This window comes from Mauremys mutica, chromosome 1 (genome assembly GCF_020497125.1).
Source record: "Mauremys mutica isolate MM-2020 ecotype Southern chromosome 1, ASM2049712v1, whole genome shotgun sequence".
NCBI classification, from domain to species: domain Eukaryota; kingdom Metazoa; phylum Chordata; order Testudines; family Geoemydidae; genus Mauremys; species Mauremys mutica.
In genome coordinates this window covers 245,774,611-245,888,029 of record NC_059072.1, presented here as the reverse complement: position 1 = coordinate 245,888,029, position 113,419 = coordinate 245,774,611, and the positions used below count along the sequence as shown (strand labels likewise).

At 44.2% G+C, this 113,419-nt stretch overlaps 6 protein-coding genes across 11 annotated transcripts; 4 read left to right on the top strand and 2 right to left on the bottom strand.

Moving 5' to 3' along the window:
* Positions 1-5,307: 5,307 nt before the first annotated feature.
* Positions 5,308-37,440, top strand: LOC123351881 (lysozyme g-like). Its single transcript, XM_044991564.1, has 5 exons — positions 5,308-5,388; positions 26,793-26,894; positions 28,108-28,304; positions 35,700-35,838; positions 36,947-37,440. The coding sequence occupies exons 1-5, from the start codon at positions 5,346-5,348 to the stop codon at positions 37,084-37,086; spliced, it is 621 nt and encodes a 206-aa protein (XP_044847499.1). The 5' UTR covers positions 5,308-5,345; the 3' UTR covers positions 37,087-37,440.
* An 11,294-nt stretch (positions 37,441-48,734) lies between these two features.
* LOC123363983 (lysozyme g-like) lies at positions 48,735-56,219 on the top strand. Of its 2 annotated transcripts, none has more exons than XM_045005671.1 (6): positions 48,735-48,785; positions 49,829-49,921; positions 50,452-50,553; positions 53,867-54,063; positions 55,179-55,317; positions 55,635-56,219. In XM_045005671.1, the coding sequence occupies exons 2-6, from the start codon at positions 49,879-49,881 to the stop codon at positions 55,766-55,768; spliced, it is 615 nt and encodes a 204-aa protein (XP_044861606.1). In that variant the 5' UTR covers positions 48,735-48,785; positions 49,829-49,878; the 3' UTR covers positions 55,769-56,219. The 2 variants fall into 2 exon arrangements, with proteins under 2 accessions (XP_044861606.1, XP_044861599.1); XM_045005664.1 differs by lacking the exon at positions 48,735-48,785 and adding an exon at positions 49,072-49,090.
* A 144-nt stretch (positions 56,220-56,363) lies between these two features.
* LOC123363999 (lysozyme g-like) lies at positions 56,364-93,241 on the top strand. Of its 5 annotated transcripts, none has more exons than XM_045005702.1 (7): positions 56,364-57,616; positions 58,576-58,635; positions 69,399-69,491; positions 71,201-71,302; positions 73,472-73,668; positions 80,524-80,662; positions 81,795-82,320. In XM_045005702.1, the coding sequence occupies exons 3-7, from the start codon at positions 69,449-69,451 to the stop codon at positions 81,926-81,928; spliced, it is 615 nt and encodes a 204-aa protein (XP_044861637.1). In that variant the 5' UTR covers positions 56,364-57,616; positions 58,576-58,635; positions 69,399-69,448; the 3' UTR covers positions 81,929-82,320. The 5 variants fall into 5 exon arrangements, with proteins under 5 accessions (XP_044861637.1, XP_044861620.1, XP_044861647.1 ...); XM_045005685.1 differs by having other exon boundaries at positions 58,576-58,673; XM_045005712.1 differs by lacking the exons at positions 58,576-58,635; positions 81,795-82,320 and adding an exon at positions 93,105-93,241.
* Positions 93,242-95,379: 2,138 nt separating this feature from the next.
* MRPL30 (mitochondrial ribosomal protein L30) lies at positions 95,380-98,090 on the bottom strand. The gene is made up of 5 exons (XM_045005652.1): positions 97,972-98,090; positions 97,212-97,295; positions 96,433-96,579; positions 95,693-95,766; positions 95,380-95,607 (listed from the first exon to the last, which is right to left on the bottom strand). The coding sequence occupies exons 1-5, from the start codon at positions 98,032-98,034 to the stop codon at positions 95,475-95,477; spliced, it is 501 nt and encodes a 166-aa protein (XP_044861587.1). The 5' UTR covers positions 98,035-98,090; the 3' UTR covers positions 95,380-95,474.
* A 121-nt stretch (positions 98,091-98,211) lies between these two features.
* On the top strand, positions 98,212-102,978 carry MITD1 (microtubule interacting and trafficking domain containing 1). The gene is made up of 7 exons (XM_045005640.1): positions 98,212-98,482; positions 99,993-100,094; positions 100,240-100,376; positions 100,459-100,545; positions 101,194-101,309; positions 102,633-102,693; positions 102,769-102,978. The coding sequence occupies exons 1-7, from the start codon at positions 98,296-98,298 to the stop codon at positions 102,862-102,864; spliced, it is 786 nt and encodes a 261-aa protein (XP_044861575.1). The 5' UTR covers positions 98,212-98,295; the 3' UTR covers positions 102,865-102,978.
* Positions 102,979-104,564: 1,586 nt separating this feature from the next.
* LIPT1 (lipoyltransferase 1) lies at positions 104,565-107,393 on the bottom strand. Its single transcript, XM_045008314.1, has 2 exons — positions 107,250-107,393; positions 104,565-106,066 (listed from the first exon to the last, which is right to left on the bottom strand). Exon 2 carries the CDS (start codon positions 105,771-105,773, stop codon positions 104,652-104,654), a length of 1,122 nt encoding a protein of 373 aa, XP_044864249.1. The 5' UTR covers positions 105,774-106,066; positions 107,250-107,393; the 3' UTR covers positions 104,565-104,651.
* Between the last annotated feature and the right edge of the window lie 6,026 nt (positions 107,394-113,419).

Below are 113,419 nucleotides of genomic sequence, written 5' to 3'. Positions count from 1 at the left end.
ATGAGATAGATAAGTACAGATTCTTTAGTTTTAATCTGAATAATAATGACGAAGATAGCTAGTGTTAGGGCTGGAGCTGCAGTTTCACATTAAGGTATTTAAGTGCTTCTTTTTAACCTCTTGGCATATAGGAAATAAATATAAAATGTTGAAAATAGAAAGCACCACTATTGTTATAAACTAAAAGGAAGGTTATATCCTTTGGGCTCAGAATTAGTCAATAGACCTGACATGACATTGTCATGCAGATATAAAAAAACCGTCATATTTCTAGAGAAGCATTCATTTTGCATACTTATTAATTATTACAAAGCATTTTGAAGGGCTGATGAGCAGCAGTAACAATATAATTTTAAACATTCCTCTAGAATGTTTTCACTGTTCATTCTGAGAGAAAATATTTCATAGAACAGTTTCTTTTCAATTTTCCCTCAAATTTCCAATGTCTCCATACTGGGCCTCAGGAAAAAAAAATTCCCACAAGTTCCAATTTTTCTTCTGGATCCTCACATCTGCAGAGCCCTATTGATTTTGGTAAAAATCAGAAAACTAGAAAATCCATTTGCCCTTACCGTTGCCCCTTACTCTCTCTTCTGAAACTTACCTATCAGTTCTGGGGTGGATGCTGAGGGAGTCAGAGGTACAGGAGAGACAAGGAGACTTCTTCGTTCCTTCCAAGCATGTTGCCTCACCAAACCTGCTTTATGGTTAGGAAAAGAAAGAGAAGTAGAGAAGATACCAGCCGTACACCTGTCCCTTTCCATCCAGGGACATTGATGAAATTAAGCCTCCTTCACTGAAGGCTGAGGGTAGTGAAAATGGGGGACACATGGCATGAAGGGAAGAGGAGAATGTGGGGCCAAATACAGAGGGAGTTTGCAAGGAGCCCCTAAAATAGAGAGAGATGGGAGGGTGCATATCTGGTGAGTGTGTACTACAGGACCACCGCTGTGCCCAATAAGTAGAGGATACATGTAACAGTCACCAGGTCCAGTGTTGGTTCTTTAGCTCAAGCTGTGGTAGCTTATGCTTTTAGCTCTTGAAGTTCCCAGTTCAGCCCCTGGTGTGTCAGCCAAGAAGGCGGCCATCTCACACCCAGCTTGTGGGGCAAACGGAGGAGCTTCTGGTATGTGCAATGAGCTTAGACAACAGCAGCAATGAAGTGCGCCATCCTCTAGTGATTAGTTGCCCCTGCCTGGGAGGGGAAATGCTTTTTGTTTGTTTGTTGCCACAGTCTCGCCTGAAAGGGTCTGAGACACCTAGGGGTGGCTTCAGGCACCAGCACACCAAGTGCATGCTTGGGGCGGCAAGCCACGGGGGTGCTCTGTGGGTCGCCGCAAGGGCAGCAGGCAGGCTGCGTTCGGTGGCAGCCTGCGGAGGGTCCGCTGGTCCCACAGCTTTGGCGGACCTCCCGCAGGCTGCCGCGGAATTCGCGGGACCGGGGACCTCCCGCAGGCAAGCCGCCGAAGGCAACCTGCCTGCCATGCTTGGGGCAGCAAAATGCCTAGAGTTGCCCCTGGTGACACCACAACAAGATTGGGCCAGGGTTGCCCAGAGGATTCAGGGGGCCTGGGGCAAAGCAATTTTGGGGCCCCCCCACCTAAAAAAAAGGTGCAATACTATATTCTCGTGGGGGCCCCTGCATCTCAGCACAAACCCAGTTTTGAGAAAACTTCTTTACAAGGTATCACTGATTCTCAGCATCAGCTAGTGCTAAAAGGCACTAAAGCTCGTTAAAAGGGTTGGACAAATATTTTCCATCAAAACTTTTTCTGGATCGAAAACTAGGGGTTTTTAAAAAGCAGAAAAAAAATCACGGACAATGTCTGCTTTCCTTCAAAATTTGTTGTGTTTTTTTTTAATTGAAAATCTGAAATTAGTCTGCCATAACCTGAATATGGTTTGGGGTTTCAGAAGTGTGTGGCCAAATATTTGCTGCTTGCTGTGTTTGATTGTTTAAAGAAACAATAAAAAAATTCTGCTTAAAAAATATCCAAAACTTTTGAATCTCCTCAGCTTGTGACTAAACGCCTGAGCCCATCCAGTCAGAGAATTTTCCAGGTTTTTTATACCCTGCTGGCTTCCTTGACTCATATCTGTCTCCATAACTTTGGGTTCATTTAGGTTAGAACATAAGACCAGCCATACTTAAGTTGGGGGGCGATATCTCAGTGGTTTGAGCATTAGCCTGTTAAATTCAGGGTTATAAGTTCAATTCAACCCCCACCCTACTATCCCCACTTCGCCTCAGTAGTGGCTACTGCCCAGTCTCTATCTAGCCCCCGTTCGCTGGGGCAGACTGCAGTAGCCAGCACTCATCATCGGCAAAGGGGGTTTGGACCTGCTGCCTTGGCCTACCCCTAGGTTGCCCCCTGCATCCCCCAGTACCTTTTGCCCTATGCTAGGCCGCAGCCTGGGGCTTTCTAGGCTGGAGCTTCCCCAGCTCCTCAGCCTTTCCCCAGCCTTGCTTCACCCTAGGTACCTTGTCTCAGTTCCCTGCAGCCAGGCCCATCTCTCTCTAGAAAGAGAGAGAGACTGAGTGGGCTCCTGGCTCATAGCCTTTTATAGGGGCCAGCTGTGGCCTGATTGGGGTGTGGCCCAGCTGCAGCTACTTCCCCAATCAGCCCAGCTTTGAGAGCAGCAGCTCTCAAGCCCTGCCAAGCCGCTTTTAAAGCCCTTCAAACCAGGAGCAGGGATCCACCCTGCTATACCATCCTGCTCCTCGTCCCCTCACCATCCCCCAAAGACCCCCACCCCAAACCACCACCCTGGGACCCCACCCCTGCTCCCTGTCCCCTGACTGCCCCGACCCCTATCACCCCCCGCTGAGTCCTGACAGACCCTGGAACGTCCACAATCCAACCCCCCCGTTCCCTGTCCCCTGACCACCCCCCCAACCTCTGCCCCATCCCTATTCCCTCCCTATCCCCAGGACTCCCTGCCCCTTAGCCAACCCCCCGGGCCCTGGCCCCTTACCCCCGGCTCCCCCCTCACCCGGAGCCTCAGCACATCCAGGAGCTTCGCTCCACAACGGCAGTGTGACTCCGGCGGGGCCTGAGCCCTGCCCCGCTCAGAGCCGCATGGTCAGGGGGCGGGGCAAAGCTCCCTGGATGCGCTGAGGGTTCGGGAGAGGGGCGGGCCGGGGCCTCAGGCATTCTCGTGGTGGCCGCTGTGGAGCCCGGGGCAAATTGCCCCACTTGCCCCACCCCCCCTGGGCAGCCCTGGATTGGGCAATACATTCCTGGGGAGAGGATGAATGCCTCATCTTTGCTTTGGATTTTGTCACAGACTGTAGGGAGAGAAAGCTAATGAAAAGTAGAACCCATAGGAAGGGGAATTTGTTTCTTTCGAAATCTGAATCTTGCCACATAGTGGAACTGAAGTTATATCTTCCCACAGACCAACTCTCATAATGACAGACGCTGGTTTGTTTTAATTATAACCTTGAAACTTGAATCACATCTGATATGGTTGTTTTGAATAAAGAGAGAAGGAACCTTCTAGTGTATATAAAGCTCTTCAAAACAACCATCTTCTAGGAGAAAAGAAACTGAAGACAGGTGAGTGAATTATCAAGCTATTCATAGTGGAACTAGTCTCAATTCTGCTCATTAGTAAAATCCTGTGGGTGGTAATGGAAGGGCAATTCCTTATTCATTGAATTCAATGAAAGCTCTGCTTGAGAAAAAACTCCAAAATTTGCTCTTTAGTGGTTGTTACTGTGTCTCTGCAGTACAGTGACTTCAAGATAAGAGGCATCTGCTTATTATTCAGATTACTTTAGAAAAAACTAGAGTCGTAGAGCAGCTACAAGGAGGTTTGGGGTTATAATCCCGTGCCCTGCTCAAAGAAATAATGAATTTAGTAAACATCTGCACAGAGTGTGTAGGGTACCTTGGCATAGAATAAAAGTACTTACACCTCTACCTCGATATAACGCTGTTCTCAGGAGCCAAAAAATGGTACCGTGTTATAGGTGAAACCACGTAATATCAAACTTGATTTAATCTGCAGGAGCGCACGGCCCCGCCCCCACCCAGCACTGCTTTACCAGTTATATCCGAATTTGTGTTATATCGGGTGGCGTTATAACTGGGTAGAGGTGTATATAGCAGCAGTAGAACATACTAAACACTATTAATAATATGAAGTCCAGATCAAATATTATTAGGGTTTGTATTTGGAAATAAGCTATTAAGATATTTCATGAAAGACAAAATATGAATGTCAACAAAACTGCATTATTATAGCTTGATTCTGAATCTCAGTATTTGCGCATTCAGTAAAGAACAGTGCCCCGTCATTTTAAAAATATTTTCTTTGTACTCTAGCCCACAGGGCTAGCTTGTCTTTATTATAGTCACTGCCTTGTTTTTATCATATCCTCCTTTCATTATATTCAGCTGTAACACAAAAAACCTACAGGCCTGGATCCTGTAACACATTTGGCTGAAGTGAGTTAGCATAAGTATAGTCAAGTGTAACAGGCTGCAACCTTTGGCGTAGATAAATGGCCTAAGGGTTACCTTTAGAATTTGGAAACTAAGGAGAGGTTGCTCAATGGTAGAGTTAGAATTTACCAGTAAATGCTACCACAAGGAACATAGAAATAATAACCACAAATCCACTTAAGGAAGGGGTGATGGGTAGGATGGCAGTTACATGGATCAATATGTTAATCTACAGAATAAGTACACCTCAGTATTATGTGGGTGAAAAGGATAAATTTGGGCACGGAGGACTGAGCATGAGCAGGTGATGCTCAGGCCCTATAACAGGGCAGCCACCATGTGGCTGAGAGTTCTTTCTGGGCTTCTTCTGTCACTTTCTGCTTTCTACCACTTGACCCTTCAGCTCATTGAGGAACTTGGTCCATCGGACACTGTGGCATGCTACAGACAGAGCTGGTCTTTTGTCTCTTACCACCAGGTCCTTAAGGAACGGTGTGAGTATGCACTTCTAAGGGCTTATGTAAAATGATACCACAGATAGAGATAATAGAGTATTGGGGCTATCTTTTCATGTGATTGGGATCTTTTCTGGCTTTGTTCCTTATAATAATAAAGGTATCAAAGGCTTTACTTGGACCTCAGTGTGGGTGTCCCTGCCTTCTACCCTGAGGCTCCCCGCAAGATATGAAACTCCATAGTTTTAGTTCTGTAGCCGGATTCTGGGGAAAATAACCTTATTGCAGTTAGATCAATTGGCCATCATTACAATCATTAGTAACCTCTAAAAGGTCAGACAACAGTACTTCTTCACAGTAGCACTGTACATTTAGATACTTTCATTCCTTTGCAGACTTTATTTCCGACTCTCTTGGGTGCTTGAGAAGAACCATCCCCATGCTACTAACACTGATGATTATGGGCCTTGCTACCCTCATTGGTGAGTCTGGGGTCTATTTCTATTTCACTTAGCTCACTGCCAAAGCAAGAATGTAAAAATATATTTGTGGGGATGGGGTGTGTGATAGGTTTTACCCCCTTGGCATCCCCTGGGGATGAGGGGAGCCCCTCTCTCATCCTGGACATCCTTCTCTCGACAGCAGCTTGACTGTGGCCTTGGCTGCAGACTTGGGGTACAGCCCTCTGGCAATGCCTCTTCTACCCTCTGGCATGTGGGGTTAAAGTAGTCCAAAAGAAAAAAGGCAAAATACCTCTATGGCCAACCAAAGAACCAGTTCCCCACAGTATAATATAGGGCAAAGGCCATAGACCTCGGGAGGAAAGGTTGGGCTTCTTATCTCTTGTGTGTCTAAACAACTGAGGATGAGTCCCAGGACTCCAAAAATAAAAACTGTTCCTGCCTTTCCTCAGGGGACTCAGACAGCTGCTGTATGTGGAAGAATGAGTTTGGTTTTTGGTTCAAGAGCAACAAGATAAACTATTTCAGACTAATTTGGCTCCTAGGATCAAGGATGACTCTTGCAAGAAGTGGCAATAGGGTGGTCTCAGTGAGGGGCACTTGATATAGAGGACAAGAGGTTTTCATGTGTTGCCTCTTTTAGAGCCAAATTAAAATATAGACCAGTTTTCATAGGACTTTCCTTCACAGAGGCAATGACTTCTGGCTAGCAAGTCCTCCTGTCCAAGAGAAATAAAAAAAAATAATAATAAATTACCCCTTCCAAAAAAACCTATGAAATGGAACCCATCTGAGAGTGGAGCTGAGTCTGGTTCATGACTTTGAATTCTTTTAGTTTTACTTATATTCACAAAAGGTTCTTAATGTAAAATCTCTCCATTTAATTGGTCAGGTACTTCTGAGAGTCAGACTGGATGCTATGGTGACATAAATAAGGTTGATACCACTGGGGCTTCCTGTAGAACTGCAAGAGCAGAACGCTTATCCTACTGTGGTGAGTATAATTCTGCCGTTCTGTTGCTATATTTCATCACAATGATCCATAGTACTTTACACCTTCAAAGTACTTTACAAGCATTAATTGATTAGCCAATAGGACTGTTATGAGGTTTAAATACTATTGTCCTCATTTCACAGATGAGGAAACTAAAACAGAGAGGAGGATTTAATAAAATTTTGGTGTAACTCCACTGGCTTCAGTGCAGTTATACTACAAATGATTTTGGCCCAGAAAGGTGACAGCCAATTTTTTCGCAAGTGGCTTCTGATTTTTTTAGGTGCCCAACTTCAGACATTTAGGGTCTGATTTCCAGAAGTGCTCACACAAGCATCTCTAATTAAAGTTATCAGGATCTGCGAGTACTCCAAACCCTCAAAAAAAAGACCTCCGTTGTCTCTGTTTGGAACACCCAAACTGAACAGTCACTTATTAAAATTTGGCCCAACTGAATCTCTCAAGGCTGCTCAACAAGTCAATGGCAAAGCTGGGATTAGTACTTAGGAATTCCTGACTCCCAGATTCTAGTTTAGTACTCACTATTTTATACCAGCTATAGGCACATCAGATCAACATCAACATCGAAGGAGCTTCTTATTCTTTTATTCTACAAACAAAATTGGACTTAATGCCTCCCACGTTGAGTAGGATTGAGATTCCCTCCTAATGTAGCATGAAATGGTGCTGAGACTCCAAAAGAAACTGAGAGGAAAATGCAACTATTGGGAACTCTCTCAAATTACAGCTTCCCATTCCCATTAAGTCTTCTGCATCTGTCCCTAAGAATCCCACCATTTTGAATCCCCTTCTCAACTTCAGATATTACAGTCCTGTCCTTCTGGCCATAGAGGGGTAAATGTGACTCCTCTTAGCTCCTGTCAACATCACTCCTGCATAATTCAGAGAGCAACGGGTTGCAGCTGACTTCTCTTCAGAGTCTAAGCACTCTCCCCCAGGGCCGCCCAGAGGATTCCGGGGGCCCGGGGGCCCGGGGCACCCGCCCCCCGCCGCCGCCGAATTACCGCCGAAGCGGGACCCGCCGCTGAAGTGCGGCCCCGCCGCGGGTCTTTGGGGCACTTCGGCGGCGGGTCCCGGAACGGAAGGCCCCCCCGCCGCCGAAGACCCCGGGCTGCGATTCGGCGGCGGGTCCCGCTTCCCCCCCGCCCCGGCCTCAGCCTCTTACCCCCGGCTCCCTCCTCACCCGCAGTCTCAGCGCCTCGCCGGAACAGCCGCAGCGTGTGGCCGGCGGGGCCTGAGCTCCGTCCCGCTCAGAGCCGCGTGGGGAGGGGGCGGGGCTGGGAGCTCCGGGCCCAGCGGAGGGAGCTGAGCTCAGCCCGGAGCTCCCAGCCCCGCCCCCTCCCCACGCGGTTCGGAGCGGGGCTCAGGGGCCCCGCCGGAGACACGCCGCTTGATGCGCTGAGGCTCCAGGAGCGGGACGGAGGCGGGAGCCTCCGCTGTTCTCTTGGGGGCCCCTGCGGAGCCCGGGGCCCGGGGCAAATTGCCCCCTTTGCCCCCCCCTCTGGGCAGCCCTGCTCTCCCCCTCCACCTCCTCAGCAAGCCCATTTCCCTTCATCTTGGGGCCTACGAAGTAAATCCAGATTTTACACATTATTTCAAGGCACATTTTTTATTTTATTTTTTGCCTTGGCACATTGTTAAAATTCATAATGCAAAATTCACAATGCACATAACTCACAGAAGGGCTATCAGATGGCAGAGCAGAGCTCTGTGCTTAGGAAATCTCTTGTTGATATTAAAATTATTAAGAAAACATCTCTACTTTTCCACTTACTACAGGAGTTCGTGCTTCAACAACAATTGCAGAGAGAGACTTAGGTACTATGAACAATTATAAAACCATCATTAAGAACGCTGGAAGAAAAAAATGTGTGGATCCAGCTGTGATTGCTGGTATCATCTCTCGAGAGTCACATGCTGGAAAGGCTCTAAAGGATGGCTGGGGTGATCGTGGAAATGGATTTGGTTTGATGCAGGTCAGTAATTATCAATAAACTAAGAATAAGTAGATAGCTGAGTGTTTAGCAGGGAGCCAACTGCATTTCTCAGTAGTGCAGCTCAGGCTGAAATTGATAGTTGGCACACCACTAGGAAACGAACTATTGCTGAGGCAGCAGCACATTGCACTGGCACATGTCAGACGTGGCAGTATAGAGGCTGCTTCTTATGCTGCAGTTTGAACATCAGTTAACTCCATTGGTTTAAAAGAAGTCCCTAAAGAGGCCAACCATTTTACCCTTCCACCTAGAAACTCCATGTCTTGTTTTTAATATTTATTTATTTAGGAAGTATTAACAGGTTTACAAATCGCTGCTGTGTAAATATCAGAAACAAAACAACAGTCCTTAAAGTCGCAAGCTTCTGTTTAAAGAGACATTATGCAGTAATACAGTCATCAGATCTCTCGATTTTTTTACCACATTGCCTCTTTACACCTATGATGTAATTTTTAGTGATTTTATTAAACTGAATGGAATCTCTGATTGCATGTATTGAACAGACCAGGAATGCCTATCAAATTGTAATATTCAAAAAACTTTGGACAGCTGTGCTGCTTTTGTTTCAGGTACCGTAAATGTACTGTGAGTGTTGAATATATGGTAACTAAACATCTGAGTATCTATTTGTCCTCAGTTTCTTTGGCTGGGTACATAACAGATGCATTATATTTGCACAACAACCTCCCATATTTTTGAACCATTCCTTGAGAACGGCACTGTTTTTTTTCTCCACTAAGAGGTATCAGTAACTCAGCATCTACTAGCAGATGAGAGATTAATTTTCATTTCCTTTTGTGTAACTAGTTCTGCTAGGAAGGCCCAGGAGGGTTCCCAAAGGATCATTTGGAAATAAATATAGAACCAGTCGTGATATTTGGTTACAAATTGTATCTCAATACTATCTAATGACCATATGTGTATAAAATCTCTTTTACCACAGTTTCTCCAATGCTTATCCTCTATCTATAAAAATCTCCTCTTTCAATCTGTTTCTCCAACACTTCTCTGTCTCTCAGTCTCTCTAACCCCATTCCTCTGGGGTTATTTGTCTATACAGATCCTTTCCCCCTGTGTCATATACAGGTGGGGTTTTTTTGTCAAGAAAGTTGGGTACGAAGATCGATATTGATTAGTTATAATTTTTTGTTTTATAATTGACAAGTTGTGATTGCTTCTATTAGAGTTATCTTGCTGTATAAAACAGCTTCTTAGAAAGCTGAAAACATAATGCCTAACTTGAATGTACTGGTACCATGGGAGAATGGGCCTGTTAATGCTAGTTTTGATCTCTAAATAGGTTAGTAAAAGTCTCTTTACTGAATAGCTGCCCAACCATATGTATCCCATGGCTCTCCCAATCTTTAAAGCTCATTGGTTTGTGAGTTGGATTACGATCTGGATTATTCACAAGGGGTGTTTTGGTGAGGGAAAATAATTTACCTTATTTCTAGTACCATCCCAAAGGCATAGAGTAGCCTTTAATCAAGCATATGTATAATTTCTGGAGGGTGTGGGGTTTTTTTTGTTTTTTTTGTTAATCTGTGGTGACCTAGCGATGTTTACACTGCCACAATTTTCTTGCCCAATAAAGACCCAATGTTTGGCAGGGTTAGTGCACCCTCCAGTCCACTACTGCTTTGAGTTGTCTGGCTTGATAGTATCAGACTATTTGGAACAGCTCGTCCACCCTGTTCAGTGGGTCTGTACAAAGTATCTGCCCTTATTCTTGATCTTTTCTCATTCCATATAAAGTGCAACAACATCCTCTGTTTTCCTGCTAGGGTTTTATCTGGGATGATCACAGAAAGATTTTGAAACAGGAAAGCTATCCTTAGCAAAATGTTCATTTTGAGTGTGGCTGTTCTTCCCAACCAAGAAATTGCATACTTCCCCCAGCATTTCACATCTTTTTTCATTTGCTGAAGTGATGGCTTGACATTTACATCATAGAGCTCTTATGGGTTGTTTGATATTTGAATTCCCAGGTATCTTATAGAATTTATTGCCCATTTGTACCCAAATGTTTTCTGAAAGAATGACTTATCAGAGTCCGGCAAATTTACAGCTAGTAAATTTCAGATTTGGCATAATTTACTGTAAATCCAGATGTTTTCCCAAAGTCATAGATTTCTTTAGAAACTAAGTATAGGGAAATCTTTGGTTTAGATAAAATTAACATTACATCGACTGCATACATCACTTGTTTCCGATGGGTTTCTGCAAGTTCTATTCCTGTGACAGATTCACTGATCCTTTTCCTTTGTGCAAAAAGCTCCATGGCCAGTGCAAAAAATAAAGGAGACAATGGACATCCCCACCTAGTCCCTCTGTGTAATTCACATGAGGGACATTTAACCTCATTAATTCACAGAGCTGCTTTCGGGCTCGTATAAAGAGCCATTATCTGATTAATGAACTGGGAACCAATGTCCACACAGGATAGGAATTGCAACGTTCTATTCTGTCGAAAGCTTTCTCTGTGTCAAGTGATCTTTTGCTGATCTGTCATTATAGATGATTCCAAGGACTCTCAGGGTACGTCTTCACTACCCGCCATATCGGCGGGTAGCAATCGATTTCTCGGAGTTCGATATATCGCGTCTCATCTAGACGCGATATATCGAACTCCGAACGCGCTCCCATCGACTCCGGAACTCCACCACCGCGAACGGCGGTGGCGGAGTCAACGGGGGAGCCACGGACTTCGATCCCGCGCCATGAGGACGGGTAAGTACTTCGAACTAAGGTACTTCGACTTCAGCTGATGCCCACTTCACCAGATGCATGCAGTGGAAAATACAGTAGGAAGATATACAGAGAACATGAAAAAATGGGTGTTGCCCAACCAACTCTAACGAGACTAATCGAATAAGGTGGGCTATTAGCAGGAGACAAATACTGTTCAAAAGGAGAACAAATCCAAGCAGCTAAAGGAAAACTGCACAAAATTTTTAGGAAATCATAACTCCAAACAAGTATAGATTGTGTCATTACCCACCAGTTCTTACCCGCCAGGTCAGTGGGAGGAGAGAGCTTGTCTGACTGTACAAAGTAGTGGGATTCGAGGTTGCACTACAGAAAGGTAGAGACGTCTCCTGCCCAGCTACCTCTCCAGCAGGCTGTTCCCATCTGCCTGAGACTCTGCCCCCGCCCTAAGCAGTGTAGCTGGCTGGAGAGGAGGGGTGCACATTTTTTTGGGTCATAAATTACAAGGCCAGAAGCGGATTGTGAGCATGTGGTCTGACCTCCTGCCCTTCGACCCCACACTTAGTTCACGTTTGTGTCTCCCCTCCCACCGTGCAGGAAAATGAAAGGAACAAGCAGCTGTTGCCACTGAGCTACCCACGCCCTGCCCTGCTCCACACAGGCTGCACCATTCCTGTTCTGGGTTTGCAAGGGGAGTAGCCTCTCTCTGCAGGAGCCAGCAAGCCCTGCAGCAGCAGCCTCTGTTGGAGACAGCAGTCCAATCCTAGTAGCTGACACTACCAACCGTAGTATTTAGTGGCAGATGCAGCATCAGCATGAACCATGCATTCTGCATACAAGGTCATGCTGGCAAGGGCAGGACCATGTGCTCTTTAAAATGGCCTTCCCTCATGAGATGTGACCTCACACACATCATGAAGGCACAGGCGGGGTCACGCAAGGAGGAGCAGGCTCACACCACTCCCAGAAGTGCCGAAATGGCCAGTATACCAGGAATGTGTGGATGGCCACCTGGCAGATATGTCATGGAAAAATTGCAGCTTGAGGCCTTTGAGTGCGAGTTCTGAATACTCTCTGCTGATAATGCTAAAATTTAATTGTAAAATCTCTGTGTCTATTACTATTAGTCCCAGATTGGGGGGAGCAGTGTCCTACGGGCTCTCTCCACTTTCATCTCTTCCAGAGAGCTCAGATTTCACAACTGCACAATTAAAGTGTTTACATGCAGGATTGGGCGTCCTCCTTCAGCATTTCCAGGCACCCTCTTAATTCTGATGTTCCTTCATGCTCTGTTTTCTGTATCATCTCTCTCTCTCTCTGTTCCATCAGTGCCATGTGGCTCTGCAGCTCTGTTTCTCTCTCACTTGCTTCTCTTAGGCCAGTCTCTAGGACAGTGACTTGATCTTCCAGGGCAGTAACTTCCTTCTGTACTGCTAGAAGTTTGGTTGTCGGATCATCTCTCATGGTATTAATCTCAGAGATCAACTCCCAAATGTCCACGTTGGTGGCCATTTGATTTTCTTTAGCCCTTGGCATTTCTTCCTGATTTGGTTGCCATGTGCTCATTTGGAATCTGAGAGGTTTCTCCACACTGTGAGCCAGAAACACTCTTACTGAGGTATTCTTTTACATTTTCAGGGTGAATCCACCTTCTGCAACGCTATGCTCCATATTTCGGGCTGAGTTTAGGAGGTCTAGGGGTTGATGGAGGCAGATTAGTTTGCTAGCCCCTCAGAGCTCAGACTTCAGGTAGCCATTTTAGTCCATCCCCCTGCTGATCTCCAGAAATTCAATTTCTTAGCAGCAGCAGCTGCTTGGGGAAAAGCCTCAGGCAAGAGACTAGGTGAAAACTGGCGGGCCCACAATGACAGGATGGACTTTATCCACAATGTAATGCCACAGAGACCTGAGTGGCAACTATAGATATTCAAAATATTCACCAAACACCTTAAAGCACAGCCTGCTTCTGCCAAGCCTGTCAGTGATAATCCAGCAATCACTTAAGTGTGCTGGGAGTTTTCTTTTTGAACTTTTGTAGTACTTTGCATACTAGTGGTATACTGTAGAGGACTAAAACTTTTAAGGATGAGACACAGAGCTTTGCTGGATTGTGCCCTTATAGTATAAGCTTCTTGGAGCAGGAAGAGTGGGGGCAGGGCAGATATACTGCAGCACCAGGCATTGCAGCAGTGCTAGCCAAATAATATCATTAATAACTACAACTTGAAATGGAAAAGGAGCATTTTAAGATAAACCCCTTTTCATTATCACAGTCCAATGTAGAATACCTCAGTGTTTGCGCTGGGACTACATCAAGTGCAGTGAAGATGAAAAACTGATTAATTTCTCAATCACAGATTGAGACAAAGTCGTGAAGAGTATGCTGAGAGGGAAGAACAGCATAAACACATCATCTTTTTTGAGAAGTAATGTTCTTTCTGGCTCTTCTAGGTTGATAAACGCTACCATAAATTGGTTGGAAAATGGAATAGTGAGGCACATGTCCTTCAGGGGACAGGCATCCTTGTTAATATGATTAAGGGAATCCAGAAAAAGTTCCCCAGATGGACAAAGGAACAACAGCTGAAAGGTACAGTATAGACGGCATTCAGTTCAGGAGCTAAGGGAAACTCTAGGAGAAAAATCATGTTAAAAGTTTCTTATGGTACTGATATTTTTAAATGCTTAATATTCTAAGTATCTGAATTTTTAACCATTGGTGATGTTTGTCTACTTTTAATTTCCCATAGTTTGGGCAGTGAAACTAGATTAGTCGGTTTCAGTATTTTGTCCCATTCTTTACCACAATGTTGTGTGCTGGGTTTCCAACACTACATTTATATAGGAGAATATTTATAAATCCCTCCTCCCCCCGCAATCTAGTTTATATTGACATTTGGGCCTCTACCACTTCACCATGAGTGAAATCCTGGTGCCTTTGAAGTCAATGAGAATTTTTCAGCATCTTTGAATGAGTCCCAGAGTTCACCTTATAGCTTTACACTTGTGTGGGTGGGAGGTGCATTTATAGGAACTAGACAGATCTTCAGGGGACTGCAAAATTGTGCAGTACAACATGGAGCAGAGATTCAGAAAGGGGAGAAGAACAGAGTGTGAGGTCATGTTTTAATTTTCTCCCATGCAGTTCTTTGCAGGACTGAACAAAAAGTAACATGGTAACTGGGTCTTATATTTTATTAAGAACAGGCCTAGTTCAAAGATTGAGAGCTTCTGTTTGAATGTGGTCAGTCAAATGCATACTGAAGGTTCACCACCCTACTAACATTTATTTATGTCAAAATCCAAAAGTCCTCTGATTGTGATTGGATTCATGTATTCATGCAAACTGTTCACACAACCTCCTTTTCATAGAATATAAGGGTTGAAAGTGACCTTGAGGTCATTTAGTCCAACCCCCTGCTTAAAGCAGGACCAATCCCTGGACAGATTTTTGCCCCAGATCCCTAAATGGCTCCCTCAAGGATTGAACTCACAACCCTGGGTTTAGCAAACCAATGCTCAAACCATTGAGCTATCCCTCCCCCCTTTTAATCAGTTACACTGTAATAAAGCAAATCATTCACTACCAAATGTCTAATTTTTTTAACACACTAGAAAAAAACCAAGCCAGGTCTGGCTGGATTTGTTGTTTATTTTTTCTTCTAAGTCTGTTTTTAAAAATGTCCCTTTTTTTGTTTCAGGAGGGATTTCTGCCTACAATGCAGGACTACAAAATGTCCAAACCTATGATAAAATGGACATTGGCACAACCGGCAATGACTATGCCAATGATGTCGTTGCACGAGCCAAGTTTTATAAGAGAAATGGATACAATAATTAGTGAGGTGTTCAGGAGTGACACTATATCTGGGGAGATAAGAAGCTGGAACCTGCAAAACCTTACTGATGTAAATAAACCCATTGTGGGAAGTCTTGCTTAAATAAGGATTTGCAGTCTCAGGTACCAGATTTTTAAATTGTGTAATCAGTAAAACATTGGTCATATCAAAAGAAATAGTTATGAGAGCATTAATAAGATCCTACCCCATCTGATTATTTCTCTGTTAAAGCTGCTCAGTCTAGCTATTGTTAATCATCTGCCTTCCAAATTTCACGCCTATTTCAATATCTGCTGCTGTGTTAAAAATAAAAGAGGAAAGTAATCTCTTGGGATGGGGGAAGGAAGCCTGTATTTTCAATCTTTTTGTGATTTAGTTTGACAATTTATTTTTCATTGCAGCCGGACATGTGCCTGTAAACAGATAGTATGTGGGGATTTTATCTGTATATATATTAATTTTGCATAGAAATGCCTAGAGACTGGGATAGATGCTTTTAATCAAATGGAAATTGAATAAGAATATTATTAGCAAGTGAAGGAAGATTCAAAGACTCATCTTTTCAGTTGCAATGTTAGCAAAGGTTGGATAATGACAGCAATACATTTAAAAGCAGATAAGTAAACTTAAAATCATCTGGCACTGGCCCCTGTCGGAAGACAGGATACTGGGCTGGATGGACTGTTGGTCTGGTCCAGTATGGCTGTTCTTATGTTCATAATAGCAATAGACTCGACAGGCTCAACATGAACATTTCCTGACGTACCTTGAGAATTGGACCCAGGAACTCAGGTGGTTTTCAGAGAAGTGAATCTAGCAGATCAGTACTGGGCCTGTCAAAATTGGGTGTTTGTGTGTGCCTTTCAGAAGGTAGCAGCCACAAGAAGGTGGATTGAATCCTCTTGGACAGCTCACGTGGCCCTATTCCTTTCAGGAAAAGCTCAGTCATCCTGTCACCTTTGTCTGATGAGCAGGTGCTGTCCTACACAAATGGGAGAATAGCACATTCTAGGTAGACTAGGGCTGACCCCAGAAGCACACTGCCTCTGGGATAATACACTCTAGTCAGGGCTGTAGCAACAAAGAATGTGGCTCCCTCCAAACATATGTCCGGGGCCCCTTACAATGCAGAAACTGGAATGCGGTATTTATTTTATACAATATACAGGGTTCATATTATGTATACATACGCCTATAGTGTACATGTATTCCGTATTTACGCAAAGCGCTTCTTTCGAGCCTTGTTCTCCGCAAATTGGTTAATCAATGCGTCATAGTCCAGAGATCTGGCAATCTTGTTTTCGATTGAGATAACTGCAAGCGCAGAAAGCCTGTCATCTGTCATGGTTGAGCGCAGGATATTCTTGATCAGTTTCATTCTGCTGAAGCTCCTTTCAGCACCGGCGACAGTAACTGGTGTGGTCAGAAGAATTCTGATGCAAATGCAAAGATTCGGATATATCTCCTGAAGGCTGTTCTTGTATATGTACGTTAAAAAATTGTTTGCCGTGACAAGCCCTCTCTCTTTCTCGATGACATAAATAAAATGATTCAATTCCATTATGAGTTCGTTGGCATCAATGTCTCCCATTTTTCATTCAAAATTTTTGCTGTGATTCTCCAGTTCATTTTCTCTGTGACACTGCTTCAGGCTGTTAGCGTTGTACAGAAATCCAAACAACTTATACCACTCCACGAGTTGGTCAAATCGCGACGAAACAGAAGATATGGCCTGATCAGTGAGAAAGTATATTGTACCACGTGTACACAGTCAGAACAAAAGGCCATGTAGTAACATGGTCTAAAAGCGCACCGGCTTCTGTTGCTGTATTGCCATCTCTTTTTGAGCGCATATTCTCGCAAAGATGACAAAGCATTGCACAATTCTTCAAGGTGATAACGCAATGGCTTCACAGCATCAATTCTCGACTCCCAACGAGTGTCCGATAACCCTTTAACAGATATTGGCATATGTTCTTGAAGTATATCCCAACGTGAAGGTGACGAAGAAAAGATAGCATATATTCTGTTAATCAGACCGAAAAAGTCAACGGCATATTTCGATGACTTTGCCGCGTCTGAGATCACAAGATTCCAAGTGTGAGCTCCACATGGTGCATACAAGGCACGGTCATTTATTTCTAGCATGCGGGCTTGAACTCCTTTATTCTTTCCTCTCATATTTGCGCCGTTATCATAAGCTTGGCCTCTCATGTCAGCAATGTCTATTCCTAAGTTGTTTGCCTTTTCAAGAAAGGCTTCCAATAAGCCCTCGCCAGTTGTATCATGAACATTAAGAAAACCAACAAACGCTTCACGAATATTGACACCATCTTCACCGTTGCATTCAACAAAGCGTAACACCACAGACATCTGTTCTTCATGTGACACGTCGGGAGTACAGTCCAAAATAACTGAATAATATTTTGCTTTTTTAAGCTGCGCTATGTTGGCCTCTTGAATGTTACTGGCAACAAGTTGAATCAGCTCGTTTTGGATCTGTGGACTGAGGTACTGAATATGTGTCTCTGCCTTCTTAATCCTCTGTAAAAGTTTGCTGAGGACAGTATCATACTTTGCAAGCAATTCAAACAGTCCCAAAAAGTTGCCATTTGAAGGATCGCTGAGCTTTTCATTACTTCCTCGAAATGCCAAGTTTCTTTCGGACAAGAAAATAACGACATCAACCATGCGTTTGACAACATTTCTCCAGAAATCTCTTTCTTTCAGAAAAGCCTGCAATTCGAGTTGGTCAATAGATGTACGGTTTACTATGCCTGACCGAAGGTCAAACCATTTCACCATACAGTCTTGATGACCTTTGCCTGTTTCATGCTGCTGAAGTCTTTTTGACAGTGCTTTCCAAGCAGATGTTCCACAACGTAGCGGTATGTCGCCAGTGCCAAATAATTTACAACAAAAAAAAAAGGGCATCTTTCTGAACTGAGTACATTAACCATGAACGTCTTATTTTCTCGCCATTTGCCATGGTTCGATAGAAATGAGTACTTGTGAACCTCCGTCTTTCCTCGTTAAATGGAAATTCGTAACTTTCATTCTGCTGCGGTGGGCCACGTGCAACAATGTCACACACTTGCCTGTCCGATATTATAGACGGCCAATCTCCTGGATCATCAGTCAGTGGTTCAGATTCAGATACTTCTTTCCCGGCAGCAGCTGGAATATCTGTCACAGTTTGTTTGGTAGAAGTCTCTAGTTGGATGCTATTGGTTTCAGAGACCAGGCTCCAGCCTGAGCCAGAGTGTCTACACAGCTATTTTTTTCTCCATAGAGCAAGCCCCATGATCCCCCATCAGTTGACCCAGGCTCTGAGGCTTGCTGCTGCGGGTTATTGTTTTTTGTTTGTTTTGCTGTGTAGACATACCCACTGGATCTGATACAAGGCAGTGGAAAAACCTCTCAATTGAGTTCAGAGGAACTGAATCAGGATTTAAGTCTCTCCTCATCTGGGAGGAGTGGTAGATACGCTGGAGGGTAGGGATAGGATACAGAGGGACTTAGACAAATTAGAGGATTGGGCCAAAAGAAACCTGATGAGGTTCAACAAGGACAAGTACAGAGTCCTGTACTTAGTACGTAAAAATCCCATTCACTGTTACAGACTAGGGACCAAATGGCTAGGCAGCAGTTCTGCAAAAAAGGACCTAGGGGTTACAGTGGATGAGAAGCTGGGTATGAGTCAACAGTTGTTATACCAATATAATAAAAACCAGCAGGATCTTATTAAGAGGGATAAGGCAAAGATGCCACATTTATTGTAAATACCATAACAAAACAAAAGACAGCAAAAGACAAAAGCAAACAACGTTGTTTTACTACTTATTTTTATCACTACTTATTCCTTATATATATATATACACACACACACACACACACACACACACACACACACATTCATTCACACAATCATTCATTCAGGTTCTGTATAGATGTTATAGTTACCAGCCTAGATGTTGCTCATGCCAAGTTACTGGCCAGGTATCTTGGTCATGAGGATGGAGCCGAGTCTGTGTCAGATGCATCTGATGCTCCTGGAGGCTGGCAGCAGAACCATAGACTCAAAGTCCTCAGTCTTTAGAGTCCAGTTTTATAGGAATTTATTCCTATGTCAGTTCATGAGAGTTGCTTCATTTTGCTGTTGCTAAATCAATCAGCAGGTGGCTGGATCCATGTTGTCAGATGCTTGTTTTTCCTTCCTTTGAGGGGGTGGGGGTCATCTGGTTGATCCCACTTGACACCTTCTTCAGCCGACACTGAATTCTTCAGGCAGGTAACTCCCTAACCATTTATTCACATACATTCTTTATCTTAATCACATTTAGTTTACTGTCTCTTTACCTTTTGGGGTGTTACGAATTTATGTGAGACTCCCTGTCTTTTAACAAGCAAAGATAAAGTGAGATGAAAACTTACAGAGGGTGGGGGCCTCTATCTATACACTATAACAGCTACTGTTTTGGCTTACTTAGAGTTAATTAATGTTTAGCAAGTTTTATACAAAGTATTTCTTTGAGCTTAACAAGTTTTATACCAAGTATCTCTTTGAGCAGGCTTCACACAGACACAGCTGGTGGCTTGCAGGTTAGAGGCTAAATGTTGGGAATCACAAATTTACTTCTAACATAAACCTTAAGTTATAAAGTATCAATTAACAATAAATCAATAAATCATTTCTCATCTAAACCATGTTTAATATAAACCTTCTTTAATATCCCTACATAATGAGCCCTTGTTGCCAAGAAGGCTAATGGCATTTTGGGCTGTAGGGGCATTGACAGCAGATCAAGGGACGTGATCATTCCCCTCTATTTGACATCGGTGAGGCCTCATCTGAGTACTGTGTCCAGTTTTAGGCCCCACACTACAAGAAGGCTGTAGAAAAATTGGAAAGAGTCCAGTAGAGGACAACAAAAATGATTAGGGTGCTGGAGCACATGACTTATGAGGAGAGGCTGCGGGAACTGGGATTGTTTAGTCTGCAGAAGAGAAGAATGAGGGGGGATTTGATAGCTGCTTTCAACTACCTGAAAGGGGGTTCCAAAGAGAATGGATCTAGACTGTTCTCAGTGGTAGAAGATGACAGAACAAGGAGTAATGGTCTCAAGTTGCAGTGGGGGAGGTTTAGGTTGGATATTAGGAAAAACTTTTTCACTAGGGGGGTGGTGAAGCACTGGAATGGGTTACCTAGGGAGGTGGTGGAATCTCCTTCCTTAGAGGTTTTTAAGGTCAGGCTTGACAAAGCCCTGGCTGGGATGATTTAGTTGGGAATTGGTCCTGCTTTGAGCAGGGGGTTGGACTAGATGACCCCGTGAGGTCCTTTCCAACCCTGATATTCTAAGATTCTGTGATTCTATCTGTCTGCCTTGGAAGTGAACTGGTTGTTAAGTGGATTGGAGGGGTCATATGTTGGTGGGTAAGGGTCCTGGAACTGAAACAGGCTCAGATTCTTTTTCTGGCTTGTCTTTTTAGATTGTAGATTCGTTGGGGCTGTTTTTGTGCTGTGCCTGGCACAGTGGGGCCCCTTTCTTGATTGAGGCCTCCAAGAGGGAGTGTAATACAAATAATAAATCATATTTTTAAGGCAAGGGTTTTACATGATTAAATATGAAGAGAAATGTTCTTGTGATATTTAAATGTCAATAAAAAGGAAAGGTGGTAGGGAGGTAGGAGACATAGTTAAATTGTGAACACGAGACTGGTAGTGGGGGAGCTAATTAACAAGTATGTCATCACTCTGGTTACTCCAGGTGTATGTTGCATCTTTTTACTTTATCCTTCACCTGTCCTTGCCTTTTTAGACTATAAATTTTTACAGGCAAAGACCATGTTCCCATCTGCATTCAGAGAGCATCTAGCACATTTTGGATGCTATTGCAACCTGCCTGCCATGCTTGGGGCGGCAAAATGCCTAGAGCCGCTCCTGGTGACACCACAACAAGATTGGGCCAGGGTCGCCCAGAGGATTCAGGGGGCCTGGGGCAAAGCAATTTTGGGGGCCCCCATCTAAAAAAAGTGCAATACTATACAATACTATATTCTCGTGGGGGCCCCTGCATCTCAGCACAAACCCAGTTTTGAGAAAACTTCTTTACAAGGTATCACTGATTCTCAGCATCAGCTAGTGCTAAAAGGCACTAAAGCTCGTTAAAAGGGTTGGACAAATATTTTCCATCAAAACTTTTTCTGGATCGAAAACTAGGGGTTTTTAAAAAGCAGAAAAAAATCATGGACAATGTCTGCTTTCCTTCAAAATTTGTTGTGTTTTTTTTAATTGAAAATCTGAAATTAGTCTGCCAAAACCTGAATATGGTTTGGGGTTTCAGAAGTGTGTGGCCAAATATCTGCTGCTTGCTGTGTTTGATTGTTTAAAGAAACGATAAAAAAATTCTGCTTAAAAAAACCCAAAACTTTTGAACCACCTCAGCTTGTGACTAAATGCCTGAGCCCATCCAGTCAGAGAATTTTCCAGGTTTTTGATACTCTGCTGGCTTCCTTGACTCATATCTGTCTCCATAACTTTGGGTTCATTTAGGTTAGAACATAACAGCAGCCATACTTGGGTAGGGGGGAAAGATAGCTCAAGTGGTTTGAGCATTAGCCTGCTAAACCCAGGGTTATGAGTTCAATTTGATAGGGAAAATCAGCCCCCCCATTTATAGGCCCAGAATTACAAGTGCACTCTAGCCCCTGCCTCACAGACCCAAGGCCTGTAGCTAGCCCAATTGCTGTATAAGGGTGTAACTGGGTCCTTTCCTCAGCCCCACCCCTGCTGGGCTTTTTCTCTCTCAATAAAGCACTGTGAGGCTTTTCTTGCTGCAGCACCCATGGCTTTTATTTACACACAGTTCCCACCACCAGCGATACTATTTACAAACTCACAGGTCTTCCTGTCTCCTCTTTTACAGGGAGTCACCCTTCAGTCTGGAGACTGCCCCTTCCCTGGCCATCCTCCCTTGCACTGGCTGCCAGCCAGCCTTTATAGCTCTTCTACTAGCAGGCCCACAGGTGCAGCCAGTTCCAGAGGCCAGGCACCAGACTTCTCCCCAGCCCCAATCTATTTCTCCTGATTGGGGCTGGCTGAGCAGGGGCTAATTAGGTGCCTTTGCACTAGCACCCTGCTACAAAGGGCAAAGGTTTGAACTTCTGCTAAATTTGTTTATCTGTATAAGGGTCACTGGAGAAGCAAGAAACCAGGGAAAGGGGAACTAGAAGAGAGGGACAAAAGGAGGGCCCATGTGTGCCAGCTCAGCTTGTGACAATTAGAATGTGGCAAGGGCCTTTGCACAATGTAACCATAAGGTAGGGGTCGTTAAGACAGTCAGACCACCAACTTGACTGCCAATGTTTAGGAAAAACCTAAAATGGAAAATAGTGAGGTGGCTTGCTTCTTTGCAAAATATTAATTCCAAATAAGGCAATGTATCGAATTATAGTTTGTGGTTTTAGCCTTTAAAAGCTTGGAAAAATCTGTAACAGGCAGAGCAGCGTGGGGCCATGCTGACTCTCCCTGCATATATGCTTGTATAAAATAAAGGTGCCTCGGGCTGTCTGATCTAAAATCAACCGTGTGTTTAATTTTCCACAAAAAATTCTTGAGGGGCCACTTAAGGATCTGGGGCAAAAATTGGTCCTGCTAGGCAGTGGGCTGGATTCAATGACCTTTCAAGGTCTCTTCCAGTTCTAGGAGATTGGTATATCTCCAATTATTTATTATTATTATTATTCAAATACTGGGTCAAACCAAAGGTCCATCCAGCCCAGTATCCTGTCTACCAACAATGGCCAATGCCAAGTGCCCCAGAGGGAGTAAACCTAACAGGTAATGATCAAATGATCTCTCTCCTGCCAGCATCTCTACCCTCTGACAAACAGAGGCTAGGGACACCATTCCTTACCCATCCTGGCTAATAGCCATTAATGGACTTAACCTCCATGCATTCATCTGTTTCCTAGAGACTGGCTTCATGGGGTCCCTCAAACTGAAGACGGTTACTGTGCATTTGTCTTTAGTATAGCTTATGTACATACTCCACAAACTGAGCATTTGAGCTTGTTCCAGAATTTGGGATGAGCCTATGTTGTAAAAACTGAAATGCTCAAAATAGCACATGCATGTGAATGGACACAGGGTGCTAAAATTAAATTAACCCAGGGGTTCTCAAACTGGGGGTCAGGACCCCTCAGGGAGTCACGAGGTTATTACTGGGGGTTGTGAGCTATCAGCCTCCACCTCAAACCCCGCTTTGCCTCCAGCATTTATAATAGTGTTAAATATATAAAAAAGTGTTTTTAATGTATAAGGGGTGTGTGTCCCACTCAGAGGTTTGCTATGTGAAAGGGGTCACCAGTACAAAAGTTAGAGAACTACTGAATTAACCCCTCTGAAGCCTCAGGGAATGCAGTGGAGGGGGGGGGTCTCCCTTGGTAGGGTTGGGAAGGATATTGCTCTTCTCATGTGATCCCTCTCCCAGTGGCTAATTTTAAATGAAGCCACCCTCCCCTGACATGAATCTCCCTATGGCACTGAAATTAAATATAGACTATAACTTGGCATTTGAGAAGTGAAAGGGATGGTAGCCCTAATGGAAAAGCTAACAGCTTGGCTCTTCTGCAAGCCTCAGACTGCTGAATGAGCTTTAGGGTAGGGAAGGCTGTGCCTCCCAAACAGCCTAGCCCTGCCCCCTATCCGACCCCCCCACTTCCTGCCCCTCAATTGCCCGTCCCCCTCAGAATCCCTGACCCATCCTGCTCCTTGTCCCCTCACCGTCCCCTAGAGATCCCCCCCAACCACCACCCCAGGACCCCACCCCTGTTCCCTGTCCCCTGACTGCCCCGCCCCCTATGCACCTCCCGCTGAGTCCTGACAGACCCCCGGAATGCCCACGATCCAACCCCCCCGTTCCCTGTCCCCTGACCACCCCCCCAACCTCTGCCCCATCCCTATTCCCTCCCTATCCCCAGAACTCCCTGCCCCTTAGCCAACTCCCCCCCGGCCCTTTACCCCCAGCTCCCCCCTCACCCGGAGCCTCAGGACATCCAGGAGCTTCACTCCACAACGGCAGCGTGACTCCGGCAGCGCCTGAGCCCTGCTCCGCTGAGAACCGCGTGATAAGGGGGCAGGGCAAAGCTCCCTGGATGCGCTGAGGGTTCAGGAGAGGGGCGGGCCGGGGCCTCGAGCATTCTTGTGGGGGCCCCTGCGGAGCCCGGGGCCTGGGGCAAATTGCCCTACTTGCCCCCCACCCGGGCGGCCCTGGATTGGGCAATACGTTCCTGGGGAGAGGATGAATGCCTCATCTTTGCTTTGGATTTTGTCACAGACTGTAGGGAGAGAAAGCTAATGAAAAGTAGAACCCATAGGAAGCGGAATTTGTTTCTTTCAAAATCTGAATCTTGCCACATAGTGGAACTGAGGTTATACCTTCCCACAGACCAACTCTCATAATGACAGACGCTGGTTTGTTTTAATTATAACCTTGAAACTTGAATCACATCTGATATGGTTGTTTTGAATAAAGAGGGAAGGAAGTGTATATAAAGTGTATATAAAGCTCTTCAATACAACCATCTTCTAGGAGAAGAGAAACTGAAGACAAGCTATTCATAGTGGAACTAGTCTCAATTCTGCTCATTAGTAAAATCCTGTGGGTGGTAATGGAAGGGCAATTCCTTATTCATTGAATTCAATGGAAGCTCTGCTTGAGAAAAAACTCCAAAATTTGCTCTTTAGTGGTTGTTACTGTGTCTCTGCTGTACAGTGACTTCAAGATAAGAGGCATCTGCTTATTATTCAGATTACTTTAGAAAAAACTAGAGTCGTAGAGCAGCTACAAGGGGGTTTGCTCAAAGAAATAATGAATTTAGTAAACATCTGCACAGAGTGTGTAGGGTACCTTGGCATAGAATAAAAGTACTTACACCTATACCTCGATATAACACTGTTCTCAGGAGCCAAAAAATCTTACCATGTTATAGGTGAAACCACGTAATATCAAACTTGATTTGATCTGCCAGAGCCCCCCGCCCCGAGCACTGCTTTATCGGTTATATCCAAATTTGTGTTATATCGGGTGGCATTATAACGGGGTAGAGGTGCCTCTTCTACCCTCTGGCATGTGGGGTTAAAGTAGTCCAAAAGAAAAAAGGCAAAATACCTCTATGGCCAACCAAAGGACCAGTTCCCCACAGTATAATATAGGGTAAAGGCCATAGACCTCGGGAGGAAAGGTTGGGCTTCTTATCTCTTGTGTGTCTAAACAATTGAGGATGAGTCCCAGGACTCCAAAAATAAAAACTGTTCCTGCCTTTCCTCAGGGGACTCAGACAGCTGCTGTATGTGGAAGAATGAGTTTGGTTTTTGGTTCAAGAGCAACAAGATAAACTATTTCAGACTAATTTGGCTCCTAGGATCAAGGATGACTCTTCCAAGAAGTGGCAATAGAGTGGTCTCAGTGAGGGGCACTTGATAAGTTAAAGAAGTATGGGCTGGATGAATGGACGGTAAGGTGGATAGAAAACTGGCTAGATGGTTGGGCTCAACGGGTAGTGATCAATGGTTCCATGTCTAGTTGGCAGCCGGTATCAAGTGGAGTGCCCCAACGGTCGGTGCTGGGGCCGGTTTTATTCAATATCTTCATTAACGATCTGGAGGATGGTGTGGACTGCACCCTTAGCAAGTTTGCAGATGACACTAAACTGGGAGGAGTGGTTGATACGCTGGAGGGTAGGGATAGGATACAGAGGGACCTAGACAAATTAGAGGATTGGGCCAAAAGAAATATGATGAGGTTCAACAAGGACAAGTGCAGAGTCCTGCACTTAGGACAGAAGAATCCCATGCACTGCTACAGACTAGGGACCGAATGGCTGGGCAGCAGTTCTGCAGAAAAGGACCTAGGGGTTACGGTGGACGAAAAGCTGAATATGAGTCAACAGTGTGCCCTTGTTGCCAAGAAGGCTAATGGCATTTTGGGTTGTATAAGTAGGGGCATTTCCAGGAGATCGAGGGATGTGATCATTTCCCTCTACTCAGCACTGGTGAGGCCTCATTTGGAGTACTGTGTCCAGTTTTGGGCCCCACACTACAAGAAGGATGTGGACAAATTGGAGAGAGTCCAGCGGAGGGCAACAAAAATGGCTAGGGGGCTGGAGCACATGACTTATGAGGAGAGGCTGAGGGAACTGGGATTGTTTAGTCTGCAGAAGAGAAGAATGAGGGGGGATTTGATAGCAGCCTTCAACTACCTGAAAGGGGGTTCCAAAGAGGATGGATCTAGACTGTTCTCAGTGGTAGAAGATGACAGAACAAGGAGTAATGGTCTCAAGTTGCAGAGGGGGAGGTTTAGGTTGGAAATTAGGAAAAACTTTTTCACTAGTAGGGTGGTGAAGAACTGGAATGGGTTACCTAGGGAGGTAGTGGAATCTCCTTCCTTAGAGGTTTTTAAGGTCAGGCTTGACAAAGCCCTGGCTGGGATGGTTTAGTTGGGTTTGGTCCTGCTTTGAGCAGGGGGTTGGACTAGATGACCTCCTGAGGTCCCTTCCAACCCTGAGATTCTATGATTCTATGATATAGAGGACAAGAGGTTTTCATGTGTTGCCTCATTTAGAGCCAGATTAAAATATAGATCAGTTTTCATAGGACTTTTCTTCACAGAGGCAATGACTTCTGGCTAGCAAGTCCTCCTGTCCAAGAGAAATAAAAAAAATAAAAATAAATTACCCCTTCCAAAAAAACCTATGAAATGGAACCCATCTGAGAGTGGAGCTGAGTCTGGTTCATGACTTTGAATTCTTTTAGTTTTACTTATATTCACAAAAGGTTCTTAATCTCTCCATTTAATTGGTCAGGTACTTCTGAGAGTCAGACTGGATGCTATGGTGACATAAACAAGGTTGATACCACTGGGGCTTCCTGTACAACTGCAAAAGCAGAACGCTTACCCTACTGTGGTGAGTATAACTCTGCCGTTCTGTTGCTGTATTTCATCACAATGATCCATAGTACTTTACACCTTCAAAATACTTTACAAGCATTAATTGATTAAACCTCATAACAGTCCTATTGGCTAAATACTATTGTCCTCATTTCACAGATGAGGAAACTAAGACAGAGAGGAGGATTTAATAAAATTTTGGTGTAACTCCACTGGCTTCAGTGCAGTTATACTACAAATGATTTTGGTCCAGAAAGGTGACAGCCAATTTTTTCGCAAGAGGCTTCTGATTTTTTTAGGTGCCCAACTTCAGACATTTAGGGTCTGATTTCCAGAAGTGCTCACACAAGCATCTCTAATTAAAGTTATCAGGATCTGCGAGTACTCCGAACCCTCAAAAAAAAGACCCCCGTTGTCTCTGTTTGGAACACCCAAACCAAACAGTCACTTATTAAAATTTGGCCCAACTGAATCTCTCAAGGCTGCTCAACAAGTCAATGGCAAAGCTGGGATTAGTATTTAGGAATTCCTGACTCCCAGATTCTAGTTTAGTACTCACTATTTTATACCAGCTATAGGCACATCAGATCAACATCAACATCGAAGGAGCTTCTTATTCTTTTATTCTACAAACAAAATTGGACTTAATGCCTCCCATGTTGAGTAGGATTGAGATTCCCTCCTAATGTAGCATGAAATGGTGCTGAGACTCCAAAAGAAACTGAGAGGAAAATGCAACTATTGGGAACTCTCTCAAATTACAGCTTCCCATTCCCATTAAGTCTTCTGCATCTGTCCCTAAGAATCCCACCATTTTGAATCCCCCTCTCAACTTCAAATATTACAGTCCTGTCCTTCTGGCCATAGATGGGTAAATGTGACTCCTCTTAGCTCCTGTCAACATCACTCCTGCATAATTCAGAGAGCAACGGGTTGCAGCTGACTTCTCTTCAGAGTCTAAGCACTCTCCCCCTCCACCTCCTCAGCAAGCCCATTCACCTTCATCTTGGGGCCTACGAAGTAAATCCAGATTTTACACATTATTTCAAGGCACATTTTTTATTTTATTTTTTGCCTTGACACATTGTTAAAATTCATAATGCAAAATTCACAATGCACATAACTCACAGAAGGGCTATCAGATGGCAGAGCAGAGCTCTGTGCTTAGGAAATCTCTTGTTGATATTAAAATTATTAAGAAAACATCTCTACTTTTCCACTTACTACAGGAGTTCGTGCTTCAACAACAATTGCGGAGAAAGACTTACATACTATGAACAATTATAAAACCATCATTAAGAACGCTGGAAGAAAAAAATGTGTGGATCCAGCTGTGATTGCTGGTATCATCTCTCGAGAGTCACATGCTGGAACGGCTCTAAGGGGTGGCTGGGGTGATCGTGGAAATGGATTTGGTTTGATGCAGGTCAGTAATTATCAATAAACTAAGAATAAGTAGATAGCTGAGTGTTTAGCAGGGAGCCAACTGCATTTCTCAGTAGTGCAGCTCAGGCTGAAATTGATAGTTGGCACATCACTAGAAAACGAACTATTGCTGAGGCAGCAGCACATTGCACTGGCACATGTCAGACCTGGCAGTATAGAGGCTGCTTCTTACGCTGCAGTTTGAACATCAGTTAATTCCATTGGTTTAATGGAAGTCCCTAAAGAGGCCAACCATTTTACCCTTCCACCTAGAAACTCCATGTCTTGTTTTCAATATTTATTTATTTATTTAGGAAGTATTAACAGGTTTACAAATCGCTGCTGTGTAAATATCAGAAACAAAACAACAGTCCTTAAAGTCGCAAGCTTTTGTTTAAAGAGACATTATGCAGTAATACAGTCATCAGATCTCTCGATTTTTTTACCACATTGCCTCTTTACACCTATGATGTAATTTTTAGTGATTTTATTAAACTAAATGGAATCTCTGATTGCATGTATTGAACAGACCAGGAATTCCTATCAAATTGTAATATTCAAAAAACTTTGGACAGCTGTGCTGCTTTTGTTTCAGGTAAATGTACTGTGAGTGTTGAATATATGGTAACTAAACATCTGAGTATCTATTTATCCTCAGTTTCTTTGGCTGGGTACATAATAGATGCATTATATTTGCACAACAACCTCCCATATTTTTGAACCATTCCTTGAGAATGGCACTGTTTTTTTCTCCACTAAGAGGTATCAGTAACTCAGCATCTACTATCAGATGAGAGATTAATTTTTCATTTCCTTTTGTGTAACTAGTTCTGCTAGGAAGGCCCAGGAAGGTTCCCAAAGGATCATTTGGAAATAAATATAGAACCAGTCGTGATATTTGGTTACAAATTGTATCTCAATACTATCTAATGACCATATGTGTATAAAATCTCTTTTACCACAGTTTCTCCAATGCTTATCCTCTATCTATAAAAATCTCCTCTTTCACTCTGTTTCTCCAACACTTCTCTGTCTCTCAGTCTCTCTAACCCCATTCCTCTGGGGTTATTTGTCTATACAGATCCTTTCCCCCTGTGTCATATACAGGTGGGGTTTTTTTGTTAAGAAAGTTGGGTATGAAGATTGATATTGATTAGTTATAATTTTTAGTTTTATAATTGACAAGTTGTGATTGCTTCTATTAGAGTTATCTTGCTGTGTAAATCAGCTTTCTTAGAAAGTTGAAAACATAATGCCTAACTTGAAGGTACTGGTACCATGGGAGAATGGGCCTGTTAATGCTAGTTTTGATCTCTAAATAGGTTAGTAAAAGTCTCTTTACTGAATAGCTGCCCAACCATATGTATCCCATGGCTCTCCCAATCTTTAAAGCTCATTGGTTTGTGAGTTGGATTACGATATGGATTATTCGCAAGGGGTGTTTTGGTGAGGGAAAATAATTTACCTTATTTCTAGTACTATCCCAAAGGCATAGAGTAGCTTTTACTCAAGCATATGTATAATTTCTGGAGGGTGTGGGGGTTTTTGTTTTTTTTTTGTTAATCTGTGGTGACCTAGCGATGTTTACACTGCCACAATTTTCTTGCCCAATAAAGACCCAATGTTTGGCAGGGTTAGTGCACCCTCCAGTCCACTACTGCTTTGAGTTGTCTGGCTTGATAGTATCAGACTATTTGGAACAGCTCGTCCACCCTGTTCAATGGGTCTGTACAAAGTATCTGCCCTTATTCTTGATCTTTTCTTATTCCATATAAAGTGCAACAACATCCTCTGTATTCCTGCTAGGGTTTTATCTGGGATGATCACAGAAAGATTTTGAAACAGGAAAGCTATCCTTAGCAAAATGTTCATTTTGAGTGTGGCTGTTCTTCCCAACCAAGAAATTGCATACTTCCCCCAGCACTTCACATCTTTTTTCATTTGCTGAAGTGATGGCTTGACATTTCCATCATAGAGCTCTTATGGGTTGTTGGATATTTGAATTCCCAGGTATCTTATAGAATTTATTGCCCATTTGTATCCAAATGTTTTCTGAAAGAATGACTTATCAGAGTCTGGCAAATTTACAGCTAGTAAATTTCAGATTTGGCATAATTTACTGTAAATCCAGATGTTTTCCCAAAGTCATAGATTTCTTTAGAAACTAAGTATAGGGAAATCTTTGGTTTAGATAAAATTAACATTACATCGACTGCATACACCACTTGTTTCCGATGAGTTCCTGCAAGTTCTATTCCTGTGACAGATTCACTGATCCTTTTCCTTTGTGCAAAAAATAAAGGAGACAATGGGCATCCCCACCTAGTCCCTCTGTGTAATTCAAACGGGGGACATTTAACCTCATTAATTCACAGAGCTGCTTTCGGGCTCGTATAAAGAGCCATTATCTGATTAAGGAACTTGGAACCAATGTCCACACAGGATATGACTTACAACATTCTATACTGTCGAAAGCTTTCTCTGTGTCAAGTGATCTTTTGCTGAGCTGTCATTATGGATGATTCCAAGGACTCTCAGAATATTGCTTGACATTTGTCTGGTGTTAACCAATCCACTTTGATCTGGATTTATATAAGATGAGAGCATGGACTGCAATAGGCTAGCTAGTATTTTTGCTACAATGGTTATGCCATGATTTGGTAGTGATGAAGGCCTATAATAAGGCCTACATACAGTCAGGTCTTTTCCAACTTTAGAGAGAACAACAGCAGTAGCTTCTTTCATAGGTTATGTAAGTTCTTTCCCTAACAGAATAGCGTTGATGTTTCTCTCAAAGGACTCATTAATACCTCCTTAAATTCCTTATAAAACTCATCTGGAAAGCTATCAGCTCCTGGAGTTTAATTGCTTTTCGTATTTTCTATTGCCTCTAAATTTCTTCTTCTGTTATTTCTTTATCGAAGGTTTCTTTGTCAATTTAAAAAGAACAGGAGTACTTGTGGCACCTTAGAGACTAACAAATTTATTTGAGCACAAGCTTTCGTGGGCTGATGCCCACTTCACCGGATGCGTGCAGTGGAAAATACAGTAGGAAGATATATATATATACAGAGAACATGAAAAAATGGGTGTTGCCCAACCAACTCTAACGAGACTAATCAAATAAGGTGGGCTATTAGCAGGAGACAAATTCTGTTCAAAAGGAGAACAAATCCAAGCAGCTAAAGGAAAACTGCACAAACTTTTTAGGAAATCATAACTCCAAACAAGTATAGATTGTGTCATTACCCACCAGTTCTTACCCGCCAGGTCAGTGGGAGGAGAGAGCTTGTCTGACTGTACAAAGTAGTAGGATTCGAGGTTGCACTACAGAAAGGTAGAGACGTCTCCTGCCCAGCTACCTCTCCAGCAGGCTGTTCCCATCTGCCTGAGACTCTGCCCCTGCCTAAGCAGTGCAGCTGGCTGGAGAGGAGGGGCACACATTCTTTTGGGTCATAAATTACAAGGCCAGAAGCGGATTGTGAGCATGTGGTCTGACCTCCTGCCCTTCGACCCCACACTTAGTTCACTTTTGTGTCTCCCCTCCCACCTTGCAGGAAAATGAAAGGAACAAGCCGCTGTTGCCACTGAGCTACCCATGCCCTGCCCTGCTCCACACAGGCTGCACCATTCCTGTTCTGGGTTTGCAAGAGGAGTAGCCTCTCTCTGCAGGAGCCAGCAAGCCCTGCAGCAGCAGCCTCTGTTGGAGACAGCAATCCAGTCCTAGTAGCTGAGGCTACCAACCGTAGTATTTAGTGGCAGATGCAGCATCAGCATGAACCTTGCATTCTGCATACAAAGTCATGCTGGCAAGGGCAGGACCATGTGCTCTTTAAAATGGCCTTCCCTCATGAGATGTGACCTCACACACATCATGCAGGCACAGGCGCGGTCACGCAAGGAGGAGCTGGCTCACACCACTCCCAGAAGTGCCAAAATGTCCAGTATATCAGGAATGTGTGGATGGCCACCTGGCAGAGATGTCATGGAAAAACTGCAGCTTGAGGCCTTTGAGTGTGAGTTCTGAATACTCTCTGCTGATAATGCTAAAATTTAATTGTAAAATCTCTGTGGCTATTACTATTAGTCCCAGATTGGGGGGAGCAGTGCCCTACGGGCTCTCTCCACTTTCATCTCTTCCAGAGAGCTCAGATTTCACAACTGCGCAATTAAAGTGTTTACATGCAGGATTGGGCTTCCTCCTTCAGCATTTCCAGGCACCCTCTTAATTCTGATGTTCCTTCATGCTCCTTCATGCTCTGTTTTCTGTCATCTCTCTCTCTCTCTCTGTTCCATCAGTGCCATGTGGCTCTGCAGCTCTGTTTCTCTCTCACTTGCTTCTCTTAGGCCAGTCTCTAGGACAGTGACTTGATCTTCCAGGGCAGTAACTTCCTTCTGTACTGCTAAAAGCTTGGTTGTCGGATCATCTCTCATGGCATTAATCTCAGAGATCAACTCCCAAATGTCCACCTTGGTGGCCATTTGATTTTCTTCAGCCCTTGGCTTTTCTTCCTGATTTGGTTGCCATGTGCTCATTTGGAGTCTGAGAGGTTTCTCCACACTGTGAGCCAGAAACACTCTTACTGAGGTATTATTTTACATTTTCAGGGTGAATCCACCTTCTGCAATGCTATGCTCCATATTTCGGGCTGAGTTTAGGAGGTCTAGGGGTTGATGGAGGCAGATTAGTTTGGTAGCCCCTCAGAGCTCAGACTTCAGGTAGCCATTTTAGTCCATCCCCCTGCTGATCTCCAGAAATTCAATTTCTTAGCAGCAGCAGCTGCTTGGGGAAAAGCCTCAGGCAAGAGACTAGGTGAAAACTGGCGGGCCCACAATGACAGGATGGACTTTATCCACAATGTAATGCCACAGAGACCTGAGTGACAACTATAGATATTCAAAATATTCACCTAACACCTTAAAGCACAGCCTGCTTCTGCCAAGCCTGTCAGTGATAATCCAGCAATCACTTAAGTGTGCTGCATTTAAGTGTGCTGGGAGTTTTCTTTTTGAACTTTTGTAGTACTTTGCATACTAGTGGTATACTGTAGAGGACTACAACTTTTAAGGATGAGACATAGAGCTTTGCTGGATTGTGCCCTTATAGCAGGCCTGCACAACATGCGGCCCGCGGAGCCTCACTGTGTGGCCCGCGGGGGGATTCTAAATCCCCCGCACACGGCGCTCTGGGGCAGTCCAGAGCCCTTTGAATCCCAGCCGCGGCAGGGAATCAAAGGGCTCTGGGTTGCCTGCAGGGGCAGGGAGCCCAGAGCCCTTTAAATCCCAGCCGCGGCCGGGAGTCAGAGGGCTCTGGGCTGCCGGCAGCCGCGGGGAGCCCAGAGCCCTTTAAATCCCAGCCACAGCTGAGATTTAAAGGGCTCTGGGCTCCCTGGGGCTGCGGGCAGCCCAGAGCCCTCTGATTCCCGGCCGCGGCTGGGATTTAAAGGGCTCTGGGCTGCCGGCAGAGATTCCCAGCCGCGGCTGGGATTTAAAGGGCTCAGGGCTCCCCACGGCTGCCGGCAACCCAGAACCCTTTGAATCCCAGCCCGCGGCCGCTGATTGCCCCCTCCCCGGACCCCTGCCCCAACTGCCCCCCAAGACCCCCACCCCCTCTCTAAGCACCGCTGGTCCTTGTCCCCCGATTACTCCCTCCCAAGACCCCTGCCCCTAACTGCCCCTTGGGACCCCAGCCCCTATCTAAGCCTCCCTTCTCCTTGTCCCCAACTGCCCCCTCCTGAGACCCCACCCAACTTCCCCCCAGGATCCCACCCCCTACCTGTCCCCTGATAAGCCTCTGGGACTCCCATGCCTATCCAATTGCTGCCTGTCCCCTGACTGCCCCTCCGAACCTCTGCCCCATCCAACCCCCCTGCTCCCTGTCCCTTGACTGCCCCCCCAGAACCCCCTACCCCTTCTCCAACCCCCAGCCTGCTTACTGTGCCACTCAGACCAGCGTGTCTGGCTCCCTGCAGCTCCAGACAGTTGCTGCCATGCTCCCCCATCGAGCCCACAGCCCTCTTTCCCCGCCCCCCCCAGCAGCACTTGCCTTCCAGATTTGAACACCTCAAAATTCAGGAGTGCTCAAGATCAGTTTGGGCAGCTTTTACTTCATTCACCCAAATCAAATATACTGATCCACTGTAACTTGCTGTAGAAAAAGTAGGATAAAATTGAGCAAGAAATGCTTATTAGCACTGGAATTGCTATTTTCATCAGCCATTGCCTTTTTGTTTGTTTGAAAGGAAGACAGTGATATTGCATTGACAAATTCCCCATAGAAAGAAAGAGTGGAACAAAAGAATAATAAAGGCACCTCAGCTTTTCCTCATTTATGGAGGACAGTCTTATAATATGCATCCAGATATCCTCCAATCACACAAGCTGAAAATTGTTCCACTTTACTGCAGCTCTGTAACCATATGGGAACCAATCCTGTCTGTGTTTTGTGCACATCCAAAATTCCTGCTGAATGACCCACCCTGGGAGCGAGTTACCTGTGACCCAGGGCTGGGGCGGCAGGAGGTGTGGTGGGGGCACTGGTGGGGGGAGCCCAGGGGTGGGGCAGCAGCGGGGTGGGGGGAGGGCACTGGTGGGGAGGAAAGGGGGAAGCCCAGCGCTGGGGCGGCAGGGGGTGTGTGTGGGTGGAGGGAGAGCCCAGGACTGGGGCAGCAGGAGGGTACAGGGGGGAGCCCAGGGCTGGGAAGGGGAGCAGCCAAATTATTTTTTGCTTGGGGCAGCAAAAAAACCTAGAGCCGGCCCTGCCAGGTTCCCCCAGCCGCCGGAGCCCCGGGCCCTTTAATTTGACCCTGAGGGCTCCCAGCCATCTCTTTAGCTGGGAGCCCCTGGTTGATTTAAAATAAAGTATCACCTCCCCACCCCCAACCTTCCTTTTTGGCCCACAGCTGTTTTGGTGGGGCGGCGCTGGGGAAGGAGGGTTTGTTTCCGCAGGGCTGGGCGGCCCTGGGGCGGGGTGTTTCCGCGGGGCCGGGAGGTTTCGGCCCTCAGCTGTTTTCTTTGGAGGAATGTGGCCCTCGCCGCTTTACGAGTTGTGCAGGCCTGCCTTATAGTATAAGCTTCTTGGAGCAGGAAGAGTGGGGGCGGGGCAGATATACTGCAGCACCAGGCATTGCAGCAGTGCTAGCCAAATAATATCATTAATAACTACAACTTGAAATGGAAAAGAAGCATTTTAAGATAAACCCCTTTTCATTATCACAGTCCAATGTAGAATACCCCAGTGTTTGCGCTGGGACTACATCAAGTGCAGTGAGGATGAAAAACTGATTAATTTCTCAACCACAGATTGAGACAAAGTCATGAAGAGTATGCTGAGAGGGAAGAACAGCATAAACACATCATCTTTTTTGACAAGTAATGTTCTTTCTGGCTCTTCTAGGTTGATAAACGCTACCATAAATTGTTTGGACAATGGAATAGTGAGGCACATGTCCTTCAGGGGACAGGCATCCTTGTTGATATGATTAAGGGAATCCAGAAAAAGTTCCCCAGATGGACAAAGGAACAACAGCTGAAAGGTACAGTATAGACGGCATTCAGTCCAGGAGCTAAGGGAAACTCTAGGAGAAAAATCATGTTAAAAGTTTCTTATGTTACTGATATTTTTAAATGCTTAATATTCTAAGTATCTTAATTTTTAACCATTGGTGCTGTTTGTCTACTTTTGATTTCCCATAGTTTGGGCAGTGAAACTAGATTAGTCGGTTTCAGTATTTTGTCCCATTCTTTACCACAATGTTGTGTGCTGGGTTTCCAACACTACATTTATATAGGGGAATATTTATAAATCCCTCCCCCCCCCAATCTAGTTTATATTGACATTTGGGCCTCTACCACTTCACCATGAGTGAAATCCTGGTGCCTTTGAAGTCAATGAGAATTTTTCAGCATCTTTGAATGAGTCCCAGAGTTCACCTTATAGCTTTACACTTGTGTGAGCGGGAGGTGCATTTATAGGAACTAGACAGATCTTCAGGGGACTGCAAAATTGTGCAGTACAATGTGGAGCAGAGATTCAGAAAGGGGAGAAGAACAGAGTGTGAGGTCATGTTTTAATTTTCTCCCATGCAGTTCTTTGCAGGACTGAACAAAAAGTAACATGGTAACTGGGTCTTATATTTTATTAAGAACAGGCCTAGTTCAAAGATTGAGAGCTTCTGTTTGAATGTGGTCAGCCAAATGCATACTGAAGGTTCACCACCCTACTAACATTTATTTATGTCAAAATCCAAAAGCCCTCTGATTGTGATTGGATTCATGAATTCATGCAAACTGTTCACACAACCTCCTTTTCATAGAATATAAGGGTTGAAAGTGACCTTGAGGTCATTTAGTCCAACCCCCTGCTTAAAGCAGGACCAATCCCTGGACAGATTTTTGCCCCAGATCCCTAAATGGCTCCCTAAAGGATTGAACTCACAATGCTGGGTTTAGCAGACCAATGCTCAAACCATTGAGCTATCCCTCCCCCCTTTTAATCAGTTACACTGTAATAAAGCAAATCATTCACTACCAAATGTCTAATTTTTTTAACACACTAGAAAAAAAACAAGCCAGGTCTGGCTGGATTTGTTGTTTATTTTTTCTTTTAAGTCTGTTTTTAAAAATGTTCCTTTTTTGTTTCAGGAGGGATTTCTGCCTACAATGCAGGACTACAAAATGTCCAAACCTATGATAAAATGGACATTGGCACAACCGGCAATGACTATGCCAATGATGTCGTTGCACGAGCCAAGTTTTATAAGAGAAATGGATACAATAATTAGTGAGGTGTTCAGGAGTGACACTATATCTGGGGAGATAAGAAGCTGGAACCTGCAAAACCTTACTGATGTAAATAAACCCATTGTGGGAAGTCTTGCTTAAATAAGGATTTGCAGTCTCAGGTACCAGATTTTTAAATTGTGTAATCAGTAAAACATTGGTCAGATCAAAGGAAATAGTTATGAGAGTATTAATAAGATCCTACCCCATCTGATTATTTCTCTGTTATTAAAGCTGCTCAGTCTAGCTATTGTTAATCATCTGCCTTCCAAATTTCACGCCTATTTCAATATCTGCTGCTGTCTTAAAAATAAAAGAGGAAAGTAATCTCTTGGGGGGGGAGGGAAGGAAGCCTGTATTTTCAATCTTTTTGTGATTTAGTTTGACAATTTATTTTTCATTGCAGCTGGACATGTGCCTGTAAACAGATAGTATGTGGGGATTTTATCTGTATATATATAAATTTTGCATAGAAATGCCTAGAGACTGGGATAGATGCTTTTAATCAAATGGAAATTGAATAAGAATATTATTAGCAAGTGAAGGAAGATTCAAAGACTCATCTTTTCAGTTGCAATGTTAGCAAAGGTTGGATAATGACAGCAATACATTTAAAAGCAGATAAATAAACTTAAAATCATCTGGCATTGGCCCCTGTCGGAAGACAGGATACTGGGCTAGATGGACTGTTGGTCTGGTCCAGTATGGCTGTTCTTATGTTCATAATAGCAATAGACTCGACAGGCTCAACATGAACATTTCCTGACGTACCTTGAGAATTGGACCCAGGAACTCAGGTGGTTTTCAGAGAAGTGAATCTAGCAGATCAGTACTGGGCCTGTCAAAACTGGGTGTTTTTGTGTGCCTTCGAGAAGGTAGCAGCCACAACAAGGTGGATTGAATCCTCTTGGACAGCTCATGTGACCCCATTCGTTTCAGGAAGAGCTCAGTCATCCTACCACCTTTGTCTGATGAGCAGGTGCTGTCCTACACAAATGGGAGAATAGGCCATTCTAGGTAGACTGGGGCTGACCCCAGAAGCACACTGCCTCTGTCACAGATTGAAGTGTCACTAGAGGAGGTTTTGGAATTAATTGATAAACTCAAGATTAACAAGTCACCGGGACCAGATGGCATTCACCCAAGAGTTCTGAAAGAACTCAAATGCAAAGTTGCGGAACTATTAACTAAGGTTTGTAACCTGTCCTTTAAATCGGCTTCGGTACCTAATGACTGGAAGTTAGCTAATGTAACGCCAATATTTAAAAAGGGCTCTAGGGGTGATCCCGGCAATTACAGACCGGTAAGTCTAACGTTGGTACCGGGCAAATCAGTTGAAACTATAGTAAAGAACAGAATTATCAGACACACAGATGAACACAATTTGCTGGGGAAGAGTCAATATGGTTTTTGTAAAGGGAAATCATGCCTCACCAATCTACTAGAATTCTTTGAAGGGGTCAACAAACATGTGGACAAGGGGGATCCGGTGGACATTGTGTACTTAGATTTCCAGAAAGCCTTTGACAAGGTCCCTCACCAAAGGCTCTTACGTAAATTAAACTGTCATGGGATAAAAGGGAAGGTCCTTTCATAGATTGAGAACTGGTTAAAGGACAGGGAACAAAGGGTAGGAATTAATGGTAAATTCTCAGAATGGAGAGGGGTAACTAGTGGTGTTCCCCAAGGGTCAGTCCTAGGACCAATCCTATTCAATTTATTCATAAATGATCTGGAGAAAGGGGTAAACAGTGAGGTGGCAAAGTTTGCAGATGATACTAAGCTACTCAAGATAGTTAAGACCAAAGCAGATTGTGAAGAACTTCAAAAAGATCTCACAAAACTAAGTGATTGGGCAACAAAATGGCAAATGAAATTTAATGTGGATAAATGTAAAGTAATGCACATTGGAAGAAATAACCCCAACTATACATACAACATGATGGGGGCTAATTTAGCTACAACGAGTCAGGAAAAAGATCTTGGCGTCATCGTGGATAGTTCTCTAAAGATGTCCACGCAGTGTGCAGAGGCGGTCAAAAAAGCAAACAGGATGTTAGGAATCATTAAAAAGGGGATAGAGAATAAGACTGAGAATATATTATTGCCCTTATATAAATCCATGGTACGCCCACATCTCAAATACTGTGTACAGATGTGGTCTCCTCACCTCAAAAAAGATATTCTGGCACTAGAAAAGGTTCAGAAAAGGGCAACTAAAATGATTAGGGGTTTGGAGAGGGTCCCATATGAGGAAAGATTAAAGAGGCTAGGACTCTTCAGCTTGGAAAAGAGGAGACTAAGGGGGATATGATAGAGGTATATAAAATCATGAGTGATGTTGAGAAAGTGGATAAGGAGAAGTTATTTACTTATTCCCATAATACGAGAACTAGGGGTCACCAAATGAAATTAATAGGCAGCAGGTTTAAAACAAATAAAAGGAAGTTCTTCTTCACGCAGCGCACAGTCAACTTGTGGAACTCCTTACCTGAGGATGTTGTGAAGGCTAGGACTATAACAATGTTTAAAAGGGGACTGGATAAATTCATGGTGGCTAAGTCCATAAATGGCTATTAGCCAGGATGGGTAAGAATGGTGTCTCTAGCCTCTGTTCGTCAGAGGATGGAGATGGATGGCAGGAGAGTGATCACTTGATCATTGCCTGTTAGGTTCACGCCCTCTGGGGCACCTGGCATTGGCCACTGTCGGTAGACAGATACTGGGCTAGATGGACCTTTGGTCTGACCCGGTACGGCCTTTCTTATGTTCTTATGTTCTTATGTTCTGGGAGAATACACTCTAGTTTGGTGGCACTATGGCTATGATACATGGCAACATAATTGGTTGCAGCCCGACATAAATTCATTGGATAAGGCAGTGGACCTTATAGTCCTGGAATAATTTCTAAGGGTCTTGACTGATGGAGTCCAAAGCTGGGTCCAGGGGTATCAGTCGACTTCTACCAATGAAGCAGTATTGAGAACATAGGCCTGTATGGAATTCAGTGATACCAAATCACCCAAACAAGGGATTAGATCAAAGAGACCATAATGAGGTAAACAAGATGACAGAGAATTCCAACCCTGTGGCGGCAAAGTGGACACAAAGAGAGAGAAATTATTGGACAGTTCTATATCTAGGAACCCACAGGAAGTATTGATGCCTCAGGCACCCAGGAGATAAGTGGACTAGGTTATATGTTTTCTATGTGGCCAACTGGGTCAAATAAGAAAGGACTGCCCGCTCACAGAGTGCAGCTATTTGTACTGCTACTACAGTCAAGTGTATGGCTTGGGACACACTCCACTTTATCTGGACCCATTAAGTTAGCCAGATGTGAAGTGAGAGGCTTTATCGACTTGGGGCACAGCAGAAGCTAGTTCAAGGAAACAGCCTCTGTGCAATAAGAATAGATCAACATTTGCCAGTGTAAGTAGAGTTTGAATAAGCTCTCCCCTGACATCTAGTGATGCACTGGGGGAAAAGATCTCAGGAGCAGACCATATTTGCACATGTCCACTCTGCCTAAGTGAGTAGCAGACAGACCTGCTTTGCCAGGGTGATCAATCTTGGCTGGTTTCGGGTTATAGTTCACTTTAGTATTGAATACAGGGGTAATTAAATGTTGCTATCCTGACTGTATGAGTAAAGGGCAGCAGAACAGGACTTAACATGCAGTGACTCAGGTGGTTACTCTAAACTGAACCTCACTTGTTAAGCGGGAGGTAGGGATATCAAATCCCACTGAAAATGAGAGGAGATAGGAACAGGTATTCCTAGCTGGTGGTGTGAACTCTTCCTAAAGAATCCTAGACACCCTTTGATCTTCCCCTCTCTAGTGGTTAAAGACAGAGCTGATTAGATTCAATGGAGAGTCCTTGTTTCTGTTTAGTGATTACTAGAGCTGAAATCACTGATGAGCAGATCTAGGGGCTAAGCCTTAGACCTCATGTGTGGACATTGGTTCAGGAAATGACAACATAGAGACTGTCCTGGGAGGTGGGGTTTCAAGCCAGTTCAGTTTTGTATTGTTAACAGGAACCCCTATATATTGAACCCAGCCCTTGTTGCTGCAGACTCCAATTCTTCACCACAACTTAATTCCAAGTCATCACAGGGAGCAGTTTCTCGCTGTCAATCTGTAGGCATGGTAGAGGCACCTCTGAGCCCTCCCCAAGAGTTGCCTCCCCCAGGATTCTCCCACCCACATCCAGCACGGGTATTTGAATGTTGTGTAGGAACAAGTGTGTACTATTAATACCCCAGGAATTTCTATGATTCCCTCAGATGAAATCGACTCGTAATACAAGAGCACTAGAAATATTGGGCCCCACAACAAAAATCCGTTTAGAATGAAGAGACCCCAATTTCAGTGGGAACAGGCTATCTCCTGTTGTCTGCAGTGGTTGATGATTAATAGTCAACTATTTAACTCCTACAATAAATCTTCTTCATGGATCAGACTTATTTCAGATCCTGAGTCCAAAAACATTGTGATTTTCCAGCCATTGATGTCACCAGATACAGACTAACAGGTATCTGAGCAGCTCATCACATGGGCCTTTTAAGAGTTGCTGATGGTGACTCTACTGCAGCATCAAATTCTCATTTCCTTTGATGTGGCTTCCTTCTACTTGGGCAACTCCATCTCCATTGTCTGTTGCCTCTGCATTGTCTGCAAATGTCATCTGGGCTGAATGACAGGGCCTAGCTGTGGTAAAAAAAAGCCAACAAGAAATTAAGATGCAAAACGAAAAGGATGGAAAGTAACACTGGAAATTTTATAATGCCTTTATATAAATCAATGGCATGGGCCCATCTGGAAAGCAGCGCACAGTGCTGGTCACCTCATCTCAGAAAGGATATTGCAGATGAAGGTTCAGAGAACAGTGATACTAGTGTGATCGGCCTGGAAGAATTCTCATGTGAAGAAAGAGTGGAATTGTTCACCTTAGACAGTAGTCAGATAAGAAGGAATATGATATGTCTATAAAACAATTAATGGTATAGAGAAAGTGGAGCAGGCACTCCTGTTCTCCCTGACTCAGAACACAAGAACAAGGGGACATTCAATGAAATTAAAAGGCAGGGAAGTCAAAACCAATAAAAGGAAATACCTTTTTATGCAGCGTGTAATTAGTCTATAGAACTCGCTGAACAGAAAGTCCATGAGGCCAAGGACTTAACATGATTCAAAGGGGGATTTATATGAATGTCAAGAATATCTGGAGTTATCATAATGAGAACAAGAATTTTGGAAGGGAAAATAAACCTTATGCTCCACAGCTTAAGCCAGTCTCTTACTAGTAAAAACCTGGATCAAACATATGTAGGACTAGCCTCTTACATTTCCCTCTTGCACATTAGGTTCTGGCCACTGTCAGAAACTGGACAGTGAACTACATAAACCTTGGTTGTAATCCAGTGTGGCAATTCATATGTACTGTAGTCTAAATTTTATGCAAAAAATCAGTAGTTTCTTTGCAGAGATGTTGTGAAACTATATGGAGGCACAATACTGTATGCATGTATTGAGTTAATTCAAAGCAGAATTGTCAGTAAATGCATCCAGGAAGAGGGAAATGAATCCAGATATATCCCCCACAACAAACATTTCAGACACTCTGGCTTTACCCCTGACAGAGCTCAGAAAACTGGTGTTGGGCAGAAGATCCAAGCATGTGAGCTGAGAGAATGAAGAAATTTGCCAGGGTTTAAAAAAGTCAATCCCTCATGGAAAGGGTAAGTTAAGGTGAACAAACTGACCCCTCCCCAGACCCCCAAAGGTTAGAGACCTGAGATAAGATAGGCCTGCCTAGGGCTCTAGGGAAGGTAAACATAGGTATAGACATTCTATTCTTGTAAACCTCACTCTCTCTCTCTGGCCCAATTAATATTTAACTATTCAATTAATGTGGAACAAATTGAACAAGAGATACTCACTCTCCCTCCCCCATCAGATGATTTCATAGCCTGCTGCTGAGGGCACTCACCAGAAGATTAGGATGACCAGATGTCCTGATTTTATAGGGACAGTCCTGATTTTTGGGTCTTTTTCTTATGTAGGCTCCTATTACCCCCCAACCTCTGTCCTGATTTTTCACATTTGTTGTCTGGTCACCCTATAGAAGATCCTTGTTTGAATCCCTTCCATCAGACAGAGGGGGAACTTGAACCAGGAGTCTCCCATATCCTAGCTGAGTACCCAATCTACTGGGCTAAAGGGAGGCCTCCCCTTGCCATTTTGTCTGGAGTTGGACAGGCACCTAATTTTGACTCACAAAGATCAGTTTAGGTGCTTAAATCACCAGATTCCCGGAGAGTGGTTCCTGGCTTTGAATTGTGAGCAGACATAGGTGCCTCCCTCCAGCCCAGAGTTTAGGCCCTGAACTCCAAGACAGGGGGAAGTTTAAGGGTATGTCTACAGTATGAAATTAGGTTGATTTAATAGAAGTCGATTTTTTAGAAATCGATTTGATACAGTCGTGTGTGTGTCTCCCCACTAAGCGCATTAAGTAGGTGGAGTGAGCCCACAGTACCGAGGCTAGCGTTGACTTTCAGAGTGTTGCACTGTGGTAGCTATCCCACAGTTCCCGCAGTCTCTGCCGCCCATTGGAATTCTGGGTTAAGCTCCCAGTGCCTGATGGGGCAAAAACATTGTCGCGGGTGGTTCTGGCTACATGTCAGCAAGCCCCCTTCCTTCCTCCCTTCGTGAAAGCAACAGCAAAAAATCGTTTCTCGACATTTTTCCTGAGTTACCCATGCAGACGGCATACCAGGGCAAGCATGGAGCCCGCTCAGCTCACTGGCACCATATGTTTCCTGGGTACTGGTGGCAGACACAGTACTGCAGTGCTACACAGCAGCATCCCCTTGCCTTGCAGACAGCAGACAGTACAATACAACTGCTAGCCATCATCATCATCCCGTTGGTGCTCCTGGCCGGCCTTGGTGAGGTTGGTCGGGGGCGCCTGGACAAAAATGGGAATGACTCCAGGTCATTCTCTTCTTTAAGTTTCGTCTACGGGAGATTCAGTCCTGCCTGGAATATCATGCCAGCTGGAGGCTTCTACCTTAGGCTGCTCTCCCAGTTGGCAGCACTGCACGGTCGCACCTACCCCAGCCTACCCCTTGCTCCCATGGCTCATGAAGCCTGGACAGTAGTAAGGAGCAATTCAACTATAGGCTGAGCAAGTGCAGAATGCTGGTAGAATGTGCCTTTGGACATTTAAAAGCTCGCTGGCACAGTTTACTGACTCGGTTAGACCTCAGCAAAACCAATATTCCCATTGTTATTACTGCTTGCTGTGTGCTCCACAATATCTGTGAGAGTAAGGGGGAGACGTTTATGGCAGGTTGAGCTGCGCTGGCCAAACAGGAAATGAAATTCAAAAGTTCGCAGGGCTTTTCCTGTCTACCTGGTCAGTACATCTGAGTTGAGAGTGCTGTCCAGAGCGGTCACAATGGAGCACTCTGGGATAGCTCCCAGAGGCCAATACCCCAGCAGGGTCGATTTCAGCGCTAATCCCCTCATCAGGGAGGAGTACAAAAATTGATTTTAAGAGCCCTTTTAGTTGACAAAAATGGCTTCATCTTGTGGACAGGTGCAGGGTTAAATCGATCTAATGCTGCTAAATTTCACCTAAACTCGTAGTGTAGACCAGGGCTAAGATACACCCCTCTTCTCAGCATCACCCACTGAGCAGCTTAGGCAGCTCCCTACCTAGTGTGCTGGCTTCTGTGGATTGCATTGTAAAGCTCCCCGCCTGGCCAAGGGCATGTGGAGGTTGAGGGTCCATGCGCTTGCTCCCCCACAGCTACCCACATGGCTCTTACCCCAACCTGGCTCCAGCCGAGGGGCAGGGCCTTGGAGTCAGAGCTGCAGCCCGGTCATGGTAAGACCTGTGGGGAGCCATGGCAGACCCTCCACCTGACACGGTGCGGGGGTGGGGTGGGTGAGAGAAGCCCCCTCCCAATGTCCCTGCCCCCCGGGCTCCCTGCCCAAGGCAGGTGGAGGGTCCGCACCACGGCTCCCCACAGCTGCCCACACAGTTCTTGCCATAGCTGGGCTGTGGCTCCAAGGGCCTGCCCCCTGGCCAGAGCCAGGTATGGGTAAGAGCCACTGTTAGGGCTGCTGTGGGGAGCCTGGGTCCCTCCACCTGTCCTGGGTGGGAAGCCCGGGGGGCAGGGATGTGGGGAGTGGGCTTCTTTCGGTCCTCCCAACCCACCCCGGGCTCCAGCTTTGGGCTTGGCCAGGGGTGGGGTCTCCAAGGGAAGAGGCAGGGCCTTGGGGAAAGAGGCAGGGTGGGACCTCAGGGGGCAGGAGCTCCAGCCCCCCCTCCCACTTTCAGGAAGGCTCTGCTGCCCCTGTGCTCTCCCTGCTGACGGCTGCCTGAAAGTTCCAGGGCAGATACTGAGCCAGCTGAGAAGACAGAGAAATGGCAGCTTCATCCCGTCCTCCCTCCTGGTGTGCTGCCTCCCCAAAGTCTGCTGCATGGTGTGGGAGAGAAAGAAAGGGAGCTCCAGCCATGTGCCCATCCCTTCTAATCTCAGAGGCAGGAAAGTACTTTGGTGGAGAGATAGAAATAGGACAGACACATACATTGCCTGGTACACGGTGTAATGGGGTACTCACTTCTGTGGTGCCTCCTCGTGGCTGGGTCTGGGGATCATCTCTTACCCAGTCTAGTGCCTTCTTCTGTCACTTGCTCACCCTGCAGCCCCTCTTGCTCTCCAGGACTCAGGGTGCTCTCTCATTTTGACTCAGCCCTCTGGCCAGGTCACTGTATAGTCCTCCCCTTCTGAGGTATCACAGTCTCGCAGGACTGGCTGTCCAGATATCACTCCCAGCAGCCCTCCAGTTCAAGGCTACGCCACCTCATCAGTGGCTGGTAAGGGAAAATGGGCTCGCCCACTACTCCAGCCTAGGAACTCTAAAATCAGCAGCCAGGATCTCTGGCTGCTATTTCACTGGACTGCTTCCTACTCTGTCTCTATCATACTTCTTTATCTACCACCCTTCTGGGTATGCCCGTCTTAGGATCCCAAGGCTTCTACTCTCCCCCAGGTAGGGTTACCAGATAGCAACTGTGAAAAAACAGAACAGGGGGTGGGGGGTAATAGGCACCTATATAAGAAAAAGTCCCAAAAAACAGGACTGTCCCTTTAAAAATGGGACATCTGATCACCTACCCCCAGGGTTTCTCCTTCTTTTCTCTCTAAGACCAGAGAGTGACTGCAGGCTTCCACACAGCAGTCCCTTCCTGGTGAAAATGTCCTGACTCTACACTAGCCAGGCCTGCTCCTGTTCAACTGGGCTCCATCCTCAATCAGCGCTTTCCTCTCGAGCCTAACTCTCCCTCAGGGGATGCCTGTCAGGTTAATAGTACAAGTAACTATGTACAGTTATGTTTAATGTATAGTCCAGGGGTAGGCAACCTAAGGCACGGGTGCCGAAGGCGGCACACAAGCTGATTTTCAGTGGCACTCACACTGCCTGGGTCCTGGCCACCGGTCCGGGGGGCTCTGCATTTTAATTTAATTTTAAATGAAGCTTCTTAAACATTTTAAAGACCTTATTTGCTTTACATACAAGAATAGTTTAGTTATACATTATAGACTTATAGAAAGAGACCTTCTAAAAACATTAAAATGTCTTACGGGCACACGGAACCTTAACTGAGAGTGAATAAATGAAGACTCGGCACACCACTTCTGAAAGGTTGCCGACCCCTGGTATAGTCAGTATCTTTGGTGCCTGGTTAGTGTAAACTCTGCCTAGCACATAAAGGTACATAATTAAAATTGTCTCAGTCCTCAGCATTTCATGGATAAAAACTAAGAGGAAGTATAGCAGCTTTGCAATATGCACAGCTGGGCTAAGAGAATCAAGCTGCAGAGACGGGAGCCGGTGACCAGAAGCCACCTTTCTAGAGGCTATAGAGTCTTAACCATGAGGCTCCCACCCTTTTATTTGTGGGTGGTTTGATAACTTTAACAGAAGTATTTTATATAAGTTGCAACACTTTTTGATCTAGAAATCTAGGAGAGGCTCAGTGTCATAATGTAAATCACTAAAATCCATGAATCACAGAAATGCCTATGGTGCCTGCGTTGTACACTCAAATATAGATGCCTGCAATTTTCTACCCATTGCTCCTGAGAGATGTGCTGAAATAAACCTTTCTGCATTATTCCAGAAATGGGATGTAGTCTTGTTGCATGGCAGAAATTACTATTTCCCGTCTTCAGGATTAAAAAAAACCCCAAGTAGCCAAAAATAAATGAGTATTGCAAAGCCAATGTCAATAGAACAGATTGCACCAGCTGGAGTCAACTGGTGTTTTCACTCCCTCACACAAGTTAGGTAATAAAAGAGCAGGGCAAAAATAACTCCTCAGTCCGCTATTTCAGCTAAACTTAAAATATTTGTTTTGTTGCCTTAGGCAAGATATTCATCATTAATAATTGACCCTGCACTCAACTCAATGTTATTTCTCTGTCTGTCGGGATATAACATGATAACTTTTGAACATCACATCTGATCATGTCCAATATCTCAGGGAACATGCTAGTCATCAATGGACAGAGCTCTGCTGATTTTTGGGAAAAGCAGAAAAGCCATTTACACTTAAAAAGTTGCTCCTTGCTCTCCCTTCTGTGAATTGCCTACCACCTGTGGGGTGGATGCTCAGCCAACAGGGGAAGCCAGAGGCAGAAGAGAGAGGAGGAATCTTCTTCCATTCCTCCCGCCTGGCGCACTGCCTCCCCAAAGCCTGCTCCATAGTGGGGGAGAGCGCAAGAGTGCCCAATCTGGGAAACATTGAAGGAAGGAAGCTTCATACACTGGAGGCTGGGGGGAAATGAGGGACTCCCAGAGCTCCAGGTGTGAAAGGAAGGGGAAATCAGGGGACTATATGCAGTCCCTGATTGTTAGGAGGGAGGGTTGCACCGAGTCTCTGCAATAGAGAGAGGTGTGAGGATGCAAATGTACCCCTCTGATGAGAGTGTTCCAGGTCCCCCTCTGTGCCCAGTAAACAGAGGAGATGAGTTGCAAAAGTCACCAAATACAACACTTTAGCTCAATCTGTAGCAGCTGATGCTTTTAGCTCTAGAGTTTCCCAGTTCAACCTCCAGTGTGTTAGCCAAGAAGGTGGACATCCCACTAGATAACTTGTAAGGTTTGTGGGGAATGGAGGAATGCAAGGAACCATTGATGTGTGCAGTGAGGTCCCACCCTCTAGTAACTAGTTGTTCCTGCCAGGGAGGAAAAATGTTTTTAGTTTGTTCCCACAGAATCTCCTGAGAAGGATCTGTGATACCAGAACCAGACTGGGGAAAAACATTCCCAGGGAGGGTGAATGCTTTGTCATTGCTTTGGACTTTGCCACAGAACATTTAGGGAGGAGGTTGTGAAATCAAAGAAAGATGAAGAGGGAGAGGGGAGAACTGCTGGGTAGAGGAATTTTTTTGTTTGTTTTGAAATTTGAATCATGCCAAATAGTGGAAGATTACATCTGCCCTCATGCCAACTCCCACAAGGGCACACACTGGAGTTTGTTTTCATTACGAAACTTGACAGTAAATTTGATCACATCTGATACCAGAAGAACATGCTGAGTAAACAGGGAAGTACTGTCTAGTGTATATAAAGCTCCTCAAAACATCCATCTTCTAGGAGAAGGGAAGCTGAAGACAGGTGAGTAAAACATTAAGCTAATTCAGAGTGGGAGCTATTCTGAATTCTGTTCATTAGAAAATCCTCTGGGTAGTAATGAAAGACCAAATATGTTTACTCTACTTGAGTAAAGACTCCAGGATTTGTCCTTTAGGTAACGTCTACACTATGAGCTAGGAGTGTGAGTCTCAGCTCACATAGATATAATCCCTCACTCTTTTCGCTCTAGGGCACTAAAATCAGTTGTGTAGTCATGGGAACATGGACAGTGGCAAGCAGCCACATGGGCTAGCTGTGCCGAGTAAAAACTTGCCTGAACTCCATGGGTATGTACTTAGCACAGCTAGCCCATACCGCCACTCGCCGCTGACTGTGCTCCTGCAGCTACATCATTATGTTGAGAGCATTTACGTGATGAGACCTAGCAAGAGAATGTCTATGCAAGCTGGGAATCACACCCCTAGCTCATAGTGTAGATATACCCTTAGTGGTTATTACTGTGTCCCTGCTGTACAGTGAATAGAAGAGATGAGGCGTGTGTTGGTTATAGATTACTTTAGAGAAAACCAGAGCCCTGGAGCTGCTAAAAACGTTGGAGGTGATAATCTCCTGTGCTCTGCTCGTAGAAATAACAATAACAATTAGCAATCAACTGCACAGTGGGTGTAGGGGACCCTGGCATAGAATAAAGGTGCATTTGTAGCAGCAACAGGTCACCTTAAACACTATGAATGTTACTAATTCCAGATCAAATATTATTGGGGTTTGTATTTTGAAGTAAGCTAGTAAGATGCTACAGAGGCACATTATGATCAAAATTAAATTATTACAACTTGCTGTGTTGATTCTCTCAGATTTTTTTCTACACTGAAAGGACCTTATTTGTGTGCTATGTCAAAGAGAGGCAGAGTTATTATTGTGCCCTCAGTCCCAGTATTTCTACACTAATACACAAAATTCCCTTCTATCTCAGTATTTGCACATTCAGTGAAGAAAGTCCCCATCATTTCTTTGTATTTCTTCACAGTGGTACTGTACATTTAGATATTTTGGTTTCTCTGCAGACCTGGATTTATTTTCCGACTCTCTTGGGTGCTTGAGAAGAACCGTCCCCATGCAACTAACGCTGATGATTCTGGGCCTTGCTGCCCTTTTTGGTGAGTTTGAGGTCCATGTCTATTTCACTAAGCTCACTGCCAAAGCAACAGTGTAAAGAGATGATTGTAGGGATGGGGAGATATAAGAGACTAAGGCATTTTTCTGACTACTCCTACAAAACCTAATTATGGACATGGAAGGATGAGTTTGGTGCAATAGCAAATGAAATATACATAAACTATATTCGACAATGCAGCTTTCAGTACCAAGGATGACTCTTGCAAGGAGTGAGAATCAGGTGTTCTCAGTGAGGAGCACTGGGGTATAGCGATCAGGACACTTTCATGTCTGGCCTCTTTTAGAGACCAGTGAAAGAGACATCTCTGCACAGGCCTTCCTCCTCAACTGAGGCAGTGTCTTCTGGCAAGCAAGTCCTCCTCTCCACAAGATCTTTTTCCAAAACAACCCACAATGGAATGTACCCCATCTCAAAGTGGACCAGAGTCTGGTTGATGACTTCAAATTCTCTTAGCTTTACTTATGTTCACAATAGGTGCTTACTGTAAAATATCTGCATTTAATTTTTCAGGTACTTCTGAGAGTCAGACTGGATGCTTTGGTAACATAAACAACATTGATACCACTGGGGCTTCCTGTAAAACTGCAGGACAAGAAGGTTTAGATTACTGTGGTGAGTATAATTCTGCTGCTTTGTTGCTGTATTTCAGATTCATCACAATGATCCATAGTACTTTACACCTTCAAAGGACTTTACAAGCATTAATTGATTAAGCATCACAACAACATTCTGATTGGCTAGTATTATTCTCCTCATTTCACTACGAAACTAAGACAGAGAGGAAGACTTAATAAAACCTTGGGATGATATGGTCCAGAAATTAAAAAATCAATGTTTACACATGTGGCTTGATTCTTTAGGTGTCCAGCTTCAGACATTTAGGGCCTAATTATCAGAAGTGTTCACACAAGCACCTCTAATTAAACTTATCAGGAGCTGTGAATGTTCAGATTCTCTGAAAATCAGGCCCAAGGTATCTCTGATTAAAGTATCCAAAATTAACAGTCACTTTTTAAAGTTTGACCCAAGTGACTTTCCCAAGGCTATTGAGCAAATCAGTGGCAGAGCTGAGAGTGGTACTGATAAATTCCTGATCCCATTCTCTTGGTTAGTCCTCATTATGCCACACCAGCTACTTGCACATCAGATCAACAGTTTATCTGGTACTGTCGGGAAAATCAAAGGCGCTCCCTATTCTTTTACTCTACAAATAAAATTGGACTTAATGCCAAACTCTTCTATTGTGGGTAGGATTTAGATTCCCTCCTCATGTAACATGAAATGGTGCTGAGACTCCAAAAGAAAATAAGGCGAAAGTGCAACTATTGGGAACGACTGTCTCAAATTGCAGTTGTCCCCTTCTACATAAGTCTGTCCCTAAGAATCCCATCATTTTGAATCCCCCTCTCAACTTTGAAGCCCCATATTACAGTCCTGTTCTTCTGGCCACAGAGGGGTAGATGTGACTCCTCTCAGCTCCTCTTAACATCACTCCTGCATCGTCCAGACACCGACAGGTTGCTGTCAGTTTGGGTACGTCTACACTACGGGACTATTCCGAATTTGCATAAACCGGTTTTGTAAAACAGATTTTATTAAATCGAGTGCGCGCGGCCACACTAAACACATTAAATCGGTGGTGTGCGTCCATGGTTCGAGGCTAGTGTCGATTTCTGGAGCGTTGCACTGTGGGTAGCTATTCCGTAGCTATCCCATAGTTCCCGCAGCCTCTCCCGCCCCTTGGAACTTCCGGGTTGAGATCCCAGTGCCTGATGGGGCAAAAATCATTGTCGCGGGTGGTTCTGGGTAAATGTCGTCAGTCACTCCTTCCTCTGGGAAAGCAACGGCAGACAAGCATTTCGCGGCTTTTTTCCCTGGATTGCCCTGGCAGATGCCATATCATGGCAATCATTGAGCCTGTTTTGCCTTTTGTGACTGTCACCGTATGTGTAATAGATGCCGCTCACAGAGGCGATTCAGCAGCGCTACACAGAAGCATGCTTTTGCTTTTGCATGATAGCAGAGATGGTTACTAGCCATACTGCACCATCTACCATACCATAAATTGGTAATAAGATGGTCATGGTTACCAGTCCTTTTGCACTGTGCCATTTGCTGCTGTCATAAGTGGCCCTGGCCGATCAGCCAGGGGCGCAAAAGCCAAAATTGGGAATGACTCCCTGAGTCAATCCCTCCTTTTTGGTATCTAAAAATAGAATCAGTCCTGCCTAGAATATGGGCAAGTGTACTAGAGAACCACTGTATCATAGAGCCAGAGAGCACAGCTGCTCTGTGTCAGATCCCACAGAAATTATGAGCTGTATGCTATTCACAGGGGGTGCTCCTGCAACAACCCCACCTGTTGATTCCGTTCTTCCCCCAGCCTTCCTGGGCTACCATAGCATTGCACCCCCACTTGTGTGATGAATTAATAAAGAATGCAGGAATAAGACACAGTGACTTGTTAGTGAGAAATGAGTGGAAGGCAGCTTCCAGCTGCTATGATAGTCCAGACAGGACAGTAAGGAGTGTGGAGAAGAGGAGCCCAGCATCCCTCTGCTAGTCCAGGGGCAATTGAATCTTTTCTTTACAATGAAGGGTGGGGGCTGATGGAGCTCAGCCCCCTGTTGCTATTATGAGGATGGTTACCAGCCATACTGCACCATCTACAAGGAAAAATTAGGGCCAGGCGCCCTTGATTGACCTCACTGATGCTAGTCGGCATGGTTACCAGCCCTTTTGCACTGCCCCATGTGCCAATAGACTGATGACGAGGACGGGTATCAGTCGTATTGCACCATCAGCCACCCATGGCGGGGGGGGGAGTGAGGATGTTAGTGTTGACGGCTGCAGCATCGCGTTTATCTGCAGCATTCAGTAAAGATAGGGTGACATGTAAAAGAGTCAAGAGAGGATTGTTTTCCCTTTCACTTCTGGGGGTGGGTGGGGGGGTGCGTAAATTGCCGAGCTATGCCCTGACCCACCGCGGACACGGTGTTTGACCCTAGAAGCATTTGGAGCTCAGCCAAGAATGCAAATGCTTTTCGGAGACTGCAGGAACTGTGGGATAGCTTGAGTCCTCCAGTCCATTAGCGTCCATTTGATTCTTTGGCTTTCCGTTATGCTTGTCACGCAGCAGTGCGCTGAGCCCCTGCTATGGCGTCTGTCTGGAGATTTTAAAAAAATGATTTTGAATTTCGTCTTCTGTAACGGAGCGCTGATAGAACAGATTTGCCTGCCCTTACAGTGATCACGTCCGCATGGTCCATGCGGGGGCTCCTTCTTTATTTTGATTTTTAACTGCATCGCCACACGTGCTGATTGGAGCTCCATGCTGGGCAAACAGGAAATATTCAAAAGTTCGCGGGGCTTTTCCTGTCTACCTGGCCACTGCATCCGAGTTCAGATTGCTGTCCAGAGCGGTCAGTGGTGCACTGTGGGATACCGCCCGGAGGCCAATACCGTCGATCAGCGGCCACACTAACCCTAATCCGATATGGTAATACCGATACTAGCGCTAATCCTCTCGTTAGGGACGAGTACAGAAACCGGTTTAAAGAGCCATTAAAATCGATATAAGGTGCCTCCTAGTGTGGACGGTTGTGGCGTTAAATCGGTTTTACGCTCCTAAAACCGATTTAAACGCCTAGTGTAGACCAGGCTTTTCTCTTCAGAGGCTGAGCATGCTCCCCACTCCAACTCCTCCCAAGCCCATTCACCTTCATTTTAGGACCTAAAGAAATAGGAATTAAACCACCTTTTACACATTAATTACACAAGGCAAAAAATAATTTTGCTTTGCTTTCACAACGCACACAACTCTCACAAAGGCTCTCAGATGGCAGAACAGAGCTCTCAGCTTTTGAAATCTCACATTGACTTAATAATCTTAAAGAAAACATCTTTACTTTTACATTTATTACAGGACGTCCTGCGTCAGAAAAGATTGCTGAGAGGGACTTAAATAATATGAACAAATATAAAGCCATCATTAAGAGCACTGGCAAAAAAAAATGTGTAGATCCAGCAGTGATCGCTGGTATTATCTCTCGAGAGTCACATGCTGGAACTCTCCTAAAGGCTGGCTGGGGTGATAACGGCAATGCATTTGGTTTGATGCAGGTCAGTAATGATCAATAAACTAGGAATAAAATACTATTGTATATCCATTTGTTTCAACAGAGAGAGCCCGCTTCATTTCTCACTAGTGCAGCTCAGGCTGAGATTGATACTCGGCACACTATTATATAGGATGATCAGATGTCCCAATTTTATAGGGACAGTCCCGATTTTGGGGTCTTTTTCTTATATAGGCTCCTATTACCCCCCCACCCCATCACGATTTTTCACACTTGCTGTCTGGTCACCCTACTATTAGAAAACAAACTATTGCTGAGGCAGCAACACATTGCACTGGCATATGTCAGACCTGGGGTTATAGAGGCTGATTCTTGTGCTTCAGTTTGAACATCAGTTAATTCTGTGGGTTAATGGAGCCCCTGAAGAGGCTGTGCATTTTACCCTTCTATACAAGAAAAGTGAAGTACTTAGTGGCAGCAGGAAGTTTGAGAGAGAGCATCAGACAAAAAGACAGGTGAAAACTGGCAGGCTCAGAATGACAGGGCAGGCTTTATCCACAGTCTTATGCCACTGAGTCCTTAGTGATAATAATAGATTTTAAATTTAAATATGCACTTGGCTAACACCATAATGTACATACTTCTTCTGATAAGACTGTCAGTGATAATCCAACAACAAAAGAACAGAGTGTAATTTTATGGTTCATTTTGAACTTTTGCATTTCTTTGAATTTAGCCAGGCCCCTGTCCTCTGTGGCATTCTATGTTTGTAATGAAGTCAGTGAGACTACTCAGAAGGACTACAACCTTTAAGGATGAGAAGTAAAGATTTTATGGATAAAGCCCCTAATTTCCTCCGTGGGTCAGGAAGCGTGGCCCACATACTGCAGCACCAGACACTAGACCAGTGGTAGCCAAATGCACAACTACAACTTGAAATGGAAAAGAAGCAGCATTTTAAGATACGTTTTTTTCATTAGCACAGTCCAACATTCTATCCCTCGGTGTCTGTGCTCAGGGCACAACAGAAAGTGCAGTGAAGGTCATTAATGACCAAAACTGATTTATCAAACAAAATTTGACAACTAAAATACGTAGAGAATATTGAGAGGGAAATAAACTGCATAAACATATCCTCTTTCCCTCTGGCTCTTTTAGGTTGATAAAAATCACCATAGTATTGTTGGACAGTGGAATGGTGAAGATCATCTCCTTGATGCTACACAAATCCTTATCGATATGATTAAGGGAATCCAGAAAAAATTCCCCAGATGGACAAAGGAACAACAGCTGAAAGGTATAGTGTAGAGTTGTATAGGAACTAAGGGAAAATCTCTGGCAAAAATCATGTTTAAAAGTTTCTTTGTTACTGACACTCTAGAATAATAAGCATTTAAAAGAATCTCACATAATTTTTCACCACTGATGCTGTTTGTCTGCTTCTTGATTTCACCTAGTTTGAGTGGTGTCCCATTCTTTAGCACAGTGTTGTATGATGGGTTTATAAACACTGCATGGGGAATATTTATAATCCTCACCCCCACCCAAAAAAACCCACAAAAAACCAACCCAGTTTATATTGACCGTGTTAGCTACTCTGATGTTTCATTTCAGGTGGGATTTCTGCCTACAATGGAGGACTAGGAAATGTCCGAAGTTATGTAAATATGGATAGGGGCACGCCCGGCGATGATTATGGCAATGATGTCGTTGAACGAGCCAAGTTTTATAAGAGAAATGGATATTGAATCTGGGAATTCTCTTCTTTCAGATAAATTGTAGTGCATATGATTATCAGTCTGATGTACATTAGAGATACTGTATGTTTGGGGGAAGATTAAAACCTGTATCCTGAAAATCCTTATTGATGCATATAGGCCCACTGACTGCAGTGGGAAGAATTGCTTCAATAAGGGTTTACAGTCTCAGGCACCAGATTTTTAAATTCTACAATCAGTAAACATTAGTTATATGGTAAATTTAAAACATTTGGTCTCTATCTAACCAAGGAAACATTAACCAGAGTATTGATAATATCCTATCCTATTCTGATTATTTCTCTGATTTATTAAAGCTGCTCTGTCTAGCTATTGTTAGTCTTCTACCTTCCCATTTTTAATCATATATATATTTCAATATCTGCTGTTGTCTTAAGAAATAAAAAGGGAAAAGTAATCTCTTTGGGGAAGGAAAAATGTATTTTCAATCTTTTTGTGATTTAGTTCGACAATTTATTTTTTGTTGTTTAGCAAATGAAGCAAGACTCCAATGCTCATCTTTTCAGTTGCATTAACAAACATTTGATAAAGACAAGAATACATTTAAAGCAGATAAATTTCAAAGGGAATCAAATGAAAGAAATTTGTGCTACCTGAGATTATGGCTTTTTTGCTGCTTTCAAAGGCCTTAACGTCTCATTCAATGAAAAGAAGTGATAACCTACTTGAGAAAACATTAGTACTATCCAGTACAGCATGTCTTACAGTCTTTTGACTTTAAGATTGAGCACTTTTTCTGGAATGCATTTAGAATCCACTTGTTCCCAATGTACATGGGAGCTACAGGATAAGAAGCATTTTTGAAAAGCTGGTCAATTCATTTAGGACCCTAAGAGCCTGAACCAATGTCCATTGAATCAATGGAAAGACTGCTGTACTATAAACAGAAGAGAAACAATTCATGTTGGCATATAGACCCTCATCAATCTCTCTGCCAAGATGGAAAACTTGTCAAATTCCATATTCCTGAAAACTCAGGTGATCATTCTGGCTTCATGGACATATGTTATACAAACAAACAATCTAAAAGGTAACATTACTGATAAATATTCAACTAATAATACAACTCATAGCTTGTTAGATTCCACTTGTCCAGTCAAACATGATAATTTATCATACCAGTAGTCTCCATTATTAATATTTTCAACTAAGTTAACCATGAGCATGTGTCTATCTTCAGAGTCATAGAAGCATGTGTAACCATGTTTCCTGGTGGAATACCTGACAAAAAACACCAACAAAAATCTGTATTTCTTTTTCCTAAATGGAAAACCATCTTCATCAGTGCATTTAGTATGCGCCGAAATACTAAATGGCTTAATAAGTATTTTCACTTGCGTCCTCTTAATCTATATGTAAAGATTCTAGCAAACAACAGCCTGCAGTAGAACCACCCCGTAAGCACTCCAGATCACAGATGTAGCCCATGATTTGTTTGTCTCTGCAATGGGGTGTATTCAACCTTTGCAGTGCCGTTCTGATGGCCCTGCAGTCCTACTGCACCCCGCTCCAAGAAGGGGCAAGCTGGAAGGACAAGAGCAGTGGAGTTGGATGCTCCAAGCTTGCCTAGAGATATATGTCTAGGGTGGTCATTTTGGAAGTGTAGCAGGGTGCTGGTGCAAAGGCACCTAATTAGCCCCTGCTCAGCCAGCCCCAATCAGAAGAAATAGATTAGGGCTGGGGAGAAGTCTGGTGCCTGGCCTCTGGAACTGGCTGCACCTGTGGGCCTGCTAGTAGAAGAGCTATAAAGGCTGGCTGGCAGCCAGTGCAGGGAAGGATGGCCAGGGAAGGGGCAGTCTCTAGGCTGAAGGGAGACCTGTGAGTTTGTAAATAGTATTGCTGGTGATGGGAACTGTGTGTAAATAAAAGCCATGGGTGCTGCAGCAAGAAAAGCCTCACAGTGCTTTATTGAGAGAGCAAAGAGCTCAGCGGGGGGCAAACCAGGAAAAGACCCGGGGGGCTTGTTTCCGATCCTTAGTCCGTTCACGTCTCCGGGCGGAGTTCCTCTGGGCGGTGTCCGCTGGCTCCCTTGACGCCTTCGAGGAGCAGTGGGCGCTGTCCGGGGTTCTCTGCTCGGTGTCCCCGTCAGGCTCCCTTCTTATGACCCTTTGACCGCACTCCTGTCCCTGTTCTTTTATTAGTTGTCCCCTGCAATTAGTGGGTTTCTGAGGCTCTGTGGCACCTCCCCTTAGGCTGGGGGGGGTTCCGTTAGCATGGGGCGGGCTTTGCCCGCCCCATTTCCTGGAAACCCAATAGATACAGGAAGCCATAGAGTCCTAGTCCTCTATGGGTTAGAAGGGCTAGCAACAGCCAATGTGGGCCCTGCTGGCCCAGATAAAAACAGCTGCCTGGCCTTAGCAGTTCAGTGCCTGACTGGGACCAGAGGGGCAAGGAAGCATGCTCCTCTCTGGCCAAAGGAACTGGAGGGATAGACAGGTTTGTTTTCTGGCTGTATTTTGCATAGCTGGGTTTGCAGGGAGAGAGAGGACCTAAGAACTTTAACCCTGAGATAAGGGTGAAGCTAAAAGGGCTAGGTAGGAAGAGGCTCAGAAAGAAGCAGCAACAGACTAAGTTGAGAAATATGTGACTGCTGTTTATAGTGGGCAGCCCTGCATGCTCCTGTTGGCCACAGGTAAAGTGGCATAAATCCCAAGAAGGGGATAGAACTTCTTTGGCAGCCTGAATGAAGGGCTTAATTTAAAGGGCTCAGAGCTGTGGCTGAAGACCCTAGTGAAGGCAGATAGACCATTTATTTATTGGCCTCTTTAATACCCTAGAAGGGGCCCAGTTGGACTTTGTGACTTGACTGGAGGGTCAGAGAGCCAGCAAAGACCCAGGTGAGAAAAGGACTGATACTGCACCCGACTGCTCGGAGGTGAGGGCCCCATTACAACTTGGTACTCGAAGTGGGTTCTTGAGGGTTGGCCACTGAAACAAGGGTAGGGGAAAAATTTAAAAATTGAAGAATTGATGAGACTTCTATCCCAGCAGCAGCACAGCTCTGCTGAAAATCAGCAGCTACTATCTGAAAGTCAACAAAAGGCCCAGCAGGCTGCCAGCAACATCAGGCTGTGCTCCTGGAGGTGCTGCAGCTGCATTAGCAGCAGAAACAGGAACAGTGATTTCAGGAGTCACAGTTACAGTGGCTAACTAGCTCAGCCCCTCCAAATTTGTTGAACCCCAGTCCAGGGATACACCTGGCGGGCCCCATGACAACCCACAGGCCTACCTGGTCACATCTGAGCACGTGGCCATAACCACATCCTGGAGTAGAGAAACTTGGGCCCTTTCCTTTCCAAGGAAGTCCAGGTGACCTGCCATGCTCTAGATGAGGAAACAGCTAGAGATTATAATGCACTGAAAGCTGTCATGCTTGACCAGTTGATCAAGAAACATAGTGGTGTAGATTCCAGTCCAAGCCTTTTGCCTCAGGGGCTTATATGCAGACTGTAGTCCAATGTCTTAAGGACTGGGCCACCTAATGGCTCCATCCAGGGACCCACATGACTGCGGAGATTATAGATGCTATAATATTAGAGGAGAATTTAGATATATTGCCAAGAGCAATTAAAACGAGCTCAATGGCAATAGCCCCAACTTGCTTGCCACCATAGTCCATCTTATCAAAGATTATTTACTGGCCACCTGGCCCAGCCAGATCCTTTGGTTGAGGTCAGACAGCTGGAAGACCCAGTTTCAGAGGAAGGAGACCCTGGATCTCTGAAAAAATTAGAGGGAAGCTTCTCTGGACTTCGCCTGGTCCCTAAAGCCTCTGTCATGGTGGTCACTGACTATCTCGCCATGGACCCAGTCCAGAAATACCAAAGAGAAGGAGTCAGACGAAACCTACTAACAACCAGTGAGATGCTTCTGCTGTGGAAATCCAGGACATCTCAGTCAGTCATGGAGTGTCACTTCCTAGATTGGGGGGATTTGGAATAGTAGTGATGGCCTTGACTTTGACCAGTGTCATAAGGCAGGTGTAGCACAAGTTGATGGAGGGAGGTGCACTGTGTGAATTCAGGGTGCTCCCAAACTTTAATTCCAGAGTCTTGTTCAATCCTAATGCACTTCAATATAACTACCCCGTGAAGATGACCAGTGGACATAGAGAGGTCCACTCCTATCCCACAGTGTGGGTGCAGCTGAAGGTCAGCAACCACAAAGCAAGAATTCAGGTCAGCGTAATGAAGAGGCTTCCTTAGAATATTTTAATCATGAGAGACTGGTAACAGTTCCCCTTATTGCTATCAACTCAGTCAGGTTCTGCACTCAAGCTGTTCTGGCTGAAACAGCCCTCCCAGCAGTTGGAAGATATTTTTTTGACATTGAAATCCAGCCTTTGGGAGGAGCCTGCTCAACCTGGGAAACATAAAAAGACTAGAAGACAATGCCAGGAGGAAGGGAAAGCCTGGTTACAGGGGAGATGGAACTGAGGGAGCCCACTCAATGGGGGAATGATATCCAGCCAAAAGGTGGAGACATCTTCTGATCAGGAAGAACCCCTACTAGAGAACCACCCATCTGACTTAGAGCTATCCTGTTTAATGCAGGCCCATGATTTCATGGGCAGAAGGAAAACACCACCTTGAGAGAGGGAATGGTTATCGCGGGTCAAGGGACTTACTGGCCGCCGCTTCCAGCAGCCCCCATTGGCCTGCAGCGGCGAACCGTGGCCAGTGGGAGCCGTGATTGGCTGGACCTGCAGACGGGGCAGATAAACAAACCAGCCTGGCCCGCCAAGGGCTTTCCCTACACAAACGCCAACCCCAGTTAAGAAACAGTGGATTAGATAGTGTATCATATTTTGCTCAGGAGAATCTGGGGCAGGCTTAACAAACCCAGGCCTGTCATCATCATAAAGGAGTGTGACGTTGCACTCTATATGATTTTATGAAAATATGCTGATGAGTGTGAATATAATGCAACTGGAATATGTTTCATGCAAAAGGTCTCTTATAAGGTATCGTTACAAAGCTTATAATCTACTGAGTGTGGTCATCCTATTTGTATGTATGTATCATTCTTGTATCTGAAACTAGAAATATGAAATATAACTCTGAGGGCCTATTGTAATTATGCATAGTGTGGGCCATTAATGGTGGTTTGGAATCTCGATGGCTCCCATCAACCAGGACAATTGACTTAGATGGCTCTATTTGCTTGCAGGCCTTCCTGTGAGTCAGGCTGGGAGGAATGAAGTCTTGGAGTCTTACAGTGACATGTGATCATGTCACTTGAACTGGAATCCATCTGTAAGCTGGTGCTTTTCCATTGAGAAGGAGGGGTGGGAACCCAGAGAGGGACAAAGGATTCCTGCCTTATGCAAAAGATATATAAGTGGGTGGAACAGAACAAAGGGAGCTGCAATCATGAGAGATCCCCTAGCTACCACCTGAGCTAGAACAAGGCCTGTACCGGGGAAAGGACTGGGCCAAGACTGGAAGGCATCCAGTCTGTGATAGAAGCTTATTGAAACATCTGAGGGCGAGGTTTTATCTGTATTCAATTTTCTTACTGTAGTAGGCTTAGATTTGTGTGTGTTATTTTATTTTTCCTTGGTAATTCACTTTGTTCTGTCTGTTATTACTTGGAATCACTTAAATCCTACTTTTTGTATTTAATCACTTTTTACTTATTAATTAACCCAGAGTATGTATTAATACCTGGGGGTGGGGAAACAGCTGTGCATATCTCTCTATCAGTATTATAGAGGCTGAACAATTTATGAGTTTATCCTTTATAAGCTTTATACAGGGTAAAAGGGATTTATTTGGGGTTTGGACCCCATTGGGAGCTGGGCATCTGAGTTTTGGAGACGGGAACACTTCTTAAGCTGTTTTCAGTTAAGCCTGCAGCTTTTGGGGACATGGTTCAGACCTGGGTCTGGGTTTGTAGCAGGCTAGCATGTGTGGCTCAAACCAGGGAGGGCACTGAAGTCCTAAGTTGGCAGGGAAAACAGACTCAGAGGTAGTCAAAGCACATCAGGTGGCAGTCGCAAAGGGTTTTCTGTGATCCAACCCATCACAGCAGCACTGTGACAAGTTGGATCACAGAAAACCACTTGGGAACTGCCAACTGATGTTCTGAGACTATCTCTGAGCCCGCACTTACGCGACAGCCATTGGCAGTCAGTGGCACGGGGGCTGTAGGAGACATGTCCAGGAGAAAAGGGGGCATGGTTACCACTAGCAGCTGCACTTTTAGTTGTAAGAAGCGAATATTGTGCTACAGACATAGCTTAGAGCAGCCCCTTGTCTGGTCCTAATTTAAGAGCAGCCTGTAGATGTCACACAATGTTATGAGAGTTTGTTGGTTGGCTTTCAGTATATCGGATCTCTCTGGTGCCCTTAAACATGTTAGACATCCAGCAATACAACAGAAAATAATATGGCCCTACATGATTTATCCCGATGTGGTTGTGTGTTAGCAATGAAGCCTTTAAGAGTTTACTTTTCACCCCATGGCACCCTTTCAGAAAGAAGTGATGTCATTGCCGATTACTGACTTCAGCTAGAAACCAATTTGAGACAATTCACCCTTATTTCCAGTCTCAATCCAGATAAAATTTACAGCTTCCTTTCTTCTCAAAGCCTTTCCTTTCTTATCTTCTCCCCGACTTCCGGTTTACCACTAGAACAGTGGGAAGGTTTGGGCTTGTTTATTTTAAGACAGTTTTTCTTTGTCTTGTTACTGCAGCTCTTTATTTTATTAGTTTCTTTTGGAACCATACATCCTTCCCATACTACAACTAATACTGCTTATTTGCACAGCTTCTTTTACTTGCTGATTGAGGCCTACTTTACAATGCGCACACACACACATATACCAAACGTGAGCTAACTTTAATTCTTTACCTTTTTACTTATCCTACAGGTAGAAAGGGACTTTGGGAGATCATCAAGCACACTCCCCTGCTCTGAAGCAGGACCAAGACTAAGGTAGATTATCACTGACAGGTTTTGTGCAACCTGTTCTTAAAAACCTTCAACGACAGGGATTCCACAACCTCTCTTGGAAGCCTGTTCCAGACTGTAACTACCCTTATAGTTAGAAAGTGTTTCCTAATATGTAACCTAAATCTCCCCTGATGCAGATTAGGCCCATTAGTGCTTGTCCTACCTTCAGTGGACAACAATTTATGACAAAGACAACCCATTATGACTTTGTGCTTTGAGTGTTTGCTATGAGCCTTTTAGTACAAACACAAATTTAACCATTAAAGATGCCCAAGATCTGCTGAAAGACAAATTAATCAAAAGTCTACAACTGGGGGATTAAAGGGTGCCTGTGTTTACACTACCAACCAAACTTAAAACTAAGCAAAAGAAGTGATGAAGGATTGTCAGTAGGTGTTATGATTTTAAAAGACTGTCTTTCATAAATCCTCTTTAAACTTACTATATGTATAAAAAAGGCTAAAGACATTTAGCTATAGACTATCTATGCCAAGAACCAGAACGGAAGTTTTATGAGAATTTGCCACCTGTACAAATTTATTTGGGGTGAGCATTTTTCCACTTACAGTTTCAGTGAAGATGAAGCGCACACCTCCCTAGGGTTTGTGGTTGGATTAAGGTATCCGGAGTTGTCACTTCTCTATTGGCTCATCTCCTTGGTGGGCTGCTCTGCTGTTCCAACCCATCAAGGAGATGAGCCAATGGAGAAGGGACAAGTCCCAAAACCTGAATCCTAGCAAACCTCTAAGAGGTGTGTTCTCCACCTTCATTGAAACTCTAAGTGAATAAAAAGTCCACCCCAAAGGAATTCACTGCAATAGAAATACACGTTCAGCTTCAGAACCTCCTGCATGGATTCCTCAAGCTTCAACTGGTGAGATCACGTCTTACATAACCTAACCCTTTGCCTTGTACTGACATTAATTTTAATTCTATATTGAAATGCTATTGTAACTAACAGTTTTTAACAGCTTCTCCCAGTAAACCATTAATAGGTGAATTATTTTTTCTTTAGACTTTCAGGTCCTACCTAACCTAGAAAACTCTGACTGGAGAACTAGTGAAATGAAGACATGACCGCAGCCAAAAGAATGAAAATTAAGCAATTGAGAGGGGAATGGTTTTCTAGTCACTTGTTAATCTCTTGGTTTCATAGGCACTGACTCCGTGGGTGCTCCGGGGCTGGGACACACATGGAAAAAAAATAGTGGGTGCTCAGCATCCAATGGCAGCCCCACCGATCAGCTCACCCCCTTCCTCCCACAGTGCCTCCCACTCACCAGTGACCAGCAGCTCAGCAGTGTGGAGGAGGCGCTGCAGGGGAAGGGGTGGAAGAGGGTGGGAAGAGGCGGGGCAGAGTGGAGGCAGGAAGAGGCGAGGTGGGGTGAAGCGGAGGGGGGCTGAGGGAAGGGTTGAGTGGGGGCAGGGCCTGGGGCAGAGTGACTGTCGTGCATCCCCCAGGAACTCAGGAAGTTGGGGCCTCTGCTTGGTTTCTGCCAAGCCCTCTTTAGTAACTAACATTTTGGAGCAAAACACCTTGTTAAAAATTGAACACTGCATTAAGGTGTGAAAGCTCACCCAACAGGTTATCTAGCAAAACCTAGGAAGACCAGAGCTGATTTTCCTGGTATTTCTAAGGTAAAAAACAAGCAGTTGGGAAAAAATACCATAAAAAACCCCCAACCAAATAAAAGACAGCCCCCCACTTTCCAGTCTTCATTACCTATCATAAAGAAGCAAAACAGGGCATGAACAGAAGCCTGGCTGGCTTGTTCTTATCACACCATATGCATCTCTAGCCTATTAGAAATTTGTGAGTGTATTCAATAAGAGAGTAGATGAAGGAGAACTGGTTGACATAATTTATTGGAACTTTCAAAAAGCCATTGACAAAATCTCTCCCATAGGCGGTGTGCAAACCCCCTGTTTGGGAAGCCTGGCCCCCGGACCCGCCTCTTCTGACTGAGACTCCGCCCCATCCCAACCCTCCGCCTGAGACCTTTCCCCACTCTGTCGTTGCCTCCCCTTCCTCCTTCCCTCCCTCCACTCTTTCCCACTGGAGCCAGAGGAGCCCCTCATCCCTCACTGTGGTTGGAGGAGCCTTGGCCGGCCTGGCTGAGCCACCTTGAACCCTGGCCTGCCCACTGGAGCCACCCCAAGCCCTGGCTGGCCAGAGGAGCTCCAAGCCCCGCCGCAGCCCAGCCCCGGGGCCATGGCAAAGAGCATTAGCAGAAGTTTGGGGAGGCTTATTCCTCCCAGATGGCAATTTAAGAACCAAAAAGCCTGACGTGTCCAGGAAAATACGGATGTATGTTACCTCTACCTAAAGTTCTTTTTTAAAAAGATGGGCCTGAACTAGAAATGAGCTCCTTTTCACATGTGTGGGTCCCCGCCACTCCCTGGGGGTGTGCTAGTATGACCAGATGTCCCGATTTTATAGAGACAGTCCTGATTTTTGGGTCTTTTTCTTATATAGGATCCTATTACCCCCCCACTCCCTGTCCCGATTTTTCACACTTGCTGTCTGGTCACCCTAAGGTGTGCACATGTGTGGGTCCCAGCTGCTCCCTGCCCCCACTCATTGAAGCAGGTGTGCAGGGTTACTGCCTGGGAACTGCAGGGCACCAGTGGACATGGGGCTGTCTGGACGCAGGGCAGGGGCTGACTGGAGGTAGGATCTGGCTGCAGGCAGGGCAAGGGGTGAGGGGCTGGCTGGAGACAGGGGTGTGTGGTGTGGGCTAGCTGGCTTCAGGCAGGGCCGCAGGGGGGTGCGGCCGGGGTGGCAGGGCTGGAGACAGAGGACTGCGGGACTGGCTGGCTTCAGACAGGAGGGGTGCGGCAGGGGTTGGCTGGAGACAGGGCAGAGGGTGCGGGGATGGTGCAGGCAGGGCAGGGGCTGCAGGCAGGGCCGGCTCCAGACCCCAGCGCGCCAAGCGCGCACTTGGGGCGGTGTCCCGCGGGAGGGCGGCAGGCGGCTCCAGTGGACCTCCCGCAGGTAGGACCAGCGGACCCTCCGCAGGCACATCTGCAGGAGGAAGCAGCAAAGAATCCTGTGGCACCTTATAGACTAACAGACGTTTTGCAGCATGAGCTTTCGTGGGTGAATACCCACTTCTTCGGATGCATCTGTTAGTCTATAAGGTGCCACAGGATTCTTTGCTGCTTCTACAGAACCAGACTAACACGGCTACCCCTCTGATATCTGCAGGAGGATCACTGGAGCCGCGGGACCGGCGACCGCCAGAGCGCCCCCCGCGGTGTGCCGCCCTGCTTGGGGCAGCGCAAATCCTAGAGCTGTCCCTGGCTGCAGGGTGGCTGCGGGCGGGGCAGGGGGTGTGGCAGGGGCTGGCTGGAGATGGGCTGGCTGCTGGCAGGGGATGCGGGGCTGGCTGGAGACAGAGGCTGGCTGCCAGCAGGGGGTGTGGGGCTGGCTGCTGGCAGGGGCTGGTGCAGGCAGGACAGGAGGTGCGGGGCTGGTGCGGGCAGGGGTGCGGGTACAGGGGGTACAGCCCACCCTGTATGGTGAGTGCCCCCTCCTCCTCCCTCCCCCACCGGGGTAGCAGCAGCAGCCCGGGGCTCCCCTGCTTCCACCACCCCAGCCCTGTAAATAGCCAAGGGAGCCCTGGGGAAGCGGTGGGGCTCTGGCGGCCATTTAAAGGACCGGGGCGGCAGAGGTAGCTGGAGCCCTGGCCCTTTAAATAGCCCCCAGAGCCCCCCGCTACCACAGGGCTCTGGGGGCTATTTAAAGGGACCGGGGCTCCCCTGCTTCTACTGTCCTGGCCCTTTAAATAGCCCCCAGAGCCCTGGGGAAGCGGTGGGGCTTCGTCGGCTATTTAAAGGGCCGGGGCGGTAGAAGTAGCGGGAGTACTGGACTTTTTAAATAGCCTCCAGAGCCCCACAGCCCTACCCCAGGGCTCTAGCAGTGGGGCTCTGGTGGCAATTTAAAGGGCCTGGGGCTCCAGCCCCTGCTGGGAGCCCAAGGCCCTTTAAATTGCCCCCTGGGGAAGCCGGGCCACCCCGGTACAGCGCACCGGCTCTTGCCAGTATGCCGTACCAGGGCTTGGGCACGGGACCCTCTTAGGGGCGGGGCCCGATTCAGGGGAATTGGTTGAATTGGCCTAAAGCTGGCCCTGCTAGTGGCACCCCTCCCACCCAGTCTGGCGCAGGCACCTGAGGCAGCCGCCTCAGTTCACCTCATGGTAAGGCCAGCCTTGAGAGCAGTCCCTGGGTCATCTTCTGGTCCAAGCTACACCAGGCCCTGAGCCAAGTGGTGTCACCATTACTGTGTTGCCAGATGTGGCTCGGCCTAACCGTTTCTGTATCCACTCACGTTGTTTGGAGTAGGCCTCTTGCCATCTCTGTTGTATAGCAAACGGGGCCTCCTGCTGTTTCTGTTGATTTTCCATCAATTGCTTAAGATGGATCCTGAGTCTGTTGTTGCTAATCTTGCTGCTGCTGCATTGCAGCCAGCTGCTGCTGCTCTGCTGCCGCTAACAGGTGGATTACCTCCACCATCCTTCTCCTTGTTCTAGGGGCAGGCCAGAACCCCACTTCTGGTACCACATGTGACTGAGCCAGTTTTCTCTTTCTCCCCAAATACACAGTCTCTTGCAAAGACGTTGATTTTCTTAACAGGAGCCAGCAAACCAACAGAAAAATACTCTTTTAACTCAGTCCTTTCAGATTTCAGCTCTACCCCCAGGAGCCTCTGGTAGCTTCCCAGTTCTGCTCCTTCTCTGGGGCAGTAGCCTCAGGCCTGTTTCTCTGAGCAATTACCCCATTTCTCCAGGGACCGACCACTGGAGTTAGCTCAGCTCCACTCCACTCTAGCTTCCTTCCCCAGGCACAACATGTCTCCATCAACCTCCTCCAACTGCCCACTAGCAACCCTTTATAGGCCCAGGTATAGCCCAGCCCTCTTTAATTGGCTGGACTGGACTCACCTTCTCTGGGCCAGCAGAGATGGGCTCTGTCTATCCATGGGGACCAGCCACCCTGTGTCAGAGTTTCATTTATTCTGTGAAAATCTGGAAAAGAGGGAGAATCGTGAGGTGCAAAAAAAATGGCAGATGACAGAAAATTATTAAGTTAGTTATGACAAGAAAATACTGTGAGGAACTTCAGGGAGACTTAACATATTGACAAAAACAAGTTAGAAGGAATCATTCGAAATACTTCTACACATTGCTGTGTTCTAAATCCATTGTAGCCAATGCAGAAATGACATGGGGATTGTTGTGAACTGTTGCTCAATGAAAATAACTATTCAAAGTGAAGCAGTGACTAAAAAGCAAATAAAATGTGAAGAAATGAAGAGTGGAATGTTTTTTCAATATTATTTGCTATAATACTATTATGTAAATCAATATTATGGCCTTACCTGGATTACTGTGTTCAGTTCTGGTTATCATATTTCAAAAGAGAATATAACTAAAATAGAAAGGGGGTCAGAGAAGAGAAATCAAAATGATTAGATGCATGGGGCATGGAGTGACATCCTTAATGAGAGAGACTGAAGAGATCGCAACTAAATTTAGAGAGACGACAAGTAAGAGGGAATATGGTACAAATAAACAGAATAATGAACGTTATAAGGAAGGTAAATCAGGTTTTCCTAACTACTTTCTTAGAATACTGAACAAGGGGATCTTAACTGAAATTGAAGCAATACATTTAAAAATAATAAAAAGACATTTTTTACATGGTATATAATTCGCTTGTGGAACTCATTGCCACAAGATATCTTTGGGGCCAAGAACTTAACATAAATAAGGATCAGAGACTATATATAAACTTTTATGCTTCTTGGCATGAATCAATCACTAATAGATTGGGATTAGGAAGAAACTTCCCCATGAGCAGGTTATTCAATAATTTCTCCGCTTGTGCATTTCTCGGACCTTCCTTTAAAGGGATGAACAAAATCTTGTATCCAGTTCATTCAGAGTGGGAGCTATTCTGAATTATGCTCATTAATAAAATCCTATGGGTGCTTATGGAAGGCCAATTCCTTACACATTGACTTCAAAAAGAGCTCTCCTTGCGTAAAAACTCCAGCATTTGTCCTTTAATGGTTGTTACTGTGTCTCTGTTTTACAATGATTTTTAAACTATGAGGCATCTGCTCATTATTCAGATTACTTTGTAGAAAACCAGAGTAATGGAGCAGCTACAAAGGGTGGTTGGAGGTCTTAATCTCCTCTGTCCTGTTCACAGAAATAACAAATTTAGCAAATACCTGCACAGCATGTTTAAGGAAACCGTCCACATATAAAGATGCATGTATAGCAGCAGCCGGTCATGCTGACCACTATGAATGTATTAATTCCAGCTCATATATCAGTGGGGGGTTTATTTAGAAATAAGCTATTACTATATTTCATGAGAGACAAACGATCAATGTCAACAAAACTAATTTATTACAGCTTGATTCTGAGTTTATTCTCTCGATTCTCATCTACGGTGTAACAACCTTATTTGTGTGCTGTGTCAGAGAGTCAAAGACATTCTTCTGGTCCCAGTATTTATATATTAATAGAATAGAATTCCTTTCTGTCTCAGTGTTTGCATATTTAAAAAATGGGGTCTTTGTACTTCTTCACAGTAGCATTGCACATTTAGATATTGTCATTTCTCTGCAGACTTGGATTCATTTTCCAACTCTCTTGGGTGCTTGAGAAGAACCCTCCCCATGCTACTAACACTGATGATTCTGGGCCTTGCTGCCCTTTTTGGTGAGTTTGGGGTCTATTTCTATTTCACTAAGCTCACTGCCAAAGCAACCATGGAAGAAGATCTTTGTGGGGATAGGGAGTGTTGTATTTATTTAGATAGAATATATGGGTTGCAAAGAGTCAAAGGTGTTAACCTACCCAGTCACTGCCCAACAGTGTTAAACAAGGTTTGGCATACAGAGACCTCAGCCTGATTAATACCATGGCACTCACACCATTAAACATCAGTTTAACCTTGTATTAAAGATATCAGAAAGAAGGAAAAACAGTTAAAGCAATTGAAATGTAAACTATTAAGTATTTTAACAACATCCCTTGTTCCCTTTCCCTTTAGCCAGAGGGAATTTTTCAGAGGAAAATACCCCTTGTTCGACAGTAGTGTAGATGATATCAAGGATGGTAATTAAGGTCCTCTTTGGGGAAAAGAGAAGAAGTTAGTTGAGATGAGCTGAAGATGTCATTGTTCCTGTTGTTGATAAAGTCCAATTCCATTTCCTAAGAAGAGCAGACAAGACAAAACACTCACAGAGAGGGGGAAGAAATGAACAGCAAAAACAGAAAATGTAGCTTTTATCTCTGGTGCTGACTCTCATTTGCAATCTCATTGCTGGAGAAACACAGGCATTTGCTGAGAGTGACCTCTTATGGACGTTCACTCCCTTTTAGCAGTTGAGCTCACAACTGGAGTAAATTTGTCGGCCCAATTATCACAACAGGAGTGTGATTGGCATGCTGTTGAACTGACAGGAGCACCTCTCTCATCCTGGATATCCTTCTCTGCACAGTAATTTGACTGTACCCTTGGTTCCAGACTTGGATACAGCCTCTTGGAGTCTGCTCCCTTCTGGGGAGAGATGAGGTGGGGTTAATGTAGTCCTAAAAGAAAAGACAAAATACCTCCACTGCCAACAAAAAGAGCCAGTTCCCCACAGTCTCACACAGGGCTTCTTATCCCGTGTGTGCCCAAACTCCTGACGCTGAATCCCAGGACTCCAAAAATAATAGCTAGTCATGCTGTTTCCTCAGAGGCCTCAGTCAGCTGTTTGCCAAGTAGACACTCCGCGTTTCCTGGGGCCAAGGAGATCTATGTACTAGCTCTATTTGCTCATGAATACTGCCCAGCCTGAGCTAGGATCCTCCCTTTTAAGGACTGACAATTCTTATGGCATGTTGAGGTTGATTAATCCCAGAGAAACTCTTAAACCCTTCTTGACTGCAAGGGAGAGCTACCCCCTCTCACAGGAGAGATAAGAGACTTAACACATCATAGGATTGCCTCACCATTCCTACAAAACCTAATTATGTACATGGAAGAATGAGTTTGGTTCAACAGTAAATGGACTATAAATAAACTACCTCAGTCAATGGCACACACAGTACCAAAGATGATTCTTGCAAGAGATGGGGATCGGATGCTGTCAGACAGGAGCACCTGGGTCTAGAGGTCAGGATGTTCCTGTCTTGCCTCTTGTAGATCCCAAATGAAAGACACATCTCTTTGCACAGCCCTTCTCCGTCAACAAAGGCATTAAGTTCTGTGGAGCAACTCCTCCTTCCCAACAGATCTCTTTCAAACATAAAAAGACACCTATGGAATGCGCTCCATCACCTGAGTGGAGCAGAGTCGGGTTCGTGACTTTGAATTATTTTAGCTTTACTTATGTTCGCAAATGGTCCTTAATGTAAAATCTCTCCATGTCATTTTTCAGGTACTTCTGAGAGTCAGACTGGATGCTATGGTAACATAAACAACATTGATACCACTGGGGCTTCCTGTGCAACTGCATCACCAGAAGGCTTAAGTTACTGTGGTGAGTATAACTCTGCTGTTTTGTTGCTGTATTTCATCACATAGAGTCGTCACAATGATCCATAGTACTTTGCAAACGCTATGTTGGTGGGAGAGCTGCTCTTGCAGACATAGCTTCTGCCACTCGCGGAGGTGATTTTTTTATGCCCGCGGAACAGCTCTCTCCCCTCAGCATAAAGTGTCTTCACCAGATGCACTGCAGCGTTACAGCTGCGCCACTGCAGCTCAGTACATAGAGACATCCCCTAAGACAGAGAGGAAGACTTAATAAACCCTTGGTGTTACTCCGCTGGCTTCTAGCCCAGGAGGATTTTAGCCCAGAAAGGTAATAGCCAATATTTACACAAGCAGCTTCTACCATTTGAGGTCCCCAACTTGAGACACTTAGGGTCAATTCCCAGAAGAGCTCACACAAGCACTTCTAGTTAAAGTTATCAGGAGCTGTGAGTACTCCAAACTTCTGAAAACCAAGTCCAAAGTGCTTTGACTGAAACACCCAAAATTAATGGTGACTTATCAAAATTTGGCCCAAGTGACTTTCTGAAGGCTACACAGAAAGTCATTGAGAGAGCTGGGATTAGTACTGAGGAATTCCTGATCCTAGTCTCTGGTTTAGTTCTCGCTGTTTTATACCTGCTACATGCACATCAGATCAACAGTTTGTCTGGTATTGCTGGTAAAAATCAAAGGAGCTCCCTATTTTTTTACTCTACAAATAAAATTGGACTTAATGCCAAACCCTCCCATGCTGAGTAGGATTGAGATTCCCTCATAACGTGGGATGAAATGGTGCTAAGACTCCAAAAGAAACTGAGAGGAAAGTGCAAACATTGGGAACTAATGTGTCAAATTGCAGCCTCCCAGCCATGCCCCTAGATAAGTCTTTTACGTCTGTCCCAAAGAATCCTACCAGTTCTTCTATTTTGAATTCCCCTCTCAACTTTGAAGCCCCATAGTACAGCCCTATTCTTCTGGCCACAGAGGGGTAGATGAGGCTCCTCTCAGTTCCTGTCAACATCACTCCTGCATCATCTAGAGCAAGGGTGGGCAAACTTTTTGGGCTGAGGCTGAGGGCCACATCTGGGTGGGGAAATTGTATGCAGGGCAGGGGGTTGCGGTGCGGGAGGGAGTGTGGGGTGTGGGAGGGGGCGCAGTGTGCAGGAAGGGGCTCAGGGCAAGGGACTGGGGCAAAGGAGGAAAGTGGGGTGTAAGGGGGCTCAGGGAAAAGGGTTGGGGTGCAGGAGGGGTGTGGAGTGAAGGAGGGGGCTCAGGGCAGGGGTGCAGGAGTGGTGCAGGGTGCGGCAGGGGGCTCAGGGCAGGGGGTTGGGGTGCGGGGGGGCGGGTACAAGGGGGCTCAGGGCAGGGAGTTGGAGTGCAGGAGGGGTGTGAGGTGCAGGCAGGGGGCTTAGAGCAGAGAGTTGGGAAGCGGGGTGCAGGTGGGGTTTGCTTACCTAAAGCGGCTCCAGGGTGGCAGCAGCGTGTACCGGGGCCAGGGCTGGCTCCCTGCATGCCTGCCCTGTCCCCGGCCCCGTGCCACTCTAGGAAGCGCTGCGGCCCCGAGGGCGGCGAGGGGGCGGGAGGGGTCCGCGTGCACTGCCCTTGCCGTACCTCCCCAAAAGTTCCCATTGGCTGCAGTTCCCTGTTCTTGGCCAATGAGAGCTGCAGGGGGTGGTGCCTGGAGGCAAGGGCAACGCACGGAGCCCTCTGCCCCCTCGCCCGGGGGCTGCAGGGAAGTGGTGCCAGCGGCTTCTGAGAGTGGCGCGGGGCCCACAGGGGGCAATCCCATGGGCCAGATCCAAAGCCCTGAGGGGCTGGATCCAGCCCGCGGGCCATAGTTTGCCCACCCTGATCTAGAGGGTGACAGGTTGCTGTTGATTTCTCTTCAGAGGCTAAGCACATTCTCCTGCCATCTCCCCACCAAGGCCATTCACCTTCATCTTGGGGCCAAAAGACATGGGAATTAAACCTAGCTTTTCCATATTATTACAAGGCCCTAGTTTGTTTGGTTTTTTTTGGCTTTGACACATTGTCAAAATTCATTCTGTGACAGGCACTATGCACATTACTCTCACAAGGATTATCGATGGCACAACAGAGCTCTTTGCTTTTGAAATCTCTTGTTGACATTAAAATGATTAACAAAACACCTTTACCTGTATTTTTACTACAGGGGTTGCTGCATCAGAGAAGATTGCTGAGAGGGACTTATATAATATGAACAAATATAAAACCATCATTAAGAGTGCTGGTGCCAAAAAATGTGTGGATCCAGCTGTGATCGCAGCTATCATCTCTCGAGAGTCACATGCTGGAACTATCTTATTGAATGGCTGGGGTGATTATGGATATGGATTTGGTTTGATGCAGGTCAGTAACTATCAATAAACTAAGAATAAGTGTATAGCCGAGTGTTACAACAGGGAGCCTCCTGCATTTCTCAATAGTGCAGCTCAGGCTGATACGTGGCACATTCCTACAAAACGAACTATTGCTGAGGCAGCAGCACATTGCACTGGCATATGTCAGATCTGGGATTATAGAGGCTGCTTCTGGAGCTGCAATGTCAACATCCATTAATTCCATGGGGTTCATATAATTCCCTGAAGAGGCCGAACATTGTACTCTTCCACTCAGAAATTCCATTTCTTGTTATTACTATTTACTTTTTCAGGAAGTATTTACAAGTTTACAAATCCTTGCCACATAAATACCAGATACAGACCAATAATCATTACAACACTGAGCTTTGTTTAAAGACATTATACAGCAGTACAGTCATTCCATCTCATAATCTCTGATTGCATATTTTGAACAGACCAAGCATGTCTATCAAATCGTAATATTCAATAAAAATTGGATAGGTGTGCTATTTTTGTTGCAGGTGAATCTATTTATTCTGATAATTGAATAATGGATTACTAAATAGCTACGTATCTATTTGCCCTCCATCTATTTTTCTGGGTACATAACTGATGCACTAGTTTTCCCATTACCAACTCCCATATTTTTTGAACCATTCCCTGAAAGTTGAACTATTTTTCTTTCTCCATTGAGAGGCTATCAGTAACCAAGCAGCTAGTCGTAGGTGAAAGATTAATTCTTCATTTCCTTTTATGTGACCATTTTTGCTAGGAAGGCCCAAGAGGATTCCCAAAGGATCATTTGGTAATAAATATCCAACAGTTTGTGATATTTGGTTACAAATTGCATCCAGTTACTCTCCAATGACTGGACATGTCCACCATATATTTATCAAATATCCTCTTTCACCACCATTTCTCCAAAACTTATCCTACCGATCTATCAAACCCCATTCCTCTAGGGTAATTTGTCTATAGTACAGATCCTTTTCCCAGACTATCATATATGACATTTTTTTTAGGAAACTTATCTACAAAGATTGATATCACTTACTTATAATTTTTTGTTTCATAATTGACAAGACACCATTGCTTCTATTAGAGTAATCTTGCTGTGTACAACAGCTTTTGTAGAAAGTTGAAAACATAATGCGTAACTTGAAAGTACTGGTACCATGGAGAATAGGCCTGTTAATGTTATTTTGATCTCTAAATAGGTTAGAAAAGTTTCTTTACTGAACAGCTGGCCAACTGTATGCATGCCATGGCTTTCCCTGTCTTTAAAGCTCACTGGTTCGTGATCTGGATTACGATCTGGATTATTTCAAAGGGGTGTTGTTGGCGAGGGAAAATAATTTATCTTATTTCTAAATCTGTCCCAAATCCATAGAGTAGCCTCAAATTCAAGCATGTGTATACATTTCTGGAGAGTGATTTTTTTATTTATTTATTAATCAACGATAACCTAGAGATGTTTACTCCACTGACTCCACTACTGCTTTTAGCTGACTGGCTTGATAGTACCAGAGACTATCTGGAACAGCTGAATAACCCGGTTCAACGGGTCTCTCCAAAGTATTACTTCTGGGGGAATTCTGCACCAAAAAATTAAAAATTCTGCACACAATATTTTAAAATTCTGCAACATTCTGCATATTTTATTTGTCAAAATAATGCAATATAATCATTCTGGTTTCAATTATTTAGGTAATTTATTTAAACTACAATACAATGGATGGAGATTGGGAGTGGGGACCATTGGAGGAAACCTCCAATCCCCTTGCCTAATAGTAATGTAGCTAGTAATTAGTTATTAGTCAACAAATATATGCAGCCATATGCTCAGTGTTACATCACAGGCAACTGAAGAGCAAGTGAGGGCTGGGGAATCAAACTCACAATTTATATTGGCTACTGATCATCTCCAGAAAGGTCAATAGCAAACAGTTCATGGAGCACATTTTGATAAGAATTTTTTTCAGTCCAAAAATTTAGACCGGTTCTAACCATTAAAGCACCATAAGCATTTATAAGGCCATATTGTCCTTTACACCACTCTGCCATGTAAAGGAGCCTTAAAACTTATACACCTGTTTTATACTCTTGAGGTAATTCACAAAGACAATGGGAACAATTCACTAAGCAGGCAGGCGGCTACATTTTGCTTTGCCTGAGGGGACAGCCTGCACCATGCCTACTTCCTCAAACACACCCTGAAGCCCTCCCCCTCCATGCCGAGCATGCTGCAATAGTGAGCAAGAGGGACAGAGTGTGTCTGTCTCTCACACACAACTGCCCACCCCTTCACACACCCCCGGTGGTGATTTATGTCTCTGTTGGCTGCTCCAGGCTCCTGAACCGACCTGCCTGTGCTGCCAGGGAGGGACACATGACTGCTCTTGTGGCTTCCCTTTGCTCCCCTGTCAGAAGTCATTTTTCTATGGGGAAACAAAGAAATATGAGGGGGACATGAATTCTGTGCATGTGCAGTGACACAGAATTCCCCCAGGAGTAAAGTATCTGGATTTATTCTTGGTCTTTTCTTATTCCATAGAAATTCTAACAACATCCTCTGTATTCCAGCTAGGGTTTAAGATAAGATGATCACAGAAAGATTTTGAAACAAGATATCCTTGGCAAAATTTTCATTTTGAATGGGACTATTCTTTCCAACCAAGAAATTGCATTCTTACCCCAGCACTTCAGATCATTTTTCATTTGCTGAAGTAGTGACTTGGCATTTACATCATAGACCTCTTCTGGGTTGTTTGATATTTGAATTCCCAGGTATCATAGAATTTGTTGCCCATCTGCCCCCAAATATTTTTGGAAGCAATTACTTCTCAGAGTCTTTCAGACTTACAACTAGCATTTCAGATTTGGCATAATTTACTATAAATCCAGATATTATCCCAAAGTCAAAGATTTATTTATAAACTAATTTTAGCGACATTTTGGTTTGGATAAAAATAACATTACATCAGCTGCATGAAGCGCTCATATCTGATGGGTTCCTGCAAGTTTTATTCCTGTGGCAAATTCGCTGATACTTATCCTTTGTGCAAAAGGCTCCATGGCCAGTGCAAAAGTAAAGGAAACAATGGACATCTCTGCCTAGTCCCTCTGTGTAATTCAAACAGGGGACATTTAACCTCATTAAGTCACAGAGCTGCTTTCAGGCAGGTGTAAAGAGCAGTTATCCGATTAAGGAACTGGGAACCAATGTCCCTATGGAACAGGACAGGAAACAGAAAGTTCCAGTCTATTCTGTTGAAAGTTCTCTCTGTGTCAAGTGATCTTTTCCTGGTCTGGCATTATGGATGATTCCAAGTACTCTCATAATATTGCTTGATGTTTCTCTGGTGTTAACGAATCCAGTCTGATCTGGATTTATATAAGATGAGAGCATGGACTGCAATCGGCTAGCTAGTATTTTGGCTAAAATCTTTGTCATCATACAACAGTGATATGGGCCTATAAGAGCTGCACAAGGTCAGATATTTTCCAACTTTAGGCGGGGGGAAACAGCATTAGATTTTTTCACAGGCTGTGTAAGTTCCTTTTCTAACAGAATATCAGTGAAGGTTAAGAATTTATGAGCAGTCATACTGGGTCAGACCAATGGTCTATCTAGCTCAGTATCCTGTCTTCCAACAGTGGCCAATGCCAGACGTTTCAAAGGAAATTAGCAGAACAAGGCAATCATCAATTGATCCATCCCCTATCATTCAATCTCAGCATCTGGCAGTCAGAGGGTTATGAACATCCAGACCATGGGGTTGCAACCCTGACCATCTTGCCTAATAGTCATTGATGGACCTTTCCTTTGTCAACTTATCCACTTCTTTTTTGAACCCGGTTATAGTTTTGGCCTTCACAGCATCCCGTGGCAATGAGTTCCACAGGTTGAGTGTGCATTGTGTGAAGAAGTACTTCCTTTTGTTTCTTTTAAGCCTGCTGCCTATTAATTTCATTGGGTGACCCCTGGTTCTTGTCATATGTGAAGGAGTAAATAATTCTTCCTTATTCACTTTCTCCACACCATTCTTGATTTTATCATAGACCTTTATCATATCTCCCTTTAGTTGTCTCTTTTCCAAGATGAATAGACCTAGTCTTTTTAAACTCTCCTCACATGCAAGTGGTTTCAGCCTCTTAATCATTTTTGTTGCCCTTTTCTGTACCTTTGCCATTTCTAATAAATCTATGTTGAGATGGGTGTGACAGGATCACCTGGGTACAACCTGGAAGTGGGGTACCGCTATGCCCCTTAATTCTCTAGCCTGGGCTGTCTCTCACAATGCTTTGCCAGTAACAAGCAGCAAACCCCTCCAGGTGCTGCTATCACTCAGCACAACAGCATGTGGAGCCACATACCCATATAGATTGCATGAATGCCCCTAGAATCACACAGATAAAGGCACCAGCCAGTTCCCCCCAGCTCCCCAGCCTTGCACCCCAGAGCAGTACCATCCTGCCCTGGTCAGAAGCCTGACCAGTGTAAGTTTATAATCCAGTCTGCCCCTCCCTCAATGTGGAGAGAACATGCACAAACCCCTATAAACTAAGCTGAGGTTTCCCAAGCACTTTAAGCAAAATACACTGTTTTAGGTAAAATATAAAACAGATTTATTAATTACAGAAAGATAGATTTTAAGTGATTGTAAGTGGTAGGCATAAAAGGTCAGAGACAGTTATCGCAGAAAACAAAAGATAAACATACAATCTAAATCTTAAACCTTATTACACTAGGTAGTATTTAGATCAAGCAATTTTCTCACCCCACTGTATGTTATAGTTCTTAGTACACAGGCTTCTCCCTTAAGCCTGGACCAGTCTGCTCAGATGAAGTCTCTGTCTTCTCAGCATTCTTATTGCTTCTAATGTAGGTGGGGGAGAAGAAAGGCAAAGGCATGCTGCCACTGTTCCCTATTTTATATCCTTAGTCCGTGTGCCTAGAAGACACTTACCCAGACATGTCCTGGTGGGCTTTGCTGAGTAACCGGCTTGGGCAATCCCCCTGACATAGTCTTGTGCAACAGAGTCATGGGGTCGAGCAGTCCCCATTGTATGCTGCTTGGGCAACTGTTATTGAATTGTAAATCCCTTGATTGCAACTCACCTGTTGATTAATGGTCATTGGACAGCCTCCTGGGTGGGGATCTTTTGTATATCACGAGCAAATTTACAGCATATTTCAATAACAACCATACAGCAAAATCTCATAACTTCATCCATACTAATGATATACATATTTGGACAGAACAACAGATTTCAGCAGATTATGACCTTTCATATGATGTCTTACATGGCATGCTTTGTATGAAATATCACAATTACATGACAGTGGTGAATATAGGGGTTCCAGGGTGCTGCTTTGAAGTACAGAGTGCCACAAGGGGGTAACCAGAACTGCATGCAGTACTTAAAATGTGGGCATACCATGGATTTATATATGTAGTGACATGATGATATTTACTGTCTTATTATTAATCCCTTTACTAATGGTTCCTAAAATTCTATCTTTTTTGACTGCCACTGCACATGGAGTGGATGTTTTCAGAGAACTATCCACATTGACTCTAAAATCTCCACTAATACTTCCTTAAATTCTTCGTAAAACTCAGCCAGAAAGCCCTCAGGTGCCAGAGTCTTACCACTTTTCATACTTTCTATTGCTTCTATTGTTTCTTATGTTATTTCTTTATCTAAAGTCTCTTTGTCAATTTTGTTTCCATTTGGCAAGCCTGCTACTTCTGGATATTTCTGAATAACTTCATAGCTTGGAGTATCTGAGGTAAACGGATTTTTAGAATAAGCAGCAAAAGTAGCACATATTTTATTACAGTGTGCAACTCTCTTCTGCTGATTAAATATAATGGAGGAATAATACATTGCTCTTAAATCCTTTTAAGCCAAGAGTTTCAAACATTTTCAGAGGGAGTGTCCTTAACTGAAAGAAAAAAATGTGTGTGCCTCCCCAGAGTTTATTAAGACACTATAAAGAACTGAAAATCCTATACTTTACACAAAGACGAGTGATAGAGTAGAAGGGCTTTGAGCGTGAAGGGGTGCATGAAGTGGGGGGGGAAGGTCGGGTCCTGCACCTGGAGTGTGTAACACAGAGGGGCAGTCAGGTCCTGTCCCCAAGGGTGTGACACAGCGGGGTTGCATCCTGCCCTTGACCATGGAAAATCCAGTGAGAGCAGGTTAGAGAGCAAGTCCCATGGTTCCTGTCCCACATGCATAGGCACAGCGCCCCACTTTGCCTCTTTGGCTCTCACCACAGCATCACATGATGCATCCAGATGTGTGTGGGCAAGGCGATGCCCCGTCTCCTTCCTGGTGCTGCTGGATCGCCTGCCATGAGCTGAGTGGTGGCTGCTCAAATACAGTGATCTGGTCAGCTGGATGAAGCCCCTGGGCCACCAGTTGCCCATCCCCGATGTGCTTGCTTAAAAGTGGTCAGGCCATGGCCTCAGCGACCCCTTCGGCTCCATGGCCCATGAGCCCAACTATCAAATATTACTTCCAATGATGCATGACCTGACCGTGTAATGGTGCCAATTTCTGCAGATTTGGGCTGCTTCATTAAGGATTTAGAGATTAACCTGTAATTCATCTATAACCGAAGAGAGTCTGAATAAAACGTTTAATCTCTTTCCCCTGCGTGCAATTCTCTCCAGCAATCTGAGAGGTTGAATTGTTGGCACAGAGAAGTCAGTGCTGTATTGAAGAACAAAAATTGATTAATTTATCAAACAAACTTTGAGAAATAAAATCATGTAGTGAATGTTGAGAGGGAAGAACTACAAAAACACGTCATCTTTTCGAGAAGTAATGTTCTCTCTGGCTCTTCTAGGTTGATAGACGCTACCATACAGTGGTTGGAGCATGGAATAGCGAGGAACATGTTCTTCAGGGGACCAGCATCCTTGTTAGTATGATTCAAGGAGTCCAGAAAAAGTTCCCCGGTTGGACAAAGGACCAACAGCTGAAAGGTACAGTATAGACGGCATTCAGTCCAGGAGCTGAGGGAAACTCTAGGACAAAAATCCTATTAAAACTTTATTGTCTTACTGACACTCTAGAATAGTAAAAGCAACAAAGAATCCTGTGGCACCTTATAGACTAACAGACGTTTTGCAGCATGAGCTTTCGTGGGTGAATACCCACTTCTTCGGATGCATCCGAAGCATTCACCCACGAAAGCTCATGCTGCAAAACGTCTGTTAGTCTATAAGGTGCCACAGGATTCTTTGTTGCTTTTACAGATCCAGACTAACATGGCTACCCCTCTGATTCTAGAATAGTAAGCATTTAAAAGAATCTCATATAATTTTTCACCACTGATGGTGCAGGTCTACTTTTTGATTTCCCATAGCTTGAGCCGTGAAACTAGATTAGTCAGTTTCATACAGTTTGTCCCATTTTTTTAGCACAATGTTGTGTGCTGGGTTTCCAACGCTACCTGAGGAATGTTTATAAAGCCTGCCAAAATACTAGTTAATATTGACATTTGGGCCTCTACTATTTTATCATGAGTGAAATCCTGGTGCCTCTGAAGTCAATGACAGTTTTGCAGTTTATTTGAATGAGTCCAGAAGTGCACCCTATATTTTTATAGGTGTGTAGGAGGGAGGTGCATTTTTGGGAACTGGACAGTTCGTCAGGGGATTGCAAAATTGTGCAGTACCATATTGAGCCGAGAAGGGGAGAAGAATGGAGTGTAAGGTCATGTTTTAACTTTCTTCCTTGCAGTCATTTTCAGGACTGATTGAAAAGTAAACAAGGCAATTGGATTTTTATAATCTATTAAGAACAGACCTAGTTCAAAGATTAAAGTCTTCTGTTTGAATGTGGTTAGCCAAATGCATACTGAAGGTTCACCAGCAAGCTACAGTCATTTGTTTATGTAAAATCCCATAAAAATCATCTGATTTTGGGTGATTTCAGGAATTTATTAAAACTGTTCACACACCGGTAGTTAAGTCTGCACACTGTAATAAGGCAATTCACTCACTCCCAATTTTTTTGTTTTAAACACACTAGATAAAAACGAGACAGCTCTGTCTGGAATGGTGGTTTGTTTTTCTTTTAAGTCTTATTAGCTATTTTGATGTTTCCTTCCAGGTGGGATTTCTGCCTATAATGCAGGACTAGGAAATGTCCAGACCTATCCAAACATGGATATTGGCACAACCCACAATGACTATGCCAATGATGTTGTTGCACGAGCCAAGTATTATAAGAGAAACGGATACTGAATCTGGGAATTCTCTGCTTTTCAGATACATTGTGGCTCTTATAATAATAATTCAGGTGTTCAGGAGAGATACTATATATTTGGGGGAGATTAGAAGCTGAAACCTGCAAAACCTTAATGATGCAAATAGGCCCATTGTCAGTAGTGGGAAGACTTGCTTAAATAAGGCTTTGCAGGCTCAGGCACCAGATTTTTAAATTCTACAGGTAGTTAAACATTGTATCATACCAAAAGAAATAGTGATGGGAATATTAATAATATTCTACCACATCTGATTATTTCTCTGAGTTATTAAAGCTGCTCTGTCTAACTATTTTTAGTCTTCTGCCTTCCAAATTTTAAACATCTGCAAATTTCAATATCTGTCATTGTCTTAAGAAATAAAAAGTAGTCTCTTCAAAGAAGAAGCCTGTATTTCCAATCTGTGTGATTTGGTTTGACAATTTATTTTTTCAGTACAGCACAACAAGCATCTATCAATTTGTTGTATAAGGGTGTTTTAATCTGCATGTACTGTCATAGAATATCAGGGCTGGAAGGGACCTCATCTAGTCTAACCTACTGCTGAAAGCAGGACCAATCCCCAGACAGATTTTTGCCCCAGATCCCTAAATGGCCCCTTTGAGGATTGAACTCACAACCCTAGGGTCAACAAGCCAATGCTCAAACCACTGAGCTATCCCGCCTTGCCATTAACCAGAAAAATGCATAGAGCCTGTGATTAATGATTTCAAGCAAAACGGAACTATTCAAATGGAAATAGAATTAAAAAATCTCATTGGGAACATAAGACTGGCCATAGTGGGTCAGACCAAAGGTCTATCTAGCCCAGTATCCTGTCTTCTGACAGTGGCAAATGCCAGGTGCTTCAGCAGGAATGAGCAAAACATGTAATTATCAAGTGATCCATCCCCTGTTGCCCATTCCCATCTTCATGGCCACCAAAGACTAGGAACTGAAGCAAGATAAAAATAATCAGCATCTTTTCAATTGCACCTTAGCAAATGACTGTGACAGAGTGCTAGGCAAGAACAGCTGAGCCAGCGCTCTGGCCAGGGCAGCTCCAATCAAACAAAGCAGAATGGAGCTGTTTAAACAGGGCTCTGCCTAATTTGTGAAGGTAGGAGAGCTGGAAGACTAATTAAGCCAATAGAGGCTACAAATAGGCACAGGAAGGAAGTGGGGTGGGGGGAAGGAGATAATTCTTTTCTGCTTGTTATAGGAGCTGGTGGGTGTCTCAGGGTTGTTGGAGCAGAGCTGTATAGAGTATGAAAGTGGTGGGAACTCATATTGTAAAGAAACTATACAAGCTGTTTGACAGCAGAAGGGACTCTGAGCAGTTTGTGCCTGGAACAGAGGCAGGAGCTGTGGGTCCTGTCACAAGGAGAACAATATATTTAAAGCAGATCAACAGACTTCTAAGGGAATTCAATGAAAACAAATTGTGCTACATGAGATATGGCTTTTTCTCTGCTGTCAAAGGCCTTAATGTATCATGAAATGAAAAGGAGTGATAAACTACGTGAGAAAACCTTAGTTCTATCTAGTACAGCATGTCTCACACTCTTGATTTCAATATCTGCAGTTGAGCACTTTTTCTGGAGTGCATTCAGAATCCACTAGCTCCCAGTGTTCAGGGGAGTGAATGGATAAGGAGCACTTTTGAAAATCTGGTCAGTTAATTTAGGAGCACAAGGGCCTGAATCAATGTCCATTGACATCAGTGGAAAGACTACCAATAGAAAAGAAACAATTCATGTTGACATATAGACCCTCCTCAATCTCACTGTCATGCTGGAAAACTCACAGGATTCCATGTTCCTGAAAACCCAAGTGATCATTCTGGGCTTCATGAACATATGTTACAAAAATAACCTAAAAGATAACATTACTGATCATTATTAAACTCAGAATATAGCCTGTTAGATTCCATCTGTCCAATCACACATGATTTTCTCATACCACTAGCCTCCATTGTCAAAACTTTCATCTAAAGTTAAACATGAGTATTTGTGTCTATTTTCAGATTCACAGAAGTATGTGTAATGATGTTTCCTAGTGGTCTTGCAAGAAATACCTGAAAAATATCCATATTTCTTTTTTCCTACTCCCCAAGCCATTTTCATCTGTGCATTTACCATGAGCAGAAAGATCAAATGGCTTACCTTTTTTCAGTAGTGTCCTCTGACTTTCATGTAAAGATTCTTGCAAATAACAGTCTGCAGTAGACTCACCTTGTAAGCACTCCAGATCACAGGGGTAACCCAGATTTGTTTGGCCCAAATGAAGGGTGTTGTGACAGTCTATATCCTTATGCTTACCATTTTTTCAAGACCTGTGGGATAAATCTGTAGCAGAAATGGCTATACTGGCTGATGCCTTTGAGCAAGCCCAGATGTCCAATGAACACAGAATGAGGGGCAGAAATCCAGTATAAAGGGGGAATTCCATTTCACCTGTGGGGGAAAAACGGGCAGTGTGATGCCTAAGAACTCACTACTACAAAATTATTCATCTCCTGGCAATCTCCACCACAAAGCTCATGTGAAGGAGGAGGGCCCAAAGAGGTGTTACCGGAGTAACTCCACTGTGCAGCTGAGGAATCTGTGCCCTAAGCTGAAAAAAATTAAGCCCCATCCAGTCCATGTGAATGTAGCTGTCATTAGTACAGAAACCCCAGAAACACCTACAGTTTGCATGACAAGTTTTGTGGGGACTAGCCCTGCAGAGCCAGATAGGGAACATATTAAGGTTGTCAGGATCAGTGATAGGGAGTGCATAGGATGGAGAGATTCCAGCGCACAGATTTCTCTGGTTAAGCAGAATGTGGTCCAAGAGACTGATATGTTACCTGGTCAAATGGCAGAGCTTATATTAATTGGAAGATCTAGGATTCCTGTGCCTTTAGCTAAAGTGCATGTGGAATGAGAAGATTTAGAAAGTGATTTGACTGTGGGGGCGGTGGACAAGAGTCTGCTGAAATGCTTGTTGGGAATGATTTTTTCAAGTGGCTAAGGCTGTTAATTTGGTAACTTGCAGCAAAAGGGGCTATTGTGCTGGGATCCCAGAGGAGAGTGGTAAAATCCCCAAAACCGCTGAGGGAAATAGAGAAGGTCTCGACTCTTCTGCAGCAGAAAGAAAAAGTGTCTTCAGGTGTGTGGGAGGCGGTGGGGGGGGGGGCTGAGGCTAACTCCTGCACGGTGGATAAAGGCAATACGACCTCAGGAGCAGGGACAGGGGAGGTGATGCCTGTAACTGAAGAAGCTTTTCCAATTGTCATCTCTCAGCATTTTTCAGATGAGCAAAGAGAAGATCCCACTCTAAAGAGCATAAGGAAGTGTGTCCAAGAGGGGGTCCCAGGAAAGGAAAATGGAGAGAGCTTTTTTGAAGAAGATGGGAAATTGCTTAGGGAGGCCCCTTTGGGAAAGAACAAAAGCCCTGGGCAGCCCTATAAGCAATCGATTGTGCCCACTCAGCATCATTGACAGTTAATATTGTTAGCACATGACTGTCCTTTTGCTGGTCACTTGAGGGTACAGAGACCTTATTACAGGTAGAAGAAATATTTCTATTGGCCAGGAATACAGAATGATGTATGGGACTATTGCAGGGCTTGTGAATTGTCAGAAAAGGAAGAGGCCTACAGGAACCCAGACAGTTCTTTTACATCCCTTGCCTGTAATACAGGAGACATGTCTAAGGTTATCAATGGACATTGTGTCCCTAGGCCATGTCCTACCCACTGAGGTAATAAGTATATCTTGGCAGTGGTGGATTTTGCCACTAGATTTCCAGAAGCAGTAGCTCTGTCTAACATTGAAGCAGAAACTGTAGCAAGAGCCCTTCTCACTATCTTTAGCAGAACTGGTTTTCCCAAAGAGGATTTTATTGTATCATGGATCAAATCTCATGTCACAGCTATTCAGCGAGCTATGGAAGTTTTGTGGGAGGAAACAACTTAAAACTGCCCCATACCACCCAGAAACCAAAGGCTTGGTAGAAAGAGTCAACGGGACCCTAAAATCCATGCTGGGAATGTATGCAAATAAAAGGGGTTAGAATTAGGTCAAATTGTTACCATTCCTGCTCTTTGCTTACAGGGAGGTATCCCATCCGTCTGTGGCCTTGTGTAAATGTTTAGCATAAAAAGATCTAGAAATGGTTTACAGAACTGATGATGCTGAAGAGGAAACAAAGCATTTAGTGGATAACAACTGTGGGGGCTCAAAAGCCTATAAAAAAATCAAGTCACATTTTCTATAACCGTATAAATAGGCCTAACCACTAGACACTAGATAGGATGGGATCTGAGTTACTACAGAGAATTCTTTCCTATGTGTCTGCCTGGTGAGTCTTGCCCACATGCTCAGGGTTTAGTTGATCACCATATTTGGGGTTGGGAAGGAATTTTCCTCCGGGGCGGATTGGCAGAGGCCCTGGGGGGTTTTCGCCTTTCTCTGCAGCGTGGTGCACGGGTCACTTGCTGGAGGATTCTCTGCACCCTGAAGTCTTTAAACCACAAGTTAAGGACTTCAGTCGCTCAGACTTAGGTCAGGGGTTTGTTACAGGAGTGGGTGGATGAGATTCTGTGGCCTACATTGTGCAGGAGGTCAGACTAGAAGATCATAATGGTCCCTTCTGACCTTAAAGTCTATGAGTCTATCCCAAGAATCAATGGGGTTCTCCCCATTTGCTTTCCTATATGGAAGGAAAGTGAGGGGACCTCTAGATCTCATTGGAGACTCCTGGGAAGGGAACACTGAAGTAAAGGAAGAGCCAGTGACTGAATATGTGCAGAAGTTTCAGAAAAAGTTTAAAGACATGATGGGTATTGTTCAAACTAACCTCAAAGACAGTCAATCTAAACAAAATGTGTGGTATGACAAAAATACTTGTAAATGCTCTTTTGTAATAGGAGACTTGGTATTGGTGTTAAGCCCTGTGAAAAGGAACAAAATGTAAAATACTTGGGAAGGATGCTTTGAGGTGATAGAAGTAGTAAATGAAGATACATATCATGTTAAACAACCTGATAGTAATAGTGTTTCAGAACTAGTTCAGGTAAACAGACTTAACACCTATCACAGCAGGGAAGCCATGGTAAACATGACCTGCTGTGTAGAAGGGAAAACTGAGGCACATCACCCCATTGGTTTGATGGCTGAATATCAAAGTGACTCAACTCTGGAAAGCATTGATTTATGCAGTGAGTTAACACCAGTTTAAAAGGCAGAGGTGTTATGATTGATGCAAAAATACAAAGAGGTGTTTTCTAACAAGCCAGGGAAGACACACTTGCTAACTCATAAGGTCATTACAAAAGGTCAACAGCCACCTCCCAGCAGACCTTACAGGGACACTGGCAAGGTACAAGAACAAATTTGTGCAGAAATATAAAGCATGTTAGACCTGGGAGTAATTAGAGTCCTGGGCATCACCTGTGGTCTTGGTCTCTAAGAAAGACCACCCTATAAGGTTTTATGTTGAGTATAGAAAACTCAATTCTGTTACAGTACCAGATGTATATCCTCTGCCTAGAAATGATGATATGCTTGACATTTTAGGCAAAGCTAAATATCTCATTTCTTTTGATTTAACTTGAGGTTATCGGCAGATTCCTTTGGATGAGGATGCACAGAAAAAATTCGCTTTCATCACTGATAAAGGACTCTGTGAATTCACAATGTTACTGTTCAGTTTAATTAATGCTGGGGAAACCTTCCAGAGGCTGGTCACCTGGTGTTAAATGGTTTACAGAACTGTGCAAGAGCATATATGCATGACATTGCAGTGTTCAGCAGCACCTGGGCTGATCACAAAGAACACTTGGAAATTGTGCTGTCAGAACTCAAGGAGGCAGGCCTAGATATAAAAGCCTCACATTAATCACTTTTCAGAGAGACGCGTGTGTGGCTGCAACAGTAGAATTTTGCCCTATGTAAGTAAAACAGATTAGGTGCCATGCTGCCAATGGATGGGGACCAAGTCAGGGCTTCAACAGTCTCTCTTCTATAGACTAAAAAAAAGACTGGAACAAAAGGATGAATGGAAGAAAGTATGGAAGCAGTAGATGAGAAGCACATAACACTCAGAGAGGTGTGGACCTCTGATAGCTTTACAGATAAGTCAGAATTAAATAGAGGTAGGAAAGAAAGCAGGATCACTGAATTTTTCCTGGCAATTTTAAATTCCAAATCTGGCAGTGTGTTTCCTGGGACCCTGCCATGGGCAACTTTTTAAAAAATGAATGCAGCTTTGAGGCATTTTAAAGGTGACTATGAAGAATTTGTAAGAAAAAATTAGGCTCGTACCATTCTTCATGACATATAAAGAGAGCCTGAAAGAATTTGTTTTACAGACTTAAGTTTTTCGCTTCTGATATAATTATTAATCATTATTATTATACCTTAGAAGTATCAGGAATGCCGTTTGCCATTTGAGCTTCCCCAACTTTAATTGGAGGACTTCTAGGAAGTCTTAAGGATGCTTATCATGAGCTCTAAGACATACCTTTATTGGAGAGGTAAAAGTGTTCAATCTTTAAGAAAGACTTCCCTTATCTAAAATGTTCATTAAGCATTGAAGGTATATAGGTGCTTTAGAGAATAATAAAAATAAAAACTCAAAGTTTTAAAACATCTGTCTAAAAATTATTTCAAGCCTCAACTGCTCAGCTTTCACTCTCTGCTCTTGCAGGTCACCATTTCACTAGTTCTCCAGTTATCATAAAATCTTCCAGGCGAGGCAGGATCTGAATTTCTTATGTAAAAAAATCCTCCCCAAAAAAACCAAAAAAACCCCACAACTTTAGAAATATGTTGAGCCTTCTTTATAATCATAAAGTAGCAAAAATTGGGCACAAACCTGTTTTTCTTCTTTGCTGTTCATCTTTAACACAAAAAGTAACATGACACTCTTTCAGTTTCCCTCTTCTTCTCCTTTGTCTTTTATTCAATTTTTTTTTCAGTTTCTCTGTCTCAGATCAGGAGATTTAATATTCCCCTATCACTCCTGCACTTTTAGAAGCCTAAAATGGCTCTTATTTAAGCTGTGTTTCTATAAAGCAGCCGATATTCCATTGAGCATTGAGAGACTACTTATTGCAATTCCCTTAATTAATGTGCAGATCTACTCGGAAAAATCATTCTGTAAAAATGCCACTGTGTGATTCCATGTTTATTGTCCCCATTTCTATATCAACTATTGTCAATTTACAAGTAAACAGATGTTTTGTCTAGTTCCTAGCTCCTGAGACTGAACCTAGCTCTGAGGCTATGTCTACACGCCAGAGCTTACAGCGGCACGGCTGCACTGCTGTAAGGTCTACCAGGTAGCTGCTCCATGCCGGTGGGAGAGAACTCTCCCGCCATCAAAATTAAACCACCCCTAACGAGCGTTGGTAGCTATGTTGACAGAGAAGCATCTCCCACCGACACTGAGCTGTCCACACCGGCACTGTTGTTGGTGAAACATTTGTTGGTCAGGGTTGTGGGTTTTTTCACACCCCTAAGAAACAAAAGTTTTACCAACAAAAATGCCAGTGTAGACATAGCCTGAATCAAGCTCCCTCACTCTCTTTCTTTTACTGTCTTACCATCAATGATAGATGATCTGCAGCCAAATTAGCCTTCAGTTATATCTGTGCATTTTCATTATTTACTTGTGTATTAATATAGATCAAAGTGATTGTTAAATGTATAAGAATGTCTTTGGTGTTTAAACTTCGTGAAAATTAATGGGATTTACATGCATTGTTTTCATTTACCTGTATCCTGTTATAATGTCATAGCAAACATTTACATTGTATATAACCCTGTAACTAAATAAACCCATCAAACAAGAAAGAAGTCTTGTGTAATGCAAATGAAGAACTTTAGCAGAAAGTGCTAATTCTTACACCAGTGAAGGCAAGTGGTCATTATGTGTGACCATTGGAGATCAAAGATGCCAAATGTGTTCCTCTCTCTCCACCAGTCAAAGAAAGAGCCAATGTGGGTGATGACCCTGTCAGCTTGTTTTCTGTCAGAATAAACTATAAGCATGTTTTATGGTTTGAGCATTGGCCTGCTAAACCCAGGGTTGTGAGCTCAACCCTGAAGGGGGCCATTTAGGGATCTGGGGCAAAATCAGTACTTGGTCCTGCTAGTGAAGGCAGGGGACTGGACTCAGCTCAATGACCTTTCAAGGTCCCTTCCAGTTCTAGGAGATAGGTATATCTCCAATTATAAAACAAATAATAATTATAGAACATACCACCAGTTTGAGGTGTCAGCCCTGCTTGTGACAATCCACCATGAGGTAGACACTCACAGCCCTGAGCCACTCTAGACAGCATGACAGTGGTCACACAGAAATAACTGATTAAAATTCAGCAAACAATTTTATTGATGATGCATCAGAAGGCAGTGTTAGCTCTGCATGCTAACAGAAGTTAAGAGCACTGAATTATCGTATTTATCACTGAAGTCAATAAATGTGATTGAATACACAGAAAGCAGTTCTGTTGAATAAGGTGGTATTTTTACAGTCATTTTCAAGACAGAACCACACTTTAAAATCTGTACCATTTATTAAAGACGAATAGGGGAAAAAAAGTTAAAATTAGTGAACTGTAAAATTATGTCCAGTTGAATGCCTCAAGGAAGAGCAGCTAAAAGAGGCAATTCAGAATGAAGGCTTTTTTGGCTTTGTTTTTATTTTTTATTTTAAGAATCCAAAGCTGTGGTAGGACAATACCTGCTCCATTCTTACATACCAGCATGAATTATAATGTGATATCAGAGCTCACATGCAATTGCACTGGAGTATCAAGCCAGCCTCTAGAGTGGATAATAAACAGTGTTTAAGTCTATGAAGACATTTTGAAAATATATTTATTTAACTTATGTTTTAAGTGTGCAGGTTCAATCTTGCAAGACTAAGATCTAAAACCAAGACTCAGGAGGCCCTCATCCAACACCTCCTCTTCGCTAATGATGCAGCACTGACAACCCATACAAAAACCCATCTCCAAAACTTCATGGATAGTTTTTCAAACCTGCCAAGAATCTGGACTTACCATAAGACTAAAGAAGATTAACATAATGTGCCAAAGAGTTGAAGAAGCACTTTACATCAAGATCAACAACTGTGAACTTGAAGTGGTGAACATGTTCACATATCTGGGGTCCACTATGGTAGTCAATCTCTCACTTGAAATGGAACTCAACATCTGCATCAGAAAAGCCACCACAACAATATCTAGAGGGTATGGCACAACAACAAACTGAGTGAACACACAAAGATCTGTGTGGATTGGGCATGTGTTATCAGCACGCTTTTGTACGGGAGCGAGACATGGACCCTATACTCTCATCAGGAAAAGAGGCTCAACAGCTTTCATATGTGTTGCATTCATCAAATCTTTGGAATCTCCTGGAGGGTCCAAGTTACCAACACTGAGGTGCTCAAGCAGGCCAGCATGCAAACACTCCTCAAATAGAGATGCCTTCTCTGGCTTGGGCATATGTGCCGAATGAATGATGGGCACATCCCAAAGGGCATCCTCTATGGCAAATTGGTATATGAAAAACAACCCAAAGGATGCCCAAAATTACATTTCAAGGATGTGTACAAGCGAGACCTCAAAGATATGGATATGGATGTGGACAACAGGGAAGATCATACACAGGCCTGCAGCCTTTGGAAACAAGAGCTCAACAAAAGTCTCTGGAGTTACGAGAGGAAGCAGTCCAGCTTAGCAGAGAAGAAAAGAGCTCGCAGAAAGCAGAGCCCAAAGGGTTGAAACATCACCTCTAAATGTGACGGATGTGGCAGAGATTCTCTCTCTTGAGTGGGTCTTCTCAGCCACAGCTTCCATAAAACCAATTGGGTAAATTTTTTACCTCTCAGATTGGTCTCTCGAGATTGAAGGTTGCCTACTACTACTACTAAGTGTGCAGGTGTTACTTATTCAATAAACAAGAGATTGATATCCCTATTGAAATAGTACAAAGGGCATCAACAAGGTCATTATTGTTTCTTATATTTTCCAAGTGACCACCTGGGCTTTAGTCCACTGTTCCCCAAACCAGTGATCGGACTGTCTGATTTGAACAGCAATCTGTTCAATATCTTGCATTTCTCATACTAGGGCTTTCTCTTCTGAGCCACATATTTCCTTGCTACTAGTGTTATTATTCTGAATATATATGTTTCTTTGCTGATTTGTAGATTTAGGGGGAGTGTCTCTGAGAACATAAGTGGGTTTTCTTAAGTATATGTTGGATGCTTTCTGTAAGCCTGTGAGTGTAACCAAAGGTCTGCATCTGTGCATGATCCCAGAACATGTGTGAAGGGAGCCAATCAAGAACCACTTAAGCCAACAATGAACTTGAAGATGCCAATCCACATCTGAGCTTTCCCAGGAATGTGTCTTGGCTGGCAAAAACTGAGTCATGCATGGACATGTGACTTGCTCATGTGACTCCAAAACTCCATCTTGGAGCTGGACTTTGCATAGGAAAGAGGAGGGGGTCTCCACCCACAAGAGAAGTCTATTTAAACCCGAGAGACCCCTCCATTTGGTCTTCAGCTGGCTAAAGAGATAGCCTCTCCACCCCCAAGAAACCTGAAAGAAACTGGAACAAAGGACAGTAACTACAGGGGGTGTGAGTGATTACTGGACCCAGACTAGCAGGAGACTAGTGTGTAAAAGGAAGCTTACTGGAACTGGTGAGGTTTTATCTGTATTCAGTTTTCTTAGATATAGACTTGCATGTTCTATTTTATTGTACTTGGTAATTCACTTTGTTCTGTCTGTTACTACTTGGAACCACTTCAATCTTACTTTCTGTATTTAATAAAATCACTTTTTACTTATTAATTAACCTGGAGTATGTATTAATACCTGGGGGAGGAGGGTGGTGTAAACAGCTGAGCATCTCTCTCTATCAGTGTACTGGGGGTGAACAATTTATGAGTTTATCCTCTATAAGCTTTATATAGGGTAAAATGGATTTATTTGGGGTTTAGACCCCATTGGGAGTTGGGCATCTGAGTGTTAAAGACAGGAACACTTCTGTAAGTTGCTTTCAGTTAAGTCTGCAGTTTTGAGGTGCATTTGTGTTGCGGGGGCTTTAGTTTTATTTCTTAAAAAATAAAAGTTTCTCTTAAGTATATCTATTTTTTCATTTCAGGTGCAATTTCTGCATATAATGCAGGATCTAAAAAGCAATGACAGAATGGATATTGGCACAACAAATAATGACTACGGCAATGATGTTATTGCAAGAGCTCAGTTTTTGGAGAGAAAGGGATTTGGAAACTAGCACTTGTATAGAGAACAGTTTCTAAAAGTAGTGTGGTCAAAGAGTGATTTAAAAAATACTACTTTTCCTATATAAATCTTGGAAATAGAAAAATAAGTTAAGAACTCCAAGAGGCTTAGTTTAGGTTAGAAATAATTTCTAAAAATGAAAAAATACATATTAATTATACTAGATTAGGTTAGATTATATTAGGTTATTAAAATTGGAAGTCTTAACTCTAATAACCAAATTATTAGAACCTACCAAATGCAAAACTGTTGCAGTAAATGTTTACTGATATATACATACACACACACACTCGTAGAATGATCAATACATAATTTTTAGTAAGAACATATAGTTAGCATTTTTTAAATGACATAAAATGTATAAGCATTGAATATAAGTGTCCCCTTTTGTTTAAAGCAGGCACAATAAACTTTAAAAACAATTACCAGATTATCTATGCTTTTTGGGATGTTTTGGCTGAAACAGCCCAAGAGACTCTGGGTTATGTAGTGGAGTCATAGTAGAGAAAAGTTGGTGGCTTGGGGGCGGGGTCAAAGGCAAGAGTGTATGGTTTGGGGGTTTAAGTTGAAAAAGGTTCAGAACAGCTCTCTGAGAGCTTTGCACTAAAGCACCTCTTGTGTAGTCAACATTATTATTCTTTACCTGCTCTGTGTTCAGTTAAAGAATCCACATAGTTTAATAGTAGAACTTTATCAAAGGCTGCAAACACCATGGGATCTAACTTCCAGACAGTATGGTGGTAGTAAGCGTACCCAAAAAGGAGCACAGAAATAGGACTTTCATTTCTTCTTAAAGGTAAATATAAGTTTGTGTTCCCATATGTAGTCAGTCATTTTTCAGGTATCTTGATAAAGCTCTGTTTAAACAAAATTTGGGTTTATCTAAATTGGCTTATTGCTCTTTAACTCAGCTTTTATTGTAGGGTATGGCTACCAGCTGCACCCCCAAAAAATCCACAATGGACATGGTGAAATGACTCCAGCCCAATAATTAATCTTGAGAAGGGATGGTGGCTCAGCTCCACAAAGGAATTTAGGTGCCTAAATCCCAAATGTGGGTACCACTGAAATCCACAAAGCCCCCACTGAGCTGCCAACTAACTCTGTAGGTGCCTAAACTCACTCACTGAGTAAATTTTCATTTGAAAAGTTCCCTAGGGACCTCATTTTTGCCTCTGGGCCTGCATACTGATGCCTATCTCACATCTAAGCCCCAGTGCGATTGTCAAATCAGAAGACAGATGGGGGAACAGCATCAGGGCCTGATGGGGTAGGCATTTTCTAAGCATGACTTACTCCACACAAAACAGAGGAGGACAACTCCCATTAACCTTGATCCCAGTGGTTAGGGTACTCAGCTGGGCTAGGGAATCCCCAGTTCAATTCTGCCCTCTGCCTAATGAGGAAAAGGGATTTGACAGGAGTTTCCCACCTTTCAAGTGAGCACCCTAACCACCAGGACATATTCTGATGTGGGTCTCTTGTTGTGGTCATTCTATGTCGTATTAAATATTAATGGGACCAGAGAGCGAATGAGACTATAGTCCAATGGTTAGAGCTCTCACCTGAGGTTGGAATCCTGTTCAAATCCCTTCTCTTTGTCAGGCGGAGTGGGGAACTGAACCAGTTTCCCACATTCTGGGTGAGTGCTCTGACACTAGGACAAAGGACAGCACCTGCCATCTCCTCCTCTAACCCCCCACCCCCAACACACCTTTGTGGGAGTCATGCAGGTGCTTAACTTCTGTTCTCTCAAGCAACAGCTTAGGCATCTAAGGTGCCTGACTCCAGAAAAGGCACTCCCAGCTGTAGATTGCAAGGACAGATAGATGCCTCCCTGTATCCCACACTCAGGCCATGTCTACACAAGTTATGTTAGTATACAGCTGCTGAAGTTTGCATATCACTCATGCGCTTGCATATTTGGCTGCTTGTGTCTGCGCTGCACATATTTTCCAGGAGTTCTTTTTTTGATGCAAAGTGCTGTACATAGTGGGTAGGCATCCCAGTGTGCCATTTGCTGCCTTCTGGCAAAATGCTTTTTGGGAAATGTTCACAATGTGTTCTGGGAAGTAGTTGTTTCAAGGTCTTATCTCAAAACTTTTATCGTGAGACAGTAAGCAGTGCTACTCATGGACAGGCTGGGTTCCACTTTAATCATTTATTAATACAACTCCCAATTTATCAGTTAAATAATTTATTTTGTAAAAGTGAGATTAGTCAGCGCATACTATGACTTAATTGCTTTTTGTTCCACGGGTTTCAGATGCCGCCGAATTACTAATTCTCCTGTGCTCTTAAGTAAGGTATCTGACATTTCCTCTTCTGTTGGAATTCCATGAGGTAGTTTCAGGGGCTGTATTCTACAGACAAGAGAATTTGTTTAAAACATGGACTATGCTAACAAGTTATTTTAATTGTTGCTGGTTAAAGGAAGAGTTAACAAACCTTATTAGGTGCTTTATGACTTTCAGTTTTCCATTCACAGATGGGATATTTTTGTGCACTCTGGGCAGATTTGCCTATAAACAATGCAGAATAAATGTTACAAACTCACTTCGAAAAGGCACTTTATGTCTCTGAAAACTGATGTATTCACATATCAATAAAAGAAAAACATAGGTACACAAATTAAACTACTTTGGGAAATTCACACTTACTGAGAATAAGTTTAATACATTAAACTTTTGGGATTCTCTAACATCTTCATTAATACACCCAGACTGTCTAAATACTCACAAGCACTGATTAACATGACCTAATAATTAAGAGTGAACTAATGAGCAGTCAAAAATATGTATATATAGCTTTATTAAAGACTAGCGGGCAAAGTTCTTCTCTTCTATGCACAGCAGTCTCAATGCTGGTGTTCTGCTTTCCTTACAAATGTATATTTCCTATTAATATCCATGGGAGATCCATACATCTAGGCTCCAATCATGCAAATACCTACCTATTTGCTCAACTTTACTATTGTGAGTAGTCCTTTTGATTTCAGTGGAATTTCTCACTGTAGTACAGTTAAGGACATGCATAAATGTTTGCAGAGTCAGGGTCCCACAAGACAAAAAATATCAAAGCAGTGTACTATGGTGAAGATCTGAGAAGAATTTTGCCCTAAATTTTTAGGCTAATTACTTTACTGATGTGCATGATAAACATGAAATAAAGTAATTTAGAAAGTATACTTTATCCAGTCCAAGATCATGTATTATCTTCTTTTCCCAGTATGGACGACCTATTCCACTTTTGATTCTAGTGACAAGATGAAGTTTGTGAGGCTGCTCAGGATCACCTCCATATTTTTCATGATCTGAAGGCCGTGGCTGAAATACCTACAAGTAAGTAGTTCACAAAAGGCATGTTTTTGTTTATTTTTAAACATTTCAACAGTTACTGAATTCAAGAATGTCTTGCTGTAAAAATATTCCCCTAAGATATATTTTGGCCTTTCACTAGAAAGAAAATGTGGAAACCCCCCCTAAATTTCTAATAAGCTTCCCTTCCAGAAAAGCAAAGCAGCAACATATGACCATAGTATTAAAAAAGCTAATCTCCAAATAACCTCAAATTATTTCAAAGTGTTTCCTCATGACAGTTTGCAGAAAGATACAGTAAGTTTGGGGTCATGATCCTCCAATCATATATAGCCTAGCTTTGGGGGCATGATTCTTCAACCATATATATGAACACATAAAAGCAGAGGTCTGCGCAGACTGGTCTGGTTGTAGAACTGGGACCTAAATTTGTAAGATGATTGTGACAGGCTTATTCCTCAAGACTGCCCTATTTCAGAAATAAAATGGACTACACTCAGACACTGTTTTTTCATACAAGAATCTGAGTGCATATCTCTCTGGTTTAACAATGGTATTGCTCAGTACTGTTACAAATTAGTCTTACTAAAAAAATTAAAGGTATAAACAAACCCAAAATGTGCTTTCAAATCTTTAAATATTGTGCTTACTGAAGCTGGAATTCTTGACTTAGTAAATTTATGGCGAATCCATCCTGTCCATGTCAGTGATTCCACGCTGCTTTTTGCCAGAGTCTAAAAAAAGTTATGGCATGATTTGTCAAATTTATTCAAGGAGAAAATTATTAACATCTGTATTGTACATAAACCTGTGTAATGACTGAATTAGGATCAGGGTCCCATTGTGCAACCAAAATAACCGATACTGTGCCCTCATTTCATCAGTGGGTGCTTTGACACCAAGAAATTTAGCATATTCTTGCTTAAGGAAACCAAATACTTTTGAAACCTTTTAAAGCCTGTGTTTCTGCTCCGGGTGTTCTAGTGAAATGAGGACACGACCCCGGGTTTCACTAGCACGGAGGCTGCAGAACGGCAGGGGTGTGTGGGGCCCTTCACAAGAGGAAAAGCTCGGAGAGGCGGGACGCGCCCTCTGAGAGCGATCAGGCAGCGCAGCTCACTGGGGCTGACCCGGTCTTGAGGGACGCTCCTAGGGGAATCGGGCTGCAGCCCGCACTAGTCCGGCCCAGGATAGCTCGGAGGGGGAAGAGTCCCGGTCCCGCGACCCTTTCACCGGGGGCTCGAGGGACCAGGGAAGCGGAGCGCAGCAGCCCGGGCAGCGGGCGGCGAGGGGCTGCAGCTCCGGGTCCCACGCTCCCGCCGCCGCCGCCCTTCCTGCCCTTGGAGAAACTGGCCCCAACAATCCCACTGCGACCAGCGCAGGGAGCCCCCGGCCCTGCGCCCCACTCACTCTCCAGGCGGCCGGGTGTTTCTGAGCGACGCGGCTCAGCGCCGCCGCCGCCGCCGCCGCCATCTGGGCCCCGGGCGCCGTTCCCGGATTCCGACAGCCACTAAAATCCGTGCCCAGAAGCCGCCGCACTTTGGTTCCGAGGCGCAGCGCGCGCCCCGGCTACTTCCGGCGACGGGGAGGGGAGGGAATAAAGTGCGGCACCGGCGGCCGCCAAGGATTCTTCTCGGGCCTGAAAATCACGTGACCGCCTCCCCCCGCCCCTTCTGGCTCCTGGAAGCGGCGGCTGCTGCTGGCGCGCGCGGGCTTGGTCCAGCTGGGGGTTCGATGCCCGCCGAGTGCCGCTTCCCGCCCGCCCCCATGTCCCAGGCCGGTCCGGGCGCCGTGGCCGCGCTGGAGCCCCCGGCGGTGGCGACGCTGAAGCGGGCGGTGGAGCTGGACTCGGCGTCCCGCTTCCAGGAGTCGCTGGTGTGTTACCAGGAGGGGATCGACTTGCTGCTGCGGGTGCTGAAAGGTACCGACGGGCTGGACCCTACCTCCCCTGCAGCGCTGCAAGCCACCCCCGGAGCTGGCTTCCTGTCCGCCCCGCCCCGCCAGGAAAGGTCGGGAGCCGCAGCGCCAATGCAACCCCCTGGCAGAGTTCACGCTGCCCCCTCCTGAGCTTGCAAACGTTTGAGGCTGGGGGCTGTCATTTTCTCCGGGATTGCAGAGGGTGCGTGGAGGTTAGGAGACCAGCTCTGGCTGTCCTGCAGGTGCTGCCTTTTTAAGGCCTGGTCTATACTAGAAAATTACGTTGTCTTAACTATGTTGGTCAGAGGTATGAAAAATCTATAACCCTACTTGATGTAGTTAAGCTCATCTAAATCAGCGCCACTACTGCCTCTGGGGGAGGTGGAGAACCCCTCCCGTTGGCATAGGAAGTGTCTAAGCTGAAGCAGCACAGCTGTGCCACTGAAGTGTTTTAAGTGTAGACTAGCCCTAATAACATTCATGTATATGCTGAACCCTTAGAGAGGTGGTGATGGGCATGTTACAGTTATATATGCCTGTGTTGGGCTTCACTGTTCATAAATGACTAAAGCCTGGTCTACACTAGGAAATTAGGTCAGTGTAACTAAATCACTGGGGGGTATAAAAAATCCACACCCCTGGACAATGCAGTTAAACCAATGTAACCCCCTGCTGTAAATAGCATAAAGTCCATGAGAGATTACCTACACTGGGGAGAACCTGGCCTGTCAGTGTAGATCACTGTAGCATTTTAAGTGTAGACTGGTCCTAGGAAAAACAACATTCTTGGAAACTTAGTAAAATCAAAAGTCTGGTTGGCTGCTGTGTTTGAGTGGCTCACACTTACTTTTTTTTTAAATACATCTTGTGTCTAGTAGACAGCTATTACATTCCTCTCTCTCTGTCTAGAAACTTATCCTGGGTCATATGTAGGCTTGGAAGGTTTAGATTTTTATTGATAAATGTTGGTAAGGGTTGATTTTGCCAGAAACATGTAAAATATGTGTACTAACAAAGTATTTCCATGAATAATAATCAAAACTTACAGTAATTTAAAAAAAAATTTGCTTGAGAACTTGTTTCACTTAAGAATATTTAATTAGTATATTTTGACATGTGATGTTGATAATATGTTTTAACCGTTAAAAAGCTTTAACTTGTGAATCTCAAAACCTACTGTCATTAAATAATTGTCTCATCACCCACCCATAATTTTCTGGGACTGTGAAAATTTTAAGTGTTTAAAATTTTAAACATTGATATTATCAGTCAAAATTATATTTTAAAAATCAAATTCTGCCAAGCCTAGGTACACACAATGAAAAATATTGAGAATTAACCAGTAAAGGGACTGGTTAGTTGGACATGAATGTAAGTCCAGTAAAGGATTTCTCTCCTCTCCTATAGACTGTTGAATGAAAAAAAAAAATCAGAGGACTTTTTATCCTGGGGAATAATTACCAGATGTAGTTATCCTCCTTTTCTGAGATAATCTGAATATTTTTGATTCACAGCTACAAAAGATGAAACAAAAAAAGCTCACTACAGACAAAAAATATCTGACTACATGGAGAGAGCTGAAGCAATTAAAAAACATATTGAAAAAGAAAGAGAAGGTATGAAGTTGTACTGTACATTTTAAAAAATGTTCATGAAATGATGCACTTGTACATCTGAAGTTACAATACAGTTACCTAGGATTTATAGAATGCATATGTATGATTTCACTGTCTTGTTTAGTGAGGGATGCTTCTTTTTTAGATGGTAAATACCACCAGCAAATTAAAATTGAAGAAAATGCAACTGGTTTCAGCTATGAGAAGGTTTTCCAAGACTACCTTAATGAGACTGTTACAGAAGTTTGGGTAGAGGACCCATACATTAGACATGTTCACCAGGCAAGTGGATCTTGAAAGTAGCTTACATATAAAACTATAACAATTTTTTTCAGTTATTAAATAATCAAACTAACTCTTACAGTTCTACAACTTCTTACGATTCTGTGAGATGCTTGTTAAGGGGCCCTGCAAAGTGAAAACTATCCACCTTCTCACTTCCTATGATGAAGTAAGTATCTAGACTTCACGTATAACATCTGTTGTTCATGTTTACCAATATTTGTCAGACTGAGGCCCTCCCTCCTTCAACAGGAGATGCAAGCAGATCAGGAGGATTTAACATAAACACTGAATAGTGTAATTCTACTTATGTGGAATTCTAAGTGGAAGTGACCCTGGAAGAAATACGTTTATATTGTCCTAGTTGACTGTCTATTGTAAGAAACACCATTTAAATCAATTCTGCTGGGAGACTCTTTATAATAAGGAAGGCCTGGATAAATTTTGATATTTTGGGATTATGACAAGTATAAACCCTCTTGTTGTCATTGTACTCATTCTAGCCCAAATCTTAGTCTGGACAGATAATTCAGTGTACTGGGGAGGCAGCATATCTAGTGGTTAGAGCATGGGACCAGGAGGGAGAACTGAGTCCTTGTCCATAATCTGTCTTTGGCTTGCTATGTGATTTTGGCCACTGCAGTCAATGTGCCTCAGTCATCCCATCTGCAAAAATGAGTATAACTTATCTGCCTTCATAAAGCATTTTGAGACTTGGATAAAAAGTATAAGAACAAAGTGGTGTTAGTGAATTGAAGAAGATAAATGGACACAATTGGAACATGCATGATGAAGAAGCAACTTTTACTCTTAACAGGGCAGTGGAAAGAGTCAGCAGACAAGTAGTCTAGAAGAAATAAAGCAATCACTAAAGAACTATGGAGTGACACTGAATGTCTCATTTTCATCTTCAATTCATGATCGAGAAATAAGGTCAGTGATGCAGAAAACCAATTATTTTCAAATTATTTAATCCTGACAAATTATCTATAACCATGGTTACAAATATCATTCAAAGCAGAAGGCAGTTACTTTATTCAGTAAAATAAGTTCTTCATAGTTTTATACTGTGTTCAACATTGGGACTGCTGGGATCTAGTTTTTAAAACAAGACATTGATGTACAGTAACTCCTCGCTTAACGTTGTAGTTACGTTCCTGAAAAATGCGACTTTAAGCAAAACGTTGTTAAGTGAATCCAATTTTGCCATAAGAATTAATGTCAATGGCGGGGGTTAGGTTCCAGGAAATTTTTTTCACCCGACAAAAAACTATATATTATATAGATATACACACAGTATACGTTTTAAACAATTTAATACTGTTCACAGCTATGATGATTGTGAAGCTTGGTTGAGGTGTTGAAGTTAAGAGGGTGGAAGAGGAAGGGATATTTCAGAGGGAATGCCTTGCTGATAAATGATGAACCTAGCACTCCACTGAGCCCTCAAGGTTTAACACATTGTTGTTAATGTAGCCTCTCATCAAGAAAGCATGAACAGGAGGGAGGGGAGACAGCATAGTGGACAAAGACAGACACCCACTTTGTGTGTGGGAGAGAGATGCACGCTGCCCCTTTAAGTAAGCTGACCCACTCTTAAGTGCATTGTCTTTTTAAGTGGATCAGAAAGTTGAGACAGCAGCTGCTGCCCCAAGCTCTGTCTCTCTCAGTCTGTGTCCCCTCCCTGCTCTATATGGAGAAGCGGTGAGCATGGGGGAGGGGGACACCCTGACATTAGCCCCTCTCCTTCCTCCCCTGCACAGCAAGCAGGAGTCTCTGGGAGCAGCTCCAAGGCAGAGGGCAGGAGCAGCAGGTGGCAGTGCGGGGAGGAACAGCTGAACGATTGATAGCCTGCTGGGCGGTTGCAGCACAGAGAACTTAGGGGAGCAGGGAGCTGATAAGGGGGGCTGGTGCTGGTCCATCCTGGTTCCAAGCCCCCACCAGCTAGCTGCAACGGGCTGCTCTTCCTGCAAGCAGTGGACAAAGCATGTGACTGTCAAATGACATTAGAAGGGAGCATTACACAACTTTAATTGAGCATGTTCCCTAATTGATCAGCAACATAGCATGACTTTAAGTGAGAAGTTACTGTATTATACAGTTGACATCTACTCTAGCTAGAAATTGTGATTGAAATGGTAGGAGCAATTTGCATAACTTGTAGATATGATTAAGGTCTTTTTTCCTAATTATGTTAAATGTACCTACAGTTTGTAAACTTGTGAAGATGGAATAACATTGTGAATTTTTTAATAGATTCAACAATGGATGGATGATTAAGATTGGAAGAGGGCTTGATTATTTTAAGAAACCACAGGTATGTGTGTCTTTTTCTTTTGAATGAATTTGAACTACCAAGTGGCTTATTCTAAAATTGTGTTCCTTTCTGTAGGGTCGTTTTTGCCTTGGATACTGTGATTTTGATTTGAGACCATGTCATGAAACAACAGTGGATGTCTTTCATACTAAACATACAAAGAAAACATGACCGAATATTCGTTATTTAATTACTGCTCTTACAAGCTTTAAATGCCTGCTTTTAATTTCTCTCAATTACATGTAGTGTACATTTTTTTATGGAATAAACTATATATTTTTTATATTTTTGATTACTTGCAGTTTGAATTGATAGAATTTCTAAACTAAATGGTGTAACACTTTAAAGCAAGGTACAGAAGAAACTTAGAGTTATGAACACCAGAGTTCCAAACTTACTGGTCAACCACACTCCTCATTTGGAACCGGAAGTACGCAATCGGGCAGCAGCAGAGACGACAAAACAAAAAAGCAAGTACAGTACTGTGTTAAATGTAAACTACTAAAAAAAAAAAAATTGCCAAGGTAAGGAAACTGTTTCTGTTCTTGTTTCATTTAAATTAAGATGGTTAAAATTAGCTTTTTTTTTTTTCCTGCATAGTAAAGTTTCAAAGCTGTATTAAGCCAATGTTCAATTCTAAACTTTTGAAAGAACAACCATAACATGTCCAGAGTTACGGACATTTCAGAGTTACAAATGACCTCTATTTCCAGGGTGGTTGTAAACTCTGAGGTTCTACTCCATCAAATATGATGAATTAGCAGTGCTGAAAGTTCACAAGTTCTTAGGAGACTAGTTAAGTTTCTGTAAACTGTACACACTCCACAAACTTAAATGTTTTTGATCCAACACAGAAAATCCAAATATACAGAAGTTAGATAGGCAACTGTCTTTAGTATTATACTTTAAAGAAAAAAACAATTGAATTGAAGAAAAACACCATGTTAAACTGTAGCTTAGTTAACTAGATAATTAAGGCCAATTGTTTCCTTCTAAAACAAGGTGGAGAGCTGTAAAATCAGTGAATATTTGTGCAGAGTCCTCTGTGAAATACCAATTGGCAGTCACACTACAATTTAACAGCCTTCAAAAGCCTTCTGTTTCAGTGATTTAACTTATTTGATTACTAATGGCAGTACATGTATTGAGGGGCCCACATACCAATAAATGGAACAGGATGTGCCATACTTGATCAGACTATCTAAATGTATGGTTCTGCTTTGTGGCCATTATCCTTCTAGTTAAGTCATAGAACCATCCCAGAGAGCAAGACACAGGAATCAAAACGCAGTTCTCCTGCATGGTATCTGAGCTGGTCGCAAATCCATGGCCTATTATTTACTGATACTGATTTTTTTCATGATGTTAACATGCAAACTTTACTATTTTTAAGTTAGACCGTAAGATGAAAGTCTAGAATAAAATTCAATTTAGAGCCTAACATGTAGACAAAGCAGATACTCCATGTATACATTTTACTTTAAGCTCTCAGAAGTTACCAAAATGTATCAAAATACCTCATATTAGACTAGTGGCTTTACAGTCTTTTTAAAATGAACTGTCATTCTGTCCAAATCCAGTATAACTTTCCAGTAAGTCACTGCCTCTGAGATGTGAACTCCTAGCATATAGATCTGGTCTGAAGTATCTTCATGTATTTGGGTGACTATGTACATGTTCAATCTTCAGTAATTGAGAAATTGTTTCATGTTGACAGTGCTGACAACATGAAATTTAGTTTTATGATCAGTCTAATTAGTAGATTAATTACACAATCAGTCATGAACTAAAGCAAGAACTTTAGTGGATAAATGAAGAGAAAGTTACTTCAGTAGTAGCTTACTCCTGTAAAATCAACCTGCACAACATACTGAAAATAACCAGATTTTATTTTACAATTTTTGTTAATCATGCACTAGTTAATGTCAAAGATGTGACTTACACTTTCATTATGAAAATCACATTAGTGTCATCACATTCTCACATAAGAGACTCCACTTGCTGTGCAACTCATAGTTTTGTGGACATATTCTAAGCAGAGTGCTTGCTAATGCTGTGGTTTCACTGGGGCAAAACTTACTGCCAATTAGGTTTTTCTCTAGTTCATTGCACATTGCTGGTGGCAGCCACTGCTCTGGCAAAACTATGTTGCAAACTTCAATTCTCCCATGCTTTACATGAATATCCACTTTAACTTCAAGGAGAGACTGTTCATACACCATGTTAAAGCAAGTGCTAATACTAAATTTTGGTGTCTTGCCATATATCCATTCCCAGGTTTGTAGTTCTTTGGTTTTATTATTAATTCCAGGAAACACTGTCTCATCAGCTGGGTTTATTAGAGTAATATGATGGTCAATTTGATGGCATCTTGCATATTCTGCAGCAACAGCATCCATAACCATCTCACATGTTAAAGTAGGATCCTCTTCAAAGAGATTTTTCACTAAAGCAGGCATGCTAGGAGTGGCATTGCTTTTTATCACCTTGTAAGGACTCTTCAGTACAGAAGATAGGTTTATTTTATCTGCACTGCATAGTAAAGTGCAGTGATGATAAGCAACTGTCCTTCCTAGCTTTGCAGCAGTACCTGAGATTTTAAAATTCCCATCTAGCAAGAGATCATATCTGTCAGTGGCACACACATCTAACTGGGGTTGCAAGCCTTTTAGAGCCCTAACAACTAACTTTAGGTTTTCCATTCTCTCGTATTTTTTCTTGGATGTGAAGAAAGTAAAATTGATATTGCCCAGATCATGGTAAACAGTTCCACCTCCACTTCTCCTTCGAGACAGTTTTATGTTCTTCTTCCTCATTATCTTGAGGTTACACTCCTGCCAGGGATTCTGGTGTCTCCCAATCACCACAGTGGGAGAATTTCTCCAAAGGAAAAGAACCTGTCTGTTCTCTAAATTCATGTTGTCATGAATCCAATCTTCCATAGCCAAATTCTGGTAAACATCACTAGAAACGGACTGTAAAATAAGTCCTCTGTTTGCTGTGTACTTGAAGCCAGCTGCTGAAATCTTGAGGACATAAAATAACTGAAAACAGTTCTTCAGGGATGATAGGATTACCATGGTTTTAATAAAATTATCAGATAAGGTGTGAAAGAAGAGGCAGGTCTGTCAAAGTTCTGTATGAGATGTTCATAGTCTGCACTCCTCTCGTACAAACACATTACTAAAGGCAATCATGCTGTACTCACTTTCTTCCCAGGATACCAAAATAGTGATGCTACCCTAATGAATGTGTTTACAAGGTAGATTTCCTTCTTCCAAATATGATGATGGCATTTCACTACTGGTGCATGGTCAATATCTAAGATGGTGCTACAGAAGGCTGTTTCCACTTGCTGCATATTACTAGAAGCCTGCAAGAGGGAGGGCAGGAAGCATAGTATCTGATTGTATTTGTTTTTCCCCCTACAATGTAATTTTACAGTACTGTCATTAATACTGCTCCTGGGGGAATTCTGTGCCACTGCACCTGAGCAGAATTCATGGTCCCCTTCACTCCAGATTTCTTTGCTTCTCTACAGAAAAATGACTTGCTGCTGGGGAAGCAAAGGAAAGCTACAAGAGCGGTCACACACCCCACCATTCTGAGGCCCAACCAGCTGCACCCAACCCCACTCTGAACCCCCTTGCCCTCCCTGCTGAGCCCCAACCACCTTCCCCTGGACCCCACTACAGAGTCCCAGTGCCCCTGCACCCAGAACCTCCCAACCAGCCCCTGTTCATCCAGATTCCCCCCCGCCCCAGCTGTATCCAAGCTACCACTAGCCAGGTTGCCCTACACCAAACCCTCTCACCCGGCACTTGGATCCTCCCCACACTAGGAGCCTGCTGGGGTGAGCCAGCCTTGCTCACATCTGGTGTGCCTGGCATGGAGGGGCAGGGTCAACCCTTGCACTGTGCCAGTGTCAGGTGCAGCCTCACCTCTGTCTCTGAGGAGGAGCTACAGAGGGATCTCCCACCTCTGTGCAGCCAGTGGCCTGTGCTCCCCAATGCCCTGCTGGAGCCTCCACATCTATTTATTTACAAATACAAGTTGCAGAATTGTGCAAAATTTTAAAATCTGTGCGAATTTTTCATTTCTTTGGCATGGAATTCCCTCAGGAGCAGTAAAAGTATATAACAATCGAGTCTACCATAAGTATGCAGGTTAACTTGTTAAGAAGTCGGTAAAGTGGTCCAGCAGCTAATAAGTGCGGGATTTAAACGGCCCTTGACGCTAAAACGCGGCACCTTGTGCCTGTGCCCCCACCCTGCTTCGGGGATCGCACCAGAGAGGCGCGGGCGCGGGTCCGTGACGTGCCCAATCCTGCCGGTACCATTAGCCGCGTGAGGGCGGGGCCCCGCCCGAGGCTATTTGAGCTTTGCGGGGTGAGAGCGGCCCCGGGGATGGGGGGGGGGGACGGACGGACGGGACGTGCCCTTCTGTAACGCGACCGCAGGGGGCGGGAGCGGCAGGGAGGGGCCGGGCCCGGCTCTGCCAGCAGAGCGAGAAACCCCGAGCGCCGGTGCCTGGGGCGGGGACAGGTCGCTACTCACAGGAGAGGGTGGCGGAGACTCCAGCCGCCTCCGGTTCAGGCGCGGCCCGTTATATCGAGCGTCTGTCCTGGGTGCGCTTCCCAAACCCTTCCGGCCCCGCGCCGCAGCTGGGGCCTGACGTTCCCCCAGCGAATTGCCCGGTATCACGGGGGAAGGGAGAAAAGAGACACCACGTCCCTCCCACGCCCGAGGGGGGCGGGGCTTGCCAGGCGACTTTTGTAGGTCACGTGAGCTGGCGGGGCCTTTGGCGGGACAAAACAGGGCTCTGCTGCGCTGCCCTGGGTTCTGCGGGCGCCGCGTGAGGGGCGCGCTGGGGCGCGGGGCCGAGGCAGACCAGGCTGCGCAGGGCAGGGCAGGGGCAGGAGGGGATTTTGCTCTGTGTGTGTCCTGTGAGCGAGGCAGGGTTGGGCTGAGAGCGTCTGTTCTGTGGGACCAACTTCTGCTGCGGTCAGAGACCTTTGTAGTCTGTCTAAAAAAATAAAATAAAAGCCAGAAACTCCCTATCCACCATGGGTGAATACTTCTCACAAAGCGATCTGACGTCAAGAGCACACCCCAAGGCAGTGACTAGCCTCTCCTTTTCTTTCCCCTTGTTTAGGGCAGAGGGACATGCAGCCCTGAGAGGGGCTCTGGCCATTGCTCTCCATCTGTGCCCTCTAGCTGGACCTAAGCACCAGTGATAGGGACTGGAATAATTAGACTCAGAAAGGAACCCAGGAGTGAATTCAACTGCCACAGGGGACAGTGAGCTTGCCCAAGAGTGGGGGCTCCAAGGACAAGAGATGTAAAGAGGTGACAGCTGAGCCCAGGCTGAGAGCCAGCTGACTACATGTAGTGAAGGATGCAGGCATGATGCTCTGTGCCTGATACAATGTCTTGAGAGAGAAACAGGTTTTGTGCTAGTCCTTGGAGAGGGGGCATCAGTTGAGATGGATCCTGAGCGCTAGATGGTGGAATGGCAACAGAAGCAGGCAATCCAGCATCAACAATGCCAGCAGCAGATGTTGCAGCTGTGGATGGCCCAATCAGTACAGCAGCAGTTGCTGAAAGTGATTGTGACCTACCAGCAAGAACTGCCCACAGACTTTTTGCCACAGTTAAAAACCCCAGCCCCTGCACAGGGAGGCCTGGTAGGGCCCAATACACCAGGAGGAACTCTCTCACCTATGTCAGAAGTTAACTAAGGTGGGCCCTGACAGTGTTCTGGAGGCATTCTTCACCACCGTTGAGAGGGCAGCATTGGCATCTCAATAACATCTGGAAATTCAGGCATTAGTTTTAGCTCCCTCCCTAATGAGACAGGCACAGTTGGCCCACTGTAACCTTGGCTCAGAGCAGGCTAGAGACTGCAACTGGGTGAAATTTCTATTTTAAAGTATCTGGATATTACCAAATAGACACATTGGCAGAACTTTAGGGCAAGGTTTAAAAGAGCATTGCTGGCATTGGCTTCCCCTCAAGGAGTTTTCCAGGACTCAAGTTATGGAATTGGTCCTCGTCGAGCAGCTCATGCCCATACTTTCAGAGAGGGGCTGGGAGTGGGTTCTCTGGCATTGCCCTGAGTCATTGTCAGACATGAAGCAGCTGATGGATAATTTTCTTGCAGTCAAAAGGGTCCATGGCCGAGCTCAGATGAAGTATCACCCAGATAACTGACCAGTGACACAAACAACTGGGCTGGAATCTTAGCTCAGACAAAGGTCTCTCTCATAGTCTAAATATGTCCCCTGTCAGAAAGGAGCCTGCAGACACAAGCTTAGTAACCTGCTACTCCTGTGGGCAGGGGCACATGCCCCCCGAATAATTGGCAGGGGCACAGCGCTCCTCTGGCCCTGGGGCAGGAGCTGACAGCTCCTCTGGCCCCGGGGCAAGGGCAGGGGCACAGAACCCGTCCCTCCAAAAGCGGTCACATTTTTATTCCTGTGCACACCCCTGCCTGTGGGCAGCCCAGGCACATGAGGAAAGAGTGCCCATTGATGGAGTGCAACTACACAGGGGATTGTATGGCAAAAGAGAGTCCCTAGGCGGACTCCCCCGAAGTTGACCAACCTTCTGTTGGTCCAAGGGAAGGAGGTACTGGGGCTCAGTGGGCACAGTGTAACTAAACTGTGATACAGGCTCCCCTAGTGGGTGAGACAATTGACACAGAGGGGACAATTTGCCTACAGTGCATATGTGGAGACAAAGCCCTGTCTCAGTGGGGGTCCACACTGACTTAACTACAGAAGTGCTAGCAGAGAAATTAGAATACCCAGTGATTATAGGCTGAGATTGGTCAGCCTTTTCACAAATTATTAATGATCTTATCCATGCCACAACTGAGCCCCAGGGCAGGCCTGACCTGTGCACCCCATCAACCTAGTAGGCCTGGGGTACTCTGAAGACCCTCAGGAAGGGACGTTCTTGGGACCAGAGACAGCCAGAGAGACACAGGGATGGCCGGCACTGGCTGTGGACCTTGAGACCTTACTACAAAGGGGGAAGCTTCGTCCAAGAGCAGCATGATAACACAATGCTGAGCCATGCCTACAAACAGGTGATGTCTGTAGATGGGAAGGCAGCAGACTCCCAGTGCCTGGGACAGTACTCCTACTTTGTGCTGGAGAAAGAGAGGCTCTGTCACATGGAATGATACCTGCAATCAGTGGCACTAAGAGCTCAACTACTGGTACTGTAAGTGGCTGTAATCCAGCTGGCACACAATATTCCCTGCATGGATATCTAGGATGTGAGAAGACCCTGGACCAGGTTCTGAGTCACTTTTTCAGGCCAGGGGTGTACCATGAGGTAAGGGAGTATTCCTTTTCCTGTCCTGAGTGTCAGTATGTGGTAGCTAAAACTGTCCCAAAGGCACCTTTGGTCTCAATGTCCTTAGTGGAAACCCCATTTGTGAGAATAGGAATGGTTATGGTGAGGCATTCAGAGAAGAGCTCCTCAGGAAGTCAGCATATACTTGGACTGTGCCACTCACTACCCTGAAGCCATACCCTCACATTCAGCTAAGGTGACAGTGATTGTTCCTGAGCTTATGAGCTTATGCCTGGCTCAGCTTCTCGTGGGAAATATTGATTGACCAGGTGTTGGAATTATTAATAATTGAAATTATTAATATGGGAAATCACCAAACACCAATTTAACCATAAGTTCCTTTGTTAAATCTGAAGGCTAATTGGTACTTACACAATTGCTCTAAACATGCTGAAAAATCCTAAATAATAAACAATTTACTACATCCAAACAGTGACACATTTATAAGCATTTGGTCAAGATACTTACAAATGGGCTAAACCCAGGAGCTTAGACCCATTTTAGTCAGCTTCAGCATGATCAGGCAGGTATTAGCAATGAACCCTTTAAGAGTTTACTTTTTATACCCTTTAACAAACAAGTGATGTCATTGCTGGTTATTTACTTCAGCTAAAAACCAATTAGAGACAGTTCACTCTTATTTCTAGTCTTAATCCAGATAAAATTTACAACCTCTTTTCTTCACAAGGCCTTTCCTCCCCTCCATCTTGCTATCCAACAGTTTTCCCATTACACCTGGGTTCACACAGGTTGTAACACTGGTGTGTGGGTTGGGGAAAGGCCGTTTTGGTTAATTTTAAGACAGACTCTTTGTTTGATTTTAAAACATCTGCAGTCACACCTAGTGATCAGGGACCTTGTTTTCAGAAACTTCCCCTTAGCTCTTTAGTTATTCTTTGCATTAGACATCCTTCCTACTTTATTCCTTCTGTCCTTATTACTTATTATTTTCAAGGCCTTCCTTCTACTTGCTAATCAGGGCCTTTCTTTATAAAACATAACTTTAATGTTATACTTATCCTAAACCAAGGCTTTAACTTCACCTTGCAGGTGATGCATGAGCAATACTCCCGCCTTAAAATCAAGGCCCTGAGGACATCAGTGTACAATTCACAAACGGCCTGGTGGAAAGATTTAACAAGACGTTAAGAGATGTTGAAGTGGTTTGTTGGTGCTGAGGCTAGGCACTGGGACTAGCTCTTCCCACCACTGCTATTTGCCATGCAAAAGGTCAAGCCTCCATGAGTTTCTCACTCTTTGTACTATTCTACAGATGCAAGCCCCAGGGAATCTTGGATGTGTTGTGAGAAGCAAGATACAAACATCCTCAGAGCAAACCTAATACATCATCCAACTACAGGAACATCTTAAGAAGTTGAGCACTTTCACAAAGGAGAACCTTGTCTGACCTCCCACTTGTGGAGAATACATGTCGTACAACATCATGTGGAGACTGCACCGGAACAACTGATTAGAAAGAATCTGTGGCCCTTACTCAGGAGGATGTGAGACACTGTCCAAGTTGAGGTGCAGGCAGTGCTGAGAATGGGGGTCATCAAGGAATCCAAGAGCGATTGGTCCAATTCTGTATCGACTTTCATAAGGTCAATTCCATCACAAAGTTTGACACTCACCCAGTGCTGCACATGGATGAGTTATTAGAGTGGTTGGCCTAGCATGATACCTCAGCATGGTGGACTTTACAAAAAACAATTGGCAGATCTCCCTGTCTCCATCCTCTCACAAAAAGGCTGCGTTCTCAACCCCTTTTGGCTATTTCCCCTTTAAAATCATACCATTTTGGCTTGCAAGGGGTTGCAGTGTCTTTCCAGATTCTGATTAATCAAATCCTTCGAACCCACCATCAGTATGCTGTGACTTACCTTGAGGACATTGTAATCTATAGCCATACGTGAGAAGATCACTTCAGTCACCTAAGAGCAGTATTAACTTTCCTACAAGAGGCCAGTTTCACAGCTAAACCTGCCAAGTATAAGAAGTGACTTATTTAATGTATCAGGAAGAAGGAGGCCTTGTGAAACCATGAGAGATAAAGTCCATGTATTAAACTCCTGCCCTGCACACCGGACGAAAAGACACATATGCTACCTCCTGGGCTTGGCAGGATATTATCATTGGTTCATTCCCATCTTTGCATCGATCTCAGCACCCCAGACTGATTTGCTACAGGGCAAAGACACCAAAAAGGTCTGTTGAGACAATGTGATGAATATGGACACATCTGACACTGGCCTGGGATCAGTGCTCTCCCAGGACTTTTTCTGCTCTTCACCTTCTGTTGTTCCCCAGGGAGAAAGCATATTCTGTTAGGAAGCTCTGGCAATAAAGTGGACTGTGGACACCCTTATGTATTACCTGCTGGGTAGTCCTTTCTCCCTACTCACAGACTGTGCCCTTACACTGGCTACACTCTTTGAAGGACTCTAACCCCTGGATTATGTGCTGGTATCTGGCACTTCAGCCTTATAGCTAGCTTCCACATGCAGCACCGAGACAGGAAGGAGCATGCAAATGCAAATTTTTTTTTCCCCCTGAGAGATTGGGACTGGGTTGATGCTTGAATAAGAAACTTTTCTAGTCTTGAGAGGGACTGGAAGTGGAGGGGCAGAGGGAGGGTAGAATGCGATGGGACATGCCCCCATCCCACTGACAGTTAGCCTAATGAGCATCCCTGCACTCAGGCAGTGCAAATTAGGCATACCTGCAGAGCATGCCCTGTTTGGAGAAGGGGAGCTTAAAAAGTTGAAGGTGGCCTAAGAGGAGAGACTGCTAGTGAACTCAGTAGCCAGGGGAGTCCAGCCTAAGCCAGAGACTAGACTTCCCTCCCCCACTTCTTCAAGGCAGACAGACATGCAGCACTCCTCCCGTGGCCCGAACCCAGCCCCGGCCCGGACCTGCCAGGGGAGGGGCACCTATCCTGCAGCCCCAGCCCTGGTGCTGCCACGGCGGGGAGAGGCCGAGTGCTACTGTAGGGAGAGAGAGCTGGGGGAAGTCCTCTCTCCTCACCCTAGCCCTAGAGCACCCTCCTACACCCCAAACCCCTCATCCTTAGCCCTACTCCAGAGCCCACACCCCCAGCCGGAGCCCTCACACCCCTGCACCCCAACCCTCTGCCCCAGCCCTGAGCCCCCTCCGAGACTCCAAACCCTTCCCCCCCCGCACCACATGAATTTTGTTATGTGCACCAATATGAAGGTGATGTGTCACACATCACCTCCATATTGATGCACATAACAAAATTCATTCCGCACATGGGTGGGAAAAATTAGAGGCAACACTGCCTGCAGGGCAGCCGAGTTCAAAATAGTGAGCAGGGTGGGCATGGTGGGATACTGGGGGGG

Coding starts and splice junctions, on each gene's coding strand:
- LOC123351881 (XM_044991564.1), top strand. CDS start 5,346: ATGCTACTAACACTGATGATTATGGGCCTTGCTACCCTCATTG. Junction 5,389..26,792: donor GGGCCTTGCTACCCTCATTG/GTGAGTCTGGGG, acceptor TTAATTGGTCAG/GTACTTCTGAGAGTCAGACT. Junction 35,839..36,946: donor AAAGGAACAACAGCTGAAAG/GTACAGTATAGA, acceptor TTTTTGTTTCAG/GAGGGATTTCTGCCTACAAT.
- LOC123363983 (XM_045005664.1), top strand. Junction 49,922..50,451: donor GGGCCTTGCTGCCCTTTTTG/GTGAGTTTGAGG, acceptor TTAATTTTTCAG/GTACTTCTGAGAGTCAGACT. Junction 50,554..53,866: donor AGAAGGTTTAGATTACTGTG/GTGAGTATAATT, acceptor CATTTATTACAG/GACGTCCTGCGTCAGAAAAG.
- LOC123363999 (XM_045005678.1), top strand. CDS start 69,449: ATGCTACTAACACTGATGATTCTGGGCCTTGCTGCCCTTTTTG. Junction 71,303..73,471: donor AGAAGGCTTAAGTTACTGTG/GTGAGTATAACT, acceptor TTTTTACTACAG/GGGTTGCTGCATCAGAGAAG. Junction 73,669..80,523: donor ATGGATTTGGTTTGATGCAG/GTCAGTAACTAT, acceptor TGGCTCTTCTAG/GTTGATAGACGCTACCATAC.
- MRPL30 (XM_045005652.1), bottom strand. CDS start 98,034: ATGGCGGCGGCGGCGGCGGCGGCGCTGAGCCGCGTCGCTCAGAAACAC. Junction 96,580..97,211: donor AGTCAAGAATTCCAGCTTCA/GTAAGCACAATA, acceptor ACTTACTTGTAG/GTATTTCAGCCACGGCCTTC. Junction 95,608..95,692: donor GTCATAAAGCACCTAATAAG/GTTTGTTAACTC, acceptor TCTTGTCTGTAG/AATACAGCCCCTGAAACTAC.
- MITD1 (XM_045005640.1), top strand. CDS start 98,296: ATGCCCGCCGAGTGCCGCTTCCCGCCCGCCCCCATGTCCCAGGCCGGT. Junction 100,377..100,458: donor ACATTAGACATGTTCACCAG/GCAAGTGGATCT, acceptor TAACTCTTACAG/TTCTACAACTTCTTACGATT. Junction 101,310..102,632: donor ATTCATGATCGAGAAATAAG/GTCAGTGATGCA, acceptor ATTTTTTAATAG/ATTCAACAATGGATGGATGA.
- LIPT1 (XM_045008314.1), bottom strand. CDS start 105,773: ATGGTAATCCTATCATCCCTGAAGAACTGTTTTCAGTTATTTTATGTC.